Raw genomic sequence first — 144,179 nt, 5'->3', positions numbered from 1 at the left:
ACAATCCCTCTTCATTTACTTTAAAGGTCCAGTGTGTAACGTGTTTAGTTGTTCATTATCAAAATCTGTGTTGCCCATTCACAAACTTGTCCTTTTTCATGAATATTTACCACCACCATCAATTCCAAGTATTCCTTTTGGCTTGAAATTTTACATTTGTGTTCGCATGAACTGGGGTAGATGCTCCATATTCATGCACCATCTTGATATACGTTATCCGATAAGGGACATACAGGACATACTGCTCCGCCTTTCGCGTTTTCGCTGTCACATGAGAAACTCACAGGTGCTGCTAATGGGTATCGTAGCTTCCCGGCCCTGGCAAGTTTGAAGAAGGAAACATGGAGGACCACACAAATTCAAAATCCAAATTTCAGGAACAGGAGTCTTCTTCTTCGCCCAGAGAAAGAAAAAGGATATTGAAAAGAACAAGAGACTGGCTTTTTGAAGTGTGAAGGCTACCGTTGCTGTAATACGTACTTTGAACTGTGTGGTGAGAGAGAGTTGATTGCGATATATGATCTCAATGCTAGATGGGAGAAATTCCTACACATTGGACCTGTAATTGAAACCTCAGCCTGCTCTGTGCCGCTGTAATGGAGAGACAAACTGTCGAGATCCAGTATTTCTCCCAAAAAGATTTCCGAACAATCTGGATTAATGCTAAATAGCAACACCCTCTTAACCTTATCATTTTGTCAATATCTCTTTCTGGTCCTCCATTACCTCCAGGATGCTTTCTGTGCCGGATTCATTCATGTTTATGCACTAAATAAATTGATTTCTCTTCAGTGGGCTGGAAACATTTAGAACATCTACCTGTAGACAGAATGTTGCTGATCAATACCTTCCATTCAAGATTATGTGATATCCATGACAATATGTGAATATTAAGATAGATTGAAAATAGACTATGAAGTACAACGTTACATTTTTCCATTGTCAGGTAAAACTGCATGTTTCCCAGACCACGTACAGTAGGCTTTTGTTGTTTGCAAGATTTAGTTAAAAAAAATGAACTACCATCACTTACATTGAAATATATAATTATATATAAAATATATTTATTGCAGTTCATCAGTTCAATCATCATTATACTTTTTTGAATTAATTCTGGTGGCAGTAAACAGGGAAAAGGAAACTTAAAGTTCCATATTGTGCTCATTTTCAAGATCATGTCGTATTTTGGGGCTTCTACTAGAACATGTTCTAATGTTCAAAAAACACATTATTTTTCTGAATATACCTGTAGTTACATTGTGTCTGAAATGCTCCGTTTTAGCGCCCGATCTATTCATTTTTTCAATCATGTCAATGATTATTTTTGTAGCACACTTGGTGTAAAAGCTGTGGATTTTGAAGTCTATTTTCTTAGTGTGAAGACAGGTTTAAAATAAAGCTGAAGGAAAGCTCACTTTTTTCCCACTTGGATTATTAAGTTTTGCAGGGACATGCAATTAACATTTACATGATATGCATGAGTTATGCATACAAACCAGCTCCCCTTTTGCATAGAAAAAATACAAATATGACACATAAGCCACTACAGAAAATCACAAAATGAAAGTAGTTAAATAACATGAATCAGTTTTGAAGAAAGCACACTTTCTCATTATGTGTATATACTTACATATACTTTCTTCCTCCTAATTTATACCTTGCCACCCTCTTCCGCAGGTGATCGTTTGGGGCAACTATGGACGGATGGACCGCAAATGCTTCATGGGCGTAGCTCGAATCCTGTTGGAGGAGTTGGACCTCAGCACAATGGTGATTGGCTGGTACAAGCTCTTCCCTACCTCCTCCATGGTGGACCCAACGATGACACCACTCATCCGCCACTCCTCCCAGATGTCCCTGGAGAGCACCATTGGGCCCTGTTGTGAGCGATCCTAAGACTCAAGAAAAATATATAGTTCTGTTGTTGCGACTCAGATGCCATTGCTGTCTCAACCAAATCCTAAGACACATTTTTATATAGCCTGTAGCCCAGTGCCTGGGTCATCCAGGTGGTACTGCCCCTGGAGCAGGTAGGTGTTCAGTATCTTACTTAAGGGCACTTCGACAGGTCTAACCACACTTGGGACTGAACCACTCACCTGATTTGGGAAATGACTTTACTAACTAGTAGGTCATTTTGGCACTCATTGGAAATACAGTACTTTAATTCTTTTGATATTGTATCAAACTGTTTCCCAAGACTCACGGGAAGCACATTTATTTTGTTGTTGCAACCGACCGCCCCTCAGACTCACAGGAAAATGTTGCTCTCTTCAGATTTCTTTGAGGAGAAAACAAAAACCTACTTAATGAGGATACTTCAAAGGAGGGCTCGGCTGCCGACACTGATCACATCCTATTGGGACCACAACACACTGCAGGCTCAGCTTTTGCTTCCGCTACGCGCCTTCACAGCCTACATTCGATTCTTATTCCCAGGACTCCCTGTTGTCTTTCTGCGTCCTCCATAAGGGGCTGGACAGCTCCTGAGTGTTATCTGTCCATCTACAAGTCTGGAGAGAAAGTGAGACTGCCCTCAGACTGTTTGAGACACCAGCCTCCCATTTTGCAGGAGCATGAGGACAGTAGATTGTAGGTGAATTGATCTGTGCACAGCAGGAGTACAGAGGACTTTTAAAAAAAGAATGATATATATATATATATATATATATATATATATATATATATAGCTATATAGCTATGTATAGCCTATTTCTTGTAACCAAACAAGACATCTTGGTTTCAAACACTTTGACTCAAGCTGTTTTTGGTTTTTGTGTCACACATTTGGCCCTTCAATGTTCAGTTCATTTGGTACTATGTGACTGTGAGTGGAGGCATTAATGAAAGTCCCTTTCATCTCCTGGAGGGATCTAGATTTCTACTTGATCTTGGGGATCCAGAGTGCTGCTGGGTTTCTATCCTACCAGTTACTACCAGGTATTTACCTGCAGTGCCAGGTTTTAATTGGTTCCTGAGTGGATTTATATGGTTTAAAATAAGAACTAGCAGGTACTGAGTTCCCAAAGACCATGCTCCAGTGTAACCCAAGGGCCTGTACATTTTCATTACAATCAATCACGATATTAGCTGATTTTTGTCATCTCTTATGGAAGGGGATTATCAGATTAATCAGCCAATGTTGTGTTTGGTAGGAAGGAAAACATGCAGCTATGTGGGTTTTTAGACAAAGTGATGTTAGACCCCATTTTAACCAGTTGTTTCATAAATCTGTAGCAAATTGATTGGGTTCAAATTGTTTCCGGCTTATGCGAGCAAGTGTAAATTGATTGAATTTAAATCTGATTGCCTGACTTCGGGCGGTAATTATATTTTAGCCAGATGGGATTAAAGTGTAAAAGTATTTGTTGTATGTCAACCACAACCCTTCTTGGTGCATAACGTTAGTTGCCACTGAAGATGCATCCCAAAGTGGAAAAAACGGCAGATCCAGATATCTGGTGTCACAGCCAAACTAAATTGGATGTTATGCATATAGTGTAAAAATAGTGGACGTAGCATCCGTGACGTCACCCACTGGTTTGTGGACAGCCGTTATGAAGCATTAAGTTTGGCAATACGGGCTTCGCCATCTTGTTTTTTTGCAACTGGATGTGATGATTTTTGACGAGAGGGTGGAGCTGTGGATGAGGACGCAACCAAGCCAGTATTGTTTAGGGTTTCAATGGCACTGCGCTAAGCTACACACTAACCCTTCTGAAGTGAGTCATCCAGTGGAGATTTACCGGTGGGTAAACACGGACCTCCGCCATTCATCTGCATGTACGGCAGTACAGAAACAAACTTTCCCTCAAGTTACCAGCTAACGCTAGCAGTTGCTAGCTAGCTTGGTTGACAGATCGCTCAACATGACATTTTTAGCTTTAACTTTGATGAAGTGAAAACACACAGTGAGAAGGTCAAAGTTTAAGACGTAAAACATGGACAACAACCAAAAACAAGTTCACGGCTGTTTAAATAGGCCCATGGTTAGCATTGCTAAGCCTCTGTCCTGATTGGCAGGTCAGTGTATCCCCGCCCCTAAATCATCCCCTGTTTTATTGTCTGTTTTAAAATAAATGGGACCATAATTTACAAAATCAACATCATGCTGTATTGAAGAAGACTTAAAACTAGCGGTTGCGACCATAAAGTCATTATAAAAATGTTTACTAAGGTAATAAATAAAGTGAGGAGTAGGGTCATTTTCCCAAAGACTTCTGTAGAAACAGACTTCTTTTTGGAGCCAGTGGAGTCACCCCCTGCTGGAAATGAGATAGAATGCAGGTTTAAGGCACTTCCGCATTGGGTTCACTTTTCAGGCCCAGAAGCTTCGTCCATTATTTTACAGTTTATGATGTTATGCATGCAATATATTGCATTAGATCACGATTAGAATTCAAAGTGGCTAATAATGGATGCATGAACCTATCACGTCCAAATGCAATGTGGTTAAACCTTATCAGGATACAATCTAGATACAACTAGCATGAAACATCCAGGTGTGAATGGAGTCTGAAATAAGGAATGTTTTGTCATCATTTGGTTCAATTCTGTTCTGTATTGTTCTAAAGTTTGTGTTGTTCTAAAGTTTCACATCCACCTGGTAGTGCAGGTCACATCAAGTGCAGGAGGAGGTATTGCACCTGTGCTGTAGCACTGGCACATGATGCTAAGACAACAAAGACAGATGTTTCCAAAAGCATAGAGGTAGCCTGGCTGACAGTGTAGGGCTGAGAACGTTGCTGTATATCCCATTTTAATTGTAGTTCGGAATGCTCTTTAGCGTATAGTCTAGAAGTAGATTTTTAAGATTCCTTATCTCTTTTAAAAAAAAAAAAAAAGCTTTGGCTAACAGTTGTCTAATAACAGTTTCTATTGTGCCAATTTTTACCAGCAAGTGTCTTCTTCCTCTTCTTCAATTACCTTGCGGCATGTGCTATTGTGAGGGAGGAACAGAAACAAGCGCTCACAACATCTGACAGCAGTATTCAGGCTGTGCAGAGGAGCGTCCCTTTTATTCTAAATTACAGCCCTAATCCGCAGACAGCCAAGGCACCTGGTGATTAGCCATGCTATAACTCAGTATGGAGAGAGGAAGAGAGGGAGGAAAAGGAAAGAGAGAGGAAGGAAGCATGAAATGTACTTTGCATCATCCAAACAAAGGATCTGTCTGCACTAACGTCAGGTTTTACAGATTTCAAGAAGGGACACAGAAATAGGGTGAATTTAAAGGGAACACAAGGTGCACTCTGCAGAGAAATTTAAAGTTTATTAAATAACAAAAGAATATGTATTTAATTTGGGCACTTTGTGATCTTAATGTCTTTCTTTTATGTGTAAATAGTATGGTTGTTAGTGTCTTTTGAAGTGAGCCAAAGTGAATCTATAATAACTTAGTTGATTAATGTTAAATCTCTGAGGGAGTGAAGGGATATCCTTGCTAGTTACCGTAAGATTGTAGCATTAGCTGGTAGCATCCGCATGACTGATTAAAAATTAATTAGCAGACTACTTTATAAGACTAAGCATGAGCTATACGCTACACTGAAGGCAGAGAAATGAATTAAAGTATGTTGGGTTGATACAAACATATGTAGCAATTGAATTCAGATTCAAAGTTTATTTGGGGCTTTTTCCTTTCACAGACAACAACTGGGATCCGTAATAAGAGACAAAAAACATTTTGTTTTTTTAACTTTGAAACAAGATTTTAGAACAAAATCAAATTTCTCTTATACTAATCAACTAATATTTCAAATAAACCATACAATCTGGAGTAATTTTAATCTGAAAAAAAGTTTGCAAAAGTGGCCTGTCTTTTTGCCAGTAGCAGTGTTGCAGGGATATTAATACTGTATTTATTTAAAAACAAATCAGCTACTTTCTGTAAAGCAATAATCAAAAAACATCCAGTCATTGCAGTTTTTAGGTTGCACAGTGCAAACTGTGGAAAATGGCAAGCGTAGCCAGTGGTTTTCCCTGCAGTCAGATTCATCAAGTATAATGTTCAACAAGACAATTTAGGTAATCTTGTGGCATATGTCTTGTATATATCAGGAATTTTGAAACATTCCATAACATGTTACTCAAGTCATAATGTCCTGCTGTCCAAGAGAAAACTTTAAAAATGCAGGATTTTGGATTGACAAACCCATTGACAATAGCTTGAAAAATCTGAATGCAGGAACCAAAAATCAGTTGTTAAGATTTCATTTCATGTCATTTAAACCCAGCACATTCATGTTTTAGTTTTTTTTAACTTACTCCAGGTAGATTGTCATGTGGTCTCTAAGGAATCTATGTCAAATTCAAAAGGAGCTAAAATCTAATACCCCATGTTACATTAAAATTTCTGATTTGAAAAATGCGGGATCATTTTTCACAGCCTAAAATGACATTGAGTAACATGGATTTTGATGTAATGATAACAATGACTGCCTGGTAGAACAAAAAGGGACTGTTTTAAAAAAAATGAGGTGGTATTAGAAAAGTTGATAAAAATGTTATGAATATATTTCAAATCAATTAACTCCTCTTACTGTGACCCAAGAAATGTGTTTTTGTCAGTGTTCTTTTGTGCCAAAATGTAAACGTATATTTAGGGCTGATTCCCAATTAAGGACGGGTGAAAGAGAAAGTTTATACTTAGATTTCAGCAACCCATCACCCGCTTCAAATGTTAGCTGATTGAATGGGCGTTATCAGTTGTTATCAGTACCATAGATAGGTATGGCCTTATTCTACCTCCTAGTTTGCTTAGTAGGCCGTTATTATGTAGGGAGTAGTCTCGCATTGCCAGACCTTCCTCCACAGCCCTGCGAAGGAGGATCTGGTTAGTCCACACAACATTCGGTGATATGAGAAAAACGTGCTCTGGCTTATTGGCATTTCTTTAAACCAATCACAATCGTCTTGGGCGGCGCTACGGAGCCAGGGTGCTGCGGGAAAATAGCCTCGGGAAGGAACTTGTTTTGGTGGAACATGTACGTTTAAAAGTTGTTTTAGTCGTGCAACAGAACACTCAGATTGGACAGATAGTCTAGCTAGCTGTCTGGATTTACCCTGCAGAGATCTGAGGAGCAGTTAACCATAGTCCTCATAAATCCACAAATCTGGAGTTTAACTTTCCAACGCAAAGAAAGCAGAAGGTATCGGACATCCGGTGGAAAAGAACGTGATCCGGCAGTATTTCCAGCAGCATCGGAGCAATCCCGGAAGTGGAACATTGTGGATATAGACTATGTAGGGAGGATGTCTGCGTGGATGGATGGGTCAAACAAAAGCAAGACTTTCATTTCGTGAAGTGGGCGCGGCGGGTCGCATGCGTACATGCTCACTCCCCCAGGAGACCGCTGTTTGTGTTACGTTACAAACATACTTATTTTAAAGACTAATTTACAAATGCAAATAGAGACGAAATGAACGCCGAGTATGGATGGAAGGCTCCGTCCGTATTCGTATACGTATCTAACGTTGAGCATAAATGAGCCTTAACCCAAACCATGTTTTCCTAAACCTAACCAAGTAGTTGTGTTTCAATTTATAACGTTATCCACATTAGAGTTTAGATTCTCTGCCCGAGCCCGAGCCCGACCCGAGCCGGGCCGTTATTTTCCGCCACTATCCTCGGGCCGGACCGGGCCGGGCCCTTGATCAAGCATTTGTGTTTTTTTTAATCATTACTTTATTAGCCTAATTGGGTGGGGAGAAAGCTATGCCATAATCAGAAATATTATCTATATAGGCTATATTTAGGCCAAAGTAACAAATGTGTCCAAAAAGTTACACAAGTTGGACTACAGTTACAAAATGCAACGCGTGTCATGCGGGGAGTGTCCTCCTCTCGCACACATCACACCGGGCCTGCTGTGCTGTATGGTGTAGCTTAAGTGCAACATGGAGCTTGAGGATGTAAAGAAAAAAAGAAAAACAGGAGAATTACCTTTGAGCAAGTTTGGAGGAAAGTCGGAGGTATGGAACCATTTTAAACAAGTCGTGGGCAGTGACAACATATGTGTCGGCTTTGTCGAGTGCATTAGGCTAAGTGCGGCACTCTGCTTGCCTATGACAGCAAATAAAACGCGGACTTGGATGATGAACAGACACATGAAGCAGGCTCGCCGTGGCAGAAAAGATGATAGTCAGCCTTCAACGTCCTCTTTTGTTACTTCTCAAAGCATGAGGGCGAAGCAAGCCCTCACAGAGAAATGCATTGAGTTCAAACAACTCTGAATTGTAGTTGAGAACGTCAGTTATAACGGCCCACGTATTAAAAAAGTGTCGGGTTGAAATTGGGCTCGGGGCTCATAATTCGAGTTAATGTGTCGGGCCGGGCCGGTCTCGGACACAACGTGCACGGGCTCGGGTTGGGTCGGGCTTGATTTTTTGGGCCAGATCTAAGCTCTGATCCACATGTTCAAAACGGCGGCCATGTGAATAGATAAAAACGGCCTTCTAAACCTACCAGTAGGTGTAGCAGGCCCCTTCTAACCTATATCTATGAGGCTGATAACCACTGATAACAATTCATTCAATCAAGTGATAACATTCAAAATGAAACAAGCAGAGTAGCTACATTCTGGTCTAAAGAAATTACTTTGCGTCCAAGAAGAAAGAACTCTGTGGCTGAAACATAAGTAATATTGCATGATAACGATTTAGATTTAGTGGAGATAGATCACAAAGAGAGTTAGGAATGTAAAGTTTTAGCGGTAACCATCATAGAAGTTCCCCATCTGTCTACATCTAGCCTGCAGCTGCTGCCTGTAAAACACAAGTGAACAGATATGATATAAAGCATTAAACAAGGTTTACAAAGAGCTGATTGTTCATTGTAGCATTTGAAAGCTAAAAAAAAACATTCCTCTCAAGGGTGGAGCAGCATGGCAACAGTGTTATGGCATGCATGCGGTGAATGATGGGTCTTCTATGATGGCTACAGCTGACCCTTGCAAGAAAATGTTCTTCTCCAATTGTTTGGAAGAGAGACAAAATATATGCCCGCATTGCCAGCAGGATTAAAAGTGATTAATGCTTGTTTATTAAAAATTGATTGTGTAATATTTCTCATCAAAAGCTTCTTGTTCCCCCGTCTAAAACTGTTTGTGACATTTTTGTAACTTTGGAGGCAAACGACTGAGCTAAAAGATGGTATAGTTGACATATTCAGCACCAAAAATGTACGTTTTTGCATTCACCTATATTTTGATTGTGTCTGCCACATGGATGTTAATTATGTACTACTATCAATTGTAATGTAAGTAGAGGCCTTAAACACACCGATGTACATTTAGTCAGGGCTAAGGACTGAGAATTGTCACAAAGTAAATCAAAATGACGCAAAAAAAAGTTTTACAGTGTCACCATTTTAACCCATCACCGAAAGTGATGACGTTAATGAATTTCTGATATACTGATATTATAACTGACTATTTGTGTATTCTCCCCACTCCTTGGTGTGGGCTTAATTCAACAAACTGAGCAACAACAAAAAAACATTTTTGCGGAGTAGATACTCAAACATTCTGACCTGTTTCTTAACAAGACCTATTTTCTAAACTTAGAAAAAGTACACTGTTGTTTCTTTATTGATCTTTCAATGCATATAATGGGACTTTTTAATTGAGTAGAGTCAAATGAAAACAACAAAAGAACATTCTTAATCTAGCCATGTGCACCATCTGTAAGAATTGTACTAGAGTCCAGATGAGGTACTTTTAGGTTGACATTCTGCAAAACCAGACCATTATCCATTAGTACTACTATATCATCTGGCACCATAAGGGGCCATTGCCCAATATATATAGAGAAAGCGCTATAGGGACAGTTGTGTTTCATACAGTATATTGAGCTAAATGCGTGTTCAGCTGTTCAACTTTTAGATGCAAAACAAAGGTAACATGTCGTCTCTGACAATGCAATTCAATGATGGATAGCCTTTTTCTTAATATGGAAACATCTGTAACTTTGAGTGTTTGCATTCCAACCCTCTGGCTATATTTACTTGTGTACAAAATTGTAACTATTGTAAGTTGTCTGATTTAAAAAACAAAAACAAAAAAAACAGTAGCATTTACATGGTTTGAAGCAGGTGTACCATTGGTTCCAAAAGTATTTTTCCTCACTGTAAATGAATTTAAACATTAATTTTTAAGGACAACAGAAAATATGTTAAGGCAATCAAAACCCTTTGACTTTCAGGCTTCCTTGGGTTTCCACAGGTTTGGGCCAGTAAAGCCGAGCTGGCTGACTTCTTGTTGCCTCTGTGCACACGAGAAAGGCATGAACATAAGTTACTGACGCAGCTTTTAGAGATTTTAAAATTTTATTTGACCCAAAAGGCTCAAATTCTGAATAACAAGAGTTTTTGTTACTGCCATTAAACCAGTGCACAACTGAGTAGTTTATTCCCGGAGCAATGCATCGTTTTTGTTATTAAAGCCCCGGTAGCTTATTGCAGGTGAAAAGGTGATTGTAACCTTTTTCTTCATTTAGATTGAAGTTATTAGACAACAACAGTGCCTCTGGTTCTCGATGGAATCATGAACAAGAAGCACATTTGCTTCTCTTCACGTTGTCACTTTTGCCACATTTGCATAAATTGCATAAATTGCATAAAGTTTTCTCAACATTGGGCGACTTTTGACTCATGGTAGCCGGTGCCAGGATGTTGTTTTGAGGTAAACTTCACAACAATTTGCATCCTGTTGCATCTCCAGTAATTTTGTTAATGTGTATGATTCACATTACTGTCCTTACTGCAATACAACTACATTTTTGTGCGCATATATGTGTGGTTATTGTTGGTGTAATCTGAGCCAACCTTGATGCAAAATGGCAGAAAAGTTTACTTTTTAAAGTTGTGTTGAGTTTAGGGATGGCATATTTGTTAACCCTGATTATTCGCACAAAGAGTGTGCAGGCAAGGCAGGGAAGTTCCTGTCTGTTTTTGCAGAATATCAACCTAAGAAGTATATCTGGGTAGAATTCCATTTGAAGTTCTTCAGTTCCTTCTGATACCGGAGCTTAATTCGTCCATATCTCTTTCCTTTTCAAGTACATGGGTTTTACTGATTAGAAATTACGAGAGCACTATTTGTGTCCTTTTCTTTTAGAGTGACAGTGTGTACATATCTAGACACATATCATATCATGTTCTCTCCGGGGTGAAGAGATGGAGGAGTGGGAGGATGAAAGGGTAGATGCAGCTCCTCTGCGGCTGTTACGAAACGGTGGTGGTGGATCCCAAAAGCAATACATCTCCTCCAGTCTGCTGTGCTGCAGAGGCAGTGGTTCCCAAAATGTTTCCCTCAGAGGCCTTCGTCAACCCAAACCTCATAAAAATGTCCCTCTACATGCCATCTGGTAGATCCTCTCATTCAAAGCGTCCCACATTACCACGTGTGAAAACATTTTTAGGTTGGGTAACCCCTGTGGGTCAAAGTGCCACATCAAAGTTGTGTTTCTCAACATCATTCCATGTTAAATTACCTCTCACCTATGAGTTCACATTTCAGTCACACATTGCTGGTCATGCATTATTGGTGTCAACTCATTTGGGCTCCAATCCAAAATCTTCTAAATAAATCCTCCTTTTATTTCTGTCATGCCGGTTAATGATACAAAGTAATTTTAAAAAACAGCATTCACAGCCTTAAATTCTCATCCCTAAACCATCCGAAGGCCCCTAAAATATAAGAAGGTGATGTTTTGGTTTTGGGATGCTAGATGAGACAGTTTTACAGGCCTTCTCATGCTGTCAGGAACATGTGATATGGGCAACTTTTGGAAGCAATGCTGATGGAAAATCAATTTTCCTCAGTGATAAGAATGCATCCAGAAAAGATTTACTGTGTTTTATTTTCCTCTGGTTAAACACATTCATCTCTTCAGTCTTTGAGTATAGCTTCATTGGAGCGACTACTGACTGACTTGATCACCTAATTTAAGGATCTCAAACTACAATTTACAAGTATATTGTAATTTCTTAAAGTTTTCAATACTTTTCATCCCATCTGTAGATTTGCGGCACCAGCTAATGTTAGCAAAGCATTAAGCAGCCATCGCCCATCTGCGTTGCTTTCCATTTGTTGCTCGTGTATTACTGCCTTGAGGACCTGAATGTTATCAGAAGAGTGGCAAAGTGGTGTAACTATAGTTTTATTCACCGCACTGTCATTTGCAGATTCTTTGGCTAACTGTTATATTGTTGAGTAAATGCACAATTTGGTGTATTGTTATTCTATTCCAGCTGTCAATAAAATAGTTTAACTCCATCATTAGATGCTTTGATTGTTTTTATTCATGTGTATGTTCTATTAATGTTGGTAATGGTGTGTACAGGCACTGACACACCAAGGCGACCGTTGCTCACCGTCAGCCCAACTTGGACCGACGGTGAGCGACCGTTGCCCTAGTTTGTGCAGGGTGTCCCACACCGTCGCCACACGTCCGCCTTCGTCTGCCATTTTTTGGCCTAAATAACCTGCAAATCTCTTGTGGGAACAGATGAGAGGGGAAGTAAGTAAAAAAAGAGAAAAAGACACAAAGGAAGAGAAGGAAAAACACAATAATAAGAAGTGTTGTGAAACAATCCGGTCGTGTTTGTTTTGTGGTTCGAATCCTATCATCTACAGGCAGTGGCGAGCTCGGAGGACAAAGCGACACGAAGCAGGGTTCAGTTCACAATGTTCTAAAGGTTTAATGATAGGAAATAGGATGGGATAGATAGGAAAACAGTGTTGCAATTTAGGATACAAATAAAATGAACTTTTTTCCGACTTCTCACAGAATGGAATGTGGAAAGTAACATTATTCACAACAAGAAGGATGGAGGAAGAGAATGAGATTGGGAGCTGGAGAGGGAAGCAGAGGAGAGGAGGGATTCATTTTGTCTGACAGTCAGCAGCTAAGGACGACCAAGTATGAAGCTTTAGTCTGTCTGTCTAGATGGAATACTCTCTGTCTCTACGTCCCTCGCTTTTTACCCCAGCTACGCTCCTTTCTACCTCTTTCTCTATCTCCCTTTTTCTCTTACAGTAGCTCTATTGCTCTCTTTCAATCTTTCTCCCAACATCACTCAGTATTTCTCCCTCCCTCCTTCCCTCTGTCTTTCTCTCTGGCAGATGTCCAGACTCCCTGGCGACCAAACTGATCAGCTTGTATTAAGGTCTCTCTCTCTCTCTCACACACACACTCACACAAACACACACACACACACACACACACACACACGCACGCACGCACGCACGCACACACGCACGCACGCACACACACACACACACACACACACACACACGCACACACACACACACACGCACACACACACGCACACACACACACACACACACACACACACACACACACAGACAAAGCAATTGCGTGACAGCAATGCAGGTCACACTAATCATACACACACACACACACACACACACACACACACACACACACTGAGGCAAAGGAGTGACTTGCATGCACATGCGCAGACTGACAGACAGACAACCACATCACACACTCACTCACACATGCAAGTGCTAGCATGACGTACATACACAAAGACCCAAAGACTAATTCACACACTAAAATTGGATGAACCAGCAGGAGGCCCTCAGATGGTGCAAATGCAAATTGAGACATAAATCATTTTTCTCCACGGGGAAAATTACAATTCCAAACAACAGCATGTTTCACCTCAGTAAAACACAGACAGCCCGGGAAAGAGTTCCCGCCTCCCCTCTTTTACCTTTTTTTTCCTCTACTACTCCCTCTTTCTTGGTTCCAATTTTGTATTGTAGTAATTTGTAGGGGAAATTTACTATAGCATATGAAGTCTCAATAACAGTTATATAGTTACATAGTTAAATCTGCCTTGTAATTGATTGCTATAAAGCGCAACGAAGAACCATGCCCTAGCCTTACTGTATGTTCCCTCAAGGATTTCCCTCTAAATTGCGCCCTGTGTTCACTCAGCCCTATGTTACATCATGTCTATTAAATCCCCCCCACACATCAGAATTAGGCCCTATGTTCCCTCAGCGTGCATACCTGGAAGTTAGGTTGTTTGGATTTGTAAAGACTATAGTGTCAAACATGAAGTTGATTCTGGTGCAAAATGACCTTATCTTTAAAACAGGGGGCAAGAGTCTTAAAAATGAGTAAGAATCGTTGAAATGAAATCCTTATGGTTACACAATGCATTCTGGGGGAAAAAATGTAAATGTAATTTGAATAAAAACTAAACACTTTAAGCAACGGAAAACTTGAAGACATATGAGTGAAAGATAATGTAGTTATATCATTTGTGCAGTTGTGATCGTGCCGCATTGTCAATAGCAAACATCTGGACCATCCCAACTGTCCCAAATACCCTCTTCTCCACTCCTTTTCTTCCATTGCCTCTTCCAAGGGACACCACGGTAGTAGAGGGGGATGTAGTGATGGTGGAAGGTGAGGAGGAAAAATGAAAAAGCTCTGTGATTTGCTAACAGTGTGTAGACTGACAGCTGCGGAGTCCACAAGGGCTTAAGACTGTCTCACTGCAGTATCAGCAAGTGCTTAAGGGCTCTGGCATGAACTTCTGGAGACTTCGCCAAGGATTTTTAGCAAGCGTGCAACCCTGTAGACTGTTCACAGTGAATAGCCCATAATTCATTGCAACAGTGTCATCCGTAAATAAATAAAACCACCAAGTTAAAACCACAACTACATTTAACCCGTCTTACTTATTTTATTGGGTTGTTTGTGAGGAGGGGGTATGTGGCTTGTGCCTGCCTTATTGATCTTAATTAAATGTGCTTTCACAGCTGACCTGTTTGATGCTGTTCAAACTAATTATTGCATTACATTTGCCCCTCTAGTTGCAATTCCTTTGGGCCAGTGTAAAAGCTGTTAGCAGAGCAAACAACTGCATCAAGACCAGTTCATAACGTCTTGGTCCTGTTCCAAACAAACTATAGTGTAGTTTGTTTGTAGTGTAAAAGAAACATACTACTCACTGGATTTTGTGGTAGTATATATGATTTTAAAGGCTAAACTACTCTGAAATTAATTTAATGTGTCTAGACTTGGTTGTTACTAGTTAAGCTGTCAGACAGTGGTCAGTATACTTTCCAAGTATGCTAAAACTTGTAACGGTAACTGGTAAGTAGATCAAACAAGTCTTTACAATTATAGGGCTACGAGGACTCACTGTAGGCCATTCCGGACACTTGACCTTTTCCCGCAAATTCTTAAAAAAAATAATTCATAAGTTATTGGTATGGCAATATATATATATATATATATATATATATATATATATATATATATATATACTTATACTGTAAGTCATCCTTTTCACCTCCTCTTTCGACTCTAACCAGCCTCCAGTTTCCAGGGCCAATGTTTATGAGAAATCAATGTGAGTTTCCAATTAGTGTTGGGAAATTGGCAGGCAGAGGGGAGAGGCTTAAGATTGCAGGTTTTAAAACATCATCACCTGCCAGGAAAATGACAGAAACACTCTTAATGTCTCATAGAATATTGTTGCGTTATTGTAAGTAGAAATGTCCAGCCATCCGGTATACTGTAAGCCCTCACGTAATAAGGACACTGCGTTTCTGACAGTTTTTCAAGATTCCTCCCAAACGATTTGCCCAAAATCTGTCAATCAAACTTTGGTATTCATACAGATAAACCAACCAGGCGTATCTTTTCGCACAGGTGAAGTTAAGTGTATATGAATGTTTTGATCTGTACTTATTTTGTGTGGAGAACAAAAAGGAATGTTACATGACTTGGATGTGTTACAGTATTCTTTTGTTAGTTGTTTGCTTATGTGTTGGGCTTTAGAGAATCTGAATATGTTAAACTTGGTGATGAAATAACCCAGAATCAGAATCAGAAAAGGATTTATTTTAAGTAATACTTATAAGGAATTTTCCTCGGTGGGTGGTGCATACATAAAGATAAACAGACACGTTGAAGATGAATGTATTATTTATTTATGTCTTGTTGACATTTGCGTAGTACCTCAGTATTCCACACTAACCTGTTTAATAAAGGAAAACAGGATATCAGAATTTAAATTTCATTCTTTATGTGTACTCTGACCACAGCACAAATGACAACATTTCACAGTCTCGATAGTAAATGGGTGTTGACATGTGTGTTTATGTGTATGTACAGTACAATAATCTCTATCTGTGCATGATACACCACTCTTCTGTAAGAAGACTCACAGACTTTCACTTTGAAAGAAGAAAATGTTCAACATTTTGAACACTTCTAAGTTTACTTTTACACAATATCAACAGTAAATGTCCTAAATGTTATGTTAGGGTTAGTGCCCGACGAGGTGTCTATTGCGGCGGAGGCAACCGTCCTCTTCTGGTCTCCCTGTCATCCATTTATTATCTGATAATGGACACCTCGAAGGGCATAAACCCGCTTATACCATGGTCACTTGTCAGATGACATTTTTTTAAGACCATCAATTTATATTTTCATGCGTTTTGTAGTCAAAATCAATTTATATTTTCAAACAATAAGTCCATTTACTTGGTAGCACCTGAGGGTTTTACCAATACCTGGAACAATCCTTCCCATCCCATAAGGTTTTTATGCATCCAAACTGCTCCAGTAAATAGGACCGTAGATCCAACTTGGCAACGATAGACATTTCTAGTCCACTAGGCTCATAGAAGCCCGTTGGCTCAGAGAGCAACGAGCCAGACGTTAGCCAGCTAACGCTATGCTAGCAAGATTAAAAGTCAATAACGGTTGACAATCAGTAAATATAATCTGACAATAGGTTTAACAACAACACTAGCTAGCTATCCAGCCAAATCAATATCAAGACTTTCACAAACAAATGATCCACCATGTGTACTGTCAGCCGGAGCCTGAAGTAGAGAATTAAACAGCGAAAGGGATGAGAGATGATGCTGTTGCATTAAAGGACTACACTCAGTGTTGGAAAAAAAGATATTTAGATTTCCATTTAATTTAGCACAACAGTAAACTTTCAGTTTCATCAGAACTCCTTAGTAGGTGTCCTATATCACTTTAGAAATAGACACCCTGCAGCCAATCAGAATCAAGTATTCACCCAGGCCATGGTATAAAATTAGGTAAAACCCATTTCAATATACAATCATTTATGTCAAAACCATCACACAATACACTCAAGAGACTAGACTTTTTCTAAACATAAATTAACAGTTAAAGTTGCAATAGACAGTTTTTTTTGCATTAACTAAATAATGAAGTTAATGTTGATTGCACAATGTAATGGCTATAGAATAACGACACCATCTGAGTTTAGATTGGTTCGCTATAAGCCTCGCTTTCACATTTCTGTCTGCCTCTGGGTAAGATCTCCTGAGAAAATAGAGGCTTGATTTGACAAATGTATGTATGTGACAAAAATAAGAGCATTGCACTTGAGTTGCGCCTATTATGAAGGTAATAAAATAATAACACAGAGGCTTCGTAGTCTAAACCAAGACGGCAAACTCAACAGCAGCACATTACAGCTTCTCTACTTCCGATCTTAATTTCACAATAAACACACAGTAAAGCTTTCTGGCATGACCAACCCATTCTCACTCCCAACTTGCTCTTAGCGTCACATACCAACAAAAAAATCACCCTTTAGCGTCTGTATGGACTACACCGGACATAGCAGTAGCTCAACCGCGGCGCTGTAAGATGACGTAGTACTAAGAGCAACAACGGTAGCGAGTAGGATGAAAGACTGAAAATGATAGGAGGTTGCTTGTGGGGGTTCGTAGGGTGTCACTTAAACATACATTTTGTAACCCCAACCATGATCTATTCCTAGACCTAACTGTCCCGTTCTTGTTCCGCATCAGAAACTAATTTGGGTGGGGTTAAAAAAGTTAAATTTAACTTTTTTAACCCCACCCAAATTAGTTTCCCTAACCCTAACTAAATGGTTTTACCCTGCACGTTGAAAAATGACGCCAAATCAGTCCCGACCAAGTGCGTAGAAAAATGTCCCAATGTGTCTGACTGAGGCGCTAAAAGAGACTTTTTGCGCCAGTAAAATCACCGAAGGCAGCTGACAAAGCGTCACTTATTTGTCGCGCTGGGAGTGAGAATGTGTTGGCATGACAGGCATTGTGGTGGATGGTTGCATGTAGGAGCATAGTTAGCCAGACGAGCATGGTTAGCATGCTAAAGATAGCTTCACTTCATCGGATGACCTGTCAGGTATCTGAGACGAACTAATGAGTCTGGAGTCTGTGAGAAACCGTGTGTGTGTGTGTGTGTGTGTGTGTGTGTGTGTGTGTGTGTGTGTGTGTGTATGTGTGTGTCTTTTTGTGGCCTCCCTGTGTACACTCCCTGTGTAAACTTTTAGATTTTGTCTTCCATGTTTTTTTTTTGTGTAATATCTTTAATCCTACTGTTTTTTTCTCTCTTGCAAACATTCCTCCCTTTTTCTTGTGTATATGATGTAGCATTGCGGTTAGCGTTGATAGCATTATTTCTCTTGACGAGCTGATGTGGGAGATGTGCAGGTGGGTTTGCATGTGTTTGTTAATGTTCATAAGACATTACATCTGTCCTCAGTCCCTCACTGTAATGATGACACCATCGTCCTGTCCTTTCCACAGCATCTCCCCTTCAAAGTCCAGCATCTTGTGTTTGCGGCAGCGCAACAAGATGCCCACCACCTTATCTGAGATCTTCACGTAGCGGTCAAAGAGCCGACCGAAGGTAATGATGATCCTCCCCTCTTTATCCTTAAACCCCATGTCTCTGATAATCCACACCAGTTCCTCCATCTCCCTGTGGATGTGTTTCTGGGCCCTGTCGCCCCTCTCTGCTGTCTTGGAGCCGTCTTTGGGTCGTCCGTAGCCGGAATCGCCCTTGCGGAGGCGATTGGCCATGGCATACTCGTAGTCAAACTCCTCGCTGAAGGGGTTGAGCTTCTGGCCCTCCATGTGCTGCTCAGACCACTGCTGCCAGCGGCTTTTGATGTCACTCGCAGTGGAAATCTTAATCTGGAGATAAAAGAGCATTGTTAGGTTCAGACTGTAAAAGAGCATCTGATAATTTCCATATGAACAAATGAGCAAAGCAAAAGGTTCTTCATTACAGGGGCACATTAACAGTTTTACAGTATACTAGTCACAGTGCAACCCATTTTCATGAACGGGTTCGTATGATATCCTACAAAATTACGGTGGTTGTTGGCTGGTCCAATGACAGTTAAGTTAAGCGGTCTTTACAGTTAAATTTAGCCGAGAAAAGGTTACTGTGAGGTGCCAATCGTTTCAGTGGCCGTTGCCCAACTTCCCCCATCCCCCTCTCTCCCCCCCTCTCCACACCTCCATCGGTATTTTCCTCAGTTTGCCAGGCCTTCAGATCAGTGTCACCATATCTCTTTGGTATTTGCTCTCTGAAAGGTGAAGACTTGTCATGGTGGGACCTTTTACAAAACTCTGTGAACCTTTAATGCTTCTGATCACTCTTTTTTTTCTTTATTTTGCCTCCATCTTTGGTTCTTGGTATTTGTATCTGTGGCGTTTCCAAAGATAAGCTGTCAATCAAGCCATGTGGCTAGGCATTTGACCAGTGGTGGCAAAGTACTGTACTCAAATACAATCTGAGGCATCTACTTTAGTACATTTCAGAGGAAAATACTGTACTTTGTATTCCATTCCATGTATCGGACAACTATAATGACAAGTTACTTTTCAGATTAAAATGTTCATTCAATAACTTGATGAAGATTGATTGGTTTGTTTAATGATCTGGTATAATTTAAGACTGCACAAATAATTTATAAAGCAAAAAAAATAACTGCAGCCTGGAAACATATAGTCTATATCCACGACGTTCTGGGATTGCTCCGTTGCTGACGGAAATTCCGCCGGATTTCACTCATTTAGGCCGGATATGTGTTGCCTTGGGCTTCCTTTGTGTTGGCATTTTAAACGTATGAGGACTGTGGTTAACCTTTTCTCAGATCTCTGCAGGGTAAATCCAGACAGCTAGCTAGACTATCTGTCCAATCTGAGTTTTCTAGAGCTGTTTTTTGTTTGCTTGCCAACATATCTTAAAGACTGCCGGCCAAGAAATCTGCTCCACCATTAAACCGACCTCTCTCTTTGTTCACATGTTATTATTTAACATTCATCAAACCAGTTAAAATCAGATGGAATTTACATTACATGAACATTGCCAACTCATCTAAAGATGAATAAAATGAAAGACATAGAATGTCTTTACACTCTGAGGGTTTCTGAATTTTCTCTAAAGTATTCTTGTCCCAGTGTCTGCCTCTCATGTTACTGCCTCTCTCGCCCATGCCCCTTCACCTTATCCCCTCCCTCCCTGGCAGTTCCACCTGAAGGTCAGTTTGGAAAACATGTTGCAGAGCATGACTATATTCATTTACATATATTCCATTGCGCTGCGGTCCAGCTTGTGTTTTCATGAGTTGGCCTGGCTCCCTGCATAGTGACCCCTTAAACAAGTCAAAGGGGCCTCCTGCCGGCTCCTTTGCCTTTTATGGGAGATATTTTTGTATTGGAGTTATGCAACTGTTATGCTGTTTGCTGTCCATGAGGGAGTTAGATTTCTTCAGGTGACATCAAAGAGACCTCTGCTTAAACCTGTTTGTTCACGCTGTGTGACTTGTGTGTGACCATTTTTGCAGTAATTTAGTGTAGGCTATTTGACTTCCAGTGTGTGTTTGATTTCAGGACAGGAGAAACCTTTATTGTGGTTGTAGAGAAAGCAGGCTGGAGAAACTCATAAGTGTCTGCGTATAATCCATTGTCTAATACTTGAAAGAAATTATTAAAGGGCAATAATACAACTCTAATCTGCTCATATTAGATCTCATATAACCCTGCCATTAACAACACTGAAATGTTTCTCTCACAACCCTTTATTGGCGCTTACCCACTGCTAGTACCAGCTCTACTCAGCTCGGCTTGACTCGGCCGCGGTGTCCCGTCCTCTATTTTCCATTGCAGATTTAGTGACCTAACGCGACACACACACAGAACGTCGAAGGTGTGTTGTTTTTGATTCTCGGCATGTGGCTGTTGCCACAGCCAGAAAACAAATTCAGTTTCAAGAGTAGCTGGAGGCAGCAAAAAAAACTATTTAATATAAACTATTTCAAAAAGGCAGGTTTGTTCAAGACACCCCTGTCTGTCGCTAGCAATGATGATGCAGTGATTAGTGACGATTCTCTCCGACCAATCAGTAGTCTGCAGGTTTTCACGTCACCTTTTGGTATCGCCTCAGCTCACTTGGAACCTCGACGGAGGTACCTATTAGCAGGTACCAGGGACTTTTTTTCATAATGGAAAAACAAAAAAGGCGAGTAGAGTTGAGTCGAGCAGGTGCAATATAATGGAAAAGCGCCATATATGAAAACCTAAACCTCACGCCTCTGCAGTCAGCCTCATTAACAAGGCCCCGGACCCCCAGTGACACTTACTCCTAACCCCCAAAAATTCCTGATAAGTTAAGTTACTTAAGTGTTACTTACTTGGCAATAAACCCTTTTCAGATTCTGAGATATTTAAGTGTATCCAATTCGGTTTTCTGTTTGCTGTTTTCATGTGTCTTTATACTTTCTAAGGACGCATTACAAAAAGTGCCCCCTGGCAGCTTTCCCCCTTTTATTATAGTTATTTGTATATTTGGATAGGACAATCCCTACTGAGGTTCAGTTAAATCTACAATAGGTATGAGTTGCATGCTGAGAGCTATGTGTCATACTACCAAGGCATGCAGCAACTATTTTAATTCCCCGTCCATCAGATTTTTATTTATTTTCTTTTTTACACAAATTAACTGGAACTTGCTGATAAATCTAAAACATCGGAAATTGAGAATAGGAAATTTAAGGAATGAACAAATAAAAAAAAAAATCACATATGAGTTTCCTGGTCATATTGATAGCTTGTCTCATATTCACAAATGTAATTTGATGTTTCCAAGTTCCCCATACCATCTTGTTTTTAGGGCTGCACCCTCTTAGTCAATTAGTCAACTAATCCGTTGTTTTGGTCTTAGTCAACTAAGATTTCTTCAGTCTTATTTCATGCTTTTTTTCATGCTGAATGACTTATTTCCAAGAAACTTATGAGCACATATCTGGTAAAGACAAGATTTAAAGCGGTGCTTTTACATGATTCTTTGTGGAGAAACTCGGTTTTACAGATCTGTCGATTAAATCAACTAATCATTTAGTCGACGCCATTGTATAAGTGTTAGTCGACTAAGAGTTTCTTTAATCGAGGACAGCCCTATACTCGTTTCATTTGTAGGTGATTTAAAGCAACATTGACATATTATCACCTTGTAAAGTTGTTTACCAACAATTACCTATTTTACAAATCTAGCAGCCATGGAACTATATTATCATCCATTTGGAGTCGTGTTTCTGGCTACCTGACATTAACTCTCCTCTTAGCTTTTGCTTGGTCTTTAGTGGCTAAAGTCTCCACTATTTTCACCAGTTGGTAATTTGGTACTGGGCAGGCACATTTCACATATCAGAGGTTTTTGCTGAAAACAGCTGTATCCCATTGCTGAGAACTGGGTTGATTAGAGCACAGAGACTGAAACAAACCAATAGGATGAAAAGAGGCTAAAAAGCTCTATATAACTGAGAAGTTAGGTTATAATTCTCTGTGGGTTGATCACTGCAAGTGGCACCTTGCACATTAGACACAATTATTGGATCCATTGTTAATATACTGTTATTGATTGTTTGGCAATGTTACATCACCATGTTTAAACTTTAGGGATGCACTGATAAAAAAAATTTGGTTTGTTTATGCCAGCAGTTAAATTTACAAGGAAAATCTCTCTTTAGCGTCTGTATGGAACACATTGGGCAGAGCAGCAGCTCGACCGCGGCGCTGTAAGATGAAGTAGTATTAAGAGTGATAACGGTAGCGAGGAGTATGAAAAAGCGAAAATCCGCGTAAGGAGGTTGGTTGGGTTGGTGGATGGGTCAACCAACACAGGACTTTCACCTAGGAGACCGGGATTCATGTCCCGTTCTTGTCCCGCGTGTCACTGAAACGTACATTCTGTAACTCCACCCACCATCTTTTCCTAAACCTAACTGTCCCGTTCTTCTGCCGCATGTCAGTTAAACTTACGTCCTGACCCAGAGCGTCTAAATATGACGCCAAAGGAGTTTTTTTGCATCAGTAACAAACACCAAAGGCACCTGACCAAGCGTCGCTTTTTGATTCACTGTGTGCACTGAGTGAGAATGTGTTGGTGCACGGCATCGGACCAATACCCGATACTGACATCGGTATCTGTGCATCCCTGTTAAACTTTTTCCCATCCATTTATTATCCTTGTGATTAACCACTCTACCTTGGGCCTGTTGGTCTGTTTCTTGGGCTGGATGTCACCGTGCTCATTTTTTGCTTCGCTGTTGTCGCTGAGCCCGGCCTCCTCTCCCAGCCCGCTGTCCTCTGTGTCAACACTGCTGCTCCTTGACCCCAGCTTCTTCTCTTGCTGGAGCAAAAGCTTCCTGTCTTGGATGACTCCACCCGCTCCTCCTCCTGCGCTCTGTAGCGCCCTCATCTGCCGCCGGCGCGTCGGTGACTCGTTGCCCAGGAACGGCTTGCACTCCTCGGGACCCGACTCCATCCTGCCTCGGATGGCGTTGACCAAATCGCTGCTGCTGCACTCGCTGCGTTTTGGCTGCACAGACTTGGTCACTGAACCAGTCCGAATCTTACTCCCACTGGTGTTGGCGCCATCAGCCGTGAATACACGCGGGGTGACGGTAAGTTTGACCTCATGGTTACGCTCTTTTTTGACTACCTCTTCAACAGATGAAGGCATCCAGCCACTCGGGATGGCGTCCTGCTTGTCAGAGTGTTCACTGGCCCAGCCCTGCCAGCTCTTGGCCAGGTTGGCCACCATAGCGGCGCATTTTATCTTCCGTACTGCCCTTTTGAAAGCCTGAGGCTCCTGTGGTGAAACTGTGGTGGTCCCACCACTACTCATTGTCACAGGATACCAGAAGGGACGTTTTCCAGAAAGTTTTAATCTTTCTTGTCTTGTGTTTTTTTTCGAATGCTGTAGAAATGTACTCTGCTGTTGGAAAATTCAAACAAAACCTTGCAGGATGTGTTGTGGCAATTACTGGAGTTAGCGTGTGTCTTCGGTTTCCAGTCTTGGAAACTCTTCTCAAAAAAAATTTAAATTCTAGTTGAGTCAATAGAAAAAAAATCCCTTTTGCCTGAGCAAATAGTCAGCTTCTGTTGGTTCCAAAATTCCAACTCAAATTTTAGAAACTCCTCACTAGCAAAGATAAACTTGCTGGATGATCATGGACAGAAATCCGTTTGCCTCAACCTTTATAGCCGGTGTGGATCTTCACAGCAAGATCGGGAGCTGTCAGTCGGTCAGTGGGTGAGCTGCTGTTGTGAAGAGTGCAATGGCTTTGGCCTTAATCCTCTGCTGAGGCCCCTCTGGCTCCACACCGGCCTTTAAATAGGGAAGGGTCATGAAGGAAGTGATGTTGCACGGTGTCCTCTTGAGACAGGAAAATCCAGTGCCAACATTCTTTACTGACACATACACACACACACACACACACACACACACACACACACACACACACACACACACAGTGACTGAGGAGTGGAATTTCTCCCAATGGGATCCAGGGAACAGGTGCCCAGTGTTTTATAGCGACTGGGTGGTTTCTGTCCTCACACACAAATACGCTGAAACACAAACAGGCCTCCGCTCTGAGTCAGCCTGTTATACATGGGGGCAGTGGTGGAAGACGTATTCAGATCCTTTACTTAAGTAAAAGTACTAATACTGTAAAAAAAAAATACTCTGTTACATAAGTAAAAGTATGTAAGTATCAACAGGAAAATGTACTTAAAGTATTAAAAGTAAAAGTACTCAATGCAGAAAAATCCTCACATTTTAGAAACTGGAAACAAAACAGTTCTGTCAATCAACTAAGTGATTAATGAGCTAATCATTTCAGCTGGACTTGTAGGTTGTTATATTGTTGGGTAGTTTAATTTATAATAAAGCATCGTATTTTATAAACTACATGTGTTTTGTGTGCAAAAATCTTAATTTGTAAAGTAACTAGTAACTAAAGCTGTCAGATTAATGTAGTGGAGTAAAAAGTAAAAAGTTTCATGAAAAGAAAAGACTTAAGTAAAGTACAAGTACCTCATATTTGTACTTAAGTACAGTACTTGAGTAAATGTACTTAGTTACATTCCACCACTGCATGGAGGACCCGTGTGCGCGTATGGATGTGTTCATTGTGTGTATATAGAAATGTTTTCATTTGAATACTCAACTTTCCTTTATGGCTCAACAAATTATGCTTTGATCACTTTGATGTGTGTGTGAATTCCTAAACTGTTGGTCACATATGCATCTGGAGTATGTGTCTGAGTTTGTCTGCATGTCTGTTCATGTGTAGCTGGAACTTTTTCTGTCTCTGTGTGTAATTGTGAATATGTGAGTGTGAAATTTGGCTTATGACTCTGGCTAGGACTATATTTAACAGAAGTGACTCCATAATGACTTCAAATGTAACTTACTCACTTGTTCTCAGCCCTCATCTGATGTTTTTTACGACAGTTTTTTTGTTTTTTAATTATTTATATTGCTTGTTTGACTGTATAGTGTTTAATTAGAGTCATGGTCTGTTATACGGCGTCTATGTGGTTACAGTTAGTCTGAGTTTGAGTTTTTATTTCCGTGTCATGCCAAGCATTTGGCCCATACCGTAACAGCTATTTATCAAACATTGAAACAGTATTAGATGCATCTTCCGGTAACTTTCAAATAACATATGTATGTGCAAAATCTCAAATAATTTGTACACTGAAAAAAATAAAATAAAAGCTACCGCCCTTTAACCTAATAAAGGGCTTATTTTCTTATCTCCCAGGGTTTCTCAAAGTCACTGGCTAATTTAAAGCTATAGTGCCCAATTATATTATATAAATGAAAGTCTGTTACATTCAAGCCATCGCCAAATGAGTTAATACAAAGCTAGTCTATATACACAACCTTCCACTACCGGGATTGCCCCATTGCCGCCGGAAATTCAGCCGGATGTCCTTCTTTTCACCCGGATGTCCATTACCTTCCACTTTCTTTGAGTTGGCGTTCTAAACTCTCAGATCTCTGCAGGGTAAATCCAGACAGCTAGCTAGACTATCTGTCCAATCTGAGTTTTCTGTTGCACGACTAAAGGTACACATGTTCCACCAAAACAAGTTGCTTCCTGAGGTTATTTTGCAGCGGCACCGCCCAAGACGATTGTGATTGGTTTAAAGAAATGCCAATAAACCAGAGCACGTTTTTCTCCCATCCCGTAATGCTGTGTGGACTAGCCAGACCCTCCTCCGCAGCGCTGTGGAGGAAGGTTTGGCAATGCAAGACTAATACAAAGCTAATTAAGACTATCAGCTCCACAAAACTCTCTCTGTATTTCTAAGTATGGCCATGTTTACAAAATGGTGTAGTCAGGCGACTTTTGCGCGCAGAAACTTGAGTGAAGATAATTACCTCTTCTGAAGAGTCTATCATGTTTTTTTATCCTCCGTATCCTCCCTGGCTACTAGCAACTTCGTGGAGGAGGGGTGGGGGTGGTGTGCGATCACGGAAGGTCTGTGTCATGTGGATGCAATGACAGTGTTGTTGTCATTACTTCGAATTCCTCATGGGGGAGACAGAAACTGCGCACCATAACTTTAAATGTTTTGCATGTGAACAGCATACTTAGTCTAGTTAGTGCATCATCCATATTTAAAAAAAACGGTTTCTGTTTAATCTTACTAAACAAAGTAGTTGTTCCCAGTAAAAATAAAGGACAATAGAAAATACAATGAAACCTATTTTCTACATCATTAACATGGCAAATTTAACCAATCCACTTTTCTTCTTCTAGAAGGACACACCGTTAAGTTTCAACATAAAGAAAGTGCAAATCTCCGCTGGACACAGAAAGAGCTTAAGGTCCCTATCTTGCACCCAGCGCAATTGACTTTGTACACCGACGCCTGTATCATTCCCATTTTGCACCCAACGCACAGCAGACTTTTCCCTCAACAGACTCACGTCAGTAAATTAGGGAATGAATTTGCAATCCCAGGGGGCGGTTCAGCAAAAAGAGGAGGCGTGTTCCAGCGCAAACGTTCTCTAGTGCTATTTTGCAGTTTCAGAAAACAGTTCCACCACAGACCATGAAAAACCTAGTCTAAAGTCAGTGGCGCGTTATTTAGATGCTATTTTAAGGGCGCATGCTTGGCCGTAATGTAGAGTGTGCACACCGCGCACACACTTTGCTTCTCTCATCTCACGGACCCAGCAGTTCCCATTTTTGCAAACCATAAATAAATACAAGGAAAAATATGACCATGTTTTATAAAACATTTCCATGTATCATATATGTGTTGATGACATAAATGAGGAAATATTAGAGGACTTAAGGAGATGTGATGTTGAACTGCATATGCCGATGCCACTTAATCCAAATGCCCCAGCAGCAGCACGGGAGACGAGAGACAAAAGAGCTGCATCGTCTATAGTGAGGTAATCTCGGTCTAATGTTAGACTACATTGCAAAAATATCACCATGCATTCATAACCTCTTGATTCAGTGAGAGTGAGCCCAAAACATCGGAAAGTATGTTTTTGTGACATTTCTTTATTTACATTTTGACAATAAGAAAAATCTTAGCAAACATCGGTCTCCTCGGCTGTAAACCACTCCTGGCGTGCGCCCATGGATGTATTAAGAGCGTGCACCTAGCAAATCCGCCATAATAATAGCAATCCACCATGGAACAAGCGGGCCTGCTTTTAAAGGGAATGTGAGATAACACTCTGATTGGTTTATTGCACGTTACGCCCAAACCACACCTATGAGTAATGTAGGTACTTCAGACCAACCCATTTTAGATTTGCATCAGGCGCAAGAGTCATTTATCCCGCCGGTATAATAGCAACAGCGCCTGAGATCCGCCCACAAAGCTACTTGCGTTTGGCGTTTGATACTTGCGTTTCAGATCGTTAAAATAGGGCCCTAAGTCTAACTATTTAATCCAGTAGTCTCCCTGATACCAACTTTTGAAGAAATAGGACAAGGAAAACATTTATAAAGTCACATATAATAAGTTAAATGAATATATATAGTTCTAAGAGACATTAGGTGGGCTTTTACTGCCTCGTGATATAAAATGAGCATAACGTATAAGTCTGACAGCTTCTTTATGTTTATCTGAAATGAGTCTGTTGACATTTATAATGAATAAAGAAACTACTTTGCTACAAACTAATGAATCTATTTTATTTTCAGTACGTATTCCCCAATGATTTACTCTTGCTTGGCTTGTTATAATATGTAAATTGTGATGTAAGTTTATCCTTGGAAAAGCTTATTAGTGACATTATAATAGTTATTATAATCAACACAGGGGAAAGTGTGTCAATAAAAGCAACGTTACTGTAGATTGAGCGACAGAATGACTGAGAGATTTATTGTGCAATTAAATGAGCATATCCAGTTATTAGTGTTCATTACACAGAATTAAATGAGACATTTCAACACAGAAATCTAAGATTCCAACTGGCTCCAATGGTTCTAATTCTTTTCTATCCATGCTTTAATTCTTTGTTATTGCTGCTGTCGGCCTTATGCATGTATACCTCTTATACCACCTTATGCCACCTCACCATTTTTATCATGCTCGACCTCACTGCAGCCTTCGACACCATCAACCACTCCATCTTCCTGTCCCGACTGGAAACCTACTGCAACATCAGTGGCACCGCACTCTCCTGGCTCCGTTCCTATCTCACCAACAGATAACAGTTCATACACATCAACAACTGCACCTCCTCCGTTGCTCCTCTGGCACAAGGCGTACCCCAAGGTTCGGTGCTTGGTCCTCTAATTTTCATCCTTTACATCCTGCCACTCGGAAATATCATACGCAAACATGGTCTTCACTTCCACTGCTACGCCAATGATGTCCAGATCTACATTTCTACCAAATCCATCACCACAGCTACATCCTCCACCCTGAACAACTGCCTCACCGATATTCAAATCTGGATGCAAACCAACTTCCTCCAACTCAACTAGAATAAATCTGACTTGATGCTCATCGGCCCAAACCTTGGGTGACAGAGCTTTCACCATTGCAGACCCCTCCCTCTGGAACTCCCTGCCCATACACATCCATGACTGTACTGACCGGGACACATTCAAAACACTAATCAAAACACACCTCTTCAGATTAGCTTTCCACATACAATAGTCTAACATTTTTCACCCGATAGTTATTGGTTTTATTGTTTTTAATTGTTTTTAATATGCTATGTTTTATTGCTTATCTGTTTTTTATGTGCTGGTTTTACTGTAAAAGGTCTTTGAGTACCATGTAAAGCGCTATATAAATACAATGTATTATTATTATTATTATTATTATTATTATTATTATTATAAATTAGAGCAGAAACGTGTTCATAACTGTTTCAAAAGCCAAAACACATGAAGAAGCATTTTAGTTGTATTTGGAGTTGATCATGACATTTAGTTGAACTTGTTGCATCGCAGTCATACACAAAAGGCAACGTAAAGACAAAATATTGGTCAATCTGATAAACCAAAGCATGATTATTACAGTAAAATGTTGAGTATGATACTTTTTGTGAGATTGAATAATACGTTTCAGTCCTGCTAAAACATTTGTATCTGTGTCACAGCCAAACAAAGCCGAATGAGTCTTCTTAGTGTCTAGTGTCTGCAGACTGAAATAACTGGGGCCCAAGCCCTAGCCAGCTCAGGTTTCTGGCATGTGTGTGTGTGTGTGTGTGTGTGTGTGTGTGTGTGTGTGTGTGTGTGTGTGTGTGTGTGTGTGTGTGTGTGTGTGTGTGTGTGTGTGCTTAAAGTTCCCAGCCTCATGCCAGCAGCTGCCTCACATGCACGTTCCACCGCTCGCTGTGCACGGCAGGCTTGCACAGAAATAGACATGCCTGGCACTTGAAAGCAATGAGATAGGTGTGATCGTGGTGTGTAATGATACAAGTATTTATACGTGACTTAATCAGAAGAAAAGTGCTTTTTATACTGTATGTGAACTGTGAGTCACCGGCTGAATAATAATATTGATCCGTGTAGGATTTGTGTTTCTTCACCTGCAGCGTAGAGCAGGTTCTGCTGCAGAGCAGTAAGCTGGCAGGGAGTCTGTGTATTGCTTGAGGGCACTTTGGTAAGCTTTCGGCTTACTGAAATTATTCAATTTATTCCATTGTTTATTATATTATTTATATATTTTGGTAACAAAGTAAAGCAGGCAAACCCAAAGAAATGGTCAAATAAGAATAATGATATTAAATAAATAATTTGATAAAGAAAATGAAAATAAACATAACCATCTTCCAACCGTCTTCACCAGTAAAGATAACCATGCATACTACGGCTGCATAATATATGTTGTTTTTTATTGTCATCGCGATATCAACTGGCACAATAATCAGATCACGAAAGACAGATTTTTTGTTAGTTGAAAAAAAATATCAGTAGAAAACTGCACATTTTTAGTGGTGCCTTTTAAATTTAATTCAATGTTCAATTTGTTCAATAACAGAATGTTGGAAATTATTTACTTTCATGTGTTTAAAATTCAACAAGCACTTAGTTGTATTTTAGCAGAAAACTGAAAACAACAGAAATGCAGAACTTTAATATCTGCTTATTTATCACACGTAATATCGTTATCACGATATTCAACGTTATCACATATCAAATATTTTCCTCATATCATGCAGCCCTAATGCACACCTATATCTGTCATAGTGGTGTTTGTTTTACATTTTTCTGCCCCATTTGTTTAATTGTCTAAGTTTTGTCTTCTTTTCTATATTTTATAAATTGATAATGATATGATAATCAGTTGTATGCAGGCTGCAAACTTCCCATCTATGGAAAAGGAATTTACAGTACAGTTTGGTCATTAAACAAAACATTTTAAAATCTTTGTTACAATGAAAAGTGTTTCTGTTGACGGAATCTCACATAGCCAGGCCTCCATCTGGTCAGACTCATGATGATAAGCTGTTGGTTTACTGGAAGGAGTAACACGCTATAAAATGCATGACAAAGCAAACTTTAGAACTATCAATCATTCTTTGGAGTTGCCGTGAATTGAAGTTTTCAGAGATTGATGGATCGAATGTAGTTGGGTTTGCTCGGCATTAATGAAAAAATGTTTTGAGGCAGGAAGAGATTTATGAGCTGGACTCAAACATGTGATGTGGAATAGTACAAGCATGTGAAAGCCCTCTGCAATCTCTCTCTGCAGACATTGGAATTCCATTGTTTAACCAATTGGTCAAATTCCTAAATGTGAATATGCAACTAAACCAATGAGATAAGGCTCCTTAAAAGGACTCTCCTGGATAATGCAATAATCATACAGGTTTTCAAAATCTGCATAGGGAGGGGGTCTGGGTGGACGGATGGGTCCCTCAACATAGGACTTTCAAGCTGGGGATCGGGATTCGTGTCCTGGAGGACGTTACGGGAAAAACACAAGATTCTCACCTAGGAAACGGGTGTTCCTGTCCCGGGAGTATTCAGGGGACCAGTGTTTTTTCCAAACCACAAACATTTTTCATCCCACCAAGCGCTAATGCTACCAATATGTCAGCTGAACTTTACGGAGCTATCAGTGAGCTCCAAAGAGCACATCCAGATGGACTATTTATTGTTGCTGGTGATTTCAACCACGCAAATCTCAAGAAAGTTCTTATATTCTACCTTCACCTCACGGTGAACCTAACTTATAACAATCAGTGCTCTGTTACAAGTCTACTTAGACTTTGCTTCCTGCTTCTTACAGTGCAGACGCTTTTCTGCTTGCTCCTGCCTCTGCTTGCATATTTCTGCTGATAATCTTACTTTTCCTCTGAGAGAAACTATGAGCAGCGGCTCTTGGATACTTATAAATCACTGGACTATACATTTTTTGTAGACATAGTAGGCTATTGCCATATTTCAACATTTTTCTGCGTGAGCGTGGCCTACCAATAGCTCAAGCCTGTCCTAAAGTGATTGTAGCTAAAGCTAATTAGCAGCAAGATGCCTCCCTTCTCCATGGAGGACTACTACAAACTCCTTCAGAAGATTGTTATTCTGGAAACCAAAATTCAACGGTTAGAAGTAAACCTGGAAGTGAACGGATCATGTGGGAATGACACCACTTTACCATTGACCCAAAACAATGGACAGAAGCATGCCAACACACGGCTAACTAGCAACAGCAAGACTACGGACAAACAGGACGGCTGTGGAATAAGTAACAAATCAACAAGTGGTAGTCCTCCCTGGAACTCTTTTGGTGCAAAGCCTAAGAGTAAATCCTTTTCCAATCCAATCTATATAAGCATATAAAGAGAAATTCCTATTTTATCTGCTTTTATATATTTAACTGTTTTAATTGCTCTTCAATGTTTCATTTCTTATACTGCACTGTAACTTTTATTCTTGTATTTTATCTGTTTTAAATTTTTTAATCTGTTTTCATGTAAAGCACTTTGAATTGCCCTGTTGCTGAAATGTGCTATACAAATAAAGCTGCCTTGCCTCGCCTTGCCTTACTTATGCCCTGTCTTTTGTTGTCTGTCCTGTCCCATGTCTGTCTTAAATGCTCTACTTTAAGTAGTAATTGCACTTTATGTATAGTCTATAAGGTGTGTGCGCTAAATGTAGCCTGTCTCGTATGCCATTTTTATATAATGTTGTTTTTATATAATGTTATTTTTATAAAATGTCGTTTATATACATATTTTAAATGTGTAACACCACTTGAGCCACGGTGAAACGTTGTTTCGTTTCATTATATACAGTGTATATGGTTAAAATGACAATAAAACCCACTTGACTTGACTTGACTGCCCTCTGTAACCGGTAGGCGTGGCTTGGGAGTGGCCTTGTAGGGAAGCGAAGCTAGTGCATTCTGGAAGTTGTTTTTGTTTGTTTTCTGGCTTTTCTCGGTCTAGAAGGCACCAACTTCTAAAATTATTTCACATTTCAACATAAATGACCCAATTTAAATACGTATTCATCTTTCCAGCGGTGAAATATCCCTTTAACTTTCACATAGGCCTAAGGTGATCGCTTGCCGTTATTTGGTAAGATATCATACAAATTGTTGTGCATAAACATTTTTACGATATCATACACGTTGATGAGAATATGTTGGGAGCAGATCCTTTTCCATGGAGCCCACCATGTTGCACGAACGGACAAAACAAACACTGGCTCTTGAGAGGCCTTCCACTATGCAACTATATCCTACACACTGCTCCTGTTCTAGTTTTCTCAACACACACATCTTCAGCTTTCTCCTGCCTTTAGCAGCGCATATCACAGAATTCTGACTTGTACTTTCAGAACCAGAGCTACCTGAAATAGCTCCTTCCACTTTGCAGCTCTATTACCTGCACATATGCTCCTCTTAAATTGACTTATATTTCTCACAAGCATAGTACTGGGCCTTTTTTGTTTTTGTTTTAACTCATTGGCTGTAACCAGGAGTGTAGATAATATTGAGGACATTTAAAAGTGGGGGTTTCAGGTAAAGTACCTAGGGGGAGTTACCATTCAATAATTAAAACCACATGGTGGCCTTTATTTACCTATGGATTCCCTTATCTTTTTTCTCAAAATATTTAAACTTGACAACTTTTAGCCCTAAATAATACTACGATGACAAAACAAAATACTTTGGTATAATAAGAACAAACCTTAAAATTAGAAAATGTTACTTCCCATTGGAATTTAATTTCTGGCATACGTCCATGTGAGGAAACCATTATAGAAAATATCATTTAGCTTAGCTTGAACATTCAGGAGTGATGGCGTCATTTCCCTGTTTGCTGCACCATTAAATCAATATTACGAAGAACAGAACACTGAGGTCAATTACCCAATTACCTATTAAGTGTTTTTCACTCACAAAACAGCAATCTGAGTCGCAACACATTTGAACACAGATCAGTTTTGTTTGTTTTTTCCCTGTGCATGTATTTCTCGTGCATAGTGAGTATATTTGTGTCTAATTGGAGGATGTCTTTTTCTGTGTGTGCTGACGCCATCGCTGCAGGAAGGCGAGCCAGAAGTGAGATCTCATTACTGGTTGGTTCGGAGTGCCAGTCCTGGCAGAGAGAGAAACACACTGTGACTGCACAGCCTATGACACACACATGCTCACACACATTTGTCTACACTTGTGAACGCCCACAGTGGCATTATACATTCCCTAACACATAATTATAACCTAATAAACACAGCTACATGGTTAGCTCTACCGCTACCAATAACCTAAACCTAGTTATATTAACACCAAAACTTACTCTAACTGCCAACTTCTTAAAAAAATGTCCATGCTTTCTTTTTCCTATTTTTTTTTTTTTAATCAAATGTTTATTTCGAAATTGAAAAATAGAATAGAAATTCTACAAATATATATATATATATATATATTTTTTTTTTTTTTTTTTTTTTAAATGCACAAGTATGAATACAAAGACAGAAAACAGACAGAGGAAACATCACAATACAATTTCCATGATTTTAAAGTCTAAAACTCTAATTTGTTCCTCACAACATAAAAGCTTTGGAAAAATGTAGAAACACAGGCCTGAACACATACATGCATACAGAGAGTACAGGTCAACACATACACACACACACACACACACACACACACACACACACACACACACACACACACACACACACACACACACACACACACACACACACATACACACACACACACACACACATTCGTCTGGTCAGGGCCCTAAGTTTCACAGCGAGAAGACAGATTGAAGTCAGTGTGAGAGGCGAATGTTTCTCTGGCTACCCGTGACAACGATGACATCATTGCGCAGCCATGGCAATGATCAATGGTTCTGATCCATCCCTGGTGAAAAGAGCAACTGCCCTTGGCTCTGGATCCTCTTCAGTCTGGATCAGCAGAGGAAACTGTTATGCAAAAACAACACACTTAAAACTTATTTTTGAGTCGGCACTGCACTGTGTGGTAATGCTGTTGCAAGTATTTTATTTTGAAATTCTGCTAGAACTCTGCCTCCCAGCATATTTTAAAAATACAACAGAGGAGTGGGGGCCAACCAGGGATGTATTAAGGAGAACTAGGTTTTAAAGATGGCGTCCCATTCAGTCCTATGAAAGTTTCTCACCAGGCGCATTTGACAAAGAAGCCTCTATAGGCTTCCTCATGCTGCCATGTTTTTGGGCCCATGGAGCATGTGCAGAGTCACTTTCCAGCCAAGCCGGTTGACAGCACTCTCCTGAGACTCCCGCTGGCCAAACTGGCTGACTTCCTGTTGGCTCCCCGCACACATTAAAGGGATAAAATAATAGGCTCCTCTTCAAGTCGATGTTGATGATGGCTTCTAGCTGAAACACATTTGTTTTTTTCCCACATTAAATAAAAAGAGTACTCATCTGTGAGTGCCAGCATTTTGTTTTCTTTGATCCTTGCCACTGCTGTTCATCCAATACACTGCGGGCTACTGTCCTTAGACTTTCCAAATGTTATTGGACTGAATGGATCAAATTCTGAATTCTAGATGAGATCAAGGCGGTCGGGAACAACAAGGAATCCCACCGTTCCCAGTGGGATTCCTGACGTCAGTCCGACCGGCGGTGAGATGTTGCTGTTCCTAATGTTAGATTTGGTTTAGCTAGCAAAGCAACACAGGATAGGAAATAAACACAGCAGAGATGTCAGATAAGTAGGACCTCCGTGTTTAACTGTACATCTTCAAATGTTATAGTTAGGCCTTAAAATGACAACAGAAATAAACAAGTTTTACAGATTTTACATATCTGCACCATTTCAAATCACCACCAGTTGTCTACACGGAGGGGATTTTTGTGTTAGCGCGACATACTGGTGATTCGGTCTGGGGTTCCGAGGACTTCATCGTTCCACACAATTACCTTGATGCCTGCAAACGGACATGGTTCGGACAAGTTCCCCTCAGCTGTCCCATGCGATGAAGCTATAGTTGACCTATGTGATATGATCATGTAAGAGTCAGAACATATCACAAGTTCAAGAGTTTTACATGACAACTTACAGTACAGTGTTTGTATTTAATTTTATGTCAAGCCTAGAGATAGCACATCATAAAGAAAGACAACAACGTTTTATATTGAAAAATGGGTTACACTTACTTGAAGGTATCTACATAAGAGTGACATGACACTGTCATGAACATGTCATAAACATTATAAACAAGTCATAAAGTTTCATTCGGTTTTTGTCATGACAAGTTAGGGTTAGGGTTAGGGTTCATGTGTTCATGACAGTGTCATGACACTCTTATGTAGATACCTTCAAGTAAAGTGTTACCGGTAAATCTCATGCCAGTGGTATTGCATCTCCCTTTTAGTGTCAGTGGTGTCATGAAGACATTGAATGAATTTACAATATTTTTTCCTTTTCAAACTTTTGGCTTCACTTATGTGTTTGTGTGTGCTGGAATTTGGACTGGCTCTGTTTAACGTATGCCGGCAGGGTATACAGTAGTGTTAGTGTGCAAAGAGTGGTGTTACCAAAACACTGTTCAACAACAGTTTTAATTTCAACAGTTATTAGGGAAGAATGGCATCCAATACAAAGGAAAGTATACTTCATCATTAAGCGATTAAGCGGTCTGTTGAGTTAAATTAATAAACCTATAAAAACTGTGCAGTGAGCAGCAAACATGACTTATTTATCTCTTTAAATCTCTCTATCAACTATCAGTAAATCTCTCTATCAACTATCAGTGTGCAGCAACAGAAGTACAAACTGGACAAATAGTTCATGCTTAATGTTTGGTGTTTGCATTACGTTGAGTTTGTGTAGAAGAAGAAGGAAGAAGTTGGATGCTGTAGCACTTCTCGGCTGTTTTTTTTATTTATTTTTTATTTCTATTTTTGCCATTATGCAGGAGAACAGAGAGAAGGGACGGGGAAGTGGGACTGCAGCAGATCAGAGTATGAAGCTCCGTTCACAGCCGCACCGTCGCCCCGGCAAGAGCCAGCCTGAGCCAGAAATAAACCTGACAGGCGTTCTTTAGTTCTGCACTCCTCGCTCTGTTCCCTCTTAACTGTGAATATGACACAGCTGAGTCACACTGTTTTGTGTGTTCGTGACACAGAGAGAGAGAGAGAGAGAGAGAGAGAGAGAGAGAGGGTTTGGTAATGTGCAGTTCATTGGTGTATGTGTGAATGTCTTTAAGGTGTGTGTTCACACGCGTGTCTACAGAAAAACCTAATAGGATCAATCGACTTCAATCTTATGTCTTGACAATACACCAACGCACTTACGCACATCTTTGAAGTGTGTGTGTGTGTGTGTGTGTGTGTGTGTGCGTGCGTGCGTGCGTGCGTGCGTGCGTGCGTGTGTGTGTGTGTGTGTGTGTGTGTGTGTGTGTGTGGTTTGTCTGGGCTAAGTAAAGCGGATTATAGCGGTTTACTATCTCGCCATTGTCATCTCTAATACAATCTAACCACTAATGCGATTGAACAAAAAATACACATAGTGATTTGTGTGACACATTTATTCACGTTATTAAACAAGAGTATCAGTATGCTGTGCTGATGCTTTAAAGGTAATAGGAAACTCTCCTATTACATTTAAAGCATCAGCACAGCATACTGATTATCTTGTTCTACTATTTCTTAAAGGTCCCATATTCTGCTCATTTTCAGCATCCACCACCCAAACCTGTGTCCTTATGTGGATATTGGGTCTTTCATACTAGAGGATGGAGACCCGAACCGAGCCCGTCGGGACCCGACGGTAGCCGGCGGGCTGGGCCGGGTTCGGACAGATATTTAGAAATGATGTTCGGGTTCCAGATCCGCACTCTATTTCATACTACTCGCTACCGTTGACGCTCTCCATACTAAGTCATCTTACAGCGCCGCGGTCGAGCTGCTGCTCGGCTCTGGTGCGTTCCATAGAGACGCTAAGGGGTGCATTGTGTGTCGGTATCTGACATTGAGAGCCACTGTGTGAGCCACAGTGTCAGTATTTTAGGAGTTTAGAGTGAAAACGGGTTTCACAAACACCAACATATTTGTCGTGATAGCACAACTGCGTTTCGTCGTGTAATGAAGTTAGTAAAGTGAAATTCACAACAGTGTGCCAACAATCATTTTTCTTCCATTTCCTCTCTTTTGTCGTCGCTCCGTCCATTCCTCTCCCCAACTCTTTTCTTCCCCCCCTCTTGCTGTTATGATAACAAGAAAATGAGTCTGCACTCTTATAATGGAGATTAATAAGTGATATTAGAAACAGTATTGCCAACATTTGTCACTTTTCAGCTTTTCTCTCTCATTCCTTCCCTCCTTCCGTTGCTATAATCAACCCAATAAGTGAGTCTGTAATGGTGGAAGATATTTGATGACACGCAGTGTTGTAGCAGACTTGCTGTAAGTGCAGCAGTGCAGTTAAATCCAAACCCATTAGATAATGGAGGTAATATTGGGATGGAGCAGATAATGCCGTCCTCAGCTCAACTTTCTTTACACAATGTGGAACATATGGATTTGATTCAGTTCCCGGACACTCGGTTTTAATTGGCTAAAAGGCATCAACGATGTTATTACGACTATTTAAAATATCTTACCATTGCATATTCTTTGAAAAACTGGCAGAAATGAGTAAAAAGCACGAAGGACTGCTAACTCATCATCTCACACAGCTGAGTCCAACCCAGTTCTCTTGAATTGTAATGAGACTGTGTTGGCCTAATGCAGGACAAACGCAGGACAAATGCGCAAGGGAGGCAGTCTGCAGTGGCACATACTGTATATGCAGATTACATGCATGCCAGATAGTAACAACTGCTCTTGGTCTAACAAGCTGCGTAATAAATGATCCCTTCATTCTGCAGCAAGCTCCACTGCACAGAAAAGATATTGCTGATGTCAAATATAGGTTTAGTATATTCATCATGTGCAGCTACTACAGTCATGTGTAGCCTCTTATTCTTTGGTGCTTATTGGTCACCATCTCTTAGTATTAATGAGTAGCTCATGTCAGAAACAAACAATATTATGTCTCCTGGATCATTGCTCTTCCTCATTGACTATAATTACATGCACATACTGTAATATTCAGGTTTTGGCCCTTATTCTGAAGAAGACGATTCCGACTAAGCTGTTTACATGGCTAATGAAAATGAATATTCCACTAATATTCCCCTTTACATGTAGCCATGCAAACCAGGATTGTTTCAGAGTTTACCAATGGTGACGGACTTGTTGGACCGTGCGAGCACAGCGTCCCTCTTTCATTCAGCTTCTTGAAAAAGTCGGCGTTGCCATGTTTGCGCATATCCAAAAACCTGTTGATAGCCAAGCCTTTGATAATGTTTAAAAGTAGCTGTGTTTCTTTTGTTGAAAATTTCATGTTGAAAATGTCTTTATTAGGAGTAACCCCTTGAGATGCAGCATCTCGTTTTCGAGGGGGTCCTTAACAACAAATAAATAAACATTACAATCATAGTTAGACACAATAAAACAAAAACAGACATAAAAAAACAACTAAAAAACAACAACAAAAAAACAAACAAAAACAGACATCATAATCAGTCATAATCAAGTTTGAGGCAGAATAAGAATGAAAATGAAACTGGATATTCATAATATTAGAAGAAGTGATATCATGGTATCGTAGAGGATTATGGACAGGTACAGTTGGTACTGTAATAGGAAAACAGAGTGGAGAGATAGACTGGATTGAATGTTTACAGGTAAAACTCTTTTGGGCATGCATCTCTACCGACTCACTTCAACTGTTGGCTGGTTGGTTTGTGTACAGCAACCATAGCAACGCACAGAGCTGACTGTAAGCCGTAAACTGGCCTTAAACTGTTGCAAACTCCGGTAAAAACCCTATGTAAATGCACACCAATATTCCACTATTATTCCGAATTTGACAATATTCGGAATTTGATACAGGTCATGTAAACAGCATATTCCGTTTGGATATTCCGAATAAGGCATTTTTCTGAAGACATGTGGGATATTCCGGTATTTGGGTTTTAGAGGTATTCTTTGGACATGTATACAGCACATTCGGAATATGCGTCTCAATCGGGTTTTTTACCACAGTTTACGCCCAGTTTAAGGCCTCTTGCCTGTTTACGGCTTATGGTCAGCTCTATGCGTTGCTATGGTTGCTGAACACAAACCAACCAGCCAACAGTTTGAAAGGCTGCAGACTCGATAAAAAGGAGAACTTTTAAACATTATCAAGGACTTGGATATCAACAGGTTTTTGGATATGTGCACACATGGCTACGACCGAGCTGGTTGAAGGAGTGAACAGAGGGACGCTGTGTTGGCACAGTCCAACATGTCCGCTGGAAAACTTTGAAAAAATCGTATTTTGCACGGCTTCATTTAACAAGCAATTATACATAGGTTTTTTCCAAGGCAGAAACCTCTTATCTCCATATTTCATCATTTAAATATTTTCATAAATCAATGCTATTGGTCATCCTTTATGTCTGTCTGTGGGTTTTACAAATATTTAAACAGTGACGAGGTGATTTCGTCTGACTTTGTCTGAAAGAAAATTCTCAATGAAATATTTTCAAATTAGCCTTTTTTCATTTCCTGAAAAACAACAGTTTTGGACATGCAAGGTCTTTTGCTGTCTTCAGATGGAAAAAAAAAGTGTGTTTTAGAAGCACTGTGTCTCTTTCTATGGCTGTATATGGATGACAATGTGGGTCGGTCGGTCCACCGCTTTGGTCTAGACCAAAATGTCTTAACAACTATTTGATGGATTTGTTATGAAAGTTTGTACAGACATGCATGGATCCCAGAGGATGAATATTAATATATCTAATAAAGCAAAACATGTGAAACACCTGTGGTGGACCATGACTGTGTACGTTTTTTTGGGATGTGAAAGGTCCTTGCAACTGTCATGTTCCTGGAAGGGATATTGGTATAGGAGCCCATCCACCTGCATCTGTCATGGGTTGGTGTTGTATCTTATTTTGGTAGTCTGTTTCTGTTCTGTATTTTGCTTAGTTTCCTGTTTTATTTTGATAATCTGTTCTCTGTCTTGTCTTGTCTTGTTTTACTATATGTTTTCCCGCTCTTGTGATTACCTGATGTTTTCCACCTGTTTCCCAGCCCTTGTGTCACCTGCCTCTTGTTTCCTTGTTACCCTGTGTATTTAGTCTTTGTCTTCCCCTTGCCTTTTGTCAGATCATTGTTTTGTGTTGCGTGCTTTTTGTTTGGTGTATCCTGTCGTGAATTGCCTTTCCTCGTGGGTCGTACTCCTAGTAAGTGTTTTTGTTCCACAATAAACCTCTTTAACTGCATTTGGGTCCAAGATTCGTCTACTTTCGACGCAGCCCATGACAGCATCATCATTGTTCCATAAACTAAACACACACAGAACCATGTGGCTACAGCCCCAAATGTTTTCTCAAAAGCCCTGAATCTTTTAGTGTTTTAAAATAATAAATTCCACCTTGGGTCATTTCCCCTCAGTCTCTCTGACTGGACTGGCAAATCAATGGAGCAAAAGTTCATTTACTGGGGAAATATCGCCATTCATTCTGTGAACTCTACTGAAAATTCAAGATTATTAATGCTTTTCACGTCACATTCCTACCCTAGCTATGTTATGTAACTTAAAAATACTAACATCAGACAATGTTTGCCACTTTTTAGGTGGCAGGAATGAAAATCATCAACATGTGTTTGTTAAATACAAAACAGGATGACGGCTCTACAGGATGACTTTTTTCCTTGGCAACTATCATGTTTTTCCCAAATGATGTAGAGATTTTAAGGCATTTTTTAATCAAATGGTTTGAAAAATAGTGCACATAGCTGCCATAAATAGAGCATGCCTCTAGGTTTGAGCTGAGCCCTGAATATTTACAATGTCTGGCTCCGCCCATGTACAGAACCAAATCTAAATGTGGTATCACACAGAGGTAACAATGTACCTGTACATGCACATAGAAAAGACATATGTGTTTCAAAAGGTGAGAAGGTGATGAGTGATTTATACATAATGTTTTCTCTATGTTGAAGCTCTGTGATGAATGAAGGTGTTAGCACAGCCGTTGCCCCATAGAGACACACTGCTGGTGTCCATTAGTTTTCAGTTTGTCATCCTCCCGGCCAATAAGAAATACTGATTGGTCTCTGCTGTGAGGAGATGCTCCACCAGCTGATCTGAAGGCAGGTCAGGGCAAGAGAAAAAGTCACAAACGCATCAAAAATCCACAGCGCCTGGGGCACTTGGACAAGGCTGGGTGCTAGAAGCTAAAACTAATTAACCATTAAAGCAAAACATTATTTATGGTATGTATTAATCTGGGGACTCATTTATAAAACTGTGCGTAGGATCCTTACTATAAGTGTACGTATGGCCAAAAGCCCAAAATGGCGTACGCCAAAAAAAGGTCAGATTTATAAAACCGTGTGTACGCACATCTGTAAGCAATGTTCCCTTTATAAATCAGAGATTACCTACAAGTGTGCGTACGTGGATCAGCCTCTTATCCCGCCCTGTACACGCCTACTTTTAACCATAAATACTCAATGCAAAGCACCTCATGAATGCTGATCAGTATATGAATGACACTGGCAGTTGTTACACCGAATCAAAAAACTTCTCAGACGTTCAGGAGTTGCTGCAAATTGAATTATAATTTCGGCCTGTTCTTGCACAGTGTAGGGAAACCTGATCTATAACTACATGTATTAATAATACAAGTAATAATAATAATAATAATCCAAATCGGCAGGCATTACGGCACTCGGGGACAGCTTTGATATACCAGACGTATATAATAACTTTTAACAGAACTATATATTACATCCAAACAAGCCTTAGTGATAAAGTTGAAGATTATATATAATATTTATTAAAAAAAACACTTAGCTGTCTGACATTTCCCTCTGGAAACAGCCGGTTTCCCCCAGAGTGGCAAGGACCTGTAGCCTATTTGGACGGGGATGGCACGGTTTCGGCACATTGCCCTCTCTACTGGACCCAATTCACTACATTGATCCAAGAGCTCAGCTTTAGGGAATCTAAATCGGCATATTAGCCAGTCATTGTCATGGTCCCTGAAGTCTCTTTTTCTTCTGATTCTTCCATTAGCGGAGTCCTCCTGCAGGGCCAGCAGTGCCATCATGCAGCATTACGCATGGGTTCACCGCAGTATTTATATGTTTACAACAATTTGTGATTGTTAACACATTGCCAGCACAGCATCAACTAGTGGTAATATACAATTTGAAGATGAAAGAAAGTCTAATAGGCAAACTCACTTTTCTTCATGCAGGTTTTGTCACAAACAGTATTAAAGTTAGGACTGATAACGAGGACATTAAGTGTAACGATTGCACGAGAGCTTAATGGCTGTATTTTCAGACTTTGACATTTGATGATATACGCACAGTATTAAAGACAGATATTTAGTTATTTACACTGTGTTCTGCCGTTATCTAATACTAGGGTATTTGATGCTATCCTGTATTCCATGCAGTCGGGCCATCCCCTCCTCCTGCACTCTTTAGCGGACAATGTGACGGCGAGACGGCGCCGATAAAACTAATTTTTATTTAAGATTTGAGTTGGAGGTGTTTATGGAACAATTATCACTCAGTACAAGCGCAAATAACACTGCTGGATTTAATCTTATGAGTAATCGTTATTCCCATTTACTTTCTGCAGTCTGACATTAGTTCACCACCTCACCATCTGCGTTTTGTCTCCAAAATGTGCGTACACATGGGTCAGAGTTTGCGTGGAGGACCGCACATTCTCCCGTCAAGTTAGTTTTTTATAAATCACAACTTTTGCGTGGGAAGTGGCGTACGCACATGTTCAGCCCCGTTTTGTGCGTACGCCACGTTTATAAATGAGACCCCAGAGCATTTACAAAAAGCATCCGAAATCAGCAGGGTGAGATGTGTAGAATTAGCTGTTTGCACCGGTTTGCAGCTCTCTTGTTGTCGAGGGGGGTGGGGGGGTTCGCGAACACGAACCTCATTATTCTGGGGGTCGCGACTCGAAAAGGTTGAGAACCACTGGTCTAGGGGTTTCGGTTTCACAGAAAAGTTGACCATTCGAATATTCGACCATCAAAACTATTAATCGATGCGCCGCATTATTGTCAAATTATTCGTTCATCTGTGGTTTTAACAAGTCATAGTTGTTTTGTGTGACTTAAGACACTGCATTGCATGGCGATAAAGCAGCGGATATGATGGAGCAGAATGGAACGACACAAAGAGACATTGTGCTAACTGCAACCGGACTCCTATGCTAACCTAGCCTAGAAATCTAGACGCACCCTAGCGGCAGCTGTAATTTGCAGCCAGGGTCGTCTAGAAACTCTCCTTTGGCTTGCGAGCTGGAAAAACCAAACTCTAGTCAGGCCAATCACATCGTGTATAGAGTTGGTGGGCGGGTTTAACATAAGGACGGCAGAGTTTCAACGGTTCCGCGTGAATTCCCTGCTATTTGAAAACAAAGAAGATAGCTGCTGCTGCTGGCTAACAGCGGTCTTTCGACTCGGCTTTGGCCGCGACTCTGGAAGATTTGGAGTTAAGCTTTTCTTTGAGAAAAGAACAAAGAACGGCACTGAAGTCATTCTTAAAAAAGGAAGACGTGTTGGGAGTTTTGCCGACCGCATACGGCAAAAGTTTAATCTATCGACTAGCTCAGCTACCTTCTTCGTTGCTCTGGTTGGTTGTAGCGCTATCCTATTGCGTGCAGAGAGAATTTGAAAAACAACCATTTACCCCGCCCCTCGGATTGAGCCCTGCCAATGGTGAGTTCCCAGACCCAACAACTTGATGTGGGTCTGGAGTGTCAGGCTAATGCTAACCTGGAGTGAAAAATGAGGATAAAAAGTTAGGACTGTAGCGACAGAGAGTAACTGTCAGTTTATCAGGAACACACAGATATTGGGTATTTTCTATTTTTGCACTTTCATTATGGCGTTTTATTCTGGTGAGTAGGGTTCCAAATTAGCACCATCCACCAGCCAAATGCTGGTAAAATATGCAATTGGCTGGTAGATCTGCTTCACTCACCAGCCAAAAAAGCAATGGTAGTCTATTTAGTGGCTGGTAAAATTTGAACATTCACTTGTCATTTGGCTGGTGGAAGAAAAAGTTTTTTTTGAACCTGTGGGCTATGTTTTGGAATTTCAGTTTGCACTGTTTATAGCCTATTTTCTAGTTTACACTTATGCCATCTGAGGAAAATGTGTCCTCGTGACAGCTCGTTCCACTGCGTGTCAGAACACTATTGATGTTTTTCAATCAACAAATTACATTCATAAACTTCATGAAATCTGTGGACATTCATGTTTATTGGCAAGATTGCATATATCCTGCCAATATCCAACAATTTTTGGGAAATAGTTGATGACTACTAAACTACACTATTGGTTAACGCCCTAGTACAGAGATCTTCAACAGGGGGTCCGGGGTCCCTAGGGGGTCTTCAGAGTTACTGCAGGGGGGTGCCACCAAATTGTTCAATTGTTTTAAAAAATGTAAATGTCTTAACATAAGCAAATATAAATCCGCCTCTTTGTGAAAAAAACGACACATTGATGATAGGCTTACTGGCCTATAGATATGGTAGTCACTAAGGTAGCCATGCACAGATACAGTTAATCCTAAGGATTCACTGTGCCACATGTATTTTTAACATTAAAACATGATATATAAAGTCATGCCAACAAATATTTTAATAGCTTATAATTCTATGCACTTAAAAATGTATGTATAAAGGCTCTTGGCCGCCCTACACTTTTTTATAGGCCCAGTTTAATATGCAACTTAATTTTATACAATATGTATATCCGTCTCTCTCTCAGTTAAGGGGTCCTTGGCTTAAAAACATTGACGACCCCTGCCCTAGTGTGGTCTAGTGTTAAACACAAACCTTGAGAGACCTTGAATGAGGAGACAGCTTATCTTTCTATTAAACACGCACGTGCACAAAATCTGTAGAACACACACTCCAATGGAGAAACACATGCCTATTATCTCTCTCTCTCTCTCTCTCTCTCTCTCTCTCTCTCTGTCTGTGTATCAGAGTCACTGATGATGCAGACAAAAGAACAGTCTGAGGAATTGAACCTCTCCCAACATGCGATTGAGATTAAATCTGCAGCACAGAGACAGGGACCATTAACTAACATATTTCCCTAAATGCTCATCCGCATGTCTACAAATGCCGCACAGAGGCAAAACCGCTGTTTCAACATCTCGATCCATACCAACCACAGTGCATGCACACTTTCATCAGTGTCAGTCTTTGGTCTGTCTGCATTCCCGTCTCTCTGTTTTCTGATGTGTCTTTACTGAAATTTCTTCCAGTGTTTTTGCCACTGCTGTTGATCTTCCTGTTATTCTCTCTGACAGGTGATGGCCTTAGGAGAGGAATCAAAAACTCTGTTAAAAATATGCCTCCCAACACACCTAAAGCGAACACGCTGGACCTCATTTGTTTTAATTCCACACAAACATTTGGGTTTTAGAGGAAGTTACATGTTGGACTATCTTTTAACCATGTTTGTATGCTTTAATGTTACTTTTGTGCAACATTTGTATGTCATATTGGTTATATTTGTTTGTTTTTGTATTGCATTTCCACTCTATATGAACAAAGGTTGAATTGATGAATAGCAGTTTTGCTTGTTGTCTTAATTTCTTCCTGTTTTATCTCTTTTATTAGCTGCAAACAGCAGCTCTATAGCTTGTTCCATCAGTTCAGGCTGTTCTCATGAACCATTCGTACAAAGCTAAAGCTACGAAAAGTAAAGCACTGTGGTTCTTACTGTATGTATTCCACGTATTTATTCCTGTATGCACCACATTGACTGCTGCTGTATAAGAGTGTTCTCTTATACACCGCGTAGGGAGGAGGTCGGGGTTGACTGGTGGGTCATAAAACGCAAGGCTTTTTTTAATTTTATTTATTTATTTATTTTTTGTGCCATTTGTAGGCCTTTATTTGATAGGACAGCTTAGACATTAAAGGGGCGAGAGAGGGAATGACATGCAGCAAAGGGCCGCAGATTGGAACCGAACCCCCGGCCGCTGCGTCAAAGACTGAGCCTCTGCACATGGGTGCGCGCTCTTCCAGGTGAGCTAACCAGGCGCCTAAACACAGGACTTTTAACCCGGGGAGGGAAGTTCCAAACCACGATCTTTTTTTCTAATCTTAACTAGTCGTTTTGGCGCCTAAACTTAACTGTCAACGCCGCATGTCGCTCACTTATCGTTGGCTGAACTCAACTGCCACGGCCCCTGAAAGGACCGTCATCTCACAGTGCCCTGTAGCCGGCTCCCAGTAACCTTTTGTCGGCTAAACTCAAGTAGCAACGGCCGCTGATACGACTGACAGCTCACGGAGCTCTGTAGCCGGCGTCACGTGACTGGCCGGCGATCCTAGGATATCACACGAATCCGTGTGCATGTATTTTCGTACGATATCATACGAACCCATTGTGTTGGTCAGTTGGTTGGCCTGTCGGTCGGTCCACAAACAATTCCCCAATTTTTGGCGGTCACACTTTTTGCCCCAGAAGGCTGAAATTAGGCATGGAGGTTGAGTGTTTCGGAGGTTGTGTGTGTGTGTGTGTGTGTGTGTGTGTGTGTGTGTGTGTGTGTGTGTGTGTGTGTGTGTGAATGCATGAACGTGTGGATGCAATATACGTGGTCGCAGCTGCCTTCCTCTGCCTGTATCTTTCCACCTGTCCCTCTTGCTCTGGTTCCTGTTTTTTTTCCAAAGCTGTCACCTTCGGACGATATGGCTGTGTTGGTAAACTGTGACTTCATTGATTTTCATTAAATCTTTCTTCTGCTTGGAGCCGGGCAGCAAGACCTGAGTTATAGGACTTCATAACATATCGATTGAAAGTCCTTCAGATTGATTGAAGACTCCAGAGACTGGACTCTTGCATTAAGGCGAGGCAGATCGCTCCGTCTCTCGGCTGGATGTCGACCAATCCAGAGGCAGCATGCAGCCTGCAGCTGGACAGAGTAGACCTCAAAAAGATCATATGTCATGTGCTATGTACAGTACAAATGCATTGTGATCAACCACTGACCTCAGAGCTTTATTTTAGGATTAAATCCTAGAAGATACAAATCGTGACTTATAAGTGAATCGATTGTTTTTCTCAAATTCTAAAATTCAAACGAACAAAAGTCACTTCTATAAATATAAATATTTAAGGAATTTTAGTAATTACGTGAGCAGGGACATCCATCGATGACCATTTGTGTCCATAAAGGCGTACAAATAATTATACAACAAAAACGGTGTGAATACTTAGAAAACATAACTAAACAACTAAACAGTCTATATATTTATATATATATATATATATATATATTAGGGCTGTCAACCCATGAAAATATTTAACCACGATCAATCGTATGATTGTCCTCATTTAACTTGCGATTAATCACAAATTAATTAAGATGTTTAGAATGAATCTGTTCTAAATGTACTTTAAAAAGGATAGTCTTCAAGATTTTAATGCTCAAGTGGTATTTGAGACTGGACGTACTCCAGCAGTAACTCAGTTCACGTCGACTAATAACTTTAGTCTTGTGGAGAAAACCATCTGGAAGGGCTCTGAAACTGAACTTGCCATTTAAAAGGCTTTTCCTTATCCATTTCTGCTCAAGGGGGGCTTGAGCTATCTTACTGAAGGTAAGGGTGTGAGGCCTGACTTTGTCGTAGTCGGTGCCATTTCGGACGAGCCCAGTCCTCGGTGCGGTGTCCATCAGCCTGGACACTAAGTTGATAGTTCATTTGTAGACATTCAAGACGCGGACAAAACATTAAAGGTGCTGTAGATAGGACTGTGAAGATCCAGGACTTAGCATCGACATCGACAACTTCTCAGTCCCTCCCCCCTTTCCGCTAAAGCCCAAAACGGTCTCCTAAGCCCCTCCCCCCACAAGGGAGAATGCATGTGTGTGCATGAGCAGTGATTGACACACCACCCACCCCAGCCCTGATTTAAAGCTGTAATCAGGCCTTAAAAATTAGGCCCAAAAAGGACAGAGCCCGACAGAATTTGGCCCGAGCCCGACAAGTACATTTTGATTGACAGCTTTTTAAAAGCCCGAACCCGTTTACAGCCCGACTGTACAAAAGGCCGTCTATCAGCAGTGATTAGAGGGCATGTCGGAGAATAGCGCGGACACGCACTTCACACCGCGAGTGGGCACACGCACCACTAGGCGGAAAAGAAAAAAAAGAGACTGCGCCGCACGCACACAGCTCTTTTGTCTTTCGTCAAGAATGAGTCATTTATACATTTTTTAACATCATTTATTCATGACTAACGTAGGCTATAGGCCACTTGGAAGTTGGAACAAAGAAATAAAATAAGTCCTCCAGAGGCCAGCCTCCGTTTCAGCATCCATTTACACGCTAATCGAAACGCATCACCTGACCGCTCATTTACCGCGCAAACTGGAGCGCAAGCCCGAGCCTGTGTAAAATGATAGAAATTAAAACAAAGATCTTCAGCTCTACCCTGATTGGTGCATCTGAACAGGGCGCGGTGGATTTTTGCAAATCGCACTACAGAGGAGCCGGATTTTCTTTTTAGATTACCTGCTTCATCGTGGCCGGGTTGGATCAGTGGGTAGAGCAGGCATACATATACTGAGAGGCTTATGCCTAGACGCAGGGGTCCAGGGTTTGAATCCGCCCTGTGACTATTTCCTGCATGTCTTCCCCCTCTCTCTCTACCCTTTCTCACCTAGCTGTCCTGTCAAAATAAAGGCGGAAAAGCCTAACAAATAATCTTTAAAAAAATGACCTACTTCATGTAGTTCTACTCGAACACAGGGTCAGTTTCAGCAAATATGACAGAAAGTTAGTTTTATAAGTCTTCTGCACCTTTAACATAACTTGATGGGGACGCGTCACAACAAATCAGAAACACATTCTCGTCTCACTGACTCTAGTCTCCCAGTCAGTCAGTCTGTGTCCCTCTTATTCTGCTTCACTTTTTACTTAGGTAAGCTCCCTGACGCAGGTAAGCCACTCCCACCTCAGCCTGGCGGCCAATAGGAAATGATTACGACGTGACAATACACGAGTCCAGAGATTCCCTTTACAAGACAGAAAATATACCGGATATTGAAATTAAAAAAGATTACAAAACAAACCTCTCTTATTGTTGAAGACTACTGGCTAGAACAGTCCCTAGTACAAGTCTCCCCAAAAGTTGAGATGGAAATGACGCTCTTTGTTGAAGTTATGAGTAATTCTGAAACCTAATGATAGGAAGAAAATATAGTATTGAGTAATACATTTCAGATTTTAATGCTCAAGTGGTATTTGAGACTGGACGTACTCCAGCAGTAACTCAGTTCACGTCGACTAATAACTTTAGTCTTGTGGAGAAAACCATCTGGAAGGGCTCTGAAACTGAACTTGCCATTTAAAAGGCTTTTCCTTATCCATTTATCCATCCACTTATCCAAGAAAATATAGTATTGAGTAATACATTTCAGTCAGACCAACCTTTCTATAATGGATGTAGAACATCTTCAAATTAAACGCTTCCTGGGCAGGATGACGATAATCTAAATTTAATACACTTCTAGATCAGAGCAAACTGGTTAAGCTGTCTGAGAAATGACAACCACAACGTGTTTATCATCTGCAGGTTGTTTGACAAAAGGGAGAATCTAAAGGCTTTTTTTCCCGAATGTCTTCTGAATAAACAGTCATCTTGTGAAAAAAACAGCATACGTGCAAAAAAACTGATCCCTTAACTATCATCCCATGAAGTTCTATACAGATATGACGGGATCAAGATCACAGTTGATGCAGCAGATGTAAGATAATTCAGTACAGCCAAAAATAATAGAATATATCGTAAAAAAAAAAAAACATGCAGAATAATAGCAATAGCTACTTTTTTCTCCTATTTATGGTTTCCTTGGTGACGTTTTTATTTTCCCTAAATTGAGGATCAAAGCATACAGGGTATATAAAAAATATATGTCAAATTTTCTGGTGACAGTTATGCCCTATTCTTGACTTATTTGTTCATCTTACTTATGTAATCTCTTTATATTATATGTCATTTTGTTGCACTTTTAGCTGCCTGAGTTTACTCATCTCATTAGCTTAGTTTATTAGTTTAGTATATTCACACATTATTAAACAATAAGGCTTGATACCAGGTAGAACACCGTGCAGGGGAGGTTAGAAGCCGAGAAAAGGCTTTTAAGATTCCGCCCATACAAGTAACACTAGTTACACAATTAGAAAAAAGAACAATAAAATGGGGTGTTAGTGTACAAAATGCGATGGCTTAGGCTACAATAAGATCTTAAAAGTCATTGTTGATTAGTGACCTTTTAAAAAAAAATTGAATGATGATAATGTAGATGTTGATTGTAGTGATGCCGGTAGATTGTTCCAGAAAGATGCTCCTCTGTATTTCAATTGTATTGGTTAAGGGACGTCTGACAAAATGGGAGATGAATGTCCTCAGAGTGTTTTGTATTGTGAGTGAATCTCTGTGGACAGCATGAACATTTTTTATTATAATATAAGTATTGGATCAGGTGTACATACTGTATTTATACATAGACACACAGGTCTGATATCTGTTCCCATTCAAAATGGCTCAAAGTGTGTGTCTTCTGAAGAGAGGAGCAGATGAATCACATATTTTAGCGAAACTAATCATTCTCACAAATTTCTTTTGGATTTTCAGAATCATGTTTATAGGTACTGTAGGTGGGACAAGTGGTGGCCCAGACAGTATAACTGTGCATGATATATGGTCAAGTAAAGTGTAATAAAAACTTAAAATACAGAATTATGTATCAATCAAAGCACTCTACTCAAAATGCCAAATTACTTTAGAGTCTTTGTAATACATTTGTCGTTTTGAAATGTCAAAATCTTGATTTACCCATGCAAAACACATTGTAACCCTGTGTTGAAAGGTGCTGTACATTAACCCTTGTGTTGTCTTCCCGTCGACCATGCAACCTTCTGTTTTTCTGGGTCAGAATTTCGCTTTTTTATTTTTACGTTTTTGTCACTTTTCGTGACATTTGTTTTTTTCCGCGCTTTTTCTGATTTTTTTGTGAGTTTTTAACGTTCTTTTATCAATTTTTCTTCAAATGCTATTATATTGAACAAAACACCCAAATTCAATGAAAGTAGTGACCTGATCATTTATTTTACTTGTGAAGAGCGTTGTATTGAACTATCCACGTTATTGACAATTTGGCTGAAAGAAACCCACATTTCTGGCATAGCAACCTTCTGAAAACAGGTCAAATTTGAGAAGAAGAGTATGATTCATGTTTTTTAAAGTTTAAATGTCTGAGCGCCTGGTTAGCTCACCTGGTAGGGCGGGCGCCCATATACAGAGGTTTACTCCTCGACGCAGCAGCTACAGGTTCGACTCTGACCTGTGGCCCTTTGCTGCATGTCATTCCCCCTCTCTCTCCCCTTTCATGTCTAAGCTGTCCTATAGAAATAAAGGCCTAAAATGCCCCAAAAAGAATCTAAAAAAAGTTTAAATGTCAAAATAGTGTTTTTCAATTTTTTCTTCCAGACATTTGCATAATGTTTTCTCGTAACGTAATCTTTTTCTCCTCTTCTTTTCTTTTTCTTTAATGTTTCCTTCGCAGGGAAATCGAAATTCATAAAATTAGTCGAATTTAGCATAAGCACTAGTCTATATTCTACTCTAGATCTGAAAGACAATTGCAAAATAATATAACTCTGAATAATATAGAATATAGGTTTAACAACATTTTTCAAAAGATAGATTCTATTATTTAAAATGAGTGACTAATTGACTGTAATAGTGCAGCACAGACAGCAGGGCTGAGTCATGTTAGAACTCCCAGCAGCCTTTGCTTCCATCTAGTGGCTGCCACGCTGAGGTACAGCACAGAGAAGCAGCAGTTCTCCTGACTTACTTATATAAATATAAATATTAAAAAGTATTAGACATGTCACTTCTCACATAGTTATTTGTACCTGTTTCATTTTTCTTAGTTATTTTTTTTGTCATTCTCCGACTACCATTTGTACTTTTTCTTCATGATGCACAGGTGCATGGGAGGCAGAAGACTGTCCCAGCATGCACTGGGCAAGAGGCAGGTCACCTGGACTTCTGACATCACTGGCTGATTTGATTTATTGATTGGTGACTGATTAGATATTTCCTGTTTGCTTGCTCGCTAGCTGATTAACTAGTTTTCTGGTCTTGTGTTACTCCTAAATACTGATTTAGAATGAACTCAACTTCAGAAGATAGTGTCTATGTCCTCTGTGCGCACTACTTTTTACAAAACGAAGCAAAACCATTCAAAAGATTAGTTTCACTGCAGAACAAAAAGTCCTCAGCCAAATCACAAACGCTCGCAGATTAGCCGCTGCTTCAGTTTATATTCCAATTTGCATCAATCCTTTATTTTTTACATTCTCATTTGCATAAAGTGTGTCTTGCCTGAAAAGAATTGACATTAAATCATGTCAGAAGCGTTCTAATTCTCTCCTTCTGCTTAACCTCTTTGATTATTATTGTTATTTATTATCATCGAATCTTTCTTATTTGATTTGTTTGTTTTTTTAAAGTAACTCTATTTCAGGCACGTGATATCCAAACATCTTTTTAGCCACCTTAACCATCTTTGTAGTGGATTGGTACAGAATTTGGTGCAGAAATTGATGGTTTCCAGATAACACATCCTGACTTTACATCTGGCAGCGGCAGCAGGTGGACAATTTGAGCTCAAAGTGAAATGCCTCACTACATATATAGTTTACTAAATAGTGCCCTGAAATATGTCATCAGTGGAATGGAAAAGGGAGTTTTTGAGGCATGGTCGACCAGTGGATGAATGAGTGTGTGTCTGTGCTATGTAAAAGTGCTTTGAGTATAGTCATTGAGACTAGAAAGCGCTATATACAGTCCATTTACATTAATGTGCACTACTTTTTAAAAACACACTTCACAATGCTAGCCTGGATGCCAGCCGAACTTAGCCCCGCCCACAACATTTGAGGTCGGGAAATTCGGTCTGGACTTGATCCGTTGTGGAGCAACAATGCTCGAACCAGAGCTGTTTGGACCAATCAAATTGTCAGGGCGGGCTTTATACGATGATGGACAGATGATCAACAGTAACGTAATTAACCACGTCACCAAAGAGCGCTTGGGTTGAATTTGTTTACAATAAAGGTGGCTGCCGCTGGAGAATTGAGATGTGTAGATTCCGCCATAGCGTCTGTTATAGAAGATATCGACAGCGCATTCATTTTAAAAGAGGAACAGAGAACCGGGATCAAGGCATTTGTCGATCGGAAAGATGTTTTTGCCGTCACTCCTACGGGACGTCACATACTCTGTTGCTCTGATTGGTTGTAGGTCTATCCAATTGAGTGCAGAGGCATTTTCTTTCCTGGTTTGGTTGAAACACGCCCCATAATCACAGCCCACTGGAGCAGTATCAGACTCATAATCTGACTAGAATCTGAGTATGACGACGTCAGGCTACCACAATGCATTATATACATACATACAAAAATGACAGTTATGTGACGCTGTAGTTGTCAGTGATGATGCAAGATGTTGATGATTCACAACTGTTTGGCATCTCACAATTCACCGCTCACTGGAGAAAGGGTCTCAAACTGTAATAACATGGGGGTCACTGGCCAGGAAGTAACGGGCCCTGGAGGGACTGTCAAAATAAATGAACTAAATAAATTAAAAATAAAACAGCTAAAGTGTTCATGTTGACAAGTTGCTTATTTTGCAACCTTGCCAAATAATTAAATGTTTAATATTATGATTAAGAAATATGTATGGGCCAGATAGAACATGCTTAAAAGTGCTTTAAGCCATTAGATTATTTTCTTACTGGGTGGATACACGTCCCAGTACTTTAGGGCCCCTGCTACAGTGTAATTTATTAATTGTCAATTAGCTTTAAAGTATTTAGGTATTACAGGGTTCCCACACATTTTCCATGGACAACATTTTAAAACTTTAACATGACTTTTCCAGGACCCATAATAAAATGTCCATGACCATTTGCAACATATAACACAAACATACTTTACTCCAAATTAACAGGTTTTTTTAAATGTCTCTATGGTCATATTTACTTCAAATACTTCAAACTACAGGAACTGTCAATACATTGTCTTTATTTAAAAATAATAATAATATAATAATAAAGTTTTACAAGCACTTATATCAGTCTGGCACTGGCTTTCAAGCATGAGGGGAAACGGAGCCGATTGTACTTTTAGTGTATTCTTAATGCAGTGCATAAAGGATAGGCCTACGGAAGATGATGCTACTTTAACAATCAATTTAGACAACAAAACAAAATGCCATGACTTTTCCAAAATTTCGAGAATTTTACTAATACTGAATTTTAGCTACTACTACAATGACTTGTTCAGGCTTGGAAAATCAGATTTTGAAATTCCAGGTTTTCCATGACCGTGCAGATCACTGTAATCATATAACAGCCAATGAGTGAACGAGAGAGATTTCCGACAAAGCTTTCGTCTTGTATGTGCCTATATGTAGCCTATATGATAGCTACATTGAGGCTAATTATAATTATTATAATTTTAATATTTGAACATGGTCTATGTGTGTCATGAACATGCTACAACTTACATGTAATTGTGCAACCAAATAACAAATAAATTAAGCTTGTAACCTTCACAAATTAATCAGAGCAAAGAAATTCAATGTATTATTATTAAGAAGGCGCCTTCTAATGTTAGCTGTTGAAAAGATAAATGAATGATTGCTGATGGACTGTGTGTTTCAGGATTTGCAGTAGTGTGTGTGTGTAGGTGGTGTGGTGGGAGAAAACGACCGGCTTGCTATAATACATTAAAAAAAAAAAAAATTTAAATCTGTGTAACCCACACAAAGCTGTGTCAGCTAACACGATGGTGAATTCAAATACGACATGGAGACAGTTGCCACGGAGACCGGCGCACGTCATCCTGTAGCGGTTGCCATGGTCTTTCTGACGTCAAAGCCCCTTGCAAGATGCTCAGGAAACCCCCTGGCGCGGTCGCCATGGATACTGGCGGGGGGAGGGGTGGGGTTTAGAGGAAGCGGAAGTGTCAGAGCAGGCGGAAGTGGTACTGCCCTGAATACCCTGAGCAGCGAGCGGAGGACGGCTTGATTAACTCCCATCGTTCAGAGAATAAAATCGGGATTTCTAGTACGCTCTAAATGTGAGTTCACCTGCATATCACTCGATTATTGTCTTGTATACAGGGTAAGGACACTCTTTCGGGGGGGCACAGCAGCCCCAGCGGTGGCCCCTTTCCTTGCCTTTGCGGCGGAAGGTGCCTATTGTGGTTTGGGGCTGGGTGCGAGGATTTAGGCCGAGACTTGTGGCCAAATAGCGAGAAATGGCCCACAAAAACACCTGGCATGAGGTTGCCCTTGCTATTTGTGCTGTGCAATGTGCTATAGATCGTGGATTTTGAAGGCCCAGACTCCGGTCGATGCCATGCGTGGTGCGCGGGTGCCGTGTTGGGAGGGAGAAGCAGCACCCAAGTCTGGCCATTTTGACAGCTTAGCAGCCGTCGAGAAAGCAGCATTTTAGTAGCTAATGCTAAAGTACAGCCAGTACATGGCACGGTGGATAACGTACGACTAGCACTGAGCTGCTAACTATACCCGGACAACCGACATATTTGGCCTCATTATTCGCATAACAGCGTAATTGACGATGTCTCTAGCTCCGCTCCGTTATGGCGTAGTGAAACGCTATAGAAGCTAACACACCCTCCCTATTTCCCGGGAGTTTCCCATCAAATGCGACCTCAATTTCAATAACGTTTTCTTTACATATCATTTAACCGACATAAGATAACGGTGAAAACGGAACAGAAGCCGTATTTAATCATCTTACTGTTTCAGCTAATAGCTCGGTGTCGGAACACATTGAACTGGGTCATGTCCCGTTAACAGCTAGCTAGCTAAGCTAACTTACGGCCGTAGCGGTAATCTATCTCTCCATCTTAAAATTCCGCAGGGGAATGCGACAAGGAGGGCGTAGTTGTTAGCAGGCCGAACACACGCTACAACCCCGATACTGGGAACTGGACTGGGGAACTGTTTTAAGCGTTTTGTCAAAACGTTTCCTGAGGCAATGATTTTTCAGCTGTTCAGTGTATCTCGGTCTGCTGTTGAAGATGGTGTTTCTCCATTTTCTCGGTGCGCATAAGCCTGTTAACCTTAGTGTTAGCTGTAGTGATTAGGACAGTTTGTGGCCAACAGTGTGTCAAAATGTCCTTTTCACCACAAATAGAAATGATTGTGTAATGTTTTCAGTTAATTTAATGGTGTTAAACTAAAGGCTAACTTCTTACCTTTCTAACCGAATATCATTTTAACCATTTACTTTAGCTTTGTCTTTACAAGAGTCGGGGAAAAGCCCAACTCGGACACTCATCTCCCATGCTATATCTCCGATGTAAAAACTCACTGGGCGCTGCTGGTTTTCGGGGGTATTAACAAGTTATCCAAATTAACATCAATGCTGTCAACACATCCGGGACCGTACTTCCGTCCATCACAATGAAATGGCATGCTTCAACAATTCCAAATTATGCAGTAAAAGCTCCTTAATTTCCACTTAAAAAGTAAAGTTCTTAACTGTTTTCTCTCATAGAAGTCAATTTTGTATAGTAATATGTACATACATGAAAATGTACACGTAAATTCGTAAATGTGTGTAAATTAATTCTATTTGTACTTTGATCGCCCAGGAAAAACGCAGCAAATAGAGCGGAAACTGCGTCAGACCGGATATGCTCAACAACGGCGAAGGGGCCCGGGCATGGAAACAGAGATGCACGCTAGCTAGGTGGTCGGATAACAGCATTGCTAATGTTGAGTATATTGGTGATGTGCCAGACAATTGTAGCTTGCCGAAGAAACCAATCAGGATCAATTCTAGCAGATGTGCGGCTCGCTGCAGCGCTAAATCACTTTAAACTGCAATAAGCTCATTTTTACCCAAGGCTAAATGCTAACTTGAGGAGGCTAAAATGAAACGGATTAGCTTCGAAGGCATAGCACGGCTGCCGGAATGACAGCACAGTGTGAGTGCCACATGCCGTCTGACGATTCACTTACTAGTCGACTTGGTTAAAAAGCCTCAATATTTCCCTGTTATTTACACAGAGCATATTTTCCTGTCTGTGCTTATCAACATTTCAACCTGAGACCAACCAACGGATAAAAGAGAGAAGACAGAGAAAACAGAGGTCTGACAAAAAGGCATAGCCCAGTTAATTATAAATGTTTGTCAGTAGTGAAATGTATAAAAATTATAGCCACACTTTCAGTGTTTTCCCTTGGTTTGTAAAAGACTTGGGTGCACGCATTTTGGCGGGAGGTTTCCGGGTCCTCCCTTAAGAAGAAAAATAGGGTTGCGCGATATTGACAAAATGTGATATTGCAATATTGATTATGAATATTGCGATATCGATATTAATTTCGATATTTTTTTAAACATAAAAAAATAAAATTGCAAAAGTTATGGGAAAGCACATCAAAATAGATTCATAACAAATGCAACACAAGGTTTATTTCAACTGTCATATTGGACTGGTCCAATATGAATAAATAAGGACCATGTCTACAGAACAGGACATGTTTTACTGGTTGTACAGTATAAAATAAATAAAGAGCATGTCTACAGAACAGGACATATTAGAAACAATAAAAGTAAATATAAAAAATATTGCATACTTATGGCGACACTTTCAATATAATACTGTGCAACGATATTGAGTCGATATATCATGCACCCCTAGAAAAAACTACTAGCAAAAAAACTAGAGCATATAATGAATAACTCAAAAAGCTTATAGACAAAAGAAGTCCACTGCGGACCACCTACAATCATTAGATCTGAGAAAAGTTATTAGTTACATTCATTTGGTTTAGGTGGTGCCCAAAAAGGCTTAACGGCTTTTTGATGAGCATGGTGTTGCCATACAAAAAAAAAACCTATATTGTTAAGTTTGTAGCATATAGTAACAGTTTTGGAGTCAAACTTAACATGTTAGGTGGATTTTGGCAACAGCAAGTAAACCGTCTTTCACAAATACCTTACCATTTCCTAAAATGTGTAATTGAAATTGAAAGGCGCTGCTGACAGATAAAACCCTTCATCTCTCCCAGGTAGACGGGTGACAACACTGTCATGGTGGTAGGGCTGCAATAAAATGTCAGAAAATGGTGATAAATGCCAACGACAATTTCCCAGAATCCAAGTTGATATAGTCCAGGCCAATTATCCACATATTTAGTATACTCTCAGTTCATGTCATGGAAAGTTGGCAAACGATCTCAGCTTTCTTCCCAACCAGTTCCCGGATAATGGAGGAAATGGGTATCTGAATTTATAATGATCCCATTAAATTATGGTCTCACCATGTGGTTTTTCGGTGAACGAATAGAACTGCACTCAATGTCAGCAGATGATTGATGTTACGATTCATACTGTGCCATTGATGCGCCAGTAAGCCCATCATCATCATCATCAAGTTGTGTAAATTTAAAAAAAGATTCATCTTTACATAATGTATGTTGGATTCATGCTAATATATATTTTCAGATATTTTTTAATGCAATTCTTTTAAACAATTGAACAATAATTTGGTTGATTCGTAATCGAATCGGGAGATCAGTGAAGATTCACACCTCTACTAAACATCCCACCACTGTCATTTTGCATTGTGTGTTTTGCATAAACACCTTTTTTAATGTAAAAATGGCAAACGCTACATACACACGTGGCTTGGTTGTAATCGTCGCCATGAATGCCTTTGTGCCATGTGGTGGCGTTGAGGTAAACTTTATCGTGTGCATTTGATACGCATAGTATAACCGCTGTTTTCCAAAACAGAAAAATATCCTATTGATCAATTCGATTTTTGCCCCAAATTTGCTTTGGAGTGCAGTAAGATCGAAGTGGGACAATATGGCACTGCTGTAAATCTGCCCAAAAAAGGACTTCTCCTAAAAAAAAAAATAAATAAAAAAAGACAAACTCACTTTTCATGTGGGACGAGCACTATTGAGGGAAACCACCAAGAGTGCTGTAGCAGCTCTGCAGGTTTCCATTGCTGAGATAGAAGACACTGTGTACTGGACGGGTGCTTTACCAGTTGCAACTTACCTTAACAGCGTAGTGGCTTAAAGAAGAGAACGCTACTCAGGGCTTTCTCCTAGGTTGACTAGGTAGGAAATCCACACGAACCGTTCTTCACATTGGCATTAATCACTTATTTTAAAAGAAAAAAATATGTCGCTTTTAAATTTGGTTCCCCTGTTACTCCGGTTATATCCTTACAAGCAATGTAGCATTTTAAAAAGCTATTTTTTTTAAACCGAGTCTGGCACATTGCTCACTCCACATAAAACGCTACGTTGCATCACTTCCAGCTAAATTCACAGAGAACAACGAGGGCAAAATGGCATTACCGATCTGTTTTTAACCAAATATTCCCTGGTCCAGCTCAGCTAAAAGCACGGCAACACCGAAACCGCCCGCATGTTAGCGTGTCGTGCTTGTGAAGGCAGAGACATGAATGCAATAAAACACCTCTCCAAGAGTAAAGGTTGCTGCAGTCTTTGTAGAGAGCTGTGACTTAGGATATTTATTTTCCAGCACAAATCCACAAAGGAATGGCTTTAAACAAATAATGTCCTGGGAGTGGTTACATTACACCTCGGTCCAATCAAGAATTAGTGGCAGGACTCGAGCTCGAGTACTTTTGCAAAGAACAATAAGTGGGGGGGGGGGGGGGAAAAGCAGTGTTCTGATTTGTATAGTATAGATGTCCCCAGATACTGTAACTGCTAGGGGTGGGACAAGAATTGTATGTATCGTGATTTTTTTTTTTTTTTTTTTGTGTCTCTAGAAGTGTATTTTTCAACATTTTGTATTTGTTAAAGAAGGAAAAGAAATCGCAATACTCAATACTGTTGAATCGCAATACTTCTAGAATCGCAATAAAACAACTTACTTTAAGATGCTTCTTCAGGTTGGAGGTGGAGTCATTTGGACGCTGAAAGGAGGTTGGTTGCTGGCAAGCAGAGGTTGCACTGCACAGTTATATTTCGTTCTCCCTTCTCTTTCTTTAATGTGAAATGCTGTTTGAATTTCCAAGATAGAAACGCATTCCTGCCCTGGCTCTGTTGTGCCGGTTCCGCCTCCATTGTGACTGATCACGCAAATAGATAATTTTTTGTTTTCATATTGGGGCTTCTGGGAAATGCATGGAGCTGCCTTAATTTATTTAGAGAGTGAATAAACTTGTGACACAGAAGTATCGTCATGTAATCCAGTGATTTCAACAATGTAACTGTATTCTAAATACCAACTATTTAAATTGTCACTGTAACTGAATACAGTTACTCCTAATTTGTATTCTGAATACATAACGCCGGTACATGTATTCCGTTACTCCCCAACACTGCTTTTACTACACGTTGAGTTGAAGGGGAATATATATATATATTTTTTTTTTTTCATAAATTTGTATTTGGTGTCAACAAAGCCAAATTACATTTATCATTAATTGTTGTAAAGGTCCAGGAGGGTAAATGGTTTCTATTAGGCCACCTCCTTTTTGGAGTTGGTGATTCATCAATAGTATGTTGAAATGTTACCCCCGGTTCTTCACCAAGTTCTCAGCCATTGCCAAAACATTTGAACAACGAAAGAAAGCCAGACCACAGGCTGTGTTATTCTTTGTTTACTTCATGTATTCCATTCCTTTTTTTTTTTTTTTTTTTTTTATGGTTTAGTTTGGGATTTACTGAATCACAGTGATGCTTATTATGTTGGATCAGAACGAATCAGACTGGAGACGAGGTTCAATGAAATAATTCAAATTTAATATAATACCTGCAACTAAAACCTTCTAGGAAAAAAAAAGAACCCAGCTTTAGGTGAAAACTGAAATGTAGTTGATACGGGGGGATAGAACTACAATAAATGATACTTTATCGTTGTATTTATCAGAGCCTATACCTCCGTAGGGAAACCCCACCCTCAACCTCCTGCTTCCACAGGGCATCAGGTAAGCCTAATTGTCCCAAACCCGGGAAGTTACCAAACTTGTTGGTATGCAGATGTGAGGGAAAAGCAGTTTTAATTGTAGAACTAAAGGGGTTTATAAGTGAATGAAATAAATGAGACATGCAAATGTAGACGCTTAAAGCTGGTGAAAGCCCATAGTGGAGAGTTTATGGTGGGACTGTGTAGATGTGAAGGAGATGGAGGCGAGGCTGTGGCCTACTTAGACCTACACATTCATTTGGTGAGCAGAAAGCCCTCTGGGATGAAGGGAGCTGGAATTCAAAAGGCCTCCTGTGACATTTTCTAAAGTCCTGTTAGCGCTTTGCTGGTATTTGTTACATTTTTTGTATGTGGTATTAGTAGGGTTGTCCCGAATACCATTTTATTTTTTTGTGCTTTTGAAGCTTTGGTACTAATCAGTACCGAATATTCGATCGATTTCGCTTCTGATCAGGACCAGTATTTCTGCCTTCATTAAAAGGCCTGAACCATACCAGGCTGCTGCAGTATAACCACCCAGATCTCTACACGTAGGCCTGGGCAATATATTGATATTACATCGATGTCGTGATATGAGACAAGATATCGTCTTAGATTTTGGATATCGTAATATGGCATAAGTGTTGTCTTTTCCTGGGTTTAAAGGCTGCATTACAGTAAAGTGATGTCATTTTCTGAACTTACCAGACTGTTCTAGCTGGTCCATTATTTTCCTTTACCCACTTAGTCATTATATCCACATTACTGATGATTATTTATCAAAAATCTCATTGTGTGAATATTTTATGAAAGCACCAATAGTCAACACTACAATATCGTTGCGGTATCGATATCGAGGTATAAATAAATATCGTGAGATTTGATTTTCTCCATATCGCCCAGCCGCTACGTTTTCGGAGAAATGTCACCATAGTGAATTTTATCCTGGGTGTCAATTTTTTTTTTCAGGGTTTATTTTATTTAATTTTTTGAGTATTTGGATATTATGGTATTGAAGAGAACAAAAAACGAATATTCTTATCCTAGCATTAAATCGAATACCTACCTAACCAGCGAATATTTGAGTCCAGCTCTAGATATTTGGATCCAATCAGTGACAGTTGAGTAATTAGCCTTGGCCTAACCGGTGATGTGTTTTAAAATGATTAAGCATCTTTTATACGTTTCAGCTTCTAGCCCAATACTCTGGCTGTTCCACGCTAGTGGTTTTTCTTTTCTCTTAATTCTTTCCCCTTCTTCGCCATCTACATGATATCATGGTCCCTCAGATTTTGCACACCCATATTCTGTCTTCCTTTTTTTTTTCTTTTTTTTTTTTTTGCATGTTCCAGTTGGTAAATGGAGAGCCTCGATCCGTAAGTCCAAACACTTAAAAAGTGTCTTGACTGACTCCTGTTCTTCTCACCGCAGCCTCAAAATGGATAAGAACGACCTGGTGCAGAAAGCCAAGCTGGCCGAGCAGGCCGAGCGCTACGACGACATGGCGGCTGCCATGAAGGCCGTGACGGAGCAGGGCCTGGAGCTCAGCAACGAAGAGCGCAACCTGCTCTCTGTCGCCTACAAGAACGTGGTATGGCATCCATCCGATGGCTCTTTTTTTGGTTTCTCCCCCAAATCTGTAGATGCTTAGAATTAGGGCTGCTATAAGAAAAATATCTATTGCGGTTATTTTGACTGCTATGATTCACGATATTGGAGGGAATGATCATTTGGGTATCATTGTTCTCATTTATAATGAAAATTATTAAAATGAAAAATATATATATATATATATATATATGATTTATAGTGTGATTTCTGTGAGGATCTGTACCAAAATATTTTTTTCTTTAGTCTGAAGGATAGGATTTGTAGGCGGGGATGTGTCTGCAGCACCACAGTACTTCATTTAGAATGGTTTGACACATATGTTGCCTTTGACAAATATTGTGCCCCCCTGCGATTTGGATATTGCACTAGTCCATATTGTGATTTCGATATAATTGCGTTTAATTGTGCAGCCCTACTCAGAACGTAACTATACATTCAACTCTTGATTTGGTTCAATTGACAATACAGAGCTCATGGTCCAATGCACTCATGTTACTTTTAAGTTTGAAAATAAACTGATTTAGGGCTGCACGATATGAGGAGAATATGCAATACGGTGTTTGAATAACGCGATAACTATATTACTTGCGATAAACAATTTGTAAATTGAATTTAAAACAAATGAAAGGAAATCATTTCCGACATTCTTTTATTGAACAAATTAAACATGGAATTGAATTTAAAAGGCAGCACTAAATAAAGAATGACTGTTACATTTTAAAGTGCAGTGTCTTTCGCGATGTGATTATTGCGCCAGTTGATATCGCGAAGACGATAAAAACAGCTATATATTGTGCAGCCCTAAACTGACTGTAAGATAAGAAACGAGATTTTACAATAAGTTATGGATTTTCTCAAATTAATGAATAAATCAACTTGTTTCACAGGTACATTTTCTCCATAAAACTAAGCTGAAGAATAAAAACGCCGAACTAGAAATGTCCTCATGAAGAGGAAGAATAAATGGACAGGCTTAAATGAGTTGACATTGAACTAGCTGCGGTTAATGCTGTTGTTCAGTTGGATTTTACAACGTGAAACAATATTGAGAGGCAGCATGAACGCAGACTAAGTCAGTGGAAATGGAAACCATGACAAACCGAAGCAGATTGGCTGTAGGCAGCACAGATTGAGGCGAGGAGAACTGCATCCGTACACATCCAGTCGAATGTTTCAACTTGAGTAAAGAGATGGCGGTATCTGAGTGGTCTGAATATGAACGTGGCCTAGCGGAGATTGCTCATGAGAGGACATTGACCATTAATGTGATGTGAAAGTCCCACTTTGCACTGCACCTACTAGGGCTGCACAATTAATCGCAATTTTTTTCTTCGAAATCACAATATGGACTAGTGCAATATCCAAATCGCTGCGCAATATTTGTAAATGGCAAATGAATGAAAATGATACAAAAATAAATCGCAATATCGGTCCAAATAATCGCAATTACATATTTTCCTCATATCGTGCATCCTTAGCACCTAGCCTGTTGATAGAATTAAATTGATGTTGTGATCTGTTTTTCAGCTCCACCGCAACGTATTATTACCGTTTTGGTATTGCCAAACATTGTGTCACGATATATTGTTAGACCCGTTAATGAACGGGATAATGATTTAACGCCTATGGCAGCTGGGAACATCTCCCTCTGAAGTTATGGCCTCTGTTCTTTCTCAAATGACTGTTAGATTTCTCTAGGCAAACATTTCTGTGGACGTTTGGGGCAACAGGACACAATGTGCAGGCTACAACGTTTACCTGCCCATTACAGCTTATCCTGTCTTGGCTTATCACTTGCTAAAATGCCATTTTTGAAAGCCGTGTTGTACCCTTAGTATGTCACAGATTTGTAATCTCACACACTGCTTTCCTCTGTTAATTTAAAGCTTTTAAAGTGACCGTTAAAATCTTCGCATTTAGCTTTTTGTATAATATGTAGTCTCGCTGCTCTGCTATGTTTGTGTTTTTCATGAAGATTTTAAAGTCTTGAATATAAAATCACAAATGATGTAAGAGCAGCCTCATGTTTTCCAGCACTGCTGCTCTATTTATCATTGAGGTTTGCTTGAGCCAGCATTGAGTATACCTCAGTATTTCACATCTTGCATGTTTCAAAACTCGCTGTAATGGTCCCGACGCACCAAGCCGATAATGACTCAAGTCTGTTTGGTGTGTTCCGTGCCGTCGTCCGTTGGAGGAGCTGTCGGCCTTCAGGTCGGAGGGCGGGCAGTCGGACTCAGTGACCAATCTGATTGGTGGAGTGCTAACCCGGAAATGGCGAGCGGGCTAAGCGTGACTAGAGTCCCTCAAAATCTGCCGAAAATCTTTTAAACTGACCTTTGTCGATCTGAAATGAAGACAGATTCAGCAACTGCATGGCCTATTTCTCGCTTACATTTTTTTCAGAAACACGTTTCGGTGAACTATTTTAGTAAAATATGAGATCGTATTCCGAACGAGCCGCCATTATGCCCGGTTGAAAAATCCGTGAGCAGCCAGATCCACGTGACACATTCGTCCAATCCGCTACCGGTTTTCATTTTTTGGGCGATAATTCAGATTAGCGCCACCTGCTGTTATGGAGACGTATTACATCTCGCGTACGCGCGCAACGTACGCTCAAGTCGGCGTCGTTTCGGTGTGTTCCGAGGCACTTTTTGGACCTCTGGGAGCCGACTGATCAGTCTGACTGTCTGTTCTGCCGACGGTCGGCCGTCGGGTTGGTGTGTCCGGGGCTTAACCCAACCAAGAGGATAGTAGAAGTCACTCTGTGGGTTTAGTTTGGGCACAGGGAATAGCATGAGCCACACTTAACTCACATGATAGGGAGGCAGACTTTCACACACTGTGACGTTCTAGGACGGGCAAGATAGGCTTTATATTTGGTATTACGGAGCCAATTTAGTTGGTGACTCATCTAATACATCTCAGTGATGTATTATTTTTTTTTTATAAAGTTTAAAAAAAGTCTTCATTCATACTTGGTGGTTGATTTAAATGTTAGTCTCATTATTTCTTTGCTCAACATCATTTCAGCGTTATCAGCAGGCCCAAATGGATCCTGCAGATTTTTTATTTCCTTTTTACAGTTTTCTCACTTGATCCAGAATAATAAATATGGGGAATTTAGCGGACTGTTTTTCTGCGTCCACAGATTCCGTGTGACCCTGATTATCAGGTTTTATGACAAAGAAACGGCCACATTGCAATATTGTCCTTCTAAGTTGTTGATCTGCAAAGTGTGCAGTAAAATAAGTTCATAATTGACACCAAGAAAATTGTGGTTGTAATCCTCTATTAAAACCCCCAATCAATCTAGCATACTAAATATGTATTATTTCAGCTGTATTTGTCCAGTCCTGTGTACAAGATGTTGTCTTTTAACGTCGGTTCTTTCGTTGGCATTTTTTTCTGTCAGGTGGGGGCCCGCCGCTCATCCTGGCGCGTCATCTCTAGCATCGAGCAGAAGACGGAGGGGAACGAGAAGAAACAGCAGATGGCCCGCGAATACCGTATGAAGATCGAGGCTGAACTCCAAGAAATCTGCCACGACGTGCTGGTACGGAGAGGGATGGGGAAAGGGCGGGCGGGGAGGGAGTGAGAGGGTGTGGAGAGGGAGAGAGAGAACAAGCTGGGTGGGGAGGAGTGGTGCAGAAGGTATAAAGACGGAGCAGTGGAGGAAGAGGGAAAGATGGTGGAAGAGAGCACACTGGAGCTGATCCCTCCTGGCTATGGAAATATACCAGTCACATGGAGTTACTCGTGTAATGTTGCTAGCAGCAGCACTGGCAGCTGGTTAGAGTTGTCAAACAAAGCTTTAATTTTCTCAGTTTTTGGTCTTGGGTATATTTGCCTTATTCTTATGATTCTTATGCCTTCACTTGGTGCAGAGGCAAACGAGTGCTTGATTGGAAAGGCAACACTGTGGCGCAAGTCGTGTAAAGATGCATATAGTTTGTGTTTGGGCACAGGGGAGAGGTGGGCTGCCTGCCTGTAGATTCCAAAAGACATGGGGTGTTTATTTAAATGAATATATTTTATGAACCTGTTGTTAATACTATGTCTTAATTTTGAACTGACCTCTGTCAGGGGAGAAAGTTAAAGGAGAATTCCGGTCGATTTCAACACGTAGCTCTGTGGTTTGTAAATTTGGAGTGCTGTCAGTAGCGAGAAAGACGAGAACAATCGGTGTTGCCTACACCGTGTTATCCTCCTGCTACAGTTTGCACCCAGGAGGCTGAAACCGGGCAAGTTTTAAACGTGCTTCTAGCCTCTTAACATGTTTGACATGTCATTACAAGTGCCTACCCGTGTGTGATTCCTCCTGAGTGAACACAGTGAATCTGACTGCAGGAGATGTGAAAGAAATGCATACAGGTTGTGCTAATTCAGCTCTGTTTAGTTCCGGTGTCATGGATGTCAATGCAAAGTAATCTACCTGGAATGTGTGCACATTTGATCGGTCAACACATTGCATTGCCAGGTGATGTTATACAGTTGATCGGATTGAAATGAATGAGAAAGCTGTGATTTTTGATAGGGCATTGCTGTCGGTCTGAACACCCTCAAGGCTTCGGTACACTCCGACTGAAGTGCTTGTCAGATGGGTCACTTTCTGTCAGTTGAATGCCTTCCGTGACAGATTGTCAAAGTGTGGAGCAATTTAAGCAACCATTGCATCTCACCCCTTTCTATGATGGATTCAAGTAAGGCCATTTGGAAGCTATAAATAGATTTGCCTTTCGACGTGGTCTGACAACGTCGTACGAACTAATACGAACTAATCTCCACACAGGTCAGCACTCCACCTGAAACGCTTGCTAAAGTGTATTCAAGTAAGTTGTTAGTACTTACAAACCCAAATAATAGATGTTGCTACTATTACCATATTCATATATCATCATGTTTGAATGTCAAACATGCATGTGGAAGGCACAGTGAATCCATTAGCTTAACTCTATCAGTGGATGGCTACCATAGTGGCTGGCTACCTTACCTATAGGCCAGTAAGCCTATCATCAATGTTTTTTACAAATAGAGCTCAACAGTCCCGCCCCTCCTCCGAGAGACCTTGGGTTCCGGAAGTAAATTTCCCATTCATTTCTCCCATTGACGTCTGGAAAAATCCGTACATAAAGAGTTTTAGACCATGCCTTAGGCTAACCAGCTACGACGTGACTCATAAGCATACAACATACAATTTTGACTGAAAAAAAGAACAGAAAATCCAAAAAAAGTCAAAGGTACAAGACTGTGTACATAGTTTCATTATTGAACGAAGGAACTACTCATCCCATAAACCACCGCACACCACTGAATGAAGGAAGCTACGTTAGTTTAGCTAACAGCTAATTCGGCTAACCGCTAGCTGAGACAGCGTGTAATCACTTTAAAAGACCCTCAAAATAAACCCTGAAAATAACCGTTAAAATATACAACAGCTATTACGTCAGCAGTAGCCTGCTTTACCCAGTGTTTAGTTTGAGTTAACGTTATTTTAGACTGAATCAAGCTAATGTTAGCTTCCCGGTGGAGGCTAGCGGCAGAAGCGTGGAACCGATCGTGTTTCGTGCAGTGTCGTAAATACTCGTAAAACAGGATTATCATTTTGGGCACGCGCATGACGGATCGTGCAGGCAGCTCCCCCTCCTCACCAGCATGAGTTCCACCAATCGGAGGCATCACTGTGGTATTGTTCAGGATTGTGGGTAATGGAGTACTTATCCAAGACATCGTAAATAAGACATTTATCTCAAAACAAGGTTGGTGCCCCATGAACTTTGGGCATCTATATGAGCATATACAATCGCTTAGTCATGTCGTAGCTGGTTTTAAGTCTACCATCGACGGTTACAATTTTATGGCTTATATTCCAATTTGTCAATGGAGAAATTGCATTGTATTTTTACTTCTGAAACCTGCTGTGGGCGGGACTGTTGAGCTATATTGCTTGGATTCATGTTTATGTAAAATTTTTACACATATATTCATTTTAGGGGGAAAAAAAACTTTTGAAAAAAAAAAAAGTATTAAACAACAATTTGGCGGCCCCCTTGCAGTGACTCTGAGGACCCCCCCGCCCCCAGGGGTCATGGACCCCCTGTTGAAGATCACTGGTTTAGAGTATTCTGTAACCAAAAGAGCTGTTAAGTTCAATCACAGGAAACCAAAGTGTGATTTGTTCAATTTTCTTTAAACACGTGTTAGTTTATGGTCAGTCATGCCTTAAAGAGCCCCTATTGTACTCCTTTTCAGCGTCAGTGTAGCTCTTTGATTGAGCAGATCGAGGCCTCATGAACAACCCTCACACTGCCAGGCCCGAGTAGGTTAGAACAGAAATGGCTCAAGGTCTAACCAGACGCAGATTTTAGCGCCTGAGAAGACTTCTAATAATATCTTGAAGGTCAAGCTGGAAGCCTGTGCAGTGATGTGGTGCTGTAGGAATGATGGGAGGGAGGCACGGCTGGAGACATGCTGTCCTTAAAGCAGCACCGAGCTTGGAAGGGGAAATCTGCGATGCATCGGCGGGACAAAAAAATATGTCGGGGACCTTTATCTGGAAGATATTGCAAATCGATTAGACTAAAAGCAAAAAATATGTATTATGTATGCTCTGTTTTTGAAATGGAGTATAAACTAGAGCTGCAACAACCGATTGTTTTCATTGTTGATTACTCTGTTGATTATTCAATAAGTTGCTTGGTCTCTAAAATGTCCGAAAATGGTGAAAAATGTGGATCAATGTTTCCCAAAAGCCCAAGATGACGTCCTCGAATGTCTTGTGTTGTCCACAACTCACAGAGATTCAGTTTCCTGTCACAGAGGAGAGAAGAAACTAGAACATATTCACATTTAACAAGCTGGGATCAGAGAATCTTTTTACTTAAACCGATTCATTGATCGTAAAAATGGATTCATCTTTGCAGCTTTATCTCGCATAGGGATGCCAAAATAAATCTTGAGGTGCCACACCATGATTTAAGGAAAGGAAGAAAAACCTTTTGTAAACACAAAACTGATTATATTTGCCTTTTTTTTTCTTTTTAGGTAAATCTTGAATACTTCGAACTCCTATAAAAAGCCTTTAAAATCAGTCTAAGAGCTGCTCACAAGTCATGTTTCCACTAAAACTTTTTTGGGTCACAAGCCAAACGGTTGGGAACCGCTGGGCTGATGCAACCAGAGACGTTAAAGGCTTAGCCACCACAGCAGGGATGGCAAAATCGCACTGCTTTGGTGTAATCACTCAGAAGTCAAAAAGAATATAACATCAAGTATATTATATTAGTATTTTAGAATAAAACTATATAACTATGAACTTCAAAGGCCATGAAATGTGTCCATACAGACAGCTCCTAATTATAAGAATTGTTGCAGCAACAGTTGCCTGTAATTCACTGAGATTAGTTTCTTGTTACCTTTTTTTTTTTTTTTTTTAAATGAAGGCTTTCCTCTTTTTTTTTTTTTTTTTTCTGCGATGTTTGAAATCATCATCCACAGCTCTCTGGCGGTGAAACCAACCGTTTTTATTTCTGTTTTATTTATTCTTCTTTGCTAATTATCCACCGCTCTGTTTGTCAGTCGTAGTGTAAGAGTTGATTTGCAAGTGATTATTTGGTAGTTGATCTTAATCCGGTGATTTTAGTCTAGTTTAGTGTCTACATGACATTCCCAGGCCAGGTTATTGGATTAAGCAGATTTTTCTGCATTTCTGCCTTTATTAGATAGGAAAGCTGAGATATGAAAGAGAGAGAGAGGGGAAGACATGCAGGAAAACAGTCACCGGTCGGAGTCGAACCCTGGACCTTCTGCGTCAAGGAATAAACCTCTGCACATGTGCGCCCGCTCTACCGACTGAGCTAACCGGCCACAGATTAAGCAGCTTTAAAGCGGTCCTCTCCATGGTTGAACGATCTAAATGTAATCACTGAAACAAAGCTGGAAGTTTTCACCTCAATCTGGCTCAGTCCTCCAGCGAGTAAACGATCCGTTCAGAGGAGTTCTTTCTGAGATGTTTGCATGTACGCCAAACACCTGACCTGATTATTCAGCATTACGTTGATCAGTGAGTTACCGTCCATAATTGCCGTTTTCTAGTTAATCAGTTTAAAGTTGCTCTTGCACTGTTACTTTGCCAGAACTACGGCTTCTCCAGCTGTAGTTGGAGACCGCTGGTTGGAAGCTAACTTGGCCTGGCTCGGCGCAGAAGCTGTGCCATATACCGAGCTTCTAGATATTTAGATGTCTAGCGTTAACCGCTCTAAAACAGCATTTACACAAAGATGGCAACGGAAACGTCTAACTGGATAGACAACGAGTTTCGGGACCTTCTGTCGGTAAGGGCCGACGCCGAATTAGTCAGGCAAATCCAAGGAACGGCAAGAGACTCGGTTGTTTACGAGGAAATGACCCCGCAGTGTGATTCCCACGTCCTGCCTTCTGCACCCTCGAGGGAGAGAGGGGTTTACGGTCTTAATAATAAAGTTTTACGGCTATTGTCTTATTTGTTGATGTTGTATGTAGGTATGCAGATCTTTTTTAGATGATTGTTGAAATAAATATACCCATACAAGCAGCTATGGCTCTCGATGTGGACGTAATGAGCAAAAATAGTTTTTCGAACCTGTGATTTTTTTTATTTTTATTTTTTTTTATTCTTCAAAGGAATATTTGAGCGTAATTTTTGGCCAATTTTGACAGCCCTACTATGTACCGAGAGAGATGCTAGTTCTCCTTTGTTCCAAAGGGCGCAGTGAAAGGCCGGGCGATTATAGCAGTGAGGGGGGGGCACACATTCATGGTGTTGCACCCGGTCGTACACGTTGAAAGGGATCAGTAGTTTTGTCGAGTATGTAATGAAAGAGAATTTGAGAGAGAAGCTCAAACCTCGTTGGTCCGACACAGGCCGCCCTCAAAAGGAACGAGGAAATGTGTTTTTAAGATAAAACTTGATTGTCTGTTCACACAAGGAGCTATCGAGTAAGAGACTTTAGAAGCAGCCCACACCCATCACGTCATCACCCACTTGGCTTCACATAGACTCAGTGCCACGCCTCAGACAAACATGCGCGCACACACACACACACACACACACACACACACACACACACACACACACACACACACACACACACACACACTGGGTTTTAGTAAAGGCTGCAGTGCAAAGTCATGTGCTAGTAAAACCATCTGTATTTAAGCTGTCTATTTCCTTTTACACTGGCAGGTTACTGTGTGTGTGTGTGTTACCCTGCCGTTGTCCTGTGTAAATAGACTCTGCTGGCCTGTTTTTATGAACCCGTCTGGTCACCTCGTCTCTTTCAGAATCTGCTCGACAAATTCCTCATTCCCAACGCATCTCAGGCGGAGAGCAAGGTGTTCTACCTCAAAATGAAAGGAGACTACTTCAGATACCTGTCAGAGGTGGCCTCTGGGGACTCAAAGAAGGGTGAGTGTGTGTGGGTCTGACACATTTAAGAAGCATGTTCTCATTGTTCTTTCGCTCTGATTTTGTCAGGGAAATGAGCAATTAAATCTTTTTACAGGAGGAGCAACTAGATCTAGTTCCAGCACGTTTCTTCATTTAGGAAACTGTGTACAAGTTAAGACGGTTGTGCAGAGCGGCGTTTGTTGACTCAGGGAGCTTGAACCCTGTTAAAGGGAGGAGCCTCACTCAGCGCGCCACCTGGCTAGTCAAAGGCTAACCCTTTTATTGCTCACACAAAAGTCTGTTTCTGTTTGCTGTGTTGCTCAGAGTAAATATTCCTATTTGATTTGCATTGCTGGCGGTAAAAACCCGATTTGCTAAGAGCCAGAAGCTCGGTTTTAATTGGTAATCCACTGACGCACCAACCGTCATCAGTAGTAGACACCAAACATTCTCTGAAGATACCATAGAAATCAGGGGCACATTAAGAGGTGTTACTTAAACCGCATGCTGGATCGGCATGTAAATCACATGTTTTATCACAATATGATATTATATTGATTCTGTGGACAACGATACGTTTACTGATATAACAAACCCTGCCACCATACGATTTTGATTCAATTCAGGGGCCTGTGACGATGCATAAGCCCTTTAAAACCAATCATATATAGATATATATACGCACGCACGCATGCACGCACGCACACACACACACACACACACACACACACACACACACACACACACACACACACACACACACACACATATATACATACATACAAAAAGCAACTTAAACATAATTTGACATTTCCATTACTAAGCTCTTCCAGGCATTTAAATTATAAACAAACTGCTCTTTCAAAATAAAGCTAAGTCTTAAAGATTTTCCCTTTGTGTCGATAAGATTGAATCCATACATCGATCCAGATCGATGTATCGTCACACCCCTAATGCTAGATTTGAATATGCTCTTAAATGGCTTGTCCGGAAATATTGAATGACATTTGACGCAGTAGTATCATTACTGTTGAGTCAGGAACCCTCTGGCCCTAGATTTAACCATTTATTGCATCAAATGGAAATAGAGTTCTGCTTGGTGCTGATGGCTTCGCCTTGATAATACTCCCTGGACCAGCCAAGCAGCGTGCTAAGCTGAGACAGGGAGCACCATGCAGAACGGGGTAAAAGAGTGAGCCAAAAGAAAGACATTGAAAAGCATTTTAAACTTTGAGTCATGTTAGGACTCTGAACTAGGACGGTGGAGGCCGGGGGTGGAAGAGGGATCAGTGAGGAGGGAGTCCCATTTAAAAGGACCGCCTTGATGTGAGAATGGCTGTGTGGTGTGTGTCTGATAGGAATGATAATTCAATTAGCAGGCGTATGACTTCCGTGTCCTGCAGGAACTAACGCTAAGCTTCATTAAACAAATTAGGCAATTACGGAGAAGGTGGTACAGGTTGGATTTGGTGGATAGTCTGCCAGATTGTTTTAAAACACAAACTAAGAGACATGCTGCTGGTGTAGGACAAAAGTGTGTGTGTGTGTGTGAGAGAGTGAGTGAGAACAGTCTCAGCCATGTCATTTGTTCACATGAGTCATGCCAAGGCTTTACGAGTCACTGATATCAAAAAATTTGACTTGTCACACCTTTGAAAGGTCACAAACAAATCATCATGTGAAGATGACGTAGAAATGGCCTAATCGTCTCATCAGTTCTTTTGTCGTCTATTTCTATCCTTTTGCCAAAGCTCCTGTTGGTAATGGTGATAGACTCATTCAGACGGTAACCCAGAATGGTTTGTTGCCAGGTTGGCAGCCATTGTATAGGGAGTAGAGACTAGATAGTGACTCACTCTGCTGGGTTAACTGACGGCAGGATGACACGCGCACTAATCATCCTAAAGCAAAGGTTTCATACAGTCGCACATAGAATAAACTTTTTTTTTTTTATATTATTATTAGACTGTTTTTTTTTTTTCACACCATCGATGGGGTTTCATCCCTTTTTGGTCCAGACTGAAATATCTCAACATACGACTGGACTGATTGCCGTGACATTTTGTGAAGACATTCGTAGTCGCCATCAGCTGGTCAAAGATCTCAATCATCCAGGGATTCTTTTTTTGGGGTCTAAAAGTTTGCACAAATTACACAGACATTCATATTCCCCTCAGGATGAATTCTAACAACTTTGGTCATCTCACAGCATCATCAGGTCAACATTTAAAATCATCCAATACTTAAGTTCATGTCCAAATATCTGCAAAATGACTTGCCAGTCCCCTCCGCCTCATCTGCACTTTGTGTTTAGTGCTAATTGGCAAACGTTAGCATGCTAACAGACCCGATCACAGTGTTTGTTTACAATAACTTCTGGGTAGAAAACCCCTGCGTCCGCTACGTAGAGTTTGACGGCGCTGAGCAAACGGGGGCGAGGAACAGCTGGATGTTCTCTCAATCTCATTCATCTAAAATGCATGTTTAATGCTTTCATATTTCATATTTAGAGAGCTAATTTACCTGTCGGGCCACAGACTAAAGAAAATGACACCAACCAAACTAGCAGTCAGTCCGACCGGCGGTGAGATGTTGCTGTTCCTAATGTTAGATTTGGTTTAGCTAGCAAAGCAGGACAGGAAATAAACAGCAGAGACGTCAGATAGGTCGGACCTCCGTGTTTAACTATATATATTAGGGCTTTGACTTTTGCCCAAAAATCATATTTGAAGTTCGTTTGTTTATGAATATTAATATTCGAATATATTAGAATATTTATTAATAATATTTTGACCATTAAATGCCTTCAGTAAGGCTTATATTGGTATCAAACTTCGTACATGTTCTGTCCACCAGAGGGCAGTGTATCAGTCAGTAGGCGTGCAATGATGTTAGAAGAAAAACACACTGCCACCACTGTGTTTTTTTTATTAAAAGTCAGACCCTGGATTAAACAAACAATATGCTTTCAACAGGAAGGTCGGATATTTCTCCGTAGCCTACGTAAGTGGTCTGATGTTCATACTTTTGCGCTGGTGTGTGCGTCGAGCCGCGTGTGTATGGGTGTGTGTGTGTGTCTCTGGGGAGTGCGTGTTGTGAGAGAGTGACGGTGATTACCGGTAGCTTCAGAGCGAGTACCGACTCTATAGTCTTAGTGAGAGAAACAAAGTGTCAGTCTCTGTTCTTTCTGACCACGGTGGGAAATCTGTAGCAGGAAAAGTTAACCCTCTCCTTGATTTTACGTTGTTTATGGAGAAAGAGAACCAGGAAATGAGTCGGGGGGGAAATGCGCTACCAAGCCACGGCCGAGCGACGTGCGTCGCCGCGATGTGTAGTTACATTTTGAAATGTGTGAAAAAGCCTCGGAATCTGAATTAAAAACAAGGTTTACAAGCAAACACATTTACAAAAAAATAATGCCCATAACAGGTTCGAAATTCGAATATTAAGGGCTGCCTAATATTCGTTCGAATATCAATATTTTTTTTAATATTTGAAATATCGAAGTTCGGAGTCAAAGCCCTAATATATAGGGCTTTGTTATATATATATATATATATATATATATATATATATATATATATATATATATATATATATATATATATATATATATATGAGAGATTTCAGTTAGGGCTGAAAATGACAACAGATATAAACAAGTTTTGCAGATTCCACACGTCTCCACCATTCAAATCAACGGCCGGTTGTCTACCCGGAGGTGATTTTTGTGTTAGCGCGACGTCACCGTGATTCGGTCTTTACACAAAACTTAAGACGGCGAACGTGTTAACATGCAAGTCAATTTTGTTTCACGTGCCAAAAAAGTTCTATCAGGAGGACAGCGTTGACCGCAGGTCACAGTGAACGGGCTCCTCTTGTTTGTGACGGCGGCGTTTGTGCAGAGTGTGTTGATGTAAGACTGCTGATGAATAATGTTCAGGGTCGCCATGCACGGACCAAATCAAAGTGACTGGTGTGTGTGTGTGTGTGTTGTACAGACACGGTGGACAGCTCTCAGCAGGCCTACCAGAAAGCCTTCGACATCAGCAAGAAGGACATGCAGCCAACACACCCCATCCGGCTGGGCCTGGCCCTCAACTTCTCCGTCTTCTACTACGAAATCCTCAACTCGCCCGAGCAGGCCTGCACTCTGGCCAAGCAGGTGGGTGCACGACACGTTGGTAACTCCCTTTTTAGACCAGTGGTTCTCAAATCGGGGTACATGTACCCCTAGGCGTACTTTGGAGGACTGCAGGGGGTACGTAAGATTTTTTTGCTAAATGTTTTTCAGTTACAAGGCTGTAGTTACTGCTGTCTTTTTTTTTTTTTTTTTTTTCCTCCAAGTTTGTTGCTGTTTTTGAAGTTTGTCACCTTTTTTTGAAGGTTTTGTCGTTTGTTTTGACCTATGGCCTTTCCTCCTTACCTCCTATGATCTTTTTTTTTTTTTCTTCGAAGTTTTTCTCTCTTTTTCAATGTTTTTTTTTTTCCTGCTTTTTTCTAAGTTTTTGTCACTTTTCGAAGTTTGTCGCGGTTTTTGTCGCCATAGTGTTGCCTTCCTTCTTTCTACTGTGTTTTTTTTCCAAAGTTTTTATTGCTTTTTTGAAGTTTGTCTCTTTTTTCAAAGTTTGTTACTATTTTTGACCTATTCTTGCCTTACTTCCTTCTTTCTACCGTCTTTCCAAGTTTTTTCGCCTTTTTTCATTAGCATTTAAATGTTTTCCAGGTACAAGGCTGTTTAGTAAATCTATCGCCGACATCGCTGTATTGTTCCTCTTTATGTAGACTTTTTAATTTCTTTCTGCCAAAAATGATTTGCGCTGGTTAGGGGGTACATGGCTTTAAAAAAAACTGTTCAAAGGGGTACATTATTGAAAAAAGCTTGAGAACCACTGCTTTAGAGCACTGATTTTGAATGTTTTCCTGTATTCCAGGCACAGGTAGTACCACAGATCAGTCTGCCAGTTAGCCGTCGAGACGTAGCAGTCCTCAGGCATCTGACAGCCATTTTCTGGACACAACACGTCAGAAATTAAAACCTCGAGACTAGGGCTGGGTACCGAACTTCGTTACTTTTAGGCACCGACCGAATTGCCTCCATAGTATCAAAAATGCCCCGTCAAATTTCAATACGTAAAGAGTAGGGCTGCACGATGCTTGAGGAAACTATGCGATAACGTTGTTGAATATCGCGATAACGATATTACTTGCGCTAAATAAAACGGATATTGTAAGTGCACTCAGTTCTGCTAAAATGCAACAATTGCTTGTTGAATTTAAAACAAATTAAATGATTTCCAACATTTTTACTGAACAAATTGAACAGGAATGAGTTAGATTTAAAACTGCAGATTTCTACTAATAATTCCTTCCAACAAACACCAAAAAGTGTGTTTCACGGTATGTCGCAGCCTCTTGCGATATGTTTATTGCGCCAGTTAATAAAAATTTCGATGACGATTTAAAAAAAAAAAAAAAGCCCCAATATATTGTGCAGCCCTAAGAAGAGTAAATCTCATCAGTGACAGTGAGCCAATAAGCATGCAGCATGCTTCTACCGAGATCTAATCATGCTTGTGATTGGCTGTCTAACGTTACACGTCGTAGAGGCACGCAGGAAAAAACTCTACGTTACACACAGGGACGGGCTCACGTGTGTGTTGTCGTATTTTGAGAGGCTTGACTACTAGTGTGTCGGTGGAAAGGAGCAGAAAAACATGAAATCAAAACATTTGTACTGCCATGTGTAATGTAATTTCTGTTTGTTAAAATGGATTTTATAAACATTTTTATTGAAGAAAAAAAAGTATCGTCGAGGAACCGGTATCGAAGTCACAGTATCTGAAATTGTTGACCGATACCCAGCCCTACTTGAGACGCAGAAGATCCCCGAGACTCGAGGCCTATTTGAACAAGGCGTAGTTCAAATGTGCAGGATGCCCCTTTATGTCAAAGTGGAGTTCATATGTACACTACAAAAGTCAAGTACACTCAACTTGATCAAATACAAACTAATATTAATTTTGAAACCGCTATAAAGGCAACTACATGTTACTGATAACACAAGGTGACTTTTAGTTAACACTTGTGTTGTCTTCCCTGTCGACCATGCAACTTTTAGTTTTTCTGGGTCAAAAAGTTTTGGTCTTCTTTTTTTGGACACTTTTCCCCAATGTTTTCATCACTTTTGTTTGATTACGTTTTTAAGGTCTTCCCAGCGTTTTCGTCACTTTCTTACAAGTTTTTTTTTTGTCATTTTTTTCCGATGTTTTTGTCGATATTTTTCTGTTTTTCAAGCGCTTTCTGACATCTTTGTCACTTTTTTCAACGTTCTTTTATCAACTTGTTTTCAATCAAATGCTTTAAAATGGAACAAAACACCCAAAAGTTCAGTGAAAGTAGTGAACTGATCATTTCCTTTACTTGTGAAGAGCGTTGGACGAAACAATCCACTTTGATTTGGTTTTGACAATTTGGTTAAAAAGAAACCCAAATTTCTGATATAGAAACTTTTTGAAAATGGGTCACACTTGACCCGAGGACAACAGGAAGGTTAAGAGCAAACGTAGAGCTCATTAAATGGGACCAGCCCAACCTGTGTGTGTTTGTGTGTGTGTGAGCGTTTTAAGAACCCCTCTGTTCCTCCCTGCAGGCTTTCGACGAGGCGATCGCCGAGCTCGACACCTTGAACGAGGACTCGTACAAAGACAGCACGCTGATCATGCAGCTACTAAGGGACAACCTCACTGTGAGTGCACACTGACACGTCGTACACCAGAATGTGAAATCTGTGAAAGTCCGCATTTTGCTGTGTTGTATCCTAATCTAAAGTGTGTGAAAATGCGGGGCTATCAGTTTAGTAAGGGTTCCCATGTAGTTGTAAAGCCAAGGTTTCTTTGTGCAGATCAGAGAGAAGAACAGCGTAGATGACGAAATCATATCATGACAGAAGCCCATACTCCTAGGGCTGGCCAATATGACGATTATATATATGCTTATTGTCAAATATTACAAATCGCATAAAAAGACCAAAACCACAATGCGTTAGTCTCAATACTTCCACATTTCCCTGCCCTGTTTGTGGAGCTCAGCCCCAAGTCCACTGGTTCCTACTAGGGCTGTTGGAACGAATTCCGAAAGTCGAATATAATTCGAATAGTAAAAAAATCAATACTATTCAAATGCTAAAATTACTATTCGAATGTGATTTTTGTTTTAATTTTGTATGTGTTTTTTATAAATAGGTTGGCTAACGTTACCTAATCTCCATCTTCTCATGTCACGTCTGATGAACAATAAGTTACGGGAGTGAGGAACACAAGGCATTGTGAGCTAAAGTTACGTACCGAGTAACGTTAGTACACGGGAGAGTGACAGGCTGCGGCTGGAAATCGGAAGAAGGATGGGAAATAGTTTTAACATGACTTTAAAACATCCACCGAGCCAAAGTGCTTATGTTATCATTAGTTAGCTCGTTCTGGTTTCCTAACTGCTTATCTGGGAGCTTCATGGAGACAGCTAAAGTTAATGTTAGCTGCCCTACAGCTGTCAGTTAGCATCAACTTCATATATTACCTAACAGCTGTATTCTCAGTAACGTGACAATCTGACAGGAACAGGTTGCTTTTAAATCACTAAAATAGTAGTGGCAGCACCGTTTGGCTTAGTTATCAATGCCGTTAGCATCTTGGCTAACACTATTGTTACTTAGTTTAGGACAAATCGTTTCGGCTATGCTTTCTAACGTGATGTCGTTGTGCTAACCGAGCACCGTTAGCCTTTACAACAGAGCTGCTTCACTACATTAGTTAGATAATGTTTCATTCCAGAGTTTTCTGTTGATTTGTGTTTGTCGCTGTGTGCTCGTGGCGGAATATAATGTAAACCGAGCGGCGTGCAAGAAATGCAATGCACCGTGACGTAGGTCCCCTTCAAGGCCAGGCTGATGTTGGAAGTCCCTCTAGTGGACAGAACGTGTAACAACAACCACATGCTTATAGTGGCATTGACAATGCATAAGCCTGAGTAATGTAGTACATATTTAACAGGCTGCATTTGAGCATTAAATATTTGAATATTTCAAAAAAAAAAAAAAAAAAGAAATTCGAATGGTATTATAGTTCCTACTGAAGACATAAATGTGCCTCATTTTCAGCCGGATGTCCGTCGCCTTTCGCTTTCTTAGTGTTGACTATGGTTAACTGCTCCTCAGATCTCTGCAGGGTAAATCCAGACAGCTAGCTAGACTATCTGTCCAATCAGAGTGTTCTGTCGCACGACTAAAACAACTTTTGAGCGTACATGTTCCACCAAAACAAGTTCCTTCCCGAGGCTATTTTGCAGCGGTGCCGTGGCGCCGTCCGGTGCTTGGCACCGCCCAAGAAGATTGTGATTGGTTTAAAGAAATGCCAATAAACCAGAGGAAGTTTTTCTCCCATCCCGGAATGATGTGTGGACAAGTAAGACCCTCCTCCGCAGCGCTGTGGAGGAAGGTCTGGCAATACGAGACTCGGTCAAAATAAGTGTGTGTGTGTGTTTTCATGGTGATGAAGATGAACAGTGTGGCTCACTGATGTGTTTTTAACAGTTTTTGGACAACAGTGGAGCTCTATGGCACAGAGGAAGAAGATGTGCTTGTTAGTAGGATCAATTCATCGTGGTTTTGGTCTTTTCATGGGATTTGTTAATAATACAGCTAATGTGGAATCCTACCTTAATGAAAATGTAAAGCAAGGAGCGACTTATTTTTGCTGTGTTTTTTAAATGAAGTGAATCACTGTTTACAGCGATAAGATGACCCAAAGATGTCTTGTCTCCGTTTTTTTCTGCAGCTCTGGACATCAGAAAACCAGGGAGACGAGGGCGAAGCCGGCGACGGGGAGAACTAGAGCGCACTTCACTGTTAACCCATCCCCACTCTTCCTCCTCCTTTGATCTCTCTCTCTCTTCCTCTTTCTCCTCTTCTTCCCCCCTCATTCGTACACATAAAACAGCCCGTTCATTCCCCTCGTCCCACTTTTTCAAGCCCAGCCTCCCGACCTCCCTTCTGTATAACCAACAGCATGAATAGTACCTGACCTTCACAGGATGGATGGGGGGGGGGAGGGAAAAAAAAAGGAGAGGGGGGGGGGCGAGAGAAAGTACTCCATCACCCCGCGATCCCTCCCTCCCTCCCTCCCCTTTGATCATGGCACTCCGAGGCAGGCCAGCAGCCTAAACGCACTGGTCAATGTAGTCTTCTAGCACGCAGGGAGGGGTTTTTATCCAAAACTACAAAATAACGCGTCTTTTAGGGCCCACACTTTTTTTTAAATCTTCCTCCTCCATTCCTTCCGCTCTTCCCTCACTCCTCTTCCCTCCTCCCTGACATCTTCCTAACCCCTAGTGAGTTAATGCACATATATAGTTGTCCACTACCCCCACCCCACCCCCCTCCCTCGCTCTATTGAGTTTAATGCACTTCTATAGTCCAACCCTTCTCTTTTGGCTTTTCTTAGTGTACTGGCAAATGGCTGGTTTTATTCCACTTTAAACAACGACAACAACAACAAAAGGTTATTAAACTGTCTGTTTATTTTCAACAAACACTGTGATGCTTAGTTTTTCCTCCACCTCGCCCGCCAGATCCCCGTTTGGTGGCGAGAACGATATTCAGCTGGGGGTGGGGGGGTGGGGGCGTGTTTGAGCAGCAGTGCGATTCTGCTGACGTTTATACAGAAGGGTCCTCCTACAAGGCTGTATTGTGACACTGACAAATCTTAAAAAACCAGAGCGTTTCTACCTGCTGTGTAATCAAACACACGTTTAATTTTATTTTTTTTTATTTTCTAACTCCGACCGGGAGTTTTACTCAACGCCAATTCTGCGTTCTTTTCAGTTCGGAGCGAAAACTAATTTGGGAACTTATTTAAAAAAATAAAAATAATAAAAAAAAGCATTCCATCTTAAATTTGAGAAGATTTTCGACGTTTTCACAACAAGCGAGGCGTGCCTGCTCCCTGGGATCGGCCTCCAGTCCAACAGCAGCACTGCGGTCCCTAACGTTAGTTCCTTAACATGTTCATCTCCCCTTGCGATTGCGTTTTCCTTTCTTTTTTTTGTTGTGTATAACAACTCTTTATTTCCAGTTTTTGAAAACTGTAAAATTGTAAAACATTTTTTAGAGCTTAACTGTAAATCTGTCTTTTGGAAAAACAAAGCGGTTTGTCGATGTTGTTCGTTAACACCTGCTTGCAATGAAAACCTTGAAGCCGTTACGCTCGCCTGCTGTCTTATGCTTTGGCATTTTTGACCAGATTATTTTTTTTTTTTTGGTACTTTTTCCTTATATAGCCCCTTGATTGACAAGTCTACAAAAAAGTCTTAGGTTTCCACTCGCTGCTGAATGGTCCATCTGCCAACAAGAATGCATGCCATCATTTATCGCCGTGGAAATCTCCCGCAAGAATGGAGTGGGGAACTTGTACCCTCTGTGGATCGACACTTACACTTCCTGCTTCCTCGTTTCCAAAATATGAATGGCAGTCATGGCAGTTAGCCAAATTTTATTTCTCACTATGGCCAGGCCAAGACCCGCCCTTCAATAGCAGCTCGATTGGTTGAGGTTAGGCATCGACCTCAAGTGGTTAAGGTTAGGATAGCCGATAGATCGGGGGTAGGACCTGAAGAAATGGGGTTACGTTACCTTGCATAAACATGGACGCCTGGCCAATAGTAGTGTGTGAATGCTATTGAGGGGAAAAATTTCAGTTAGGCCTGCTGTTATTACTTCTAAGATGTTCAAGATTGGAGTATCCGCTAACTGCCTTAATAAAACCAAAGTTGAGTTGAGCTTCAAAGTTCATTCTTGATCTTAAACGGGCTAAAAATATATTTTTCCTTTTGATTAATAACTATAACAAAGGTTTCACCAAATCCAACATTTTTATTCAGTACTTGGTGTAAGTCGGGCCCTTTTGTTTAAGGCTTAACCCAGCTGACTGAAAAAAATGTAGGAAGCGGTGATTTTAAGTGTCCCCCTTGGTGTAAATTTCAGTCCACGACAGGTACGTGAGTGGAAGGAGCCCAATCTCCCGGCAGCCGATCAGCCAATCATCTGTTTGTGGAAGTGAGAACCTGTAGTTTGGATCAGGCTTGATGTGTTCAAGCTAGAGTTCATAAACATGCATAAATGCCGTGGCAACCTTTTTTTTTTTTTTTTTTTTTAAGATTCTCTTTTTGACTACATGTAGAAAAGAGCGAGAAGACTCGCTGAGCAGTTGACGGTACAATATCCCGGCTCATTTTCAGATCTGATCTTTTACAATATGTACATTTTGGACTCGTGGTTTCTCTTGTTAGACGACTGCGCCCCTACCAATAGCGAGGTACTGCACGTGTTCATAAAGCGGTTGAGAACTAAACTTTGGTTCCAAACTTAAAATATCGGGGGATGTCAGCCGACCACAGAGCAGACCCGTGAGTCTGATCCACTCAGTGTCACAATAACCTTGTCGCCATCTCAACATTCCACCCTTTTTAGGTGTAGAAAAGTCATGTCTCAATGTTTGTTTTCTTTTGCTGGAGACAAATGTTTTCATGCACTGAAGTTTAAAAGGTAAAAAAAAAAAAAATTAAAAAAAAAAGATTCCTCCCTGCCGCTCTTTTTCTCGTTAGCTGAACAAAAAAGGCAGTTATTCTACGCTTTATAAGGACAAAAAAAAAATTATCCCATGCAGTAGTGAATGTGGCACCGAGCCTGTCTGTATATCTGGTATCTCAAATCGTTTCTGTTTTTACTGACCAGTATTACGCTTAAAATAAAAAGGAAAGACAAAAAAATACCCCCCCAAAAAAAACCCAACAAAAAAAGTTTGCTTCTGTGACGGTTTTATTGCTTAGCGCGCACGTGGTCGTGAAAATTTAGACTTAGCTTAAGGACACCAATAAAACTAAGAAAAAGAGAAAAAAAATACCCTCAACACCTTCCCCTTTCCCCCCCACCCTGGTTATTGAAGTAATACTAGATTTGTGTATGTCTTTTAAAAAAAAAAAAAATCCAACTCTAGTTTCACCTTACATGTTATAAACAGGACAAAATGTAAAAGACAATTTAAAGTGAAATAAAGGTTTTATCAGTTCCGAATCAGCCCTGTTCTGTTTATTACCACCACTAGCCTGTTAATGCCGCATGCTGTTTGGACTTTCTCATACTGAGTTTCCTGATTGAAGATGTATAGCAGGGGTGTCAAACTCAATTTCACTAAGGGCCACACTGGAAATGACGATCACAACAAGGGCCAGACATGTTGAGCTTATCGACATGCTTTTATTTAACAAAAAAGTCAATTCACTTTGTATTATTGCATGTCTCATACAGCTTTCTCCCATGCAGTTTGGTTGACATAAAACCCTAAAAAAGTTTTAGCCATCGTAGAATTTAGCAAGTCATGAAAAACAAACATTACATTTTTAAAAGCAGCTGTCAAATTCTGCACAACAGTGTCGCATAATTATAAGTATGAAAAAGAAGTTTCCTGTTTGTTTTTTTTTTTTGGTGTGGTGCACAACTAGTCGGGCCAAAATTTGCTAACCTAAATTGAAATGCGGGCCGGATCAAAATTTGCAAGGGGCCGGATTTGGCCCCCGGACCTTGAGTTTGACAGGTGATGTATAGCATGGAGGACGTTTGTCTGGGAAGAACAGGAAACAATGCAACAAAGTTTAAAGCACTGGTGTAGCATTTTAAAAAAAAATCAGTGAATCCATGGACGTGTAGAGCTTTTTTTTGCAGAAATGCAAATGTTCCCCAGGATAACAGAAGGCTGCTGTGTTCTCCTGGATCATGTCTGCGTTCTAAACGGTTTGTATGCAAATGCAGTTAAGATGCAAACTTTTATTCTCATTTGGTTTTCACAGAAAGACAAAACAGCAGAATGAAAAAGTGCCAATTGTGCGTACAAGCAGAAGAAGCTTAACGGCCCATTCAGCAGGCTATCAGTAATGGAAATGAATAATACTGGCACTTAAATGCCATTTAACAGACTCCCAAAGTAGAGAAGAACCTTTGGTTACACTTTACTTGAAGGTATCTACTTAAGAGCGACCTGACACCATCATGAACGTGTCATAACAAGTCATAAACATTTATGACAATGCTGCTTTTAGCGTCATTTGGTTTTTGTCATGACAAGTTATGGTTAGAGGTAGGTAGGTAGAGACAGTGTCACGTCAGTGGTGGCCTAAAGGTTGAAGTGAGCTTGTGACCTGGAGGTCGTCGGTTCAAATCCCCAGACCGGCAGGCAGGATAAAATCTGGGTGGGGAAATGTGAAAGAGCACACTTGAGCAAGGCCCTTAACCTCCAACCGCTCCAGTGGAGCTGCTCAGTGGCCAGCAGATCAGACTGTGGTTGTACTGGGCAGCTTCCAGGTATGAATGTGGAACTGTGTGAATGTGATCAGGGCGTTCCTGAAAAGAGGTTTCCTCTCCCTGAATTAATAAAGGTCAGAGAAAAAAAATGTCACTTTTATGTAGATACCTTCAAGTAAATGTTACCAAACCTTTTTATTTGGTAAAAAGTCATTTAGTATGCTTCAACTGTGCTGGTCAGGTTGGCTTTTTAACTGAGCTGGACACACCAGAGGGACAGAAGAGCGACTTTGGTACAGTATGGATCTAAACTAATCAGATCTTTGACAAAGACCACTGTTCATTCTAGTTCTGACTAAAGAAAAAAAACAAATTGTGCTCCTTCTGTAAATGCCCTCTCCTTAAAAATAATTGTTCAAATTGGACCGGTTCTGGGAAGAGTCACGTCAGCCAAGTTCACCGCCAACGCAAACATAATCTGTTAGTTGCGCTTTCGATTTGAGGATGTCTGCGTGTGCAGCTGACGAGAGAAGTTCAAATAGTTAAACAGAATGGTTCTAGTGTGATGTTCTGCTACAGACCTTGATGACTTTTTCAAAAAAAAAAAAAAAAAAAGCTAGATTCCCAAAATCACCATCCCCAGGAAGACCACGAGAGTTCAGGAAGGTCTTTAAACAAGATATTGCATCTTAACTGTGCTGCTTGTCAAGATTATATAGAAAATGTATTTTTGGACTGTGTATATCTGTACAGTAAACATGAAGCCAGCCAGCAGCTGCTGCTCTGTCCAAAGGTACCAGAAGCCTCCTTTCTGGGCCTCTGAAGCTCACTGATTAACATGTTCCGTCTTGTTTGTTTAATTCCTACAGAAACAGAAGTGCAGCCTTTTAACAGGATATGTACTGGATTTTTCCTTGGCGTGGCACAGTAACTTCCTGGGCTGCCTGGCAAGTGCTCAGAGCCAAGAAATAGTCAGGCTCATATTTCCTGGTAAAATGGTGAATCGGTAGTCTGATGTAGGTCCCTTCGGTCTGAACCAGGCTAGCTGTTTCCAGTCGTTCTGCTAAGTTAAGCAGCTACAGACAGGAGTGGTATTGATCTATCTCGCCGCCAAAAAAGCATGTGTTAAGTGTATTTCCCAAAATGTAGAAGGTTTGTTTTAAAGTCAGAAAAGACGTGGTCATTCTGGGTCTGTTCAGTTCTTAAGTTTATTTGCAGTTAAAACAGGAGCCGGTTGACAGAAAAACAAAATAGCAAATTATAAAAACAGCAGAAATGTGATAAAATAGTCAGTCAGGCTGTGCAGACACGAATAAGCGTACATGTGTTGTCACAAATTTCTTGCATGAAACACAACTGGATGTGCAATTTATTTTTGTTCTTGAAACCAGAAACTAATGCAGAGCAGCAGACGGAGGATGACGACAGGCACTTCGGAGATTGCCAAACTACAGCAGGATCACCGATGAGATTTATACTTGTTTCACAATAGTACAATGAAATGGGACAAAATATGATCGCAGAATGGGACAGTACTTCACATTCAATGACCCGTTTGAGGATAGATTTACTTGGGTCACATGTTTGTCTTTTAACCAGAAAGGGAACAAATCGATGCTCTGATCCTAAAGGTAATATTAGGGCTGTAACGATACACCAAGCCCACGATTTTTAAAGAAGTGGCGGCCAGTTTGAAGTTCATTTAGCTTTGTTACTAATTCAACCGCTACGTTTACTCTCTTCGCAAATGTGAGGACGACCCTTCCATCCATGGGGAGACCTCTTTACGCCCATTTAACAAACTGACTCCTTATTGGCCGAGGTCGATAACTCTGGGAGGTGGAAGGGGTGTGTCGCCATTCTGCCTTCTCACTCCAGGTTGGTGGATGTGAGTGTCGGCGATTTCGGTTTCATATCGCATATTGTTACAGCCCTAGGTAATAAACATAAATAAAAAGTTAGCGTAACTACCAGTTTGACTTGTGGAGTTCACGTCAATCAGTTGGCCTGAAACATCCAGAATTGCACGAAAAGGAAAGAAAATCTGGACGCCTTATGTCAGCTGAACGTAATTAAACACAAATGTAGATGTTCTATTTTGCCAAGACAATGTATTTTTAACCAATTTTTTTTGACCAACTCTGCAATTATCCCTAGTTCCCATGTCGAAAACATGCTAATCTCTACCATCCATCCCATATATGACATGGACATGGCCTGAACATCATGAGAAACGCAAACATTCACACAAACTCAAAAGCCTCAGAAAAAAAAAAAATCAGATAAATAAGTAAACTACCTGAGTGTAGAACATGACATTCACGTAAGTGAAAAATGGTTGTTTACTTGTAATTCAAATACGGAATAATAAACCTTCACAATCACCAATGCTAAGATAGGGAGGTTAAAAGACTTTGAAGCGGGCTTCACTATGGACATTTAAATTCTAAAGAGGGGTGGAGCTGCAGTCATCTGGAATCAGCAGTCAGTACGTCGTTTGTCGAGCGAGAGTCTCCAGGATTCTCTGGTCCTAGATTCTCAAGGTGGTTTTATGTGATACCAACATTGACATGTTGATCATATATGGGTTTGGGGCCATTTGTCACACAAAACTAGCAATTTAGGTATTTATTGTGATGGGAATGTGTTCTGACATTTTATAGAACCAACGGTTAGCTTGAGTTGCTACATGTGATGGTATATACTGTGACTGCTGTACTTTTGAAATCTCTGGTTGTATTGGGCCATTGATTTCCCTAACCCTTCCTGCATCAATCTATCTATCTATCTCTCTCTATTTCATTTTTTCGGTTAATGGAAGCTTTCTAATGTCGGGACATTTGGATGCCTCATCATATGGTAGATGATCTTTGGTGCCAGATGTGGGAGCGCTAAGAAAAAGCTGAAAAGGTTTTTGTGGCATCCAGCAGGAGCTTCACATGATGGCTGACTACCTGCTGAACTTCACTTTCACAAATGATGATGGCTAAGGCTTATTTCTCAGTTAGAATTATGATGCGTCTCAATAATTTCAGCTCTTATAAATAACCATAAATACTCAGTGACACTAGAACTGGTAGAATACAAACATTGCCAAGGCTTCTTCCTGATACACCCTCGGTTCTCATCGACCAGAGCTGCGTTTTCCAGAAGAGACACGAGACCGAGCTCCCGTTTGTTCCAGTGAGTAGACGGATCAAACGGGCTCGGTGTGAATGAAACTTTTGGGAAACGCAGGTCAAAGTCTCTGACCTAAAGCGGCTGTATCCTGTCACTGTTCGGCTGCCTTCTGTCGCCCGACTCTTCATCGAAACATCCCCTTCCTCTCCTTTCTGTACGCAGTGCAGTGACAGATCCTTACCGCCGCCTCCAGAGTCTCTGATGTGTGCTCATTTCTTCTTCTGCACCTCCTGCAGCATCTTCAGGCCAGCCGAGTTGTTTGGTTCCACTTTGAGCAGGCTGTTCAGGTTCTCCTCACAGGCTCTGATGTCCTGCAGGAATGACCACGAGAATTAAGAGTGGGAAACTAAGAGGTGGAGTGGTTACACAAACAAACAAAAAAAAGAGGAAACGTGCAGGCTGATTTGGGAATTGCAGGTGTCCCCACGTGTGTGTGTTTTCTTAAATGTAAATGGATTCATCCCTGAAGATTACTTTTATTCTGGAATACATTTTGTTTAAAAAGAAATTCATCGTGACCATATTAGAACTAGGAAAGACGATTAGGGAGTTGCGGAGATTCTGTGTGTAGGGTTTAGGGGGGGATCTATCGGCAGAAATGGAATATAATATTCATAAGTATGTTTTCATTGGTGTATTATCACCTGAAACTAAGAATTGTGGTTTGGTTTAGCTTAGCATGAGCCCTTCATGTCTACAAAGGGAGCAGAGCCCACCAGTTTTCTACAGTAGCCCACAAGAAGAACACAAGAACCAACCGAGCACTGGCTCTAGAGAGGGCCGTTGATGTTTTCAGCAGTTTGTACTACACGCTTGGAAAGGGACAGCTGAGCGGGGGGGTATTCAGTTGGCTGCAATCTGCAACCTCACCGCCAGATGCCACCAAATCCTACGCACTGCTCTTCAACTGCGGGTTTCTCTCCCAGACACAAATCCTTCAACCAGACAGTCACGTTGAAAGAAATGCTAGGTAAAATAATAATGATCCTACGCTGAACAAACCGTAGTACCACCACCAGCACCTCAGTTGCTCTGTAGTTTTTTCACATTTGATATATGTCTATGTGGGTGTCTTAATATGACGTGTTTTGTATGGGTTACATGTTTTATGTGTTCTACATGTGGTTTTGTGCTATGGAAAGAAGATGTGAGGAAATGATTATCCCTATGGGACAATAAAGACTATCTCAAATATTTCTGGCAAAAGCTGAAAAATACAAACCTTCATGAAACTTAAGATGTATTGCACATACACGTGCTAAACTGTGCAGCGTGTTCAATGCACACCTGCCTTGAGATCATTATGGGGACTTTTTCCTGATCCAGAATCCAGGTAAGGATGTATATTAAAATGGGCTGAACAAATAGCAGAGTTTAGTCATCTGTGTCTATTGAATGTTGTACTTTGGCAATATTTGTGCTGGGTTAGGTTTATTCAGGAAATCGTGGCTGTGACGTTGTCTACAGAATTCCAACCTCCAAAACACAAAGTGGACAGATGCAAGTGTACAGAGCTCTGTGGGGTGTGGTGTGTGTGTGTTTTGAATACTGATGAGGAGAGGTGGCCAGGGGGGGGGATACATCAGCAATTAGGAAATGCTTTTATTTTGTCAACCGCCCTACAATCCTCCAGACAGACACTTGATACGTACGCCTGGTTACTCCTGCGTGGGAATCAGAAACAGAAGTGCAGTGATCGAGATCACCCTCTCACCTTGAGCTCCTTGTGAGCCTGAGCCCTCCTGTAGAGAGCCTTGATGTTGCTGCTGTCAATCATCAGAGCCTCGTCACAGTCTCTGACAGCGTCTCTGTACTGCTTCACTGACAGGTAACACAGCGCCCTGATATCACACACACACAGATCAAATTCAATCAAAATTATGAAAACTTATAAAGAAATGTCTAGGCAAAAACCTACTGGTCTGTTTGAACTGTTTTCACTTAACACAAAAAATGATTGTCAATATATTTTTATTGAGTTCCTCATTGGCTGTCGATAGTGTTGCTATATGAAGATATGATAGATATGATCCTGTATAGATATTGCCCTGGATGTCTATGGGAGGCTTTTAATCTGTACTGATTCGTTACATAATACATTCTGACCAGAGTACACTCACATATGCATGGAAACAAATTGATATTGTTAATTATAATTATTACACTGGGTTACAGTGGAGAATTTTAAAACGCCACGAATGGTTTAAACTATTTTACAGAATTTCTATCCTGAAAACAAGTACTGCATATTTCTTATTATTTTCTTGACTTAATCCGTATTTTAAATTCCAAAAATTGGTATCGTCCTTGAACGATTAACGCGTTACATACAGTTTTTGCATTTCTTAACGGTATAACTTTTTGCAATCTCCTAAATCTGATACACTTATGTCCACAGGAAATTCTGATTGGCTGACAGATGAGGACATCTCAAACATATTCAGCAGTTTAGGGCACTTTCCCACCTACAGTTCGGTAGACTCGGTGCGATTCAGGGGTGAAGTTCCAACATTGTTGTATTTTTGATTTGGTTTGATTTGTGTTCCCACTGCACTTTGTCAAACGCACCAAATATTGTAAACAAATGCGACGCGGTGGAAGCAGTCGCCTGTCTATTAGACAGAATACCCAAGTGAAACTCTGCAAACTTCCCTTTTCAGCTGACAAAACAGCGAGTTGTCGAGCATTTCGTTCTTCGAATGAGACCGAAGGAGAAGGCGGGTCCTGATGGGAGAAACTGAATGCACTGTTTGTTGGTTCACTTCCTATATTTGGTAGCCTGGATGCCAGCCGAACTTAGCCCCGCCCACAACATTTGAGGTCGGGAAGTTCAGTCTGGACTTGATCCGTTGTGGAGCAACTATGCTCGAACCAATCAAATTGTCAGGGTGGGCTTTATACGATGACGGACAGATGATCAACAGTAACGGAATCAACCACGTCACCAAAGAGCGCTTGGGTTCAGTTTGTTTACAACAAAGGTGGCTGCCGCTGGAGAACTGAGATGTGTAGATTCCGCCATCGCGTCTGTTATAAAAGATATCGACAGCGCATTCATTTTAAAAGAGGAACAGAGAACCGCGATCACGTATGTATACACATTGCCACACCCGTCCGCATGACACGGAAACTGCCGGCTCTGCCTTTGCTCTGTTGAAGCCATGGATGTATTAAGAGTTCATCATACTCTGGATTCGGCTACTAGTGAATGTTAAAAATGTTAAAAACGTGACGTTTTAAACAAGGACCCTTTAATTGTCGGGCTGGTAAGTTGATGTACCCCCAAAACAAATCATCCGCTGAAATATAGAAGTTTCTTTCGCCATGCAAAGTCTATGGGAAAGTCTTTCTGGGCCAGAGGGGCGCAGTTCCACCGTTGGCTGCTAAGCCCATGGTTGCTTTAAGACATGGCGCTGTTCCTCGGGGGTTGGTCGAAGCCTGCCTTTGACTCTCCGTTGCTCTGATTGGTTGTAGGTCTATCCAATTGAGTGCAGAGGCATTTTTTCCCCCCTGGTTCGGTTGAAACACGCCCCGTAATCACAGCCCAATGGAGCAGTATGACGGCGTCAGGCTATATATTTGGGTGTTATCGCCTAAAGTAAAACCACGCTGTCGTGCACTTGGACACGATACTAGGTCCACGTTTTCAGGCCGACCAGAGTTCGAATGAGCTTTTACACCACCTCCGCTATCCAACAAAACGCTCTGGGGTTCGGTTTAAACGGACCAAAAGTTTCAGGTGTGAAGACACCCGTAACCCCCGTTTCATCAGCCATTGAAGGGATTAAACAAATGGATGTATGAATGAAGACGAGACCCACCGGTTGGTGTAGGTTGTGATCTCAGTGGGGTTGTGTTTGAGGCTCTGGCTGTACTTCTCTATGGCCTTCTTGTACTCTCCTTTCTTCACCAGGGCGTTGCCTTCTTCTTTCAGGGCGTGGGCTTTCTTTTTGTCTTTATCACTGGGAACTATCCAGAGGAGAAGAATGTGATGATAAATGCTTGTGAATCATTTATTAAAAAGACATTTTATAATTTAAATTACATGAGCAGAAAACACAACAGAAAATATAAATGTTCTTACTAGGTTTGTTCATTTGTCTGTTGACGTTCTGTTTCGGGGGAGGGTTTGGTTGCGCACCGTTGGTTGTAGCTTTCTGGGCTAGTTTCTCTCTAACAGACAGAGGAACGGTGGGGATGGGAGGAAGCTTTTCTCTCCATGACAGACCGTCGGCCTCTGTGAGAGCCTTCGTCATCCTGGGACACAAAAACAAAAACACAGAGAGCAGAATATAAAAAACTGTGTAATGGCTTTTTTCTGCATGCTATACGATGCCATTTTTCAACATCCTATGCTATTACTGTTTTCAACGTAAATTCTTTAGTGGCACACTGGCTCTGTGGTTATCACTGCTGCCAACAGACAATCAGCAAGTAATCACTGCAGACTCTGACCCAGGTTTGATACCCAGTCGACGCTGGGCATTTTTTTCGACATGCTATACTATGACTTTTTTTCTATACCTTCATACATGACTATCACTTTTTTTCAACATACTATACTGTTTTTGAGACATGCTATGACTAATTTCCGATATACTATACTATGACATTTTCATCACTTTTTTTTCGACATGCTATACTATGTTTTTTTCACTTTTTGAGACATGCTATGACTAATTTCTGATATACTATACTATTCACTTTTTATCGAAATCTTCTTTCAAGATACTATACTTTGACTTTATTCGACATATCTATATATTTTGCTGGCACACTGGCTCAGTTGTTAGCACAGCATGCTATACACATACAATGCTATGACTTTTTTTCGACATACTACACTTTTTAAATGGCTTTTTCGAAATGCAATTCGACTTTTTAATCACTTTTTCCGACATATATATACACACTATGACTTTTTAAATACTATATATACAAAGTTTTTTTTTAACATTCTATACTATGACTTTTTCCAACATACTATTCTATGACTTTATTCGACACACTATACTATTACTGTTTTCAACATGAATTCTGGCTTTTTTTCGACATAATATACTATGACATTTTTCCTTTTAAGGTTTTTTTGGGCATTTTAGGCCTTATTTTATTTTTTTGACATACTCTACTATGACTTTTTTAGGATAAACTTTACCATGACTTTTTTCGACATGCTATCATATGACTATCACTTTTTTGACGTACCTATACTATAACTTTTCGACATGCTATACTAGGACTTTTCTTTTCAAAAAACATATTCCACTTTTGATTAATACATTTTTGGTATTATTCAACATTTCAATGCAATACATACTTATTAAAACCATTCCCACTTTTCCAGCTATCCTCACTACTACATCTTCTTACGCAATTATGGAAGCAATCCAGTTTAGCTTTAGCAATTTAGCTTTTCAGCATTCACAAGCATTTGCTGCAGGAAATGCATTTTCTAGTTCTAGTCAGCTAGTGTTAACTCCAACAACAGGTTGATAGAAACAACTAGAAATACACATCCTGGTGTGAACGCAACTCACGCATCCTCACAAGCTTGATGAAAAACTGACCACCTCAACAGTGCTCTGTGTGAACATGAAGCTCAATAACGTCAAAGTTATAGATGTGGATTCATGCTCGTTTTGACACTATGAAGAAGAAAGTACCCTAAATATGACTGAAACAACATCTCTCTCTGTATCTTTTTTGAATTACTCCTCAGACTGGCTAAATCTGAAAACACTGGTTGATTTTGCCTCTCTTGATATTTGACATGCCATCCATCCATCCATCCATCCATCACCGCTCGGCCAGTCTACAGCCCAGGTACCTGTTGGTGCCGTCATGAGCAGCAGCTATATTGCAGTCGATCTGCAGAGCAGTCTTGTAGTCTACGTAAGCCTGCCTGTAGCGCTCCAGAGCTTCGTAGGCAGAGGCACGACGGAGCAGGGACTTCACATTGAATGGGAACAACTCCAGAGACCTGAGAGGAAATATGTGCAGTTCACAAGTTAGACACTCATCCAGATGACTTACAATGAGAAAAGACTTAAAGGCTTAATCTCCCATGGAAACAAGGTCAAAAGTCAAATCTGCAAGAGACCGTGGACGTCTAAAAAAAATCTAAAAACATCCTTACTACAACACAATGTTGGTGGCATGAAGGTAAACATGTTAATCATTGATTATCACTTTTTTTAATTAAAAAAAGAGCTCAAGTGTGTGTATGTTTGTCAATCTGGGCTATCTTTTTGATAAGTCTGGCTCTTTTATGAGTTTAGCTTATTTGGAAATCTGAGCTACGTTAGAACATAAAGAGACGAGTGTCATAATCCAAAAAAAAAAACCTGGACGATGAGAATTTATATTGATGTGGTATAACTAAAACAAAGTGATATTTGAAACAACAAAACACATGTTACAAAAAGTAACACAACTGCACAGAATCACAGACTACAGATACCATGTTGTAAAATGTAAAGAAAATACTAAATCGGAAATAAAAACACTTACATATTGCAGTCTTTAACACACTCCGCACAATTGCCATCTTTCAGGTAGCTGGCTGCACGGTTTGAGTACAAAATGCCCAAATCCTCTGGTTCCTTTTTATCTTAAGAGACAAATTAGATAGTTTAAGATGAGCACCAAACTGGTCATGAAGTCAAACATGATTCAGCTATGTTCATTTAGAATTCACATAACAGGAAAGAAGAGCGAAGGCCAACTGACGAGATGGACAGCCATAATAAAAAGAGAGAGCTACTGGGGTGGACTAAACATTGATGAGAGTGTCAGGACCAAAGCAGTGTGGTAACCATGCAGATCATTTTTCACTATGAAATATTTTTTGATCGGGAAATAAAGGAACAGGCTTAAAACGGTTGACAGTGAGGTCTGTGAATTGACCCCTAAAATAAGTATACCTTTTTATAACATCTTCAGACTTTAAGCTCCTTGTTTTTCTTTATGAAAATACATTTTTTCAGACTGCTACAGAGATCCTAGGCCTCTGGCCTAAAACAAATACTAGTACAAAAGAAAACGGTATGGTAAACAAATGTTTTAACACTAAAATGGATGCGTTTGACTTTATAATGCCTAGTTCAATGTTACCTTTAGCCTCTCTGTTATTTTTCATGTACTATTTGCTTTGTTCTAATATTTATTTAGATACATGTAGCATCTACTACTGACTTGAGTTTTCATTGTACACTGCTTGTGTTATTATATGCTTGAGTGGGTATCCACAGAGCGATTCGGGGATGAACTTGCAACATTGTTGCATTTTGTTAAGACTGCATTTTTGTTAACCGCACATAATATCTGAGTGAAACTCCCCGACACTTCCTGGTCTCGGAAATAATGAAGCAACGCTAAATATATAACGTCTTTGGGTTTCTGGTTTTGCTTTAGTGTTTCTAAGATTTTAAAAGAAGGCAAACAATCTGAGCAGCTGACAGACAGCGAGGAAAGGAGGGCGCCCTGATGAGAGAGAAAGATGATGATGATGATGTGTTGTCACACAGACGACAAGCCATGTGTGCACATAACATAGTAGGTTATGGATATGAAAGTTATCTTCCCTGAAATCTTAGAAGTAAAGAAGGTTGAAATTGCAGGTTAGTAAATGTTTTTTGGTTCACTTCCCGTATTTGGGTTGGATCGCGTTCTCACCTGAAGTAAACCGAACTCTAGCGGACTTGGATGCGAACCGAGGCCCCCTGTTTTCAAGCGTACCAGAGGTTGGTCGTTTGGTCCGTACCAGCGTTTGTATGAACTTTCACACCACCCCAAACAGACCGGACTATCCCATAAAACGCTCCAGGGTTCGGTTTAAATGGACCGAACAGCTCAGGTGCGAAAGCAACCTAAAATGTATCAGCATACGGATTGACATGGAAACCCTTTAAAAAATATATTTTGACCGGACAAAAATCAGACTAGGATCGAAACGTAAAAAAACTAGTGCAGTGCCCGTTTGGATCGTGTGCCTGTTTGTAACCGGCTGCATTGCTTGGTTCCCAGTATTATTATTATTTTTTTTTTTTACAACTTTACGGCTCATCTAGAGATTTGGCGTGTCCCCTTTTTTCGTCTAGCCGTCAACCATCCAGGTAACGATGTGGCCCGGGCGGGGGAAGGAGGGAGCCTCGTTCAGCCTGCTGGGGAAGCTGCTCTTTAACAGCATGCTGGACAGTCCAAGAGCCTGGGCATTCATCTTCCATGTGTTTGTGTACGATTAATTTCATCATTTGCATGTAGGATAGACAGCAATCAGTTTTTGGCAGATGGCCACATTTTTGGCACGACAGCCTGTGAACCGCAATAAATGAGCCTTCTAGGAATGTAGAATCTGCCCGCCCGCGCTGCTGTACTGCGCATGCGGGAGACACGCGCGCAAAGATTCCTCAATTTACAGTTAGCATTTGGGCTGGAGATATGGCTTTATCATTGATGACGTTGTTCAAAAGCCCTGCATCTATTGCATATCTGAAATACTAAGTGCACTTTTGTTTGTATCCACACAGGTAATATCTAAGCAGCACTTACTGGACTTCTCCAGCTCTTTGATCGCCTGGCTGTAAATATTGGTGGCCTCTCCATACTGGCCTGTCTTGAAACATTCATTTCCAGCTTGTTTCAACTCCGTCCAGGTCTTGGACCTCTGTTTTTGAGGCATCTCCACTTGTTTAACCGTTATCTGAAAAGATCAAACACTGGTTAGCATCTGTGCATGAAAACAATCTCGGTCAACTGATCACAGTGGCAAATGGATTCAGACATTGAACAGGGGAAACCTCATATACCTCCTCTAAACTAAACCGCCTCCATATGAAGTGACTAAAAAACAGCTTACAAATACAACCTCCCATACTACTTCTTTCAAAAAACAGTATGTCCTTCATGGCTCACACGCATCTTTTCACTGTATGTAAAAGTGTTATTGCAATGAACACCATGTATCTATGTTTACTGTGGTACTGTTTAAGTACTCAGTGTCTCTATAACAATTATACAATGACAGAGGTGAACAGATTATGGCTCCCAGCAAATAGGATCTTGGGTATTCTCTAAATGTATTGGTTAAAGATTCAGTCTCACTGAGGAATTTGATATCCTCCATTTGCTTCCATACACAGAACCAAACTGTGCTGAAAGAATTTCTAGGTCATGCATCAATTTGACTTTTTCGCTCCAGATGACTTTTTAAAAAGGTTATATTAGATGGTCATACATTATTTTAGAGCTTATGCAAACTTACTGCATTCGATCTGTGCATTCCTAGTAAACGTCAGACAAATCCTAAACATCCAAAGTCTATGAGTGCATAAAAACCTGTCAATATAAGTATTGCAAAATAAAAAAACATATAAAAACATATTCATGTGTCAGATCTTAAAACACTTTACTTCCTTTATGAGGTGGCACTAGGCATTAGGTGGTTGAGAAAAACCTGATAAAATATGCAAATAACATTGCACACTTTTGATCCACTTAGTGCTTAGGTTATTAGGCCAAGGTTTAGTTCCTGTTCAAACTGTTTTATTGAGCTGTTCATTTCACCTTTTGGTCATTTTGAAGGCTGTACCTACCATTCAATTGCATTGGGTTACTGAGAGGTGTTCATAATATTTAGAATATCCCCCTTGATATAAATTAATAAACACCTATTTGTTATACTTTGTGTCAATACATACCGTATTGTTAGCCCAGTTCATATTTAAAACATCTTGTCATAGTTTTTAAACCCTTTACATTTTTTGTTATCCTTCATTAAATTAGCTTACATAAACAATAAAGTTGGTAATAGCATATATTTTACAATCATGTGCATATATATTCACTTAACGTTATACGTTTACTAATGAAACAAAACTGAATTCCTGAAGGTAACCCAAGAATGTATTGCAGGGCTGTTGTGTTACTAAACTGCGTAGTTGTAGCTCGGTGGACAAATAACGTTAAACTAGAAACCCTCAGTATAAAATAGAGACGTAATGTTTGCCAATGATGTCCAAACAGTAATTTAACATTTGTCTTAAATCTATTGAGCCCAGTTTACGTAGCTACACACTGCAACGTTACCGACGTACCATGTTAACTAACTGGTTGTGTTGTAGCCTGGTACCTAACGTTAGCTGCTAATAGCTGCTCAAGCAGAGCGACACTGTGTCGGAACTAGCACTTAAAGTTCAGCTACTTCAAAATAAGACATACCTGGTTATGTTCCAGAGTTATCTTTTGTTTTAACTAGCATTAATTCCACTCGGTTGTTGCTTAACTGCTAAGTTAGCTCGCTGGCTAAGTTATGCTAATTCGAGTGGCGTTTTAATATAGTATAGCTAGCTAACTTAGCAGGCTAACCACACTCCAACAGCTAGCTATGCTAATATAAGGAAGCTCGCACACTTCTTACCGGCTGCCGGTTCTGAAAGAAATCAACACAGCGAAGAAGCCCTCCTCGTCACGACACAGATGACTTGGTCGAAACGACTAACGACTACCTGAAAATATCTGTAACGTTACCCGTTGTGTACGTTGTTAATACTGACATTACTCTGTGGAAGTTAACAATATTTAATTTCTCCTGGTCGTTTGGAGCCACGCGGCTTTCCTCTGCCTTTGCGGGGGTTTGTGCTGAGGGGTGCTGTACCAAGGAACTCGCCGGGCAGCTGACTGTAGTCACGCTAACTTCTCAGTTTGATGCTTGTTGGGGGCCACAGTACGTTTCGTTTCCTTGTTCACGCTGCGTTCAAGTCCTTTGGAAATTGTAAGACTTTGGACGAGCGTTGTGCGCCCTCTGGTGGCCAAATTGGATGTAGAATTGTAGGATGTAGCACTTTGGTGGCTTTGAAGAGCAAACAGTAAACTTTCTCTTCCATATAGCCTATAAGTGGCAGGCATAGTGTAGCCTACACAGGAACATCTGTACAGAGTATGGGCAGAAAGTCCCATGGTCAAAGTGGGAGGCATCTCCAAAGTTGGCTGAGAATGACAGAGCTAAGATCCTGTGGAAATCTCAGATCCAGACTGATACAAATGCTGATAGCTAACCAATCGGAAATCGTGGTGGTCGACAAACAGCAGAAGAAGGCAGTTGTGATAGACAGCAAGATCAAGAAGAATGATTAGGAGGAGCTTGGAAAATATCAAGGGCTTAGAGAGGAGCTAGAAAAGATGTGGAAAGTGAAGGCAACAACAGTTGTCCCAGTGGTAATTGGAGCACTCAGGGCTGTAACTCCCAAACTGGGACAGTGGCTCCAGCAAATTCCAGGAACGACATCTGAGATCTCTGTCCAGAAGAGTGCAGTCCTAGGAACAGCTGATACTGCACAGAACCCTCAGGCTACCAGGCAACTAGTAGAGGATCCAAACTTGGAGGAAGAAAAAGACCCCCAGTATGGAGGTCCCCATTCCCCAGTAGGGAATTTTATTCTTTTATGTACATGATAGTTCTATGTTTATTTATTTTTTTTACCCGTCATATAAGCATTTGATGGTAAACTTCATGACAGGTCCAAATGGTTTTGCTTTACTTGAGGTCAAGGGAAAATATCCATGACACAATTATAATGCTCTCATGACAGCCAATGTAAAAAAAATAAATAACTTAACTTAATGACAGTTTAATCTAACGTTAACACATAAAGCTAAATAGTTTATTAAAGTTTGATAATTGGGCCTGTCATGACATATTTATGACAGGTTATGTTGTCTAGGTTAATGTCAAGTTGTCATTACAAAGACATCGACAGCTTGTATTGTCTAGTTTAACGTCAAGTTGTCATAACACAGAGATTGTTGTCTTTGTTAATGTCAAGTTGTCATGACAAAGACATCTCGGACAATGCTAACTTTGCATTAAAAGTGTCATCATTTGCCGAATGACACTTAATGACAACAGTCGTGACTACCCAAAATGACTCCATGTTCATGACAGATGTCATGTCATAATAATGACGGTGTCATGTCAGTTTTATGAACACCTCTTCAAATAAAGTGTTACCCTGTTACCAATTACATTCCGGGGACACCCAGGACTCCTTTCAACAGTTCCTTTTTAATCAGAAATTCAACACACACAACAACAAAACAACTTTATATTTCTTTATTTCCTTGTGTTTATATTGTGTTTAATATTTATTGATAACATTTTTTATTTTGATCAAACTTGGCTGGGTGGGCCAGTGCCACTGCCTCCCATTACTGGCTTCGCGCCTGATGGGAGCAGTGTTTTCTTATTATTCAACAACATAAGTGGCTTTTAAAACTTTTAAATCCGGCATCTAAATTTAGTAAGTACACAAGTTCATACAGGGAACTTGACAATGACATGAATTGACAATAGTTTAACTACTTAGAGCATGACTGTGAAGAAACAAATTAAATCTTGCAGTTATCTCAAACAAGACATGCATGTCTGATCAAATATTATTTAATTAACTTGATGAATTAGCATTTCCAGGAAATCACATGTTTTGACTTTCTGACATTTCAGGAATATCACATCAATATAAAATCATCCCAGGGACATTTCCAGGGGACAGTGTGTGGAGTCGTTACAGTATGTAGGCCTACCGGTATGTTTGCTGCTTTCAAAAGCTGGTAGTCAATGCTTTGTGTGTGTAGGTCTATATGCCTACGTGCTGCAGAGAGGTTTTAGCATAATTTTCAATTGTGTAAAAGATTAACACAGTATTGAGCCAACTAACTAGGCACTGTCATGCAGCACATAGTGTGTGTGTGAGGGGGGAGGATGCGAACGGACCCCCTGAAATCAAATACTTTAATGGACTTTACACAAAACTAAACGACTTCTCAGTTTGCTGCTTGTTGGGTGGCACAGTAACATTTTAGTTTCACTTTTCACGCTGTGTTTAAGTCCTTTGGAGATTGTAAAACTTTAGATGAACAAATCTACAATTTACAATATATATATATATATATATATATATATATATATATATATATATATATATATATATATATAAACTGACTGCAGCTGCCTTTCTCTGCAAAGGAGCAAGATACAAACTTGAACCTACAATGTTTGTGACTCTTAACAGCGATACAGAGAATTTACAGCTTTACATCTACAGTGCAGCTGCCCTTGATATCTCTGAAGGTGGAGCAGTCAAAGTCGGCCACGAGAGTCTTGTTACCGGGCTTGTAGGGAACAAAGGGGAACTTGACACATATTCGGTTGTTTGTCTTCAAATCTGGAATCCTGTGGTAACACACACACAAAAAAAAAATCAGATCAGATTCATAATCTTGTCTGCTTATTCTTTGATAAGAGAGTTCTGGATGTAAGTCAAAAAGTCCTCTAGTTTTTTTTAGACTGTTTTATCTAGGCAAAGTTGTTGTGCAGCTGCTTGTATTTAGACAAAATTCAACATTTGAGATGTTTGAATTCTTTTGTTAAATAAAAAAAGGATTTTGTAGAAAAACGTGTTTACATTTCTCAAAGTAAGGAATCCAAAAAAGTGTTGGTGTCGGTATGTACACAAGATTGGCACAAGTTTTTAAAACATTTCAACCCAGCCCTAATAAAAAAGTACAAGTCATTACTTTGTGCTTCTGTATCTTGTGTATATTGCAACATTAACAGCTAGAGTTAACCCACAGACTAATACATTGTAAACAAATAAATACACACACACACACACACACACACACACACACACACACACACACTCACTTGACTTCAATGTCCTCTTTCAACAGGCCACTTCCAGAGATAGTCAGAGTGCACTCCTTCAGCGTCTCGGTGACCGGGTTCATGAAAACCACCTCCCCTTCTGCCTCTCTGTTCATTTTGGTTATACCAGAAACCTGGAACACACACATTTTAACAGATTATATGGTGTCAGAAAAACAGCTTAAGCTTTGTTTAGCTTAAGAAAGAGGAGAACGTTCTTAACACATGAAGGAACACTTCATCTTTCACTTCATCACAAACATTCAACATCAACACATCTGGAGATACATGGGTTTCACTGGACAGGAAGGGGATGAAAAACTGTCATCTGAAAAGTAACTAAAGCTGTCAGAGAAATCTTTACAAAAAAAGAAAGAACAAATTTACTTATTGTTTCTATCTTTCTATTGTCTATGGTCCAGAGTGAAATATCTAAACAACTTTTGGAATGGATTGCCATGAAACTTAACACAATCCGAGACTGGTGATCCCTAGTCTGGCTCAACGGATGTACATTGCTTGGATAAAGCCTGACATGATGTCCCTCCCCTTCTGCTATCTCCGCTATTTCTTTTACAAGGGCACCGTTGCTGCATCTGGAGCTTAGTGTGACCCAGAATGGCTATGATTGGTTTAAAGAAATAAAAACAAGCCAGAACGGTTTTGTCCCCTACCCCAGAATAGATAGGTGGTGCAGCCAGACCATACTGCAGTGCTGACCAGTGTTTGGAATAACGCCGTTTAAAAGAACGGCGTTAGGTAACAACGTTATTTTTTCAGTAACAGGGTAATCTAACTAATTACTTTTCCCGTCGTTACAACGCCGTTAACGTTACTGGACGTTAAATGCAGTGCGTTACTATGCATCAATTGAATAAACTGTGTAATCTGAACGCACCTCTGGCTCACAGCTAGTGAGGAGGTGGGTTAATAACGAGGTAAGCGATTATGATTGGCTAAGGCAGAGTCATGTTTCATGGTAGCCAATCAGAGCCAGTGTTTTTACACACATGACAGCACACGCGCCACACACACAACAGCTAAACAGAGATTCGATGAAGCAGCAGAGATGGCGAGTCAGGAGCAATCCGGTGAAAAGTTGGCATTTTCAAGGTGGAGATATAAGCACTACTTCAAATTCATTGTGGTCAAAAGCAAGAACGTGCATGTAATGTGTACATTATGTCCAGGAGCGAAGACTTTGTCAACATCCGTTGTAAACAACTCTAATTTAATGAAGCATCTCACAACGACACACGCATCTACAAAGCTAGTGGCCAAAACCACTGATACCTCCACCTCAGAGGATATATAGCTCGCCATCCACTAGCAAAGAAGGACTCGGAGCAAAGTCCTCCAAGCAGCAGAAGCTAGATCTTTCTGCCTCACGACAAAAAAACTGCTAAAAAAAAATCCAAATTCTTTGACATATAGCAACTTTTTTTTAACAGTAACGCAAATAGTTACTTTCCCTGGTAACGAGTTACTTTTATTAAAGAGTAATTCAGTTACTAACTCAGTTACTTTTTGGAACAAGTAGTGAGTAACTATAACTAATTACTTTTTAAAAGTAACGTTCCCAACACTGGTGCTGACACAGCGCTGTAGAGCTAGGTCTAGCAATGTGAGACTAGGTTGTTGTGTATTTCGGTCTACTATTAGATCCATAGTTGAGATACACCTGATGGATTATGGGTAACTTTGACCTTGGTTGTTGGTGTTAGCCATGCTGTTGTAAAGACATGCTGTTGATATAATAAACGGTTAATATTCCGTCGTAGTCCGGGTTATCATTGTCATATCTAGCAACATGAAAGAGGGAAGAATATAACATAAAATAGCTGACCCCTGACCTTTAGTGCCACTGGTCGGTAAAAGGTTTATCTCATCTTGTGAAATATCTCAATTTTACCCTCATTGTTTCCAGAGGATTCAACATAATCATTTTAATGATCTCCTGACTTTGACATTTCTGGATTTGAGTGAAATGTCTGAACAACTATTGAATGGATTGCCATGAGATTTGTGCACACATTAATGTCCCCCTCAGGATGAATTTCAATTAGTTCAATACTTCATATTATTACCAAATACCTGCAAATCAAATGACAATCCCATCAGCATCATTTGTAGTTTAGTGCTAATTAGGAAATGTTAGCATACTGAGGATAGCATTTAACTCATTTAGTATGGCGTCACAGAGCCAAAAGCGTGGCTGTAGATGTAGTCTTGTTATTAGTCTATATCAACGACGTTTTATTTCCAGGATTGTTCAGTTGTTGCCTGAAATTCTGCCGGATGTCTATCACATTCCTCTTTCTTTGTGTTGGCATTCTAAACTCTGTAGGATTTCTGATGACTATGGTTAACTGCTCCTCAGATCTCTGCAGGGTAAATCCAGACAGCTAGCTAGACTATCTGTCTAATCTGAGTTTTCGTTGCACGACTAAAACAACCTTCGAACGAGCACGTTCCACCAAAACACGTTCCTTCCCGAGGCTATTTTGCAGAGGCGCCGTTGCTCCGTCTGGTGCGTAGTGCCGCCCAAGATGATTGTGATTGATTTAAAGAAATGCCAATAAACCAGAGCATGTTTTTCTCCCATCCCGGAATGCTGTGTGGACTAGCTAGACTCTCCTTCGCAGCGCTGTGGAGGAAGGTCTGGAGACTATATTGTTATGTACACTGAGCTGATATTATTATGTTACAAAGCTAGATAACTTGATTTTAGAGGCAGAGGTTTTTTACTGACCGTGATGGAGATAGGAGGGTCAAGCAGCACGACGTCATGCACAGCCAGGTATGTGTTATCTGGCTTCTCTTTGCCCGTGACCAAGGCTGAAACCTTCATGATGTCACACTCTATCATGGGTTTATAGTAGGCCGAGAACGGGACCTGGATAGGGACAGAGAGATCTCCAAGAGACAAAGGAAGAGAAGAGAGATTTAAAGTCGATTCACAACAAATTCCAAGAAGCATACAGTGTTTTCTCACCTAACCCTTGTGTTATCTAGACACACAGATAGTGTTGGTTTTATTTGCCCATACTTTGAGATATCTGTCTTTTTCTCTCTTGATATCGGCCCCCAAAATTCAACAGCAACACCTCTGTCCAGAAAAGCACCCACAGAAGAAGATTCACCTTTCCCAGGCTGCAGTGTCTCCTCCTTCACCTCGGCCTGGATGGTCCCAGCTGGTGAGCCGTTGTACCTCATGGCTTGGACGCTGATGTTGATGGACAGTCGCATGGCAGCACTGCTCTTACTCTGCAGCACCAGCATCAATCTCACAACCTCACAGTTCTTTGGTGGGGTCACCTGCAACAGTACACAATGAGAGGACTGAGACATTAGCTGTGTTCTGTTCCACAGTGTACATAAACAGTACTTCCTGCTCCCTGTCCAGGAAATGTCGGTTAAGGAAACTTTCCTCGATACGATTCCTTCATTCGGAACAACGTGAAACGTCACCAACGCAGATATCACTTACTGATAATGTGTCACCCTGGTAACGTAAACATCTTGGATACGTTGCTGCTAATGTGGACATTTTACACTACTGTACTAAAATATTCAAACGCAAACTGATACCATTACAAAACATATTCCATTGAAATGTCTGTAACTTGTGAATAAATGTGATTTTGATTAATGTACATTTAAGATGTACGTGTTATTTCAGCGAGGCGCAATGACTGATGGGTAATCTTGCTTGTAAACTTCTTGTGAAGTGATGAACTGTTGTTCAGTACTTCCCTACACATTTCACAGTTCCCTTTGAACTGAGCATGTTTGCTCCCTACGGTTTGGAATCTTATTTAACATGTCTGAATACCCTGTGCAGTCCACTTCGCAGGGAACGATAGGCGATCGTAACAAACGCACCTACTGATGTAGATTACACTACTTAAAACAAATCCAATTTTTTGTCTTTGATGCGGTTGATGTTTTAAATGTTAAGTAAAAGCCATTATGTACTCAAGCTTGTGATGTACCATGACATAGTGAAAGTGTTTTACGCCTGGGGAGGCTACACCACAGTGCTTCACACCTAACAAGCACCACCACCCTATCCATAATTACAGGTAACAACTATTACAAAACGTTTCTTTCGGTTGAAATTATCTGGGAAGTTACTGAATGTCCCCTGAGGCAAATATGTGGCCATCCAATTCCTGTATGCCCAAAGCGAGAGCTGTGTCCAGGTTCTCGGCAGTACGTTGGACCAGGTTAGGGTTGGCCTACGCCAGGGCTGTGCTATGTCACAAATCCTGTTTGTGATATTCATGGTCAGGATATCAAGGCGTAGTAGGGGTGGGGAGGGGTTGAGGATCAGCACCTCTAAATCTGAGTTTGTGGTTCTCAGCAGGAAACCGATGGAGTGCCTACTCCAGGTAGGGAATGAGTCCTTACCCCAGATAAATGAGTTCAAGTACCTTGGAGTCTTGTTCCAGAGTGAAGGGACAATGGAGCGGAAGATTGGTCGGAGAATCGGCGCAGCGGGGGCGGTATTACATTCAATTTATCACACCGTTGTGACAAAAAGAGAGCTGAGCCAGAAGGAAAAGCTTTTGAACTGGCGGTCAATTTTCGTTCCTATCTTCCCCTATGGTCATGACCGAAAGAACGAGATCCTGGGTACAAGCGGCCAAAATAGGTTTCAGTGAGGAACTTGGAGTAGAGTCGCTGCTCCTTTGCATGGAAAGGAGCCAGTTGAGGTGGTTTGGGCATCTGGTAAGGATGCCCCCTGGGCGCCTCCCTAGGAAGGTTTTTCACGCTGGATGGATGGGCTTTATTAATAAAATTGACTTGATGGAGTTAGGATACCCTGGTCACTACTGATGTTGTTTTTGAATAAAACAGTATGAATATTAAATATTTTGAAATATGGTCATTTTGAGTTTTGGGCATTCTCTAATAAAAGAAAATAAATTACGGTTTGAGCACCAGAATTAGACGATAAAGACTGCCACTAATCAAAGGTAAAAGCAAAGAACGTTATAGTATTCTGTCTAATTGTTGCACTTCTTCTCTTGCCTCCTTGTTAAAAATCTGGGGCAATGACCTCGTCATGGCTTTAGATAAAGACACATGGGTGTGTATAAACAACAGGATGCATTTTGCATTTAGGAGTAACAAATAAAAGAGGCTAAGTTTATATTCTTTTGACCCATACTGTTAACATGTTTTTGGCATTTATAGCCTATATATTGTTTTAAATATACATTTGCATCTTATTGTTATCTTAGACCTTTATATTTGCACTCTTCCCACTTTGTATTGCAACTGCTGCACAGCAACTTCCCCCTGGATAAATAAAGTTTTATCTTATCTAATTTAAATGTAATTATTAATTTTATTTTACTCCAGTGAGGATGCATAAGATCTCAAAAAGTAAAAATCTGATGACTATTTAGTTCCTACACTATTTAGGAACTAATGTATGTAGTTTGTCAAACTTGAAGAATGGAGCTGCCTTGGTTTTGATTTTTGAAATGTCATTGTATGTAAGTCAATGCAAGTTTTGATTTGAATGTAGATGCAGTGATCTTCCTGAAAGATGAGGTGTGACCTATTCACAACAAAGCAGAAAAAAGAAACAAGTTGATATTTCGAAGGTTAGTGTTTTTTGGATATTTTTGCTTTCATTAGAAAAGAGACAATAGACGTGGCTGGAGGGGAGAGGGATTGGAAACGGCAAGAAAGGTCCCCAATGGTATTCAAACCGTAGTCGTTGCGATTTGAGCTCGATCCTAAACCCCACCAAGATGCCCCACAAGTGCTGGTTTAAAATGATATATAATAACCACAAAAACAGAAACATTCGGAATATGACATAAAAAACATCCTGTTCAATAGCTCTAAAGAGAACTTCAGGGAGTTTCTGTGACGCACCTCTTCAAAATGCATGGACATTGGCTGTGACGGAGGTTGAAGGGGGATGACTGGGGTTACTACGTCCGTCTCCTCCTCCTTCTTCTCAATCTCATCAACCTTGGAGAGGTCTCTGGTGGTGGCGTAGTGAAAGACAGACCTCTCTTTCTCTGTTCCTGTAAATGTAGTGATTCAGTCAATATTCAGAGCCCCTATTGTAATCATGTACAGCTGCTTGTGTGACCTGTTTGTCAGGTGAACCCACCCTCTCTGTATTTGTAGCTGTCGGTGATGTTCATCCTCTTATTGGAGCCGACAGACTTGGTAGAGATATTCTGACCGACTCTCGCCGTGTCAGAGAAGATATTCACTTTTGAACCGTCAGCTTTGACCTGACAGGACACACAAACACAAACTATAGAAACAACAAAAAGACTAAAGTAACATTTCATTGTTTGACTTTTTTTTTTTTACACTAAATTCACTAAATATGGCATTGATGAGATTAGGCTCAAGCTCTGCTCACTGACCAGCCAGTCAATGCAGTCGGCATTGACCTCAGCGAAGACAAATGGGGTGTCATATTTGAGGTCTGTTTCTCCGTTCAGGATGGCTACGACGGGGGCTGGACCGCAGCAGTAAACACCTACAGGAGGAGAGACAGGACAAATCAGGAAATAAAGTAACAACCTTTGCAACTGACAACTACGTTTTTACCACAGAATAGTTTTATCATCATTGTCATTTTTGTGTCTGTGAAGGATTTTAAAATTCCTCACTTTGGTGCCTTCTGGTCGTGTTAAGAATGACACTGTGATGAAAGCAACTGGGGGTGCTTTTATTTTTTAATTTTCCAACAAACAGTAACTTACATGTGCCATCATAATTTGCAGCAATAACGTACAAATTATACACCTTGTAACTTTAAAGGGACTTTCACAACAAGAGCAATCAAAATCAGGTCAAAATGCCCGCTTGAGCACAGGAAATATGAACATCCTTCTGAGCACATTTATGAACCCCAGAGGAGGAACTTTTTGTATTTTTATTTTGGAAAATAAAATCATCTGTCAGCTGACCTGTTTCAGAGAAGAAACAGGCAGGCAGAGGAGCTGCAGCAATGGGCAGTATGAGAAACATAAAATGTTTTTTGAACATCAAAGCAGGTAAACCTATGCTTGTAGACCTCAAGAGTACAAATGTGACACTGAAAATGAGTATAATAGGGGCTCTTTAAAGTTATGGAGATAAACAAGAGAGTCCAACCTTGGCTCTTCTCCTGTGGTGTTGGATCCAGAACTTGCCAGCCGTCATATTTGCCATCCTTTGCCAGGTCTGGCCGCCTCATCCACGCCTCCACCCACACATGAAAGTTCCTAAAACACAAAACAACATTCAGATTCTGCAACAGTGCAGTAGATCTTAAATACAACAATGGAAAATTATATTTAACAATAATATTTTAGAATATTATATTTGGCATGTCATTAGACATATAAAATTATTTTTTTTTCTTCCACAAAAAAGTTATTTTACCTAATTTAAAATATCTTGAAAAAGATGTATACTCCTCCCTCACTGAAAAATCCAGAGCATATAAATATGCAAATATTTTTCAGTTCAAAAGTTTAACTGCTGGACACAAGATGTGTCCTACTTCACTGAAAAGTCCATGCACATTGTCTGTGACCTGTAGGCTTTCAGTTTTAACATGTTGATTCTAAAATCTAAAATCTAAAAAAAAGGACAAACAAACCTAAAATGTTGATTTTGTGAAAAAATATCAAATTCTTCCAGGAATAAAGCACAACATAAACCATCCAAACTAGAACACTAGAATTCTTCAGCACTGGACTTTTTGTTTTGTTCGTTGTCAAAAGATGAAGTTCTCAATGCTCATATTTTTAGTCTCAATGGACCACAGTGTGTTATTCTTGTTTAGAAGAAGATACTCTAAAAAGGTTCATAAAGGTCCCGCACACAAAGTATTACTAATATTGTTTTCTGATATCGGAGTATTATGTTCTTTTGTGCTACACATTTGACGTAAAGGCTCAAAAATAGTATTTTAAAGCATCATAGGACACTTAAAGTTTCCTACATGACACAAGATGACATTCTTAGCCTATGTTAACACTTGGCGTCTTTTTTAAAGCTGCCAGCGTCTGTTTTACATTTAATCCTATATGGAGTAAACCGTGTTTTCAAAAAAGTCCTGAGCGATTTTTTAAACGCCACCCCCGACTTTTTTTCTGCAGCTCGAGGCTTCTTTTTAAAGTTAAAAAAAGTTCAACTTTTCTGAAAAAAAAAACACCCCACATCAAGCTTTTTCTTTTCAGCCGACCAGCCAGACCTGTCGTTTCCATAACAATAAGGAAAAATGAAGTCGGAGCACAGCGAGCCATATGGTATGACCGGGTGCACCCTGTACAGTTAACTCCCTTTGTTTTATGTAACGTTAGCAGCACCGCTCTCTCTCTCTCTCTCTCTCTCTCTGTTCTTTCTCCAACTCGCTCCACCGCTTTGTTTTATCTAATGTTAGTAGCACCGCGCCACATAGCGCTCTAGGATACTGTAGCAGTAGCTGTTGATAAAGCAACAGAAGATGCTCTCGGCTGCTTTTTGGAACCAAAACACTGCCAGCTTTTTTTTTTTTTTTACTACAAAAGCGCTCTTGTCAACTTTTTCTTGTCAAAAAAGATGCCAAGTGTGAACATAGCCTCAATCGGCTAATGAAAAGCTTGAATGACCACACAGATGTCAGTAGTGTGTGTCATGTTGACATGATAATAGCCCTGAGAATGTGTCACACCTCTTTACTTTGATGTGGCCTATAAAACTGCCAACACTTGAAAAAAATGATTCATGCCTTAAACCTTTTTAAGATGACAATGTAATGGCATACTTAGCGCCTAGTTTATTGTTTTGGTTTACTATTACCGCTCTCATAGCTTTGTTTCCGTTTTCAGAGAAAAAGCTCTAAAAAAGCACTGTTCCCTACCTGCACCAGACAGCAGACAGACACAGTTAGAGATTAGCTGGGGATGCAAATATTTAAGTATAGTTTGTGGAGACCAGTGTTTGTAGTCCAGTCACTCAAGTCCGTGTCCAAGTCCAAGTCACCAAAGAGTGTGATCCGAGTCCTAGTCGAGTCACCAGTACCTGAGTTAAAATCTGAGTCAAGTCAAGAGTCCAGAGAATAGCGACTTGAGTCCAGGACTTGTGTATGAAACAGTTACAGACTAAATATATATATATATATATATATATATATATATATCAATATCTTATATCAAATTGTTACGACCTATTACATATAAAAGTAGTCAGAAACTTCCAAATCTGACTTCATAAAAACTCCAGTCCAAGTCATCAGTGCGTGAGTCCAAGTCGAGTCACGATTCCAAAAGAATAGTGACTCGATAGTGACTTGACTCTGACTCAAGACCAGGTCCAGGACTAGAGTACTCCATCACTGGTGGAGACCAAACCAGAGAGTGAATATTGAACATTCATTAGGTGGACACAAACACATCTCCATAGAATGCTAATGTTGCTCTGTGACTGCTGGATGTGTAAATATGTGTTTACAGTTTGTTTTCGCCAACCGGTGTTCAAAAGAAACAAGTTTTAAGTCAAAAATTCTTGTGATATTCAGGTAAAAGTTTTGACTGGGAAATACATTTTATTTGGCCCTCAGACAGCTACTTCTATCACTACTAATGTCAAGATTGAGCGCTTATGCAAAAACACCAAACATCTTAATACAATACACACGTCATATGTACAATGAAAGAGTCATTTGTGGCTGTAATCGTTTTTCTTCTCCATACTGACAGAGAAGCCTTGTATCAGCTTCAGAACGAGGACTGTCGGACTGCCATGTTAGAAAGCGGTATTTTAGTATAATAATAGCCTCTGTCTCTCACCAAATACTGTCTGGGGATGGTGTCTCTCTGACTCCGTAGTCTGCGTGGTACACGTCGATGGTCAGATTCCTGTCGTTGTCATGGGCTGACTCGAAGTTGGTGACCACGCGGCAGGGGAAGCCCAGCAGGCGCATCACTGGAACCAAACACAAAGATCTGAGTCAGAATTTGTAGCTTGTTGTCTTTGCATGTTGTTATCCTCTTTGCTAAGCTGCCATGGTGCAAAAATCATGACTATCATCCCAAGTGAAAAGGTGTTTTATTTACTGTTACAGCAAGACAGACAAACTCAGACTTCAATAAAGTGTCCCATGCAGGTTTGCCCACCTTTGGATCTGACTTTGTAGTCACAGGTGGACTGTGGGGTTGTTTGCATTCATGCTGTTCTCATGAACCATTCGTACATATTAGCTACGAAAAGGATTGCACTGTAATTCGTATGTATTCCACAAATTTATTACTGTATGCACCACAATTACTGCCATTTTATAAGAGCGCGAAGATCAGCATTGGGAGGAGGTTGGGGTGGATGGGTGTGTCCTAAAACACAGGGCTTTGAAGGGGGGGCGTGGAGTTTGTGTCCCGGGGAAAACACAAGACTTCCACCCAGGAAACACATGTTTGTGTCCCGGGAGTACGACTTAAGGTTACCCAAAACAAAATCTTTTTTCTAATCAGTCATTTTGGTGCCTAAACTCAACTGTTGTCGCCACATGGCGGTCACCTTTTGTCGGCTAAACTCAACTGCAACGCCCTCTGAAACAACCAGCACCGCACACTGACCGGTACCCAGCTGACACTTGCCTTTTCTCTGCTACATTTACTTGTCGAGACTGTTAAAGTTAACTGTCATGTGGCCGGTCATCACGTGACCAGCTGGTTGTCGCCAAATTTATTGAGATATCATACGAATTGCTGTGGATAGCTTTTCGCACAATATCATACAAACCTGTTGATGAGAATGCGTTGTGGTGTTAATTTTCTCTATGTGCACTGTAAATCCTGTTGAGGTACTGGTGAATTTGGTTGAATTAAATAAAAAGGCAGGGAGCCCAGTGTCTCATAATTCACCTATGTTTGTAGGTATTTGTCCATGAACTTCATACAGCTTTCTCCGGCTTAGTAGTGTGCTTTACTTATCATTATGTGCATAAACTGAAGCTGACTAAGGTTGTACAGCATTCCTCGTTTAACCACAGGATTATTTTGTTCAGGTGCTAACATCTTGTGAAGGAAATTACAGTGTTGGCAGAGACACAAGGGAAGCGTCAACATGATGAGTCAGATGATACGTTTTAATTAAATGTGAAAAATACAACTTGTTTCAGTGTTGTAGTTCTCTATTCTTAGTCATATTTATGACATATATAACCAAAGGAAATGCACATATCATATTAGCATTATTCTTACTTATTCTACTCATTTTGGTTGCATAGACAATATTTATTTGTAATCAATCAAATTAAAGTTTTTTCATTTTTATTAGGGTTGCAATTAATGAAGATTATCAGTATCAATTAAATTGTAAGGTTGTTTTATTATTTAATTTGTTTTGTTAATAGAATGTTCAAAAATAGAGAAAACTGCCCAAGGTGACCAAACCCAAATGCATTCAATATTTTGTATATTCAATTCAATTTAGGAAAGTAGTGAATCCTCACATTTGAGTTGCTGACACCAACAAATATTTAGCATTTTTCCTTAAATCAAAAATGTCAGTTACGTTTGTGATGACTGACAAATCGATTCATTGTTTCAAGGCTAATATTTTATCCAGGTGTGAGGACCTGCAGAGTCAGGCTACATCTATACTACTACGTTTTCATTTTCAAGCGGTGTTTTGAGACAAAAACAATCTCCGTCCAGACAAGAGTCTTAGCTCTAGTAGCTGTCCATATAACCCTGTGAACAATGCATATCACATGACCATTCACATACACTGAGCATGTACGGTACATAAACAGGAAGCAGTTTGTCCGACGTTACTCTGCGGTTGAAAATGAATGTATAAATTGAAAATACAGAAAATACTTTGGAGAAAGAACAACAATGGTTAAAAGTAAAACCAGGGATTTATTTGTATGAGCGATGTCTAGGTGGAACTGTTCCTGAAAGGTACAGTCATGTGAACAAATTAGGACACCCATGCTAAAGTTGACTAAAAAGAGGAATAAAAAAATCATCTTTAGGAAATTGATCTTAATGTCTTAATTAAAAAAATGAGGAAAATTCAACCTTTAAGGACACCAATTTTCTTTGTGAATGAATAATGTATCGTAAATAAATAAATGTTCTTCCTTAAAATACAGGGGGCATATGTAAGTACACCCCTATGTTAAATTCCCATAGAGGCAGGCAGATTTTTATTTTTAAAGGCAGGTTATTTCATGGATCCAGGATACTATGCAACCTGATAAAGTTCCCTTGGCCTTTGGAATTAAAATAGCCCCACATCATCACATACCCCTCACCATACCTAGAGATTGGCATGGTTTTATTTCAGTTAGCCTAATAGCTGGTTTGATTTGCATTGAGAGATGATCTTATGGAAAGTACCCCATGCCAATCTCTAGGTATGGTGAAGGGTATGTGATGATGGGGGGCTATTTTAATCCCAAAGGCCAAGGGAACTTTATCAGGATGCATAGTATCCTGGATCCATGAAATAACTGGCCTTTAAAAATAAATATCTGCCTGCCTCTATGGGAATTTAACATAGGGGTGTACTGATTTATGCCCCTTGTATTTTAAGGAAGAACATTTATTTATTTACGCTACATTATTCATTCACAAAGAAAATTGGTGTCCTTAAAGACTGGACTTTTCCTAATTTTTTTAATTAAGGCATTAAGATCACTTTCCAAAAGATGATTTTTTTATTCCTCTTTTTAGTCAACTTTAGCATGAGTGTCCTAATTTTTTCACATGACTGTATGTAAGCCTACCTAACAGAAAAGTCTCAATGACCTGCGTCATTGTTTCCGAAGGTTTGTGCCCGTCCAGACTACAACGCAACCCTGAAGTTTGCAAACCAAAGCGGTGGCAGCAGTGTTTTAAAATGTCTCCGTTTTAGGGGCTTGGGAACTCCAGAGTAGTGCAAACGTGAGGTGCAAACATAGCAAAAGATATTAGTTTTTAAACCAAAACATTACATACAGCAGTATTGTTAATGTAGCCTCAGACGTTACCTGAACACATCACACCGGCGTACACCCAGCACTGCCCGTACTTGACCGGGTAGGAGCCGGTGTCAAACCAGCGCTTAAGGATGGCGTAACTGCCGGTCCAGTGAGAGGGTGAGACCCCATTCGGATATGAACCTGACCAGTTTCCCTCCAGGACACCACTGTCATCTACAGAGTTGATCTGGAAGAAAACAAGGAAATCCTCAATTCTTATAATATTTACTTAATTAAAGACTGTGTCACATAAGATGCCATTGCCAAGTCTTTATATATCTTGAAAACTATAGCATCTACATCTTCTTGTTTAGCTCTTTATTGGCACTAACATTTACAGAACTATTACAGTGAGTTAACCCAACTGCCAATACGTGAAACTGCATGAAATTGAAAGACGTCATAGAGTTTCTCTACTGCAAACAGAAAACTTTTGACTGACCTATTGAAAAAAGTATGAATTATTTACAAACATGTAGTGTAGGTCTGATATGTATATATGGTTAATTATAAAGTGAGAAATCCTTTCATTAAATCCCATTAAGTCTGTGTGAAGTTGTGAATGTTAGTAGGTCATAAAGGGTTATTAGTTTCAAACTTCATAAAAAGCCAAAAAAGATTTTTCAAAAGCAAACTAAAAAAAGGTATATTTTCCATGTCCACCATCTAATGATGGTACATTTAGGTACATTTATTAATGTACTGTACTTTAATACAATGTTGAGGTACCTGTACTTTACTTGAATCTTTCCATTTTATGTTACTTTCTACTTTTACTCTCCACTACATTTCAAAGGGAAACCTTATATTTTTTACTCCTGCAACATTAGAGATGCCTACACAATAAAGCATTAATAATCATAATTAAATAAAATAATATGTATTATTCTAAAATGGGAATAGGTTGTTAGGGGTGTGACGAGACACCCAGCTCCCGAGACGAGGCAAGACACGAGATTGGGTTCACGAGATCGAGACGAGATTTTAACACTATTTTAAAGAGAACGTCAATGAAGAAATAAGACACAGAAAGAAACATAGTCCTTTATTCAATCAAAAGTCACAAAATGAAAACCGAGCACTGAAAGGTTTTGCCATGAACTCAAATGGTTGGCTTCTCTCCTGTATAACTAACTGTTACTCATTCCATATGTATGGTGGAGAGAGAGTCTCTTCACTCAGAGAACCAAGGTTGCAACATAACTAAGCGTTTTCTGGCAGTAGTTGAGAGTTGTTTTGTACTTGAATTTGTCATTCCCTCCAGGGGTTTCTGAGATATTGCATTCACAAGAATGGGACAGACGGACAACATAAGTGCTGACGGACAAGGGATGAAAACAAAGTCCCTCCGGCCACGGCTGCCGCCAGCATGGAGACAAAAAAACATAGAGAGCATGTCCTACCATAGCGCTGACCACGCGGCTGACGTAGATGGGGTTACAGCGAGCAGAGACATCGTCACCAGGGTCTTTCATGTATTTGGGGTTGAGGTCCAACATCCTCAAACAAATGTCCACCATGTTGTCTTCAAACTGGACAGAAGGAGACAGGAAGAGAGGAGCTGCTCTTACATTGTATTTTATTCATGCCAATACAGTGGTATTTAACTGAGGGTGGGAATATAATTTAATCTTTAAAAGATACATCATATGCTCTAAGCAGCAGAGTAGAATATATTCAAATTGCCCCTACTCCTTACTCCTGGCAAAATTCAGACACTAAAATTCCAGACATGAAATTCAAAACTGAATATCCGAGATACCAGGTGATAAGCCTGGATGTTGAATACTGGATATCATACATGTACTGAAAGTACTAAAGTAGTAAAGGGAATTCAGACCAGCCAAATTCAGTAGGACTGGTTCAGTGCTATAAAATCAGTATTATTCAAATGTAAACATTAAGTCTATTCAGTTTAGTGGATAGTGTTTTGGGGGAAACCAATAAGCCTTGACTGTGTGTGTGTGTGTGTGTGTGTACCTGTCCAAAGTCCCAGTTACAAGAGCCGATGTAGGTGCTACTACCTCTGTAGATAATTCCTTGTTCATTCATCACATACTCGTTTATCTCATTCTCATCCTTCAGATACACCCAGTCATCTACAGAGAGAGAGAGGGAATTCATGCAGACAGACAGACAAATTATGGTATTTAGTCTAGAAGTATTCAATTACTTAACTTCAGTAAAGGTAAAAGTCCTGCATTAAAATACTCGTATACTTTATCTGAGTGTTTCCTTTTATGCCACTTTGCTACTTTGACAGTTAAAAAGGAAATAGTAATAGTACTTTTTACTTCACTACAGCTTCAGTTTACAGTACATTACAAACAAAGTCTAAATTAAACTACCCAACAGTTTACACAAGTACAGCTGAAACGATTAGTCGAGTTAAATAATCAGTTAGTTGATTGACAGAAAATAAATTGGTAACTATTTAAATAGTTTCAAACAAAAGCATTGTGAAGATTCTTACAAACAATCAATTGATTAATGGGGAAAATAATCCGCAGATCAATCCATAATTAAAGGAGAATTCCGGCCAAATTTTACGTTAATCTTGATCACTATAAATATGTGGTTGGGTTTTTTTCAATCAAAAGTACCCGCGTATTTATAGCGATCAAGATTAACGTAAAAATGGCCGGAATTCTCCTTTAAAATAATCATCAGTTAACAGTTCAAATTTAGCTCTACCTCAACCAACTACAACAGTAAAATCCTGCTTTTACATTAATGTATGAGTATTAATGATCTGATGATATAATACATAGTAATATAACAGTCACAGGGAACATTTTTCTGCATTGATGACTTTTACTTTTATAGTTTAAGAATTTCCTGATTATACTTACAGTACATACTTTTACTTACAGTAAGTAACATTTTGAATGCAGGACTTTCACTTGCAACTAGTAGTAGTATTTTACAGTGTGGTAGTCATACTAGACAGACAGACAGACAGACAGACAGACAACCTACCGGGACACCAGGGGTTGAAGAGCACCACAGGCTTTGCCAGAACCATTTCCTGATCTCTGTGCTTCACAGTCATGGTGTACTCCCCTATGGGGGTGTCAGCCGGGGGGGTGATGGTGAGGATCAGGTTGCCTGTTACTGTGGAGGAACCCTTGTCAAGCTCTACCTTCCACACCGCCTTTGCTGATGGTGAACGTTTGACAACATCTGGGACACCGAAGAATGATAGCGTCCCCTGTTTCTCAGTCGGACGTTTTCCTGTAGAGAGGAGCCACTGAGGGAGTCAGACCTTATTGTTGTACCAATACTCTCCATCCATCCATCCAACCATCCATCAATTGGTTTTTACTGACTAAACCATCTAGTTAAAGCAGTGATGTGATTGATCACATTTTGTCAAGAAACCCCTTGAATAGACCAAAAACCAAGACTACTTGAAGTGAAATTGAGAAACAATAGTGCAAAGTTTTCAGGCTAACATAAAGAAGACCTAGAAATGTAGAGTCTGCCTTTGGACAACCTTCAGTGGAAAATGTACAACATGTGTTATATGTTAACAGGAAGCAGAATCATTGTGAGAAATATAATTTTTTTAAAAGAAAGAAAGAAAAAAACAATTGAAATAGAACCAGACAAGAGAAAAAAAAGCTTGCGTTATAGACGTTTTAAAATATGTGTTGATTCAGATCTTTAAATTGGCACCTTATTGCCAGCTTCCTATAACTAGCTGTAGCTGTGTGTTATAATCTTCACTGTCAGTGTGTTTATACATTTCAGTGATGAAGTGATTTTTGTAAATGTAAAAAAACCGAACAATATGTGTTGTTTCACTGTTCTTGCATTTGAACAGTTTTATTTTGAGACATTTTATATGGAAGTGCATTGCATTCACAAAAGAAAAAAAAAAGAATTAGCCACATTATCCGATAATTATGAGAAAAGAGCTTAAAATTACGAGATCAGGTTCTAGTAATTATGAGATAGTCTAACTGTTATTCTTTTGTGAATGCAGTTCTGTACATTTGCAACCATTCACTCATATAGATTAAATATATCTTTGATTTGTTAGGTGTGTACAATTAATATTTAGCCCACAGTATACTGAAATTAAAAATGTTATACATTTAAATGAGATTTCAATGTAGCTTAACCTTTAGTAGCTTAAGTGTTTACGACTTTGACCTCGTAAAAAACGAGTTGCGAGGTAAATAGAACGCGGCATTACAAACTGAATTGCCAGTTCATCAAAATGGAAATCTACCTGTGACAATTGTACATGCTGTTTGAGATGCTAAAAAGTCTGAGTTCTGTCATAACTCAATTGTGACTAAATATTTAGTTATTGCATTTTGGCTATGTAGGAAAGCATAGACCTTTAACAACTACTTAAAACAAATACTTAAATGAAGGACCGACCTGTCGCTGCAGAGATGTGTAGCGGCTGAATAGAAGCGTTGAAAGGTTGCCTCAGATTAAGGGTCAGTTTGAAGGGCTGGCCCCGCCTCACTATCAGCCGAGTCAGGGAGATTTCTCTGGTGTGGTGGTTAGCGTTGTTGGTCTGTGGGTGGAGATCCACTCCCTTAAAGACTGAAAGAAATGAACAACATACAAACATGAGAAAGTTCATAGAATCTCTCTACATCAGGCTACCAAAAAAGATAACAGCAACTTTTATTTATGTGACCTCGGTAATATTTAACTTTATTATTCACTTTTTATAAAGAGCAAATCACCAAGAAGGCAAAGATCTCATTCATACGTGAATCATGAAAAAAAAATCATTATAACGATGTTTTGGTCAATATTGAAATCATGATTATTTAACACGATTACTCGTTGACTTTTGGAAAGATGTTGCAATCATTGAATTTAAGAAACAGTGAAAGAGTTAAACACATCAACAGTGAAAACACCTTGAACTGTGAAATTTCCCTTTATACTTTTACAGTTTGAACTTTTGTTTTCATTCTGAACACAAGACAAAGAATTTACTTGCAAAACATAATGTACCGTTTTTCTCAATTTCTCTGTTTCTGTGATTGTTAGGAGCCAAAATCTTAATCGTGATTAAAAATTAGAGTAGGTCAAGACCACACACTAATTCAAGACTCAACAATTCCCACAAGGGCAAGTATTTGTTGCAACAGCAGCGAGGAAAAACTTCCTTTTAACAGACAGAAACCTCAGACAGAAGCTGATTGGGGGGGCATCTGTCGCTGCCGGTTGGGGGCATATGGGAGAGAGAGGATGTCCCGATCAGCATTTTTGACCCGCCGATCCGATTTTTTAAATATTGAATATCTACCGATACGGAGTCCCAGAAAACAGGGTTTACTTGATAGATTTATAATGTAAAACAGGCGCTGGCAACTACAAAAGACGGCAAGTGTGAACATTGCCTCAGATGGCTCAGTGAGTCCAGGTCAACAAACTGGCTCAGCATGTTACAGGTGACTGTGATGAAATAGTGACAGAAACTAGGGCAGGGCCGAGTGGCCGGGCGGTTAGGAAACAATATGCTTGGCAGAGCGTAAAATGTCACTGATGTGGAGCTACAGTATGTGGTGAAAAAATGCGTGAAGATGGGACACAACAGGACGGGATGAGAGAAGAAAAAAACCTGCCTCCACCTTAAGCTCTCTGAACGACAGCCTGGGAGAGTGTCAACCCTTGACAGCACGCGGTAATGTCACTAACTGATGTGTGCCTCTAATCTGATAATAATTAAAGCAGTTTAAGCTGTAAGAGGCAAATGTATTCAAAGCTGTGTGCTCGATAGGAGACATTTTTGAGACAACAACATGAACATGACACAGGAAGTCTGAAATAGCACTGGGAAGATCACTTGCACCTGAAATGATGAGACAATTCCTGACAAAGTTTAGTTTTCCATTGTAACTTTTTAACCAACTTGTTTTAAACCTTAAAGTTGCACTTTCACATAAATATTTTTATATTAACGGATAATGGATTCAATGACTAACATGATGTTGCTTGTTAAGATGAACCCACAGGGAATTATCCCCTTAACTTTTCAGTTATCCTCAGCTCTACAGAGCATTTTAACCTCAGCTCATTGGTCTTTTTTGGGCTTTTAGTCTCACTGCCATCAGACTTACAGCATCAGCATGCAGCTGTTTTTTTTACCTAACAGTATTTAATTAACCTACTGTACATTTTCCGGCTCAGCACTAAACAGACTCAGTTACAAGCTGATGAACATGGTGAAGAATCTAGCAGCTAAAGAGACTAAAGAGAATTTTAATAAAATTTGAAGTCCATATTGAGTTGTATGCATAACCCTGGAACTTTAAGGACTTTATTTATACAATGCATGCAAACAAACTAAACTTAAACCAAATAGCTTTGTTAAAAACTATGATGTGCTTACCAGATTCCTTCATTGTTCCAGACATGGTTTGCCTCTTAGAATAGGAGATGACGATGTAATGACAGTCAAACACACACTGGCATGCTCTCTCTCTGACAGGTGACTGAGTTTTTATTGACTTCAAAATACCTGGGAAGCCCAACCCCATCTAAAATTTACATACATTAGGTCTTGCATCCTGGATTTTTAACCTCTTCCTGGAGGTTTAAACGCTGTATCTGTGATCAGACTGAAGGTTACATGTTCATATACATATGCATGCATAATTGCTTCAGTCTAAACTATTTTAACGCAGAAGCTTATTGTACAGATTCTTTTCGCATTTCCAGGTAACTTTAAACCTGCAATAACAGACTTTGTGGGCACTTTGAAACAAGTTGTGAACACAATATACAACATCATATATCAACTTTTAAGTTGATATGTTGAACAGATGCTTACACTTCCAGTAGTTACGGAGCAACATTATAATTAATTTGGGGTCATAATTCTGTCCATCTAATGAATGTAAGTCCAATTTTCTCTCTCTTTCAGTTCTGTGTTTGAGGAAATGATCTGGCTCTTTAGCTGCTAATTGCTCCACTATGTTCAGAGTGTGCTGTTTACAGTGGCTTTTTACGGCTTTTTGAAATAAGCTGCCTGCTGTGAGTAGAGTGACGCCATGAGAGTGGTGAGAGTGAAACAAAAGAACAAGGTTGCTGTCGGACAGCTAAACAATGAGCTGAAACTCATTATAAAGCTCAGTAAAGCCGAGGGGAGTAGCAGATTGGTGATCATTCTCTGTAGGTTCATCACTACGAGCGACCTCTCCCTGAACTCTCTTTGTGGGAAATATTACGGCATGATATATATAAAATTGCAAATTGTGTCTTTTCTGTTTTCTTGCTGTTCAGTTTGTCTTCCTGGACCAACAATTCAAGATGATTGTTACAAAGCAAACCACCAAGCAGCATGGTAGTTAAAATCAGCTTTAAACTAGGGGTGGGAGAAAAATCGACACAGCATGGTATCGCAATATTTTCCGTGGCAATACTGTATTGATACACAGACCCCAAGTATTAATCTCTTATTGTCATGCAGACAAACTGACCACAACACATGTTCTGTGGTCAGTTTGTCTGCATGACAATCCCATTTTGCAACAATAAAATTTAAGTGAGACGAGCAAACAGAGAAATGTATCCTTTTAGATAAAACAGATGTTGACAAAGTTTCCGTTTGGGAACATAATTTGAAATTGGGAAAATTTGAAGTTGGAAAAAAGGTAGTAAATTGCAATATATCGCAGAATATTGCAATATGTTTAAAATCGCAATAATATTGTATTGTGACATACTGTAAGTATCGTGATGATATCTGGTGATTCCCACCCCTACTATATACAGTAACAGTCTCACAATGATTCTGCATTTTATACAAGAATCCTTATGTGACCTAAGAGACTATCTTAAGTTTTTCAGTGCCTTCTCACCAGCCTATCCCATTACAGTAAAGTTGCATAATTTACAAATGTTTCTGTTGAAACTGACAGGCTGGAATGTGTCACTATATATTTCCTCATCAGCTTGCACAATCATTTAATGTTTAACAGCCGCAACCTGACCTGTTCTGTCTGCAACAGACTGACCTCCTACGGAAAGAAATAGTCACTTTAAAACAATGTGGACATTGTTTCTAGAAAGTGATGCTGTAATGCAGCTGTATACTAAATGACTTGGATCATGGGGAAATAATTAGTGCTCACAACTTAAAGACAAAAAAAACTAATTTTCATAATCAGTAAATCTGACGATTGTTTCTGTTTTGCACACCCATGTTTTTCTTATTTTTTATTTTTACTAAAGGGGGCTACACCCTGAAGAAGGCTTTTTGCTCTTTGAAGGGGAACAAGACAGGGCTCACCACTTTCTCCTTAGTTGTTTTGTTTAGTCACAGAGCCTTTGACAGCAGCCATAAGTGGGAAGACTACCTTCCCAGGTGTTATGGTTGGATCGAGGGTGCATAAACTTATGTTACATGCGGATGATATATTGCTTTTTGTGTCCGAGCCTTGCAGATCTATACCCTGTCTACTCTGGATTATTGACTCATTTTCAAAATTTTGAGGTTATAGGGTAAATTGGTCCAAGTCAGAAGCGTTACCTTTAACAGCTCAGTTCCCAGTAACAGCCTTCCAATCAGGTGCATTTCCAACACATTCTCACTCCCATTGTGTAAAATATGGACGCTTGGTCAGGTGCCTTTGGCACGGTTTAGGAAATGTGACACGTGGGACACGATCCCCAGTCTCCTGGGTTAGAAGTCCTAGGTTGTTTGACCCATCCACCACCCCAACAAACCTCCCTATCCGGATTGCTACCATAGTCGATCTTAGTGCTACGTCATTTTCAAATGCCGTGTAGTTGCTGCTCTCCCTGGTGCTTTCTATACACACGCTGAAGGGTGCTTTTTGCGTTGTTTCTGACGCTGACAGCCACTGCCAAAACGCCCATATTTTACGAGTTAAGAGTGAGAACGGGTTGGCATTTCAGTGGCCAAAGCAGGGTATCGTATATCTGGGTATCTTATTCTCTCCACAGTTAAAAGAGCTTGTTAAAGTCAATTTGGATCCAATATTTAATAAAATCTCTTGTTATGTTAATAGACGGGCGGTTTTGTATTGAGCAATCTGTTCTTGCCCCATTATCACCCCTAAAAAGCCTGTCTGTCAAACTATATGGTGAGGCAAAAACACATCTGATAATCTCTCACTTAAAAGTAGTTTTAACTGAATCCATATCTAAATGCCTCATCAAGTATCTGGTGGAATCCAAAGTTATGTATTGGTAGATATCCCGTTTTATGGAGGGACAGGATGGAAAAGGGAATTGTTACACTCTGGGATATGTATCTTGGTGGCATATTGAAATCCTGTAAAGATGTGGTACAGCAAATCCCCAGGTCCTAATTTTTTTAATAATTTGCAACTTCGCTTTCTGTTTCTGGTTTTCTGGGATCCAGTTCCTCAGGTCCAAAGGCATCAGAATGTTTAGATAAGGTGTTGAAGAACTTTGGGAAAGGTCCTGAGGCCTCTGGGTATTAAAGCTTATGCAGAACTTAGGGGATGAAGCCTGGAAGGAATTTACTCATCTTGATGACCCGATTGAGTTTTGACTTCACCTAAATGTAACACGAGAAGTTACAGCTAACGCTACACACAGAGAACTTAGCCTATTTTCCTTTTCAAACACACACTAAATGATTGTTTTGTTTACATTAACTTCAACTCACTTGTTTTTATGATATAAATAACTCCTTTACTTGTGTTGTTCCTTGTCCATCCAATATTGCATTTTGATGATTAATAAATTATTGTTTATTAACATGGTTGAGGTTAAATCAAGGATATTTTTGATTAATAAAATAAATGAACTTTATATTGTATGTTATATTGCAAGCAAAACATACACATTTTGTTTTGTAGTGTTTTATTGTGTTTTTACGCTCCCTTGCAAAAACTCTTTCTTCATGTGGGACAATAAAGATTATTATTATTAAATGACATGCCAGAACCTTTTTCTGTGTAAGTAGATGACACCATATGATGCCATCACATTTTTACGCAACTGCAGGAGCACATTCAGCTCAACCCAGGCATTGAGAACACTATGTCATTTGTAAACTGTAAAGTGAGTAATCTGTACAATAATTTCGGGAAATTACTGCTAATTTCCTAATGATTTGTGGTGACTTGCAGTATCGGGGGAGTAGCCTAGTGAACTGTTTTTGGTCTCTACCAACTCCAGAGGAAAATATCTGGCTCTTTACAGGGCTTGACAGTAACGGTTGCCTGGTTGCCCTTGGCAACCAGATTGAGTCAATTGGCAATCGTTTCGTGGCCCTTCGGCAACCACCTGTTCAATATTTGTTTGTTTTTATGTATAAAAACAAATCAAAACTTTAAAAACTGGAAAATCTTATTACAAAAGAAGTCAATATTTTCTTTGGTTGTCTCCGTAAAGCACTACGCTCATGAGCAACACATTTCAGCTGTTGTAAAACGGCTTTCCACACACGCACGTTTGCTGGTTGTTTGACCCATCCACCACCCCAACAAACCTCCGGATTGCTACCATAGTCGATCTTAGTGCTACGTCATTTTCAAATGCCGTGTAGTTGCTGCTCTCCCTGGTGCTTTCTATACACACGCTGAAGGGTGCTTTTTGCGTTGTTTCTGACGCTGACAGCCACTGCCAAAACGCCCATATTTTACGAGTTAAGAGTGAGAACGGGTTGGCATTTCAGTGGCCAAAGCAGGGTATCGTATATCTGGGTATCTTATTCTCTCCACAGTTAAAAGAGCTTGTTAAAGTCAATTTGGATCCAGTATTTAATAAAATCTCTTGTTATGTTAATAGACGGGCGACTGTCAATCTCTCAAAAGCAAGGAAGGTCAATGTTATAAAAATCAGTCCCTCCAGGATTTCGCGATGTGACGATCGCAACAATTCACGCAAATTCAACTACGGCAACTCGCAATTTTGACCAATCACCGCAACTTTACCGCAAATTTGACAAATAATTGGAGTTTCCCGCGACTTCAACCAATCACAGCAGTCCCACGTGCCAGACTTTGCGTCAGTATGTGACTCTGAGGACCACTGACCAAGCGGGAGTGAGAATGGGTTGACGTAACACACGTATGTCGCCAAATTAATTTCCTTGTTTTCTGATATGAAGACGAGACGTGTGTGACTCGAACATCTCACATTTACCAACAAAATGTACAGCGAAAGACCGTTTCAGACCGTCCTGCCAACCTGTATACATTTTAGCATCAATGTACGCTGCCACGTTTCTACACTCTAAAGTCACTGAAAGCGGCTGCTGTTTCAATCCTGTCGGCTCTCTGCAGCGGGCGGGGCTGCTGCTCAGTTCCCCTCGCGACTGACGCACGTACACACACAAACACACACGGTGGATGCAGGAAAAACTGGAGATGAAACGTACACGATGACCTAAATTGAGGACAGCTACGCTTGTTATTGTAAGTGCAATGATAAGTTAAAGTCCAATAAGTACTTCATCAAATGTATGAATGTGTCCCAGCCCAGGTTAGGAAATGAACTAACAATGTAAAGATCAACAAGCCATTGACACATATGTTCAAATTTGATTCATTCAATACATTATTATTTTATATCTTAAATCCAGCAGCCATCTTCATATTATACCAACATTTGCAGCATCCTGAGCCTTTTTGGTAAGGTTACTAGGAAATCTCAGCCCAGAGTAGTTTTATTCTCCCCAAAACAAGTTTCCTTTCATTTTTAAAGAAGTATACCAAAAACATTGCAACTTTTTTAAGCAATTTTCACTGTCTCTGGCAACAAAAATACAAAAGACATCGCAACTTTGATCGCATTTTTTTTCCAAAAGCTCCCGCAGAACCAGGCATTTTGGGCTTGAACAATCTCAAAAAAAGGCCACAAAATCCTGGAGGGAATGAAAAATTGTTTGTGTTCCCAAGCTGAATTACCTTATACAATCTCTTCCTCTGGAGGTCATATTTTTAAAAGTTTGACAGTGTAACAAGGACATTGATATGGAATGGTAAAAAACCCTGACTACTTTCTGATAAATTACAAAGACTGACTGATAGGAGGTTTGGGTCCACCAAAAATGTTGTATTACTACTATGCTTTAATTTAAGGCATCTGGCCCACTGGTCATTTCCTCCTGAGAGAGCCACACCCTGGTTTTGTATTGAGCAATCTGTTCTTGCCCCATTATCACCCCTAAAAAGCCTGTCTGTCAAACTATATGGTGAGGCAAAAACACATCTGATAATCTCTCACTTAAAAGTAGTTTTAACTGAATCCATATCTAAATGCCTCATCAAGTATCTGGTGGAATCCAAAGTTATGTATTGGTAGATATCCCGTTTTATGGAGGGACAGGATGGAAAAGGGAATTGTTACACTCTGGGATATGTATCTTGGTGGCATATTGAAATCCTGTAAAGATGTGGTACAGCAAATCCCCAGGTCCTAATTTTTTTAATAATTTGCAACTTCGCTTTCTGTTATTGGGGATTTGGGGATCCAGTTCCTCAGGTCCAAAGGCATCAGAATGTTTAGATAAGGTGTTGAAGAACTTTGGGAAAGGTCCTGAGGCCTCTGGGTATTAAAGCTTATGCAGAACTTAGGGGATGAAGCCTGGAAGGAATTTACTCATCTTGATGACCCGATTGAGTTTTGACTTCACCTAAATGTAACACGAGAAGTTACAGCTAACGCTACACACAGAGAACTTAGCCTATTTTCCTTTTCAAACACACACTAAATGATTGTTTTGTTTACATTAACTTCAACTCACTTGTTTTTATGATATAAATAACTCCTTTACTTGTGTTGTTCCTTGTCCATCCAATATTGCATTTTGATGATTAATAAATTATTGTTTATTAACATGGTTGAGGTTAAATCAAGGATATTTTTGATTAATAAAATAAATGAACTTGATATTGTATGTTATATTGCAAGCAAAACATACACATTTTGTTTTGTAGTGTTTTATTGTGTTTTTACGCTCCCTTGCAAAAACTCTTTCTTCATGTGGGACAATAAAGATTATTATTATTAAATGACATGCCAGAACCTTTTTCTGTGTAAGTAGATGACACCATATGATGCCATCACATTTTTACGCAACTGCAGGAGCACATTCAGCTCAACCCAGGCATTGAGAACACTATGTCATTTGTAAACTGTAAAGTGAGTAATCTGTACAATAATTTCGGGAAATTACTGCTAATTTCCTAATGATTTGTGGTGACTTGCAGTATCGGGGGAGTAGCCTAGTGAACTGTTTTTGGTCTCCACCAACTCCAGAGGAAAATATCTGGCTCTTTACAGGGCTTGACAGTAACGGTTGCCTGGTTGCCCTTGGCAACCAGATTGAGTCAATTGGCAATCGTTTCGTGGCCCTTCGGCAACCACCTGTTCAATATTTGTTTGTTTTTATGTATAAAAACATTTCAAAACTTACAAAACTGGAAAATCTTATTACAAAAGAAGTCAATATTTTCTTTGGTTGTCTCCGTAAAGCACTACGCTCATGAGCAACACATTTCAGCTGTTGTAAAACGGCTTTCCACACACGCACGTTTGCCGTGAAAACATACAGGCAACACAGTTTTCTGTTCACTTTAACGGCGCACGTTAAAATACTGCGCATGTTAAAATGCGGTGCTAATATGGCACTGGTGCCCGGTATCTACCGAACGGAATACAACGTGGTTTTCCCCTGAACACTTGGCCTTTGAGCCATGAGGTCACAGCGAGATCTTTTGAGGAATTGTGGGCATTACCTCTAGTGAAAGTTTCCCTGTTTTGTCCTCTGAAAAGTGTCTCAGTGTGTAAAATCACTGACAGGAGCGCGTAGCTCGGGTGAAATCCATACATACCGCTCGGCTTTTTATGAGAACAAACAGAAGTCTGACAAAGGTGTCTCTGGTGTGATAACAATCATCAGACAAAGGTAAGCGGCTCGAGTGAAGTTTATACACGCTACCCGGCCTTTTTCAGACATATCAGAAATGCACAAAAAACTGTGAACATGTGTGCTACATTCTGGGTGAAATAAGAGAATTGTTTTGCCGTTGTGACCATACGGCTGAGTTTGTTGTTGTGCACTGTGAGCATGTGTGCCAAAACCTAGGTGTCTTGACCGTACACTCTGGGTGAATTAAGTGAATTGTTTTGCCGTTGTGATCATATGGCTGGATCTATAATTTCCGTGACCGTGTAATTATACGTAATAGCTATTACAGGAACCGTGACCGAGCTTCCTGATCCAATTGGTACAGTCTTCCTTTGTATTTTTCTTGTGACTGCTGACATTGCTGTTGTGCCAGGTGTTTTCGACATTGTGCAAGAGCATTCAGTTTCCCTTTTTCTTCTCTCTGCAAAGTGCATGAAAAACATTTGTGGACACGCAGTAAGGACTCAGATTGATTAGTACGAGTGTCAAATTAACTGTAAACGGAGCTCTGGACACTCCGGTCTCTAAACCCAGGTGCTAACATTTTTTCTGGTGGCAGTGTGTTGGTTCATAGTTGTTTGCTGTGTTTTGTGTAATATCTGGCGTTGTTTGTCGGTTTTGCTTGTTCTTGTGTGTCTTTTTTATAGTCTGTTTTGCTTGTGTGATATCTGATTGTTTTACATGTGCTGATTGTGGTTGAGCTGTTTTGGTTGTCTTTGTCTGTTTCTCTGTGTACGTATGAGGTTTTGTAGTTTGGGGTTAACTGTGCATATTAAGTAGATAATATCATAGGAGATACCCCGGGGAGAGGTTGATAACTCCCCGTCTCAGATCGGTACACTACTGATCGAATCATCTAATTTTTTATATATAATAGAATAATACCTATATGACTGTTAATAGAATACAATAATCTACTTACTTTAGACTGCTGCTGAGTGTCATTTCTATAACTCTTACACCTGACTCTCATTAATGATCATTGTGATACGGGTAACATTGTATAAGGTTAAAATCCTATGAAACACCATAGTGATAGTTACTCATGATATAAGGTGTCCCCCACAACTATAAGACACCGTAGACGTTGTTTAACACTGCTATAAAGGTGTCCTTTACAGCCATAAGACACCTTAGTTAAATGTACGGTTAAATATCTTCAATAAGGTGTTTTCTATAGCCTCAATTGACGAATAAACCGATATCACTGATCAAGAGTCTTCAGTGACATGGTTCACTGATTTTTGGGTGTTTTGTTGGTATGAATTCCTCAGTAAGCGTTTTAACACTCTGGACTATATTGTCATATACTTTGTATAAAAAATACATAAATAAATAAAAGAAACGACTGTTGTGAGTTAGTCAGTTAGGTTGCTTGGCGGTAGAAAGTGTATGTCGCTGTGACAGAAGGACAGTTTTTGGTGAGGTGTAGAGAGTTAGGAAGACTGTGAAAAGCTTACGGGACAATCTAAGACAGTGGGCTGCCCAAGACTGTATGGCTGCAGCCTGGAGAGAAAGAAGTTTGTCAGGCGGCAGTTAGTGAGTGAGTGGATCAGATTACATGTCACTGTAGCAGCGTGGATACGATACTAATTGGAATAGACTTTATCTGTAATGCATTTTGCATTTAGAACTAATCTCAAAGTGCTACGGTTCATAATAGAATATACCTGTTTTGGTATATTAAAGAGGGAGAAAAACAGTGGAACTGTCTCAGACTCAGACAGCAGTCAGAGCGTGACTGGATCAGGTTACAGGTGGGCGTTTCCGGCGGGGAGGAGCTGTCTGTTAGTGAGCGGCTGCAGCAGTCTGAGCAGTCTGAGTCTCTGAGCTGTTCAGCACACGAATATAACAGCTTAAACTGTAACACACAATCACAACGTTTTTCTTAAACATAAATAACTTGAATTGGCAAAAATTACCTTTGAAAAAGATTGGAACATGTTGGCTGCATTAACTCTGAACGCCGAAGTTCCGAAACGGAAGGATGAGTTAAAGCGAAAACTTAAAGCGTTAAAAACTGATTACCAGGAAAATGGCATGTTACCCGCGGATGGAAGCAATGACCCAATAACCTGGGAGATGATGGAGAAACTACTCCAGTGCGAATTAAAAGTGGAAAACGACCTGAAAAAAAGAACTAGAAAAAACGTCCGTGTTTAATAAATGCGTGTTGAAGAAAAAACTTTCAAAACAGGATGAGAAAAAGGAGATTGGTGTACAAATTGAGCACATTGATTGACACCCACAAGAATAAAAAATCAAAGAAAATCAAAAACTCTGAAAATAGCACCACAGCAATGATAAATTGGCATTCAACCTCTCCCCCTCCTTCCTGTCCTCCCGCAACCCCAGTCACGCAGTTCTCGCCTAGTGACCCATTCGTTCCGTCCTCACACTCTCCACCCCCACCCATGCCAGCCTCAGCTAATCAGTGCCTAGTTACACTCACCCACTTAGGACAGAAATATGAAATAAATGGTAACATTACTGTAGGAGTAGAAGGGACAACAGCAAATGACTCAGCGATGGAAGTCTCACATGATAGAGTGTTGGAAGTGGCCAGACAGCACTATCATCAGTATGGAATTCCTGCTGATTCCCGTGATGCGAAAAAAATGTCACCACCTTCACCCCTTTCCTCCTGGACACATAATCCTGGAATCTCCACACCTGACTTAACGTCTCAGTACATGGCTGGAGAACCATTACGCAAAGTCACCATAATGACACCACCCAGTTTGCTAGATACAGGCTTAAGCAGTTTTTGTTATCCATCAGCAGTACCATCACAGTCACAGACCTCACAGTTACCACAGCAACATCAGGCACATACAATGGCTCCTCTAATGGTTAATCCTATGGACCCTACACATGCTACATATAAGCCTTGGGGACACACAGATATGGAGGCACTCCTAAGGAAGTTGCCAGATGTGCATCATGGAGCAGAGCCCTGGACTAGGGAGATGGAGAGATACACAAGAGGTGAACATTTGGCCTTAGGGGATATTAGAGCTTTAATAAGCGCATCCTCATCAATTGCCTTGCTGGCGAAAGTAGAAACAGAGGCTAAAACCTCTAATGCCCCTGCCTCTTTTACGGGATTCAGAAGAGCAGTATGGAAGGCCATGAGGGCCGTATTTCCCTCTGCAGGAGGGGAGGCATTGTTAGCTAAAATAGAGCCAAAATCTGATGAGACACCTGAAAAATACGCTAGACGTGCACAAACCAATTGGGTTGACGTGACTGGCACCCACCCTAACCACAATCTTGCCACTAGATTGTTATTTAAAGCTGCAATTATGGCTGGCATTTCTGACTATGTGCAACAGGCTGTAAAAGACACACAGGGACAGTTACGCTTGCCTATTGATGAATGGATGGATCTAGTGTGTCATCACATGAATAGGGAGAGAGCAAAGGCCAAAAAAGAGGATGACTCTGTCTCTAGCATACAGTTTCGCATGCTTAAAATACTACTGAAACAGGTGGAAGATACCCTTAATATGGCAAAGAAAGCAGAACCAGATATTCAGGCCCCACAAGTGGAGTCTCAGATGCTACCTCCTTCTCAGCAACAGGCACCCCAAATGGCCCAGCCCCCACCTTACAGTTCTCTAGCTCAATATGTTTATCAGCCTCCTCAGGGTCAGTTCCATAGGCTTGGTAGAGGAACAGGTTTATCACATGCTGGATATCAGAGGCAGCCACAAAACCTGTCACACCGTCTGTGTTATGCGTGTGGTAAACCAGGACATTACTGCAGATCCTGTCGATACAGTAGGCGAATGCACAAGGCTCAGTGCAGCAGGGCGTGTATTTTCCTCCCCAGCCAACAGGGCCCCCGGTGCCGAAACCAACAGGCTCCACAATGGCCCCAACCCTAATGAGGCTGCCCAATAAACCCTGCGGCCCCACAAATTGGTCTTGGAGGTCCGAAGTTGACATGTCAAATTGTTAGTGCTCCTGTAGATATGCTGGTTGGCTGCGGTTACATGTGTCGCTGGATTGTATAGACTTACATTTCACAACAGGTACTATTCACTCAGAAGTCAAATTGACCATTGACCTACTTTTTGCGAAATTAAATTGCAAAAACTCGTGAAACGCACATTTTATTAAAAGTTATAAAGGTTAACTTCCACAATTGATTTCCTACCTGAAAGCAGTATTTATCTGTGTTTACTTTCGGTATGCTTTTTCTCTGTCCCTGCTAGGCCAGATGAAAAAGGGAGGGGTAGATTTTAAGTTTAGAAACATTAAGAAACATTTTGAGTTCCCCCTCCCTGACCTCACAGTGGTTTGGTCCACTGCCTGCTGCACATTAGGATCTGCCCTCGACTCACAGCCACATCAGATAGTGATAGTGAACAGATAGTGTAGTAAGTAGGTGGTTCAAGGCTATTTTATTCATATTAGACATCAGATGAAGATACCTCTTCTCGAATAGTAATTAATAAATTAATAAATTAGTCATGAAAAGTCAAATAAAAGTTTGTTATGTTAGTATAATATAATGTCACGTTAGTTCATATTTTAGGAGGTGTGTGGCTGTCAGGGTTAGCAGATGATCTTTACCAGTGGCTCACTAATTTACATTAAAACCATTGTATTTCTTTTATATGGGGACACTCAAAATAAGTCATTATGTTTTAAGGTATTTTTGTGGCTTGATTGTAAACTTCAAAATAAATACATGGCTTCAAAGAAGAATATTTTGGTAAATTTTGTCAGCTTTTTCATTGAATCGAGAGAAACACTGAAAAGAAGGATAATGGTACAGTCTATGCTACACTAATTATAGTATTAAGATTTTCCTCTGTGTATACATGTCCTCTACCAGTATAGTTGTGGCTGTATTATTTGTGTCCCCTTAAAAATTGTTCTTCGGAAATGTTATGTATTGTCCTCATTATTGATTATAAGTCTCCAACCATTTTTCTTCAAAAAATAATGTTTGCTAACCTTTCCAAATTTGAACCTCCAGCAGGAAGTCTATTTTTGCTTTGTGTCAAATGACGTCTGGCTGGCCTCATTACCAGTAGGACTGACACTCCTAATATTCTAGTCTGCACAAAGACATGAGGTCAGTAACAACTAAATTGCTAGCTGTGGCAGACAATAGTGATGTGCTGGAACTACATTCTACCTCAGGAGGGTAACCACTTAAATGAAGTTAAAAAATGCTATATCACAAGCACCATAACCTAGAAACTTTAAGACAACTAATGTTACTTTTGTATACATCACTAATTTAAGATTTCAAAGCCAAAAACCAGTCAGTATCGGGATTTTGTAAATGCGTTCAGATATTCTTGTAATCTGATATATTCTACTAAAAAAGACGAATTAGGATTTTCCCTGTATAAACAAAACATATGAAATATGGTGTTTTATTGCTTGAACTGCCTAACAGTCATACCTATAAGCCATGCTGAATGGATTACTTTGTTTGAAACACTTATTTGTTTGATTTAAACGTTTTGATCATTTTTCTTTTTTTTGAAAATATGAGTACTTTTCTGCATTACTATTTTTGGTTTTTTCCTCACCTTTGGGGCATGTTATTTTTATTACATACATTTTTTACTTAGGTTTTATTTGTTTTGCATATTGCTGGCGTCAGCCCATTGTTTGCAATTTTACTTTAGTACTTCTTTGCGCAAATGATTTGACTTCTTCTACTGCTATGCCTATCTGCATTTTCTTATTCTGTTGCCTAAGATCGACTACAGTGAAATGTTTCACTGTTGTCAGATCAGACGTAGATTGGCTGTGCGTTCACATAGCATGGAGGAACTCCTCCTTTCTTTACCAAACGCTCTGAAGACGCTATTGCCCACACAGACACGAAGCGTTTCCCCCCCACAAACCTATTATTGTGGAGTTGTCAGAACTGTTCCAAGTTCATAAATGATCTACTGCATGACGGTGACTAATATAGTTGCTGTGTCTTGTACAGTCCTGACAGTTTCACTCAGACTCCTCCCTGTCATGCCTCCATCTGTCTCAGCTGTGTTGAGGTTTGCTTAGTTTTGAAAACTAATATACCTGCGCCTCACAATGTCTACTTCATTTCGTACTCTTTCCTTGTTGCTTATTGCTCTGAGTTGTGCTTAGGTCTGGAAAGAGGGTTTTAAGTTCCGAGACACAACGGCTGTCTCGTACATGGATATTATCAGGACCTAGCTGAGGGTTTAGCTTGCTTTAATTTATTTTCTATTTTTAGGTTGGGGCACGAGATTTTTATCCGACCCACATATCACGTTTGGTTTACAATAATTTTGGCCCACCTAAAGTTTAGTTGCATTTTCTTTGTATTTTGTTTCTTTTTTCAAACTTTTGGCCACTTTCTTCTATAATGGCTAACAGCATTTTTGCTTACCTTTTTTACGTTTTGTATTTCTATCCAACTATGTATGCGAAGATTATGCGAGGCATTTAATTTTTGATTAAATAAAAGCATGTCGACAATCTACATGTCTGGCCCTTGATGTGGTTCTCCTTTTCCAGTGTGGCCTTTGGTGAACTTGTATGTTGTGTGCTGCTCGGTGTCTTCCCAGTGCAGTGGCTCAACTTTCAAGGTTGACTACAAACGGGGTGTGGTTTCTTAGTGAGCCCTCTGGGAACAGTCAGGGTGGGGCTTCCCAGATGCGCAGACACACGCACACACTCACATTTGACAGTCAAACATAAATCGTGCTATTGTTGCTTACACTTAGCACCACTGTACTGTGGTACATTTTTAACTTGCTTTCTATATTTGTTACTTTCTTTCTAATACAACTAGCTCTAGGGTACATTTTAACTCGTGATGGTTTTTATAAACACTGGACAGCACTGTTACTTTCTGTTGCGACCCAAATCATATATGAAAAACACCTGTTGTCTTCGCCATTTTTCAAACTCCTTACCCTAAGAGGGAGATGGAACACTGTCCCCTGCTATATATATTATGAATGCATTTGCATGTTAAAATGGGCCTATGTGTAGGGCGTACTAACACCTTGATATTTACCTACCTAGTGCATGGAATAACAAGTTATCACCATATCCTAAGGATTGTTTTTGTGGTTCTACAAATCATGTTTTAATGCTAAACATGCATGGGCCGTGGTGAATCCTTAAGATTTACTGTATCTGTGGATGGCTACTTTAGAGACTACCTTCCCTGGAGGCCAGTGAGCAGTGGGGATTTATATTTGCTAATAATATACTGGACTCATGTTAACACTTTAATTAAAAAAAAAAACAAACAATAACTTTCAATTAATTCAGGACTCCCTCCTTGCATTAACTCTGAGGACCCCCGAGGGGCCACTTACCCCATATTGAAGATCCCTGAAATAGACAACATGTTTTGTTTGATTCATCTCAGTTCATTGGTTGAGATTATAATTGAAGCCATTTCAGGTAGCTATGAGATTTTGTTTTAAATAACCTGTTCTATTAGACTCTGCTGGGTTTGTTAGTAACACATACAGACTCTGTATTATTTGGACATGCTATATGACACATCTTTTTACACTATGTAGTGCATTTTGGTGAACATTTATCTTTCAACTTCTGTTATTTTATACAGCTTTTGCTGTTGTGACAAAGGAGGGTGTTTAAGAAAAAAAAAAAAAGAAGAAAAAACAACATTATTTTGATTTGTTATTGAGTCATGACTTTGCATGCCTCAAAAAGAGGGATAGCATAATACCAAATACCAAATTTAAATAAAGTGTTTTAATAAATAACGTGTTATTTTGGATATTTTGGATTTGTATTTTGTTTTCTGGATTTAAAAAAAAAAAAAAAAGAAAGGTTTAAATTTGTTTTTACCAATTCTTTTTGTTTGTTTTCATTGATATCGCTGAAAATTCTGTTTGCTTGTTTGTTTTATGGCTAAAAATTCTGTTTTGTTCTGTTTGACTTAACATCAGGAACCCGGTGGCTAGGTGCTCCTTGAAGTGATAAAGCGAAACATATGGTCCAGCCCTAGGTGGACTCATATCAAGTCCTACTCTCTACTACTACCACTTTGAAATCACTGAAAGGACCACCTGGATTCACCTTCATCACACTGTAATAAGGTATTTGGGTTGTCTGGGGGAGACAGAGCGGGCTGAAGAGTCTAGTCTCACTGATCCGAAGTGGGAGAGGGGAGTCTGGGCTACAAAGGGGGTCTTTTAGACTAGAAAAGTGTTATTAGTAGATCGTCTCAAACCCAGTGAAGAAAATATATATGTATACATATATACGTATATCTATATATATAGATTGCATCCCTCAACCATATTAGAGGAGAAAGTGAACTAGACTCATCAGTAAAGAGTCTCTAACCAGAAGCCCAACCAAAAATGGACCACAGACGCCCGTGGCATCCTTTTAGACTTCCGGAACTGTGCGGACTCAGGGGAACGATGTGTTTCCTCTTCTTAGCTGCACTAATTATACTGCCACCAATAATATGGCACGACCTGCAGCTGCTAAAAAACAGGAAAATAACCAAAATCAATGCTACGAATCTGACTCTGAATCTGACCACTGATACACAACCGAGCATACCAACCATGCCTACCCATGACCATCGACGAATAAAACAAAGTCGATTACATTAACCAGGGGCAGAACACAGTCATTTACTGTGGACCCATGTTCAGGCCAACAATTTGTGTGCAAAGCGAGAGGAAGGGCTACCGATCAAGCCTATCTCTGCACAGAGTACTGTACCAATTGGGACCATGTGTTCCAACACTCTCACACAGATTCTGAGGGTTACAAAGCCGAAACCGAGCAGACGTCCAGATGGACCTTAGTTAGAAAACCATCGAATGGCCAGTCACCTAGTTGGGATAGTATAGTGACAGTGAGGAATGTAAACAAGGCAGACCAGGGTATCTATTGGATGTGTTTAGATGTAGCTGGAAAAGACCCATGTGAGAGAATTGCTATCCGCGTACAAGAACCTCCAGTCAATGAACCCGAGACAATCTTTATTTTGCAAGATCAAATTGTCACCTATCCAACCGACTTGACCTGCAAAGATAAAACAGCTATGGAACAATTGCATAAGCATGCTCCACAGTAAGTGTTCAAAATTAAACAACAAAAATGATGTCACAGGTTTGCAATGTATCTTTAGTCTGTTTAGCTATGCACTCTCTAAACCTCACACCTAAAAAGGAAAATACAGCTCATTGAGTTTGCTGTTTCCTTCAGTAAATATTGTCTCACCTGTTACTTAAACCTTTTCCAGGTAATGACACCTGCTTCTCGAGAACAGGAGGGGAAAAAGTGTGCATCTACTAAGCTCGTCTTGGTTTTAACATCACTACCGACATAGGTAACCACTTGGCCTCATGGTTTGTTAATCAAAGCGCCAGTAGAGCTGAGGTGTAGGGCTGTGTGGAGGCAGTTCGACGATGTATCTTCCATGCTCCACAAGCTGCACCTGAACCTGTCCCGTACCGAGCAAGGAGGGGCACTCCTGATAGCACTTTTGATGACAGATTGTGCATGTGTGATGAAGCTTGATGCACCCAGAGGCGTATCTACCAGACAAGTTTATTGCACGCAATCAAATTTGGCGCGGATTGAGTCATTCTTTTCTGGTGGGAAGCAGTAAACAAAATTTGAATTGTATTACAGCGTTTTGCTAAATACACATGGGATGCGGAGAAGGGCATTGCTAAACCAGCTGAGAACAATTTCTCTGATGGCTTGAAAGAATTAGAAGAAAAATTAAATATTTAATGTTGATATTAATACTTAAGTTACGTACAATGTGAGTCTGTAGCCAATTGGATGCATGGAATGTTTAAAGGATGAAAAGACATGATAATGTCAATATTGATTTCCATAGCTGTGTTTATTGGTATCCTCATCTGCTGCGGGTGCTGTGCAATACCCTGTCTCAGAACTCTAATCGATAGATTGATAACTACGGCCCTATCAAAAGAGGGTGCTCCCCCACCCTACCAAATGGTAGCCACCCAAGAAGCCCTGCTTCCAAGTCATCATCCATCTAATTTTTATGAGTTTGATACTTCCTCAGAGGAAGAAGTCTAGTTCGCTGGTTCCAAATTCATCCCCTGTCACCACCCAGTGCCCTCTCTCTCTCCAATTCCCATCCGTCCTATCTCCAACTGTTTTTCTATCCTCTTTTCCTGATTCTACTTTGTTTCACAGTTTTGCACGTGGCCTCAATAGGCCTTTTGATTTGAATTAATGAAACTGAAAAGCTAAAACATAAGTCTAGCTTTAGTAGTTTTGTTGTCAGTATAGCCTTAAGCAAGACATAGGTTTGAAGTGTGATTTTACAATTTTAATAGAAGTAGATGTTTATGTTGAAGTTTTTGCTGTTCCATTATGTTTAACAGATTTCCACAAAAATAAAGGTAACCACCAAGTATAGTCAGAGACAGCAATGTGTATTATGCAGCTTACACTAGCAGCTAAATTCTACATATAGGCTACACGCACCACACCACACTGCCATCTTTATTACCAGTATCATAGTCTATTTTTTTTATGTTGTTAATCACCTTATATTGTGTCTAGGTTAACAGTTAGGTAGTTAGAGATTAGGTAGTTTTTATGTTACATAGCGTTTGCTATGTAAAAAGAGGGATATGAAATTTTTCTAAAATTTTTACTGTTTCACACTTATTATGGTATGCACCGCGTGAGCAGTGCATAAAGAGGGATTGTTAGAATATATTTTGTGAACGTGTTAAGAAAAGGTTTTAGAGTTCATGGTGCTGACCTCAGTGCCTCTGTTTCCCTGGGTTATGAGAGGCCATCTAGTTTTACAGTGATTAGACATTATAAAGGGAGTATGAGAAAGATCCTCTCTGATCGGGGGAGGGAACGAGACAGACAATGGTCAGCACTTTGCAAGCGCGGGATTTGTGACACTGTATGGAAATGACCTGGCTCTCATGAAAACTCCTTAAAGTTTGCTGGAGATTAAAACACAGGTGTTCAAAATCCAACAATAGCGGCTTGCTTCTTCTGAGCTGAGAATTGGAAGTCAAGGTCATGTTTTTATACAGTGTTACAAATTAGTCAGGAGCCGTCTGGAGCCAGAAGATCTGGACCGGATCCAAACTGATGAGCACACCACCAGGATTTGGGACAGAAATGGATAAATAGACAGTATCTTAACTTAGCAGGACCTGATGCTAGGGGAAACGCTGTCGGTCCGTAAGGAGATAGACTTTGCCTTGTATCAGATCCATGTACATGTATTTGTATTCTGCAATATCATTCACTAAACTTGTTATTAACTTTAACTGGACGAATCTTGGTCTTGATTTGAGTTTTATTTTTCTCTGATCTACCAGTAAACGAACACAAAATAGTGACCAAAGAATTGGAGTCAGATTAAGTCTGGCCTTTTTAGGGCCAGACCGGTCAAATTGGTCACATTGTAGATTAAAATCCTTCACCTACCGTTAGCTACAGTAGTAACTGGATTAAACACGGTTAAAATGCTGACAGCTAAATGGTGGAAAAGTGTGACTGTATTTCACTGTAGAGGATTCCAACAGCGGTATGTACAACAGTCTGACTGCCGCTAAAGCTATGAGCTGAAAGACACAAATTAGCACTATGGTCACTGCTGTTGTCAGAAAAAAGACACGGACGTGAATACAGGTTGCGTGTACTTAAAATTGGTAAACCTTGTGGTGCATTCAAAGTTATTGTAAAATACCCTTTTCTCATCTATTTTTGTCATTTAACATCAATTTAAAAAGTAATTATAAGAAAGAAGTAATTATTGTTAAAAGGTATTGTTATTTCATTTTTAGTAACCATTTAACCCCCCCCCCCCCCTCCCCCCTTTCTTGTGCTGATCCGAAAATTGATCCGCTCCGTGACTCAAGTTGCGTTACAAAAGACTGAGTTTTGTGATCCGTTGCACGCTTATTTGAGAGGGAAATTATATTGCCGGCCATTCTCTCATTGTTTCATTATTAAAATGTGTGGTATAGTTACATACGAAATTAATTGCTCCAAATATAGGCAGTTTAAAACATGGAAACCGTATTGTCAATTTCGGCAATCAAAAGCTTATGCCTGGTTGACAAGCCTGGCAACCACTTTAAAAAGTTGGTGATGAGCCCTGCTTTAGCTGCTAAATGCTCCACTGTGTTCACCAGCTAGTGTCTTGGTGCTGAGCAGGTAGTGTACTGTGGATCTTTAGAGCTTTTTCTTTGAAAACAGCTGCCTGTTGCGCCCGAAAACAATGATATGAGCGAGGTGAGAGGGAACCAAAACAGTAAAGTTGTGGACAGGCAAATAAACAACGAGCTACAACTCTGGAAAGCTGATTTGAGCTTCAGATTTAGGTAATAATTTTCTATAGGTTCATCACGACAATGGACCACACACTGTTTTTGAATCGTTATCAGATACAATTACAGATTTGTGGGGCCAAAATGCTGGACCCCACAAGACTTGGTTGTAGGATTAGGGTTAGAATTAGGTTATGGTTAGCGTGAGGGTAAGGGTTCAGGTTAGACATTTAGTTGTGATGGTTAAGGTTAGGGTAAGGGGCTAGGGAATGCATTATGTCAATGATGGATCCCCACAAAGATAGTTCCACAAACCTATGTCTTTCCTTGGAGTGCAATTCATTTTATAATAATTAATCGACCATTGGCAAAAGTGGATAGGTCAATGTGCCCTTCCTTGCGCGATATTTCCTATCCCAGAACAGGGCTATGCAGATGATGTCCAGATTGCCTATAGAGAAGAGAGCGTGATAAAACTAGACTTTTAGAGATTAAAGGGATATTTCACCATTGGAAAGATGAATATATCTTTAAATTGGGTCACGTATGTAGTAGAAATGTGAATTTATTTTAGAAATTTGTGGCTTCTAGGCCGAGAAAAGCCAGAAAATGTGTTTTTGGCTCATGTGGATGAAAGACACCAAATCCCAGAATGCACTTGCTTCGCTGCTTTAGTATCTACTCCCTTTACAGACAGACAGTGAGACGATCAACTCAACAAGTGTGTTTTATTGTCATTTCAACCATATACACTAAACAACATTTCACCGTGGCTCAAGTGGTTACACATTTAAAATATATAAAAACGACCTTATATAAAAACGACATACGAAACGGGCTACATTTAGTGCACACACATATAGGCTCCGTAAAGTTCAGCTAACACATAGCTACTAGCATTAGCGCTTGGTGGGCTGTGGTATAAACACCAAGTATAAACACAGCCGTAAATTTGTGTGGGATGTAGAATGGTCGGCATTTAACAGTCACAAACTGTTGTAACAAAAACACAGCAGTCTCTGAACTCACGTTGGGAGTTTCGTTGAAGTTGGATGTAGTCCAGTTTGTTGTCTAATTAGTGGACACTTGCAAGCAGTATTGATGGAACAGGTGGCCGCCTAGCGTTAGCTTTCCACCGACACATTCGTTCAACGTTCCCCGCTGTCCCTTTACTGGCCAGATGCATCGAGCAACACCGCTGGTCTCGATAGCCAGCGGGCGAAGCTTGCATAGTGTGTCGAGTATTCCGTCTGTAATAAAGTGTCCTGCATATTCTCTGATCTGTACCAATGTATCCCGGTGGGACACGTGTGCGGTAGTTTGAATGCACATAATTGTTGTTCTAAAATTTCCTTCGGGATGAATAAATCTATCTAACAGTTTCTGCTGAGAAGCTAAGCGATGATTCAAGATGGCTGACACTCGTTTTTACCTCGGCAATCTCCGGAAAAAGCTGATAGTCCAACCCCCTATGGGCTATGCGGGTAGTAGTTC

At 40.2% G+C, this 144,179-nt stretch overlaps 5 protein-coding genes and 2 long non-coding RNA genes across 10 annotated transcripts in view; 4 read left to right on the top strand and 3 right to left on the bottom strand.

Annotated features, from left to right (window-relative positions):
- Nucleotides 1–2,635, top strand: part of rims4 (regulating synaptic membrane exocytosis 4) — a 69,024-nt gene extending 66,389 nt beyond the window's left edge. The window contains exon 6 of the mRNA XM_031296751.2: nt 1,678–2,635. Within this exon, the coding sequence (XP_031152611.1) occupies nt 1,678–1,896 (219 nt within the window). The 3' untranslated portion in view covers nt 1,897–2,635. The remainder of the gene's footprint in view (nt 1–1,677) is intronic.
- A 5,780-nt stretch (nt 2,636–8,415) lies between these two features.
- On the top strand, nt 8,416–12,281 carry LOC116047775. Its single transcript, XR_004104470.2, has 2 exons — nt 8,416–10,621; nt 10,683–12,281. It is a non-coding gene; the product is annotated as an uncharacterized LOC116047775 (long non-coding RNA).
- Nucleotides 12,282–15,878: 3,597 nt separating this feature from the next.
- On the bottom strand, nt 15,879–24,502 carry abraa (actin binding Rho activating protein a). 2 transcript variants are annotated; one of them, XR_004895428.1, is made up of 3 exons: nt 23,371–24,501; nt 18,461–19,010; nt 15,879–18,272 (listed from the first exon to the last, which is right to left on the bottom strand). XR_004895428.1 is itself a non-coding variant. In XM_031296747.2 (3 exons), the coding sequence occupies exons 2-3, from the start codon at nt 24,010–24,012 to the stop codon at nt 18,573–18,575; spliced, it is 1,080 nt and encodes a 359-aa protein (XP_031152607.1). In that variant the 5' UTR covers nt 24,013–24,037; nt 24,143–24,502; the 3' UTR covers nt 18,421–18,572. The 2 variants fall into 2 exon arrangements, 1 of the variants encoding a protein (XP_031152607.1); XM_031296747.2 differs by lacking the exon at nt 15,879–18,272 and having other exon boundaries at nt 18,421–19,010; nt 23,371–24,037; nt 24,143–24,502.
- Nucleotides 24,503–56,215: 31,713 nt separating this feature from the next.
- Nucleotides 56,216–85,214, top strand: ywhaba (tyrosine 3-monooxygenase/tryptophan 5-monooxygenase activation protein, beta polypeptide a). Its single transcript, XM_031296752.2, has 7 exons — nt 56,216–56,393; nt 63,680–63,839; nt 67,278–67,418; nt 73,184–73,307; nt 77,291–77,454; nt 79,942–80,037; nt 82,121–85,214. The coding sequence occupies exons 2-7, from the start codon at nt 63,687–63,689 to the stop codon at nt 82,175–82,177; spliced, it is 735 nt and encodes a 244-aa protein (XP_031152612.1). The 5' UTR covers nt 56,216–56,393; nt 63,680–63,686; the 3' UTR covers nt 82,178–85,214.
- A 2,803-nt stretch (nt 85,215–88,017) lies between these two features.
- LOC116047776 lies at nt 88,018–88,998 on the top strand. Its single transcript, XR_004104471.2, has 2 exons — nt 88,018–88,268; nt 88,575–88,998. It is a non-coding gene; the product is annotated as an uncharacterized LOC116047776 (long non-coding RNA).
- A 611-nt stretch (nt 88,999–89,609) lies between these two features.
- Nucleotides 89,610–100,623, bottom strand: tomm34 (translocase of outer mitochondrial membrane 34). 3 transcript variants are annotated; one of them, XR_004895436.1, is made up of 9 exons: nt 100,238–100,581; nt 98,371–98,521; nt 96,331–96,430; nt 95,648–95,800; nt 93,902–94,074; nt 93,639–93,786; nt 91,532–91,658; nt 89,846–90,128; nt 89,610–89,794 (listed from the first exon to the last, which is right to left on the bottom strand). XR_004895436.1 is itself a non-coding variant. In XM_031296750.2 (8 exons), the coding sequence occupies exons 2-8, from the start codon at nt 98,498–98,500 to the stop codon at nt 90,027–90,029; spliced, it is 933 nt and encodes a 310-aa protein (XP_031152610.1). In that variant the 5' UTR covers nt 98,501–98,521; nt 100,487–100,623; the 3' UTR covers nt 89,610–90,026. The 3 variants fall into 3 exon arrangements, 2 of the variants coding, with proteins under 2 accessions (XP_031152610.1, XP_031152609.1); XM_031296750.2 differs by having other exon boundaries at nt 89,610–90,128; nt 100,487–100,623; XM_031296749.2 differs by having other exon boundaries at nt 89,610–90,128.
- Nucleotides 100,624–102,116: 1,493 nt separating this feature from the next.
- On the bottom strand, nt 102,117–123,096 carry LOC116047770 (protein-glutamine gamma-glutamyltransferase 2-like). Its single transcript, XM_031296745.2, has 15 exons — nt 122,872–123,096; nt 120,897–121,067; nt 119,484–119,738; nt 118,485–118,603; nt 117,908–118,036; nt 116,514–116,691; nt 113,326–113,461; nt 110,663–110,772; nt 109,927–110,042; nt 109,662–109,788; nt 109,418–109,572; nt 106,666–106,840; nt 106,275–106,438; nt 103,523–103,656; nt 102,117–103,048 (listed from the first exon to the last, which is right to left on the bottom strand). The coding sequence occupies exons 1-15, from the start codon at nt 123,017–123,019 to the stop codon at nt 102,901–102,903; spliced, it is 2,265 nt and encodes a 754-aa protein (XP_031152605.2). The 5' UTR covers nt 123,020–123,096; the 3' UTR covers nt 102,117–102,900.
- Between the last annotated feature and the right edge of the window lie 21,083 nt (nt 123,097–144,179).

Source organism: Sander lucioperca, chromosome 16, assembly GCF_008315115.2.
Source record: "Sander lucioperca isolate FBNREF2018 chromosome 16, SLUC_FBN_1.2, whole genome shotgun sequence".
In the NCBI taxonomy this organism is placed as follows: Eukaryota; Metazoa; Chordata; class Actinopteri; order Perciformes; family Percidae; genus Sander; species Sander lucioperca.
This window is presented reverse-complemented; position numbering and strand designations above follow the sequence as displayed.

Coding starts and splice junctions, on each gene's coding strand:
- ywhaba (XM_031296752.2), top strand. CDS start 63,687: ATGGATAAGAACGACCTGGTGCAGAAAGCCAAGCTGGCCGAGCAGGCC. Junction 63,840..67,277: donor CTGTCGCCTACAAGAACGTG/GTATGGCATCCA, acceptor TTTTTCTGTCAG/GTGGGGGCCCGCCGCTCATC. Junction 80,038..82,120: donor TACTAAGGGACAACCTCACT/GTGAGTGCACAC, acceptor TTTTTTCTGCAG/CTCTGGACATCAGAAAACCA.
- tomm34 (XM_031296750.2), bottom strand. CDS start 98,500: ATGCCTCAAAAACAGAGGTCCAAGACCTGGACGGAGTTGAAACAAGCT. Junction 94,075..95,647: donor GCTCATGACGGCACCAACAG/GTACCTGGGCTG, acceptor TTTGTGTCCCAG/GATGACGAAGGCTCTCACAG. Junction 91,659..93,638: donor ATCACAACCTACACCAACCG/GTGGGTCTCGTC, acceptor GTGTGATATCAG/GGCGCTGTGTTACCTGTCAG.
- LOC116047770 (XM_031296745.2), bottom strand. CDS start 123,019: ATGGGGTTGGGCTTCCCAGGTATTTTGAAGTCAATAAAAACTCAGTCA. Junction 113,462..116,513: donor CGCCGGTGTGATGTGTTCAG/GTAACGTCTGAG, acceptor GTTTGGTTCCAG/TGATGCGCCTGCTGGGCTTC. Junction 106,439..106,665: donor GACACTGCAGCCTGGGAAAG/GTGAATCTTCTT, acceptor TGTCTCTTGGAG/ATCTCTCTGTCCCTATCCAG.
- abraa (XM_031296747.2), bottom strand. CDS start 24,012: ATGAGTAGTGGTGGGACCACCACAGTTTCACCACAGGAGCCTCAGGCT. Junction 19,011..23,370: donor AACAGACCAACAGGCCCAAG/GTAGAGTGGTTA, acceptor TTTTATCTCCAG/ATTAAGATTTCCACTGCGAG.